This window comes from Neolamprologus brichardi, chromosome 19, assembly GCF_056152115.1.
Source record: "Neolamprologus brichardi isolate AB-2024 chromosome 19, ASM5615211v1, whole genome shotgun sequence".
NCBI classification, from domain to species: domain Eukaryota; kingdom Metazoa; phylum Chordata; class Actinopteri; order Cichliformes; family Cichlidae; genus Neolamprologus; species Neolamprologus brichardi.
In genome coordinates, this window is record NC_142122.1 from 11,130,500 (window position 1) to 11,246,674 (window position 116,175).

Here is a 116,175-nt window from a genome sequence, read left to right on the forward strand (position 1 = left end):
ACCACCCCCACTGCCAGCATCCTTTATGGCCCAGCCACGGACACCCTTCACAGGCCTGACTAAGAGGGCTGGGTCTTAAGCTGTCTGGGAAGTTTATCTCTGGTCCCTGAATTCCAGGTGGAAAAGCACCTCTCAGCTGAAAAACACAAGAGAAATGCCTCTGCACTCATATCAGAGGGTCCTTTTGATTTGACTATTGACTCTTGGCCACTGATGGGGTAGATATCGCCATGGCTATGATTAAACTTGTCGTTCTGGGGCAATTCCAATCATGCAATCACGGCAGGATGCATTAAGCGATAGGCCTGGATGCACAAAAATTGAATTTTGCTCACATTGCTATCCCATCCTCAAACCAAGAATTGGAAGTGGCCAAGCTTGCATTGTAATTGGAATTCTATGCTATCTGGACCAATTCCAGCTGCAACAACAATAAGAGCAATTGCATAGAGGAGAGGAGCACAGTGGCTCATGCTGTGCAGAAAAGAAAGGGGGAAACAATGCGAGCACAGATTTACATGAATACGTCCATGTGGGAAATGTAATATTACACGTGTTGATATTTTCAGATCCAGTGTAGAGTCACTGCAATGTGATACAAAACTCATGCAGTTTTAGAAGAGACTCAGATAACGCATTTAAATGACAAGTATAACCATAGCCTGTTTCATTGGGAGGGTGTGGGGGTGTTCGGGGTAGGTTCGATGAGATGTAGATCTTCAGGTGGGATGTGTTCTGTCTTATTCGTGTTTCTAAACAAAGCATTTATCACAGCCTGGCCAGCACAGGCGTCTTCAGCACTGTCTAATGTTGAATGGGTCGGGTGACTTTTGGAACCATGATTTTCTCATGTATGAATGTACCACTGGTCACCCACCTCTTTGTCTTTCTGTATTATTATGACTGTGGTCACTTACAGTACCTTCTCTCAGACTGGCAGGATGAAAGAGTCGGGGATTTGAAAAGATGACATGTGGGAGTTGGGGCGGGGGGTGAAGTAAGGATGAACGGAGGACAGGTGAGAAAAGGAGGCGACACTTAAGTTGCATGACCACTGTGAAACCTTCAGATCAATCTTGTTTCTAATGATGATATATATTTTTTCATGGGGAAAATCAGAAACACCCTGCTGCCGCTCCTTTGCTCTCCCTGAGACTTTTTCAGACATCAAAAGGAAAATTTAACCTCTCTCCTCACACGGTTTCTCCTGTCTGGCTTTCAGTCGTTGATGGATTAGCTTGGGCCCGGAGATAAATGGACCCACAGGGTGAAACTGACTGGAAATCAGCCCTCAGAGCCCAGGCCAGATCACAATGGACGTAAACACTGACTGAAGCTGGTCCTGGGTCTGAGGGTTAAACCAATAAGGGAAGCGCATAGACTGTGGCAAATGAGGCGAGATGTGTGTGTGTGTGCGTGTGTAAGTGTGTGGTAGCATCACTAAATAACACATATGGGTGTATACACACACGCGCGCGCACACACACACACACACACACATATTCACATACACATGTTTAGTCTTTGATAACGAGACTGTTCCTCTGAGATGGTGGGAGCATTCATGGTCATGACTATAAAGGGAACAGCACAAAGAGAGAGCGAAGAGAGGAGGGAGGGGGGGGAGAGAAAGCATGTGTGTATGATGGGACTGAGACCTCTTTAATGTTGGGAAGTGAACATAATGAGTAAGCACTGTGAACACACACCTGCATACACACGATGACCCATGTACAGATATACACACGTAAAGACATGTAGAAGAGCGAATGCAGATCTAGACATTTACAAAGACATGGCATGAACATACACACATGTACAATCACACACCACACACACACACACACACACAAGAAAACACAAACAAGGGGAAGCACTTCTTTCCCAACTTCATCTTATTTTTGTAGCATTTAAAATCACTGTTAATTACTCCTGTGTGGAAAGCAGTGATGGGGTATAGCCTGTGGAAGATTAAAAAAATGTGTCTTCTCTTCTTCTATTCCACTGATGCTGTCCTTCTATTGTTCTTCTTCTTCTCTGGTTTGTGATCCATGGTTGGTAGTGGTAGGATGCCTCCGGGGCTGAGCGTCATGTATGAGTTTGTCTCCTTTTCTGTTTGTTGTGTTCTTGTGGACGCTGACCTCAGTCATTAAAGTCAGTCAAAAGTAAACACAGAAGTCAGAGCAAGGAGAGAAACACACAAATAAAGATTGTCTTTTTGTCTACTCGGAAATCAAGCCAAGTGAGTGGAATTTCTTCAGTGGAAATGTGAATTAACTTTGTTTGTTTTTTGTTTTCTTTCTCCAAAGTGCTGATGATTGTATTCATATATTAGACTGCACCTGGGTCTTTATTTTGCCCAGTCTATCTTCCTCTGACATCAAAGCTGTGGGACGGTGAGCAGTGAGCTCTGCCAGTCAAAGCATGAAATTATTCAGATGAAATCACCCTCTCCAATCTTCAGCTGTTTCTCCCTCAGTGATGTGACAGCTAATCTGAACTGCTGACAACAAGGAGAGTGAATAACTTGATAGCCTTTCCTCTTCTGTTTCCATCAGATTTCAAGAAGGGTGGCCTGCAAGTGCTAATAACCAAGCAGTGTCTTCGAAGTTGACCTATTACGCTTTTTGTAATTATAAATGCTGTAGCAATGGTTTGGGGTCAGTTCAGGCTTCAACCTGCTTTTTCTACTCATGGCTCTATATGAGTAGAGAGGGGAAATCATTCAAATGATCATTTAAGGTACTCAGATCTGGCTATGACAATAAGAGCTTCAAAGACCTGCTGTTAAATCGGGAGAAAGCTGGCTTCAAGCGGGGTGGTCTTTCAGAGAGAAGAGCTCGTTTCAGGCAGTGGATGAAATAAGTGGCTCCACAGTAGCTTAGTATAAGATAAATTATTTTGAACTTTAAATTATTCACACTACCATAGTCCCAGAATAAAAACATTGAGCTAGAAACGAGCATAAAAGGAAATCTCATGTACTGACTGCACTTGCACTTTACTGTATGTCCATGGTCTAAACTGCATTACATTTTAGAAGGAAAATACTCCACTAGATTTCTGATTTTGCAAAAGACAGATAGAGGAAAGACCCCTATACACAAAGCTGTGTCCAGATAGATTTCAAGTATCTCTAAGTGCATTTTTGTGCACTTGCCTTCTTTCTTTTAAAGGTGGAAATGAATGAGAATGCAAACTGAAGCTGAAATATTACACTCAAGCTTTAAACGAGACCAACACTTGCAGTGGGTAAATGTTCAGATAGGAGTTAAATTACATTAAAATAGATTAAAGAAATAATACATGAAACAAACAAAATTCACTTGAAATTTGCTCTTTTTAATTGCATCATCTGTTTATGATGTCTTCTTCTGCACTGGTTTTATGGCATCTGAGCAACTGTCTTCAGCTGTTTATCTCAGTAGGGGGTTATCTCAAATCCTTAATATTTCACAACAGTGTGTCTTAATATTTTACTTCTATTTTTAGACTGTCTTTAAATCCTATAACATTATAAGCCAGAATTGAGTGGAAACTTTGAGCCGTTTGTTTACGACTTGTTTTAATTTTCACCAACATTGATGATGGTTTTCCCTTTACACAAGGTGTCATTTAAGTAAGCGTTAACTGTTGAACTGTTTAAAAGAAAGCAAAAAGTAAATCAATGAGAATTAGTTTTCTAACTAAAAAAAAATTGTTGTAGAATTCATCAATTTATTACCCTACATTTATTTTGTACCCCTTCCGAGACCTTTTGGCCTATAAATCGAGAATTCACACACTGACAAATGTCTAAAAGCATAAACATTTGAGTATGAAAGGTCAAAGGTCAAGTCTAAACAAACGTAATGTTGTAATGCTGGTTGGAGGAGGAAGATTGTGACCATTCCACTGTCTCTGCAGCTGGACTGATCTAACAAGAAAGTTTAATGTTTAATAAGTGAAAATGAAATGTTCACTTAAGCTTGTTAGGTTTTCCCCATATCCGGACATAAACAGCCAGACAGACCATTTGCACTTTTCCCTTTTGGGGTTTGTAAGGGCTAGTGCTAGCTTGAAACATTCATCAGCTTTGTTTTAAAAGCGTTATTTGAAACTACTGACTTGTCGCTTTTGGCAACGAGATGTAAAAAGAATATCAGAAATGTTGTTTTGGGGGAAAACTGAGGCACATGAATAATAGATGAACTTTGGCTTTCCATGTTTGGCCCTCCTGTGCAAAGCAGGCTAATGGCTATCGATGTCTCTAGTTTCCTTCAAATTGCTTCACATGAGAGCTCAATTCAAATGGAGAAAGAGTAGACTGCAGTGAAAAGGAGACGAGGGAATGAAATTATCTCTGAATATTGAGATGCACGCTTGGTCAGCCAATTCGTTGTCCTGACAAGTATCAGGTATCAGCGGAATTAGCCTGATGTTAAATTAAGCCCGATCAAGCAAGGCCTTGAAACATTCCCACGTCTCGGTCCTTGTGCGAGGAAAGATGGATGTACGATCCAACTGGAGTGGCGCCAGAAATGAACAGATGTGCTCCTTGAAATCACGAGAAACAAGAAATCAGGGCTATGTCACTGACACACATGCTCAGACACGCTCTTTTATATCCCCATGTATTCTCTTCCAGATCTAATTAATTACTTGATTATTTTATCTATTTTCACTGGCTGCCATACACATGGGACAATAGTTGGCGAGAATAAACCTGGCCTATATGATGTTAGTTTTGGCAACAATCAAAAAGCAACCGAGGAAATACAGATGGCGATCTCCATTTTTCTCCCCCCCTCTTTCCCTTTCCCCCTTCATCTCCTCTTCTGATGCTTCCTTGCGCTCTCAAACACATTATTAGGGTACAGGCTAATCTATTCTCCTCTCTCCCTTGTATTTTTGTCTCCTCATACTCAACTAACTAGCATGATTTAGGAATTATGGAATTAGGGCAGCACTCCCATCTCTATTAATGAGGAACAGGATGATGAAAGAGCTTGTTCCTCAATGTGCCATCTGCAGTCACTATTACACATTCACCTAATATATTTCTCTTTCTATTCTTTGCCCTTACCTTCCTTTCTCTCTCTTACACACACATGCGCGCGCGCACACACACACACACACACACACACATTATACCTTAGTTGTAATTACAGAAGAAATAATTTCAGCTCTTCAGGCACTGTTGGATGTGGCGTGAAATGGTGAAATGGCACAGCAAGAAAGTTAACTATGGACCCCAACACCCTTACATAGACACATGCACAAACACATTTGCAGGAGTCCAGATGGGCCGTGTGTTATTGCTGAATAATGCATGCTATGTAGACTCTATAAAAGATACATGGGCAGAGAGAGCTAAGAATCATTCAGGCACCATGGCCAGTTTGGTGAGGGCAGCGTTGGAGCATCCCTTGTGCAAATTTGGAGCTATAACAGGCTTTTCAGCTTGTACATATTTAGCTATAGGTGACCCAACAGGGAAAATATTTAGCTCCAGTTAGAGAGAAAAATAAAACTTGCCTTTTAGACACTGTCAGCTGATATTGTGGCTGGCACTCTGCCCGGTGTCTTTGCAGTCACCTTCAAAAGGCTTTTGTGGTTTAAACCATAAAACTTGGGGAATTACACAGCAGATTCTTTGCTAGAGGCTCGGATTTCAGAGCATCGCTTAGAAACACTATGAAAAATATCCAACAGTCTGTCTTCATGTAAAATAACCAGAAGAGGGGTGGGGCGAGGGGGCGAGGGGGGAGGTCCAGGTGAAGGGTAAATGCTGCACTCATGTGGGGAAAATGAGCAGCGCTTTTTTTCTTCTTCTTTTTCCTCTGGAGTCATATGACAGGACATGCGCATCATTAAGTGTTGCGTTCAGTGCTAACGGAACGCTCACTTCTCTATGAGTCGCAGTTTGATGCACAGTAAGGCCACAAAGAAAATTGATTAGCAAGAAAGAAACACTAATCTTAAGTGGAAGCCAAGTAACTTCACACAAGTTGTATTGTCTCGTGATTTTGTTAAATCAGTATACAGCAGCTGAAAGATAAACACAGAAAAACTACAAAAAGTAGTTTAACAGTTATATTTAAGTCAACTTTTCGTGTAAAGTTGACTACCTGAGAACCAGACTACTTTTTCAGTTTTAGATTGTTAAACCTATAGGGAGAGAAATAATGCATGCCGTGCCTCAAATCGTTCTGGGTGCTACGTGGGATGCAAGGTCCGAGTTTTCATATTTCCGACAGCATTTGAAAGCACCATCGTAACTCTTCGGACAGACAGCGGAACCAGTGAAGGAATTCGGGAGTTGCCAGCGCCAAGTTCACATACCGTCAAGAAGGAGGAGTTTTCAGGTCATCTTTTTTTAAAAAAACAAGGAGGGTTAACTGTAAGTATTTACTCCCTTGGTAAATATCTACCTACACTTTCCTCTCAACAGCTGTTTCAGTGTTAGCGTTAGTTGACAAGAAAGCGGAACTAGCTAACTAGCAGGCCAGCACGTACATTAGCCTGTTTAAGAAATTACCCTCTCGGATTTTACCCTCTTTGCGATAGCTGAGCAACACTGCAAGTTTTCAGACAATGTAAGACAAGTTTAATTCGCTTTGATAAACTGTTTGACATTTGTCTCTTCCTCTTTTGTAACTTTTTCATTGAGTTTAAGAAGTGTTGTTTTGGAAACCTCTCGGCCCCAGTGATGGTGTAATGGGTGTGGGACACTGCCTGAAACTACGGGGGTTTCTTGTCATGCTTTTGGTTTGTTTCTCATTCAGACTAACGTCACCTGTTTATCAAGTGATCCACGTTACGTGGCCACTTGGCAGTTAACCACAGTCAGGTGTGTGGATACACAGCAGGAATCATTAACCACATGTCGTATTTTCCTCAGTCTTCTGTCTTGATAGTAAAAAAAAAACTGCTTTTATCGTTTATAAATAGTGGTTTAGGCTTTGCTTGTCTGGTATGATGTCATAGGTCCCCTTGTTTGTTATTAGTCAACCCTCCTACCCAAAACATGACACACTTTCCTCCTCGGCATAATAAATAGGTTGTCTTTATTCAAGACAGCCTGTCTGGACAAATCGTTGAACAATAGATTCTGTCTGATTGTTTAAAGAAAATAAAACATCAAGAGTGAAATGAGGATATGTGTTCAACGTGATTGGAATAAGACGCCACCTGTGCTCCAATCAAATCTGGAGGAACAGGTTTGGGTAGAAGAACAAGAAACGCATTTCCCTGTGTGGTGTTTGCCACTTGTGTTTGGTCAAGTGAAGAAACTGCAACATGAATCGGTATGTTCTTTAGCCTCGGTTGTATTATTTCCTTTGTTCCTCTGAACTAACATTTTTCTGTTTGTATTAACTGTGGAATGAATTTAAGGGTTGGGTACGTAGTTTGGGGTGCAAATAAACAAAATGTAATATTTAAGTCATATACTTAGTAAATCTAGTCACATATGTGGCTAAACACAGAGAAAATTTGCTATCAGTTTATAAAAAGCTCTGCTTTTGCTATCACATTTCATTCTGTATCGCTGACATGTTCATTTGCTCTCATCATGGCTATCTAAAGAGTGTACGTGTGTAAAGGAGTCCACCTTCATTGTTATAGTTGTAAACTCACATCAGTGTCTTGCCAAGTCCAATAATCGGTCAGAAAAGGCAGTGAAGCCTGAGTGAATAAAGTGCACTCTTGTCCAAAAAACAGAAAAAAGCAGAGTCAACAACATTAAATCCTCTGCACTGTCTGCCAAGTAGACTATCCGTGTTTTGTTTTTTTCTTTTTTTCCTTTCCTTTCCTCCTCAGGATGTTTAGGGGCTGCAGGTTTGAAAGGGAACTTGAAGTTCAGGGGTTATTTGCAAAACAGGAAAATGCCACTTGAATGTTAACAAGGAAAAGCAGATGACAGGAAAATTGAGGAAAAAAAGCAGCAGTGTTTGCATCTAAAAACTCTAGCCTTGGAGTAAATGATTCAGCTTTGTTTTTACAGTTTACTGCTTCTGCCCTTGACAGTACAGTGATAGGAAAACAAGCTTAATTCTTTGGTTATGATGAGCTTTATCTAATGTTGCCTTGTTCACCAAAGCTTGTCTGAGGCCATTACGCCAGTCATTTTTAGCATATCCCATGATACGAGACTGCATGAAGGTCACCTGACAAAGTAATTTTGTTTGGATTGGATTTGTATCTGCTAAACTCCTGCACGAGGTAACATCACTCATTATGTGATCTGAATTATAACTGCACAATTAACACACTTTGTTCCTCTAAATGAATTGTACTGAAATGCACAATACAAGTTGGCAGACAGCTTGTTCCTCATGTATCCTGTTTTTAGATCTCTAATAAACATAAGCATTTTCTTCTGATCTGTTTTCATCTGTCTCGTTTTGACTGAACTATTCATACATTGTTTGAAAACTACAGAGGGCACACTTTCTGGGTTTTAGTTGCTAGACACGGTCAGCTCTTCCTGCTGCTGTTCACAGCTTCTTGATGATACTGCCTCATGCCTAGCCTGCTGTTTTTACAAATTGTGCATGATCATGAAATCTGAATGTTGATCTGAACAGAGCATGCACTGAGCTGGCAAACATGGACTTGTGCATCCTGATGTGATCAGCTCTGGATGTTAATCACATCCAAGATTATCGTAGTAAAACTGCTGTGTGTGTGTCACTTTGTTCTCAGGCATTACCAGTTTTTGGTGACTGAGTAACTGACAATGAAGCTTCTTAAGAATTCAGTGTTTAACACAGAGGAAGCAAAGTTGTTTGATTCACATTACAAGGCACCTTTTTTATGGATATATGACAGGACATGGATTTTATGGATGCTATACTGTTCTAATTAAGTTGATTTAGTGTTTCAGTACATATGCCTACCATAAAGATACTAGTGAGTGCACAGCCTGTTATCTTATAATCACATTCTGTCATTAGTTTCGTGTTAAACCAACCATAGAGAGCATCTGCTGTTATATAATTATTCTAATGTAGCATAACAGTTATGTTTTAGGTATTTATGCACTTCATTTTCGCAGTTCTGTGTTAAAAGTAGCTCTGGTACTGACTTAAGATGTAAAAACTCACTTTTTATTTTGTTATATCAGTTTATGGTATCATGATTTTTCCTTTTCCAATTTTATTTAGTGACGTACACTGCATCTGTTTCATGCAGCGGGAGGTTGATGCATTTTGAAAATTCTGAAGAAAATCACAAGCTCATCACTTAGTTGTAGTCGAATAAGTTAACAACTGTAAATACCACCGTAAACGTCTAAATATTCCTTAAGGACTTTATTTCATGTGCTTTTTATAAACTTTTACTGGTTATTTCACTGAGCTGCAACCTTAAAATGTCTAACAATAACCAGTGATTTAAATTCACTCTTATGTATCGTAGGCAGGCACGATAAGTGTGTTTCCTGCTAGTTGTCACTATCCAGTCTCACGCCTCTGATTTCCATATCATAAGCTCCATATCCAAGTTCCCTCATTGTTGGCATACATGATTCTACTAGCCATCCCACTGCTAAGCTTTACATGCCTTATCACTAAGCCAGCTCTGTGTCCAGACTCGCAACACTCCTTCAGGGGAAGGAAAAGAGCCTGATTTGTTTGGATTTTGCATCTTTTCTTTCCCTCTCCATATGATAGATACAAACAAGGTGAACATTGATTGCGCATTTAAATGCTTAACCTTTTAAATGCGTCCTCTATTTTTAGTAATGTAAAACACTGAGCCGTTTTTGTTTTTGTTTTATGTGGTCTTTCCAAACCATAACACATGGATTCATTTATCCTTATTTTTAAAACATTAATTGTTCTACATTTATGGTTCACTGCTGTAAAAAATTTTGTCAAATTAGATTTGATAACTTTGTAGCGGGTTGTCAATGTTAGGAAACTTTCCACCACAACTTATCACAGTTTTTCTGGTAGATTTAGCCACAAACAAGACGGGAAACAAAGTAGACCGAACATTTAATGAGTTGTAATCTCTATAAGCACACATCTGTAAGCACAATATAAGCAGTATCTGCAAGCAACATCATTTTGATACCTGAAAATATCAGGTTTCCACTTCTCCTATTCAACAGGCTTTGGTTAAAAGGTCGGAAACCATTGGTTTGTTTTGATAATGACTGGTGAACGGGAAGTGTGGCCTTGATATCTTTCATCTGCTATTGTCGATATCGTGGCTGCATCAGAAGCTATGCTATATCAGCTGGTGTCAGTTGTTTTATTGCAGGAAATTCATGTAAAAGAAGCTTATTACATATTATATAAGTTACATATTATATAACCATGTTTGTTTTGTTCTTTAAATTTTGTCAACACTTGCAAAGTTCACATGGCAACTGTGCTCAACTTAAAAAATAAGTTGCAATTTCATGATAATTGATGCACTCTGATGCTATTTAGTGACCTTTGAACTCTGCCCCTCTTGCAGGCCTCAGACTATTGAGCTCAGTAAGGCGGGAGGAGCCTCCAAACAGGACACCAGCAACATGGATGACATGACTGTGGAACAGATGGCGATTAGGGCCAACCAAGTGACTGATGAGGTACTGACTCATAAACAATGCATACTCACACCCATTGTGTCATCATCTGACGAACTGTGAAACTTCCTTAAAGTGAGTTTGTAATATAGAGTTTGTAAATGTACGAATGTCATGCAAGGAAATGGATTATGCTGAAAGGGAGGCACTTCATAAGTTTGTTTATATGCTCTGTATATGAGCTTTTCAGTATAAATTTTCCTAGACGCGTCAATTTAATTTGGCTACAAGGCAAAACACATCTGCTGAATGTATTCCATTTACTTACCAGTATAAAGGACTAGTATATGTATTTGTAGGGTTGGGTAGGGTCAGTGTAGTATAAATGGTAGAAATCTGCCTAGAGGCAAGCCAAATTTATATAAAAATTAAATTAGTAATGAATGAATGTTTACTTGGATTCAAATTTAGCATTTCATTACAGCAGCCAAGAATTCCTAATAATTAGTTGTAAATCACATAATTCTTCAGGAAACTTCCCAATAAATAATTGGGTAATGACTTAGAAATTGTTTATCCCCGGACAGCATTCAATAAGTGATCACAGTTTGAATATAAAAAGGGATTTTCACTGAGTGTTGCTTGATGACAAACCAATGCTAGGCATCCAGATGCCTAGCATTGTAAGTCCGGGCAGCTATTACGTCGCGCATGCAAAACCACAGTTAGGTTGTGTGCAGGAGAAATAACCAGGGTCTGACTGAAGGTTAAAACTATCCACCAGTTAGCACCTATGAAAGTTGTTTTTTAATCCTTAGAAAAGAACATAAGCTATAGCTACAAATTTGGCATCAATACCCGAGAGAGATATTGGTCATCTTATTTTAACTCTGGCAGAAAAGCTCTTGAATATTTTATATAGTATTTATAAGTATAAGCAACAAATCTGAAATATTTAAACCACTAACAATATTCATAGGAAGTGTGCGCATGCATGTGCCTGTGTGTGTGCGCGTGTGTAAAACTTTACGCCTAATTTAACCTGATAGCTCCCTTACCCCTCTGGTTTTGACAGTTTAAATGTTGTCAGCTATATCTTAGTGTTTTATTATCAAGGAGATAATTGTTTAATCAGCACTTCAGGGTATCATATAATCAGCCATCTGAATCAAATGGAAGCAAATTAACCTGCTAGCTGGGTTTGTAGCTGTGCACTTCACCTTCATGTAATTTTTACTGTACTAATTATATGTGGCTTTTGTTTCTTTTTCTCTTTGTGTGCTTTCTGACTTAACCTGCAATCTTCTTTTAATCTTTCTTCTGTCTGCTGCTGCCTGGTTGACGTAGGAGAAAAGAGGAAGGGACAGGGCTTGGGAGGGTCCTTCTGCTAATGCTTACCACTCTGGCTTTGGGTAACCACTCATATCATACCTGAAACACTGTCATGCAGGGACTGGTAATGTGTCAGAGCATCACAGGAATTGGTTATAAGACCGGATTATCTTTAGGAAGCTAAATATGAGGTGTCTTTCTAATATCACGGATGTTTTGCAGTCATAAAAACTAGGTTTCAAGACCCTCGAGGCTGTAAAATTAGTTAAATGTTTGTGATACTTTCTGATAATCCTGACATATTGCAGCCAGTTAATACCCATAAGCAATTTTCTGCTTCTCTGTGTGTAGAATAACAACTGTCATGCATCTCACCTAACTTTACTTTCAATTAAGCCATTCCTAACAAATAACAGAAACACCTCAGGATTTATCTGTTTCTCAAAGAATTGTCGCAGCACCCCAATCTGGAAAATTTGGCTAAGACAGTGGTTTCAAGCTTAATTAGCCAAGTTCAAGGATTTTGGGAGACATAATGTAATGTTTATCCACCCAAGTGATGTTCTGGCTAAGCCAACAGAAACCTGGCTGAGCTCATCATATCCCTCTCGCCAATTCTGTGTTTGTCTGTTTCTCAGCTCACTGATTAATGTATTCAGAGCAAACATAACACAGAGAGAATAAGGAATCTGGTCCTTGCGCTCTCGTTAGCAGTTCATTAGTGATGGTAACAATGAAGTCGCATATGTGCTTCAGTCCTCCACTCCTCTGGATGCTCTTCACTGCGTTTACTATTAATAGAGAAACAAAAGCTGTAACTCACCTGAACCGACTGCATTCCAGTTCACCGCCGTCACTTTTTGTGTCTGTGGGTGTATTTGTATTGTTGTCCACGCTGTCTTTAGAAATCTTTAGCTTTTTTTGTAAGCGTTATCCATCCCACCAGATGAAGGACAATTAACACATATATATATTGGGTGTGCACATTAGAAAAGTGATGTTAGCATACCATGTCAGGATGCTCAAACATTTTAATTAACAACAAAGTCAGAAATACAGCACATCCTCACAACTGATTGACTGGAACAAGGAATGAGTTGGTTTTTCTTCAAGAATTAAAAAAAAAAAAAAAAAAAAAAGCCATTAGTTCAGAGTTGTCAGATTTAATTTTGTGTTGAAGGAGTCTGAGTGAATCAGTGTTCACTATCAGCTCTATTGCTGTTGGTGCATACACTTCTCCCCCAATGACTGCAGGGTGCTGAGGCGCTTACATCTGAGCAGTGCTCTTAGAGTACAGGGAAATTAAATCAGACAGTATACCATATTAACCTACAGCTCCATACTCTTAAATGTGGTTTTATAAATTTGCTGGTATCTACTTTCATTTATCTGTGAATATCAGATGTGTAGCATCTTCCCTGTTTTGCTTATCACTTGCATCTTTCCACTTTCCTGATTCTCTCTCTCTCGTTCTCGCTCTCTCTCGCACAATAATCAGTGTATCTGTTTACATTAGCAGTTAAGCAATCCAAGTTTTAAAACTATGTATACTTAAGTTCACAGAACACTGCCCTGTTAGCTGCCTCTTATTTGTAGCATAGGATTGCACACTAATTGAGCCAGATAAAGCGTTGCAGCATAAGAAGTCTTAGGTGTAACTACAGTTACTACTTGAGTTTTTTCAGTCTGTTTACAGATTACTTTTAACTAGAACCTCAAATTCTCGTTACACTCTAATGCCTTCTGTTTGTCTTTTGCTTTACAGTCACTTGAAAGCACACGGAGGATGCTACAGATGGCAGAAGAGGTGAGACTATTGATTTTGCTCTTGCCAATAAACCACTGTGATATATTCAGTGGAGTCTTGCTGTAGCAGCCAGACAAGGTTTTTTTTTTTTTTCTTCGTTTTTGGTTTTTTGTCGTAGGCCATTACCTGAGGTGGGATCAAGAACTGTGGATTGATTAAGCATCCAGATTTATAATTTTGTTAGTATTTAAATGCCCAAACCCTGATTGGGGATACCTAGACTGTGCTGTTGTTTTAGCAAAGCATCTGCTACTACCTGTCAGTTTTTTGGCTGAAACCAGACATGTTGGTCCTTGTTCTGCTCTCTGAGAGAGGCTGTGTGAGCTGGAGGGTTTGTGTGCTTGAGCTGTAGACCAGAACAAGGACGCTCAGGATAAAATGGCCACTTCCCTTTTATCCTAATTCTGAAATCTAACAAACTCTTGATTATTTTAAATGCATAAATTAATTTGTAGACATTTGACTTTTTAACTCTTGTTTTTCAGAGCAAACAAACAGGCGTCAACACAGTGGTGATGTTGGACCAACAAGGAGGTAGATGATGTTTTTTTTCTGTTAAATATTATTTGTGGTATTATCAAGACAGTTACTGGATGCTAATGATTAAGTGTAAGGAATTGCTGAGTCATTTGTTGATTTAAAAAAAAAAAAAAAAATACATGGTGCTCAAAATCAGCCAAATAGCATAGGTTTTAATGACAGTTTTTAACATTTTTTGTCCCTCTAATTTTGATGATTTAAGAGTACAGATTTCCTGATTAAAAAATTTTTTATTTATTTTTTTTGCGCCAAAGGAAGTCAAGATTGTACAAAAAGTTTTCTGGTATTTAATCAAAACAATAAATTGCAAGAAAAGAATGTGTAAAGATGCTTGAGAATGTTATGCCAGTTTAAATATTTACTTTCTAAACTTGAGATGAATTAATTTGCACCAACAACAGTGGCTGCAGTGTTGTGTTAAGTTGGGGGGGTTTACACATCTGAATTTGCAGCATCCAGGCAAATATATTCATTGTCGTACTGAAATTCACCATTCATAAAAATTGGCCATTGTTATACTTTTTATTTGAGTAAGATTTGCTTTAACTTTCGAGTGCTGTTGCAGGTTTATGTTCCATGCTAAACAGTTGTGTATTTGTATTTATTTATTGCACTAACTGCAGTATTTTTATAATATGCCTCTTTTCTGCTGCAGTGGCCCAGTTATTGACCCAGTTTGAAAATTCCCCCAGGGATCATTTAGTATAATTAAATCTATTCTAAAAATGAATAAATCAAGGTGATATTTAAAACATAATTTACAACCGTTTTCTAGTGCATAGCAAGCAGAGTTTGACATGGTGTGCTGTGCCTGTCTGTTTTAGAACAGCTGAGCCGTGTGGAGCGAGGCATGGACCAGATCAACCAGGACATGAGACAGGCTGAGAAAAACCTTACCGACCTCTCCAAGTGCTGTGGCATCTGTGTCTGCCCCTGTGATAGGTATAGTGCATACTTGGAGCTGCCGAGAGATCTAAATCACTGACTTTTGGATCCATAACACCCTTTTTTTTGTGCTGTGCTGGCTTGTATGTTCATTGTGTGTACGTGACTGTTTTTATGGGGGTTCACAATGATACAAAGCAAACACACAAGCAGTCTGTGTAAAACTGTGAAAACTGCATTTTACAGTACAACCAGTTTTATTTTGGTGTTGTACAAAAGTAAAAATTGCACTAATTTCTTCTATGTATGTTAAGTGACAATTGAATTACTTTGCTACTGTTTGCATTGGCATAAAACCTTTCAGTTTTGCTCCTTAATACAAAAGCTGGACTTTGTTGCAGAATATTTGGTTGAATTTTTAAAAATTCAAAGCAAGGTTGGGATTTTGTTTTGTTTTTGTTTTTTTTTTAGAATGAGAGGGCAGCAGCTGTGTCCCAAGCAGCATTTCTCCCGAGAATCTAGAGAGTATTCTAAGTATTAATCCTTCAAAGGATACTAAACATTCACGTTTACGCTCTGGACAGTCCTGTCTAGAGCGTAAACGTATGTAATGTGAACTTTATACAGCAAGTTGTGAACATGGGCTTTATTCGTTTACACTTTCAAGGAAAATGTATGTTTTAGCTCTGTGACCCTCTTGCTTACAACTCTTAAAATATTGAATATTATTTGCTTAAAGATCTCCACAATATCAGTGGTCAGTCAGGAACATTTCTCACGAATACATGATTGGCTGCTGTGGCTCACAATGTTTGTGTGTGTGACATAAGGAGAAAAAAAAACTCTCTGCTTGGCAAATGTACATTTCGTGGTGAGAAGATTGCTGATTAAATTTGTGAGGATTACCAATCAAATATGGACAGATAGGAAATGTGATGGTGTTCCAGCCAACTTCTTAATGTGAGCCGCATACTCATCTGGGCTAAATGCACTTAAAATCCTCCATGCAGCGATGATTTTGGAGTGTCACTTTTTGTGCACATTGAGATGCTGTGATGGTTTTAACATGGCAAAAAAAATCTTCCCAAAATGCTTTCACTTTGGAGAAGAAGATTCTTTGATTATCAAGATATAAGGTAGGGAATCTTTTGAGTTTCATGGCTATTACTGAACATCTGTAATTGTTGCAGTGACTGAACTTAAGTACTTCTGCATTTGTTTGTGCATTCTGACACGCTGGGGATTTTTTTTTTTGCTCCAGAGTGTCATCAATCGAGAATGACTCACGGTATAAGCGTACCTGGGGTACTGGAGGAACTGAAGGTGAAAATGATGCAGATGGCTCAAAAGTGGTCTCAATGCAGCCTTCAGGCGTCCGCAATGGCCAGGCTGTCCAGGTTAATGCTGCGGGACCATCAGGCCCATACATCCAGAGGTACTGTCCTGGTTTTTTTACATTGCTAAAACTCTTGAACTTTTTGGTGTTGCCAAAACTATTGCAGTCACTTTAACAGAACATATGTATACTTTGCATATGTATAACAGAATAACCAATGATGCACGTGAAGATGAAATGGAGGAGAATTTGGAGGCAGTCGGCAGCATCATTGGCAACTTGAAAAACCTTGCTGTGGACATGGGAAGTGAGATAGACAAGCAGAACAAACAGATTGACCGCATCAACGACAAGGTAAAAATGGTTTAAAATCACATGAACCTCTAGTAAATGTAAAAAGGGGTCCAAGTAAATTTGCTTTACTGATCCATAAAACACTTAGTTGCTGGTTGTTGTTTTTTTGTTTGTTTTTCTACCCTCCCCCCTTAATCAATTGAATTGTATGTAGTTGATGCTCATGTCTGCGTCGACTCATTGCTCCATATGATGGGGTGTTACCCCCTCATGTATATCTGATTTTTGTAAAAACATTCACAAACATGCATATGTTCTTACAGAGGAAGAGAATGGAAACTTACTCATAAAAATTTACAATTAATAATAAATTGCTACTTGGGGAAGGAAAAACAGCTGTATAACTGCCCCTTTCCACCTGTCTGTGTCTTTAGGCGGACATGAACAAGCTGCGCATTGATGAAGCAAACCAGAGGGCCAACAAGCTCATCAAATAGACGAGAAATCCCGCTTCTGCTAGTTTCATCAACCTTGAGCCTCTCTCGCCACACACACACACACTGAATATTTGTGCGCATCTGCAAACATACTTTGCAAGTAAAAAGAAATTCTCTCATGAAGAAGTTTTGCCAGTAGTAGTTGTAAGTAGAGTGAAGACAACTTCTTAGACTGTCCACCACTATTCACACCCTTTTACACACACGCCTAGTCATGCTGGACTGTGAGAAACGGTGTGAGATACTTCAGTAAGTGGCTGACTGCCTATCACTGCTGTTTGATACCAAACTACATACATGTAACCTTCACAGGGAGGGAAGCGGCACATTTGCTGCTTTCCGTTTTGTTTTTTGTTTTGTTTTTTTTCTTTCTCATCTAAGAATAATGAGCTGTTTTGTCGATGTATGTACAGCCTCATGTAGTTTAAAAGGAAACATCAACTCTGGTCTGAAATGCATCTTACTCAAATCCTTATACATACACCTTATCATTGTGTAATTAGGTTTATTGTATCATGTGTAATGCTTTGATATTATTTGCTTATTTAATTACTCATGAAGCAGAAATGACTTGCGAATAAAGTTCTCTTTAACACTTTGTTCCCATGCCATTTATGCCTGTTCATATAAAAGGGCTATTTAAAAAAATAAAATAAAAATCTAATGTTGTACCTGAATGAAAGAATTTTGATGTTGTTACTACTTAAAATTTCTGATAGATGGGGAGTTAAGGTCATTGTAATTACTTGCTACAAAGAGATGACCTGTGGTTAGAAACATTGTATAGCAATCACTCGTCCTCCTTATGAGAAGGAAGGTCTGCAAGGATCATGAGGTCTGTTTATCATTACCTGTCCTGAAGCGTTTAGTTTACTTCACAGTAACACTGAACTTGGGAAATGTAACAGTAGGTGAACTGCTCTCTTCCATGTTCACTGTTTCTTCACTTTGATCAGTGTTGATGTAAATTCTGTTTAATTGCCTCTAGTCATCCTGTTAATCTAATTTCTTAACTTTGTTTCCTCTTAATGGGTAATGGAGATTAGTAGCTTACAAGAGGAGACATAACAACCTGTGCAGGGCAATTTGATAATTGTGCAACTGTTCAGTTCTGAACCACAGATGATGATTGTTTAACCTGATGTGAGGTCTCTTTATGTGCTAGGTTCAGGCCAGTTGGTTACTAAAATCTTGGCATTTTAAAAACGATAACCTAGAGAAATGAGTCCAGAAAACATTTTGATTTTTAAAAAGTGGGGAAATCTGTAGGAACCCAATCAATCTTATACACGATGTACGGTTGTGTTGTAACAGCCGCTGCATCGTAAAAGGCTCCTCTTACATGTGTAAATAGTCTTTACAGCACAGCTATGGTACAATATCATCTGACGATGGAAAGGAGAATTTAAATTTGTTTTGTCGAAGCTGTAGCCAGGCTGAGAAATCGTCGCTGGCAGCAAAAATGCAAAAAGTATACATGTAAGTGAAAGTTGTTAAAGGGGTAAACACAGAGGCACAATAAGTCCTGGTGGGTTGTATTAAGGCTCGCTGAAGAAAATTGGCCATTGATAAAGGGATACAGTGTGGCCAAACTATCTCTCATATGAATCTTCTTGCTTATTTGTTTTGAAGAAAAATGCTAATTTGTATGCTGTGCTGCAGGCATATACCTACTCAGTTTGTAAGGATTGAAATGAACTGTTTTCAGGGCTTTGTATTGCTATAAGTGATCATCCTCAGCCTGTTACGTATGAGCTCGGATCTAATTAGTCTATTCTAAAGCTGCCTTGCTGTCTGGAAGCTGTTTATTCATTGTTTCACCCACAGCCACTGGAATGTAAATACAACAGTTTTGTGTATTTTAAATATGTTCATATGGAGCTCATCTTATCTGAAATTAGCTCGGTGAGCGGATGACTGCTCAAAGTGAAAATGCCTTGTTTCACGCTTGCCACTGTTGAATTGTTTATACTCAATAAATCTATTCTGAAATTCAATTGAATGCACTTTTTTTTTTTTTGATGTAGTGACAATAATTAAAGACTGCATTCGTTTGAAAAAAACAAAACAAAACAAGCTTGTGTATTATCATAATTTTAATTTAACTTTATTTCAAAATGTTTTTGTTTGTTTTTTGTCGTTTTCTTTTTGTAGGGTCAACATTTTTGGATATTTTACATACCTGGAAAGTACAAAATGCAATTTTAAAAACCACTAAACAGAAAAGGCAGGTAGGGAAGGTGTGAAGGAATAACAGTGTGGATGAAGGTGACAAAGTCGAAGTGTCAATCTGTAGATATATCGACCAACAAAAAGCATAGTGAATCTGTGGGATGCAAGTCTCAAAACATTTTGAGGTGCTAAAAAATTTGAGTAGCATGGTCACGATGTTCTGCTGGCACAAGGCGCACAGAAGCTTCTGTAGTTTGTGTTCATACAGCCACAAGAAGATCATGGCTTAACAATTGCTTTAATCTGTAGACAGAGATGCTACCAAGTTTCCTAGAAAACACTCGAGCTGAACATTTATCCTCCTAGATTTGACTTCCATCGCTTCAGTGAGGTCACTTGAGTTGGATCATAATTCGGGGACAAGGCAAAACGGCAGTGAGACTGACAGAGTCCCCATCCTGGCATCAAAGTATAAATGCAGATCCATGAACTGTACATACTTTTAATTAAAATGCTGATTTCTGTAATGGCTTTATTGTTGGAAATTCCCATATGAACTTATTTCCACTCCTTACATTCATATTAAAAACACATTCCTTCAGCTCCGTACGGCTACTGTACGATCCTCTCCTTGGTTGGGGAGCATGCCTGGTCCTGTTGTGTGGTGTGGAAAAGCAGGAAAGGCTCATGCAACCCTTTGCTTTTCTAGACTTTGGCTAGTTCTATAAAACTTCAAATAATGATGCAGGCTCTTGTAAACTGCTCTTGTGAATAACAGCACCTGATTTAAATTCTAGTTCATTCTGATGCTAACATTTTGTCGTCTTTTAGCATTTCTATTTGTGTAATAAATAAAATCCAACTTGCAAGACTAGAGGGGTGTTTCATAAAGCAAGGACTGCTGGGCATGAACACATAACGGGGGTTCTGGGGCAAATACAGTACATGTAAAAAGCCCCTAACCTCCCATCATGTTGTGCTGCTGCATGGTCTTTTATTTTCATAGTTGTTTTGCACCTCTGTGTAGTCATTTACCCCCTGTACTTTGTCTTTGATCGTGACCCATTTGTCAGATTAAATACTTGGCTTGTGCTTTTGTCTTCTTGACCCATATTTTTTATTTAGCCTTATTTGGGTCAGCATGTTTCTGTAATTAAAAAGTACACACCTGAAGGCATTTATCCAGTATCATGTTTTCACAAACCAAGTAGTAAAATTCAAAGATGGAGAAGTTCTGATTTCTAAAAAAAAAAAAACACTTGCTTTTTATATTTCGTTACAATAAAACTTCAACTGCACTTGAAGTTTTAGCTTTAACTGCACAAAGAAAAACTACTCTCACGGGAACCCGTGAAGTCATAATTACAGGTAAAGAACTCCAAATGAACAGTTCAGTGTTGCAGATTTGATCCCTATTTTGTGAGTCTGAGCTCATCACTGACCTACAACTCCATAACAAAAGCTGTCTTTTGTACATGGCAGTGATTGTGCTTATTTCTGCTTTTTTTGTGCATTTTAAAAGGGTAATTAAGATGATCTGTGACTGTAAATGCTATTAATACTTGATGCATATAAACCTGAATAACCACTGCTTTTCTGAGCCACCTTTATGAAGCACCCCTCAGACTTTTTACGTGTGTCACTACAAGCCAAAGTTGAAGACAAACAAGGCAGGTCAAGTTGGTCTTGTTTGAAGTTTTAAGAATATGACAATAGCACCGTATCAAACTAATGTAAAGCATACTTCATGCATCTGCATATATATATATATATATATATATATATATATGTATATACGGTATATGTTGATGGATAGCTCTGAAATTTAAGTTTACACAAGTGTTAAATATATTTCAAGCTGACAGACATGAACACTGCCACAGTTCAATTGAGAATAAACCTGAATGGGTCCTTATTCAAAACTGACACATTGTGGTGTCACATGACCGCTCGTGCAATGTTGGTAAGCAATTTAAAATCTCAAGTCAATCATTCACAGTGCATAGAGCATTTAGTTTGCATAACTGCAGATATACTTGGAGAGTGTGTGTGTATATACTGTACAGCACTATGCTGAGGTTTTCTCATCCCCAAATCTTACATGCCATTTACAAAGCTCTTTAAAAAAAAAAAAAGATTATTAAACTCTGGTTCTTTACGTAGCATTTAGTGCTCCAAATTCAAACAGCACAGTATTACAGTTCACAACCATTTGATAAGGCAGGTTATTAAAAGTACTTTTCAGTACTCTTGAGTCATCTTCATTACAGGCCTTCATGTTATACATGGCTATATCAAAGCATGCCTTAGTGAAACAAAAAAAAAAGACAAAAAAACTTCAGCTAAATTATCAAAATGAAAAGTTTTACAAACATTCTTTGGTTGTGTGTGAAGAGGAGCATTCCTGTGCTTTAATTTAATACTTTGAATTTGGCATTTCTTAAAAAGAAACAAAAACAGTGGACCATTGTAGACATACACTGACTTAAATACAGGCAAAAGAGTGATGACTTTAACTACAATATTTATGGTAATTCTCACAAAATAATATAGAAAATCTAGTGACAAAAAGCATACTTTGATTGATTGTACACAATACTTTCTCTTCCCAGGTTGCCTAGACAACCCCCTCCTCCTGATGGCCTTCCCGTCTCTTTCACTTCTTCTTGGCAAAGCGGCTAAACTTCTTCTCCTTGTCTTTCTTGGCAGAGCTGGGCTCAGGGAGTGCAGCTGAGGAGGAGGGAGGGGGCAGGCTCTGGGCTTTGGCCCCCGAGGGCCCCGATGCCTCCTCTGCTGCCAGGGGCTGAACGGCCTTTTCCATGGCCTGGCTCCAACGCTGGAGCTCTTCCTGAAATTAAACACACGCACACATCGCAGCAGCTTAGAAAGGGAAGTCCACCTCCGGAGGGGCAGTGAGTGTTTTGGTCTCCCAGTCTATTAGCATAAACAAGCAGAGGTGGCCACGCTTTTAACAATGAAACTTGAAATGCTGGTGAGGTTAAACTGGGGTAATGTAGATAAAGACAAACTCACTGTCAGCATTCTTATTCTGTGAGGCTTAATGATTCCCTTAGGGTAAATTTCTCACTAGCTGATAGTGATTCAGAAAGAAACACGAATAACCTCATTTATGTCAGAATCTACAACCTTGCCAAATTGCTTAGACATGGACAGCAATGCTAAATGGAAACAGTTCGGAAAATTAAATGCAAATGCGTAACTGCTATCTGTAGCATTGCAACCTGTGATTACTGCTTTACATAGGGTCAGCAATTATATGAGATGCCTTTTGACCAGAATAATTCAAGTCCAGGAGAAAGTCAGATTTAATTCAACTCACCTCGTCTTTACACTGGAACAAAAATTCGCTGCCATCTCCAAGCCTGTAAAAGGTTAAAATTATATAAATATTAGAAGCACTTATGTTTTACATTAAAATCGCTAGAATGAAATCATGTTAACATCCAGACATTTCCCTGAAATTGGCAAATAAGTGAAAAGATATTTGAGTGGAAGTCATGTTATTAAAGCAAATGTATGCTGTTTATTGCACATATGGTGCAATAAACCATGTTGTCAGATATTGCCATTTTGTCAAAGGCGCTGGCAAAATTAAGATTACGCACCAGTTGTCCAACTTGCACCTGGTTCAGCCAGTAATGATAAATAATTATTTATGGATGCTTGTAAAGGTCACACTGGCTGACCTTGATGTTTTTAGCTCTAGAGTTGATGCGAGGGGGGATATTTTAATTCACATCATGATCTTTTACCAAACCTTAGCAATTACTTTTCAGTTGCTAACCTAACCCAGAAGCAAAAACAAAACAGTGAATTAAATCAACTGCTGCCTAATGGATGTCAAACTCCAAAGCCACCTCTTGATCCTTATAACACATGCTCTTCAATACTAGACTATTATTTCTCAACATCTAACAATGCCAGAGATTAATGTTGTAAAGGGGCACATATGTCCCCAAGGCATCAGTGCTGAAGGCCACCTCGTGTGTATACAGAGAGCAGCAGTATTTGACGCCCTGAGACAAAAACATTCGTATTCAGAATTTGTTAATATCAGTGCAGTGTTTCCTGCCAACGACTACCACACCACCCTAAAGCAGAATATATTAAATCCCATGTTTTACAGTTGCCAAGGTGCTTTTTTCAGGCTTCTTTGATTCAAATAGGACTCAATCTTAAATTGATCTGCCTAGTTTATCCCTCTGAGGACTCTTCTATGTGAACCATGTTTGTGCATCAATGCTGTAGTGTGAAGCAGATTTGTAGTTTTGTTTGTTTATTTTCTGGAAGTTTTCTTGGTCTCCAGTATTTTTCATGTCTTCCACGGTTTGCCTTAACTATGATTTTCTTTTTTTTAATGGCTCTTTGGGTTTTGTAAATTGCAAGCTGAAAGCACATTGATGTATTAGCTGCTTTGTAGACATCAGCAGTCTTTGGTTTCAGAACTTCAGTCAGCTGCTTAGGACAACCCATGGCTGTTGAGTGATACCAAAACTTTAAAAGTCAGAGAATTTATCAAACTCTGACAATTCCTTATGACAATTGCTGCAGCAAGAGTACTGACAGGGACTAGAAAGAGAGAGCATATTTCTCCTGTTTTGGCTTCCCTTCATTGGCTTCCTGTTAAATCCAGAATTGAATTCAAAATCCTGCTCCTCACATACAAGGTCTTAAATAATCAGGCCCCATCTTATCTTAATGACCTTGTAGTACCATATTACCCTATTAGAGCACTTCGCTCCCGCTCTGCAGGCCTACTTGTTGTTCCTAGAGTATTTAAAAGTAGAATGGGAGGGAGAGCCTTCAGTTTTCAGGCCCCTTCGTCTGTGGAACCAGCTTCCAGTTTGGATTCGGGAGACAGACACTATCTCTACTTTTAAGATTAGGCTTAAAACTTTCCTTTTTGCTAAAGCATATAGTTAGGGCTGGACCAGGTGACCCTGAATCCTCCCTTAGTTATGCTGCAATAGATGTAGGCTGCCGGGGGATTCCCATGATGCATTGAGTTTTTCCTTTCCAGTCACCTTTCTCACTCACTATGTATTAACAGACCTCTCTGTATTGAATCATATCTGTTATTAATCTCTGTCTCTCTTCCACAGCATGTCTTTTATCCTGTCTTCCTTCTCTCACCCCAACCGGTCGCAGCAGATTCAATTCAATTCAATTCAATTTTATTTATATAGCGCCAAATCACAACAAATGTCGCCTCAGATGGCCGCCCCTCCCTGAGCCTGGTTCTGCCGGAGGTTTCTTCCTGTTAAAAGGGAGTTTTTCCTTCTCACTGTCGCCAAAGTGCTTGCTCATAGGGGGTCATATGATTGTTGGGCTTTTCTCTGTATCTATGAAGCGCCTTGAGGCGACTTTTGTTGTGATTTGGCGCTATATAAATAAAATTGAATTGAATTGAATTGAATTGAACAATTAATATCTAACCAGTTAAGATCTAAGACCATTTTATCAAAGAGCTGAGCAGTGCTTATATTTATTTGTAATTTGCATATAAATCTGTCTTGGCTGCCTGTTTTTTCCTTCATAAAAAAAATCAAGAGGCTGTGGTTGATTTTTAAAAACCAGAGAACCACACCAAGGTAAAAACTTGCTACAATCCATTCTGAGCAGAGAATTTAATTTAATTTAATCAACTAAATTCAACGTGTATTGATTAACACTTGTATGCGTGAGGAATGTGAGTTTGCATTTAGCTTCTATCTCTTATCAGTTTAAAGGAAGCTTTGGGAATTTTTTTTTTTTTTTTTTGCTCCCTTTGCAAATGTTAAATGGTAATACCAACATCCATATAACGCTGTTAAATATAACACTGAAGTCAGAAAGTGATGAGTTTAGAAACAGCTTACCTCTGTCCAAAGGTAAAGGAAGAAAATCCACTTTTCCGTATCTCTAAATCTGTTTGAATAACTCCCCATTTGAGTAATGGCTACTAAGCTGAAGAGGTTTTGGTGACAAAGGGCTATTTCTCAGCTGTAAATAGGACCGAGGGCTGAGGGGTGTATTCTCGATGTCTCTAGTAACTTCCAGTAAATGTAATGAAATTTCAGTCGGGTGAATTTTTATAGCACCTTTTGCTTCTCATAATAAAGAACTCTGGAGAATACAAGTACAAACCACCTTTTCTTGTAGCTCTTAATAAGTCAATTTAATAAGGTCTTATATAGTATATTTACCTTTCCGAATAACATAACTCAGGTAAACCTATGATGTAATTCTTACCGTAGTTTGGCGACGTGCTTCTTTTTCTTGTAGTTGGTGAGGATCTCCCAGTTGGCGTTGGTGAGGGGCAGGGGATCCTCGCCATGATACGTCGTTCCGTGGCCAAAGCTTTTGGCATCCTTATAGACTGAGAGCTGACCGGGCTTTAGCACACAGTACAAGTTGTTCCATGACCTGACAGCGAAGAAGAGGCAGGAGCAGGAAAAAGAAGGACTTTAACATCATTTCAGGTTAATTTCTGGCAAGAACACGAAATGAATTACATTTAATCCCCATTAAAGAGCAGCTACCTCACCACTACATTGAGACTTCATTTTGTGAGAACTAATTTTAAATAAACCTGCAAAACCCACTGTTTTGCGATATCTTTAAATAGTAGTAATATTATTTTCTTATAACGAAGTCCTGCAAGATCCCTGACAAAAAGCACTTTTATTGTAGGGCTACTTTTGGCAGCTTGTTTATTGAAAAATTGATTTAAAGCAGAACTGATCCATACTTTGAGGTAAAATATAGATCTCCCTTTGCTGTTTTAACAAGTTTCAAACTTACTCGAGTTGGTTTTAATCCATCACAATGAACACAAATTGTGCTGAATGGTCAGTTTTTGTAACGCTTTTTAGGTGTGGTGTGATTTCAAAAGCACTGTGCGGTCAGTAAAATAAGGAAAAGTCTCGATGTTCACCGTGACAGATGAACAAACATAAGCAAGTAATAATAGGCTCATAGATTTTCCCAACATAAAGAAAGGAAACAATGTCTGGAATAGTCAAAGGCATGATGTAAAGACCATATTAGAGGCAAACACAGTGCTGTGGTCCATTTGTTATCTACCTATTTGAAGCCTTTTTTCCTGAGCCCTCTACATCATGTTTGCGGCTCAACATGCCCTCCTGCAGCACAGGCTGGCCTCTGAGGGGGTCCGAGGGCATGGTGGCTGCTTTCTCTGGTTCCTTTGGGGTCACCACCGAGACAGAGGGCTCCAGCTCCAGGGAGGCACTCTCTCTCATTTCTGACTCTATGGGCACCGTCGAGTCACCGGCCGTCCCCTCCTGCAGACCCGAACTAGGCTCCGCTTCACCAGACTAAAGCAAAAATAAATAAATGAGTTCATGAGAAAGTGAACTTGTCTCCTTAGAGAAGAGATGAGAGCTGATTCATTCATTGAGTCAGTATGCTGAAACAGAGTTGACAACATTATAAATACAGAAAGCTTGTGCTGATTGAGTGCGGTACTAACCAGAGTCTGTTCCTCAGCAGTATAGAACTGTGAAGATTCTTCCACAAAGCCCGTGTCTTCTCTCCTAAAGGAAACAGGGCAGCATGAGAGGACTTTTAAGAACAGCAGGTGTGGAAGTGTGTATGTGGAAGAAAGAGAGATCAAATGCGACTCATTAAAAGTTTGCAAAACATTGCATTTGGCTGCTAATACTTTTTTTGCTCTGCACAATTTAGGGTATTAATATAAATACTTTCATTTTTAACAGACTAATTTCCTTTAACAGATGCTCACTGCAGTTTTTTGTATTTCTCTCTGGGGCTTAACAACAGAAGGATTGACTTAAAACTACGCTGCCTTTATCATCAGACTTACACTTTGATGACACTGCTACCAATTAATACTATGCCCTCATGCATATAAAGTACGAACATGAAAGCCAGTGTGTTGTATGTTTACCTGCTTTCTTTATCTGAGCGTTGCCCATCTTTAATGAACTGCTCCACCTCCTGCTGCTGTTTTCGCAGGTCCAACAACTCCAACTGCAACACAGTGGCGAACAAGGATCAGTAACCTGGCTAGCTACAGGGTAAATGAAACATGTGAAGTAATCAAATTACTGCAAACCACGGGTAAGATTTTTGCATACCGTAGTGAGGCGTTCCAGTGCGGAAAAGCGTTCCTCCCAGGTGGCGGTGGATTTCTCGAAGGCCTCGTGCCTCTTGAGGAGCTTCTCAACCTCGTCCACGTTTTGACCCAGGTCTTTGCTGGTCACGTAGGGCTCTTGAGCGATCAGCCACGCCTCCGCCACAGAAGCGTCTCGCGCAAACTGACAGACCTCCAGCACTAGACGCAATGAAGCCACGTCATCATGAGAAGTTTAAGATATAAAAGTCTTTCTTTTAGATGTGTTCATATTATGCAGCGATCCCTCACTTGTAAGGTGAATGTTATGACTGGGGGGTGCATTATGTGACAAATTGGGGCATTGTTGTAAGTAAGCAACTATTTTTGTATCCTTGTTGTTAATGGAGGCTTCTGATGAACAAATGCCTGGGAGTTACTTTCTGAACAGGGATTTATATGCATGAGCTTTCACATATTTTAACCATATGGCCTTTGGGATATAAGTAAAGATTTTTAGTTTTTTCAAAGAGATAATGTATGTAAAGGGTTAGGGTATATTTTCTGGGTTGAAGTATAAGATAAGTGTAATATTACTCACAGAGGCGGAGCCAGTCCCATCTGTCATCCCACTTGAACATCATCTCCTTTCTTTTTTCCATCAGCTGCACCAGTTTCTCTTTGATCTGACACAAGTAGTATGGTCTCAGTTACATATCAGTATTATTAAACAACTCAGCCCCAAGACTGCCCATTATCCTCTAAGAATTAGTATTGTGGAGTAATTAACCAAATATTAAATTCAGGCCGGGGTCAATTGCTCATTTAAATTCTTTTAGCTTTTCCATTTCTAATTAGTGTTTGCTCTATAGTCTCCCTGATGAATGTAAGATGAGTGGAATTTTTTATTTCACGGCAAGCCAATTGGTTCCATTGAGCCAGACAAGAACAATCACTCCCAGAAAAGTAATTAAATCTAATGAAAGCAGCAATTTGAAGCCCAGCTGAGGATGAAAAGGAGCTGTCTTTGCTGTTGAAGGCTCACCTCAGCAGAGTCTCGGTGCTTGCGTGTCAGCAGGGCTTTGCCGAGGTCGACGCAGTCAGTGAATTTGGCTCCCCTGGCTTCAATCTCCGAGCGGATCCCCTGGTGGTACTTCTGCAGGAGCTCAACGGATGAGACGTCCCTGAAGCAGAGAAATGATGGATGTTAAGTGATAACAGGTAATGCATGAGGTTTACCTACCTCTGTTGGTAACAACTGGAACTGCATTGTTGCAGTCGGCTCTGGCAGACTTCCAGTGTTCTCTATTCTAGAATATTATGCTGAATATCTTTAGGAAGATGAATTGTGTCACATAAATAGGACAGAGCTATTATCTCTTGTGAACAAAGTGCCATTTATGAAAAATTAAAGCTTTTCTTCTAAAATCAGACAATAAAATATATCTTGCCGCATATCTGAATATTCCTCATTAAGATGATTCATCCAGAAGCGAATTAATGTGCAACACAAACAAATCCATTTGGAGCAAATGAGTAAACAAAGTAAATGTAAAATGCAAATGTAAATGTAAATGTAAATAGTAGCAGAAATTGTTTTACAAATATATTAAGTGAAAGACATACTTCATAATCATTAACTAAATAGATATGTTATTACTTAGTTGAAGATGTTCTGTTCTTTTAACTCTGTTATTTAAAAAGGAAATACATGTGCAGAGATAAACCCCAGAAAAAAAGCTCCACTTCTTTCCCTCCACCTCCTAAAAACAAATATTGGCACAGTTTTTGGTCTTCAGCTACCACAATCAGATTTTATCTCTTGTATACTTTATTTTCTTTTTTAATTTCTATCTGAGTATTCATTATTTCAGATATTGCAGATAAATTTGATTATTAATTTATCTGAGTGTGCATCCCATATAGCGTAGTGGTAAGACTACATGCCTTTGGAGCGGGAGTCACAAGTTTGATGCCCCACCTGGGGCATCTGTATCCAATTGGCTCTCCTAAACTCAGGGACTGCTCTCACAGCTAGAGATTGATGAGGTACAACAACAAACATGCTACGGCAAGGGGGAGCCAGGACGCCAAGTCAGGGGGGAGATATCATCCCCCCAAGTGTGAGAGGAACTGAAAGATGCAGCACAGCTAACCGAAGGCCAGACGGTCCTCATCTGACATATTTGATCACCTGGGCTTCTCCTGAGTCTCTATCTGCTGGATGATGCTCTCCATCCAGGCCATCAGGTCTCGCACCATGGTAAAGAAGCGGAACTTCTCTGCTGTGTCCACCAGCTCCGCCCTGCGTCCGTCGCTGGCATCCAGCAGGCCCTTCCAGGCTTCCACCACCTCCCTCTCTGTAGTCTGAATATCATCTGCCTTTTCCCCTGCGTACTGGGCGTGAAGCCTTGAAGCTGTTTCCTGGAACTGCTGAACCTGGAGTGAAGGAGAGGGACAAGTACAAGTCAAAACATGGATGTCATCTGAAGAATGACGGGTGATCAAATATGGAGGACCGTCTGGCCAAGGGAGATGCTTTAGGGGTTTTGGTTTCCCTGATGTGACGAGAATCATGTCAGAGAAAAATATTCTAAAAAATATTTTAAATTAATTTATTATTATTTTATTTATGTAAAACTAGAAGGGGATCTTTAATTGGTTGAATGATAAGATCACAAGATAAATGTGACTAGGGAACACTTATTTTTGCATTGCACTTCTCTGAAATATAAGATTTTTTTATATATGAATATTTGCACAGTATGTTGAGGGTAATGCTGTGACTTTTAACGTGGTCAGTATTATAAGTAGTTATTATTGAATTTTGAGAGGCCGTGACATTAGTTGCTACAGTGTGGTGTTAACGGGTTAGCAAACAGTTGCCTATTTACACATCTAACAGACGCGCAGCAGCATTTGCATTCATTTGAAGTTGTGTTTAGAAATCTGGAGAATGCAGGCAAAATATCCACTGCTTTTAGCTCTGTTTTTATCGTCCACCAACTCCCGGGGGGGGGAGAGTACAGACCTCTTTAAACCAAATCTTCCACTGTATTTACCAGTCTTTGTAACTTTGGATACTGTTTCCAAACTTAGTGCTACTGAACCAAATAGAGGCCAAACTAAAACAGAAAGGCTTTCCTTAGAAAATAAAATAATGTTTCTTTTTTCTCCTCACTGTCTTGTTTATAAAAGAGCAGTTGCTGATTTCCTGCAGCCAGCATGAAACCTTTTAAAATCACAGCACGTCACTTTAAGGACATTACATGAATGATGTTTATGAATTTTAAGCTTTTCACATTTCCCTCCAATCTAGTGTCTAAAGTATCTTAAAATGCTGGGAGCCCCTTAGTTGTCTTCAAACCAAAATTATGCAAAGGTGCAAAAGATTTCAATGGCGTCAAAGGGATACTGCTGAATGAGGCCGTAGTTCTGCAACACCTTTCACGTTACATAGATCGTGAAAGGTGTTTCACGTTACATAGATCGGTCTAACGCGCATAAATACTTTTATTCCTAGACCTTTAATTGTTATAGTCTCCTTCTTTGCAATAAGTTGTGGGCAGGGATGGCAAATTTAAGAATTACTATTCGCACAGCTTTTTTATTGATTCTCACCTTTTGAGAAAACTCCTCGCAGTTACCCAAACATCACAGCACTCTCTTCCCCCCTCTAGATATGAATCATTAAAGTTACCTTCTGGCCACTGCCTAGTGCATTCCCACTGAGTAAAAGGCCTGATCCCTTTGTGTGTATTACCTGTTTGCCTAGAGTGGTGATGTCTCTCTCAAACGCGGCGTGCATTCTGTGGAAAGACTCTGCTTTGCTGAAGTCCTCACCCACATCTTCAGGCAGCTCTTTCTGCTTGTCGTGGATCTGAGCCACCAACTCCTTTCCATCATCAAAGTACCTTAAAGAAAACAGATGGATGTCTGTCTCTTCAGCTCTGTGTTTATCATCCTACTTAAATATCAGATGTAGTCATCACGTTAGGTTTAATTCTTTGTGACGCTGTTATCGCATGCATATGTTTTCTGTTTTGATGCCTTTAGTCATGCCACAGTTTAATACAGCCTAAATCAATCTGTATTCACTTATTTGGGCATGTGACATTACAGGATTAGACACAAAAGCTTCTGTTTATGTCCATTCAGATTACTGGACATCTTTCAGCCTGTGGAGCGGTTTGTCAATACTGTTTTTCTTACTTGAGCAGTTCATAAGATGCTGTCAGGAGCTGGGCGCGAGTGTCGATGAGCTCCAGCAGATCAGCCCAGCTCTCATTGATGCCGTCCTTCCACTCCGCCAAGGTTGCCGCCTCACTGTGCCCGCCTTCGATCAGCTCGTCTATCGTCTGGTTGACCATGTCCACTCGCTCCTGACCCAGCATTCCCGTCTCTCGCGCAAAGTCTCTGAATTTATCCCTCAGAAGCTGAAGGAAAAAGATTGTTTTGTTTTAAAAAATCCAAAACCACACAGAATTTATATGTGATTAAGTGATTGACTGACTTCACTTCACCTAAAATCACTGAAAATGAAGTCAGTAAGAAGTAAGAATGAACAAAAACTTTGAAGCTGTGGCAAAAAAAAAAACCCCAGTTTGATCAAATATATTGCACAGCTTAATAAATTCAATCTTTAACTTGATCTTCAGATTTAAATAGTAATTCTCAAACCCTTTCACACAAGGCAAGTGAAAGATGTTTTAAATCGCTGTGAGCACGTCCTTATGTTTGGACTGAAATAGGTTAAACAAAAAGGTTAGCACTTAAGCAGAATAATTGGGGAAGACCACATGGAAGTGCGCTGCACTAATCTATCCCAGTCAGTGTAAAAACATCCATCTGTGTCACTTGGACGAAAATCTTTCCCATTTTGTGGCCAGCCTGTCTCCCAGTTTCTCTCCCTCTATGTGCTATAATTGTTTGTATATAAAATACCGTGACGTGATCCAGGTCCTGGCCCATCTCCTGGGAGGATGCCACCACGTCCCTCTCTGAGATCCACTGCTCCAGGTCCTCCACCTCTCGGCTCAGTAGGAAGTGATTGAATGTGAGGTCCAGTTTCTTCCTGCGGTCCGCTGCCAACTCCTTCAGGCCCGCATACTGCTTATCTACCTGGCTCTGTCGCCTGATGATCTCTTCACTGCAGAAAAGGTAAAGGGAGAGAGCAGAAGAAAATGAGATCTAGGGAAATTAGAAAAAAAATAGCTCACAGAGATTGAATTTAGGTTTACTCTAGATGAGGCATATGATTAAAATACCAATTTTGCATGGTTGTCAGTCTTATCACACTAAACCACAACTGACTGGGACAACATGAGTGAATTAGCATCCTGACTAAGAGTTCAAATGATTTTCTTCAGCGTGTACAAACCCATCAGGGTGCTCCTCTCCAAACATCTTTTGGGCACGGTCAGCCAGCTTCTGAATGGAGTCAGCATAATCATCTACCGCCTGCTTAAGGATCATCTGGCGTTTCAGCATCAGCATGGCGCTTTGTTCATCCTAGAGAGAGAAGGAAAAGAAGAGTATGTTATAGTACTCCAGATGAACTCTCAGTGCAGGCTGCCACTTATAAAAAGTGTGCCACCTTAATTAAAGGAAACTCAAACCATGTAATTATGTTAATGGATGCAGAACTGCTTGTTTTTTTTTAGCATAATATGGCTTGTTTTAATTTAGATCATTAGATCAAATTTGTATATATCTGTGGTCTTCCTCTTAGCCTCACCTTGGCTTTCTCATCAGCGATCATGTAGAGCTCCTGCTCCCCTATCCAGGCTTCAGCCTCATCAGCGTCATTGTAGTACTGCTGGGCCAAGTTGGAGCCATTCAGCCGCTCTCGGCGCTTCACCATCTCATCCTGCAGCCGGGCCCATGCCTCCTCTAGCTCCTTCAGCTGGTCCGTGATTCGTTCTGCCTCTGGTTTGCCCTCTGCACCAGCGGCGATGGCCATTCTCCTTCCTCGCTCTAGTACTTCATCTACGCGGGGCTGGTGGCCTTCGATCTCCTTCTGCAAAGTCTAAGGGACAAAAAGATTGTGGACCTCAACAAGGCTTTTTGATATACAGAAACAAAGACTTGATATATTGTGCAGCCGACAAACATATATTCAGATATATTCAGCTGAAAATTAATTTATTACATATTATACACCAAGTATACTGTAAAAACAAAGCAGATGGAGCTGAAACATACTTACATACATACATAATTACTTACTTAATTATGCCAAGATCTATGGAAATGATTGCAACTATTGAGATAATTTTTCAAGTTGCTAAGAGTACTTGTTGATTTTCTTTTATCTTTAACCACTGGTAGTATAACATGACCCATCTCGCTTTGGTTTCTAGGAAACAATCAGGGGCATTTTCCCTATTTTCTGACATGTTATGGAAGCTGTGATTTATAGACTAAATAAGAAAGTAAATTAATCAATGAAATTAATCAGTGTTCCATTTTTTAGCTAACCACAAGTTATTATGCAGCTATAAATCTCTACCTGGTTCTTCTTCAACAGCATTTGCACAGTTTGAAGATTGTGGCCATGTTCTTGTGACATTGCCAGGGGCATCCTCTCCTCAATCCAGAGCTGGGAGAGAGAGAAAAATAAAGGAAAAGTAGGTTATGATGAAGAGGACAGAACACAGCTGAAATTGGTGAAGAGATTTATAAATCTATGATGTATTTGTTTAAAAAACATCCATGACCAAGTGACTTGTATTGAATGTTTAACCCTTGACCAAATGTCTTAAACAGTCAAAATCCTTTTTTAAGCTCTCTTCAGCTGACTAGAGTGGATTAAGGCAGTGCAACCCATGAGGGATTAAACTGTTCTTTACCCAAATTCACCTTGAGAGGAAGTTTCACAGTGAGAGCTAGTAGTTTTGCTAGTTCATACTTTAGGTTTGCAAATTTTAGCGAAGAAATAAACCTTAAAGTTTACGTTATGATAAGGTCTCAGCTTTGTGGTATTCAAAAGCGAACACAAATGTAACTCTAGCACTTAACGGCTTTTATTCTCAACTTCTGCAATCGGTCATTTTGTCAGAGTAGTGACTTTGAACACTTTGCTGTGAAAATGGATCCATGCTTACGAGCTCATCAGCCAAGTCTCTGTAGAACTGATGGACAGCTTTGGCGGCTTCAACCTTGCCCTTGCGCTGGGCCAGTGGGGTGAGGAGCTGCTGGAAGTCTCTCTGCAGGGCCTGCTGCTCAGCCTCCAGTTCCGGCTGGTCCTCCCTGCCTCCGCCGTGCTTCCTGACAGCCTCCTGGAGTTCCTCCAGCTCCCGAGCTCGGTCACGGACCTGGTTCTCCATCATCTGGCATAGGAAAAAAACATGAAGATGAATAACCTTTCAAGCTACTAATCAGGATGTAGCAGACGGTAAAAGTTAGTCATGCCATTTATGTATGAAACTGAGCTCAGACACAGTTTTTAATTCATGTAAATTTTCTAATATAAATTCATAGTACAGATCGCGCTTATGTTTACAATTTAGTATTTAGCGTAGCTTGTGTTCCAGTTTTTCTTTCAGACAAATGCAAAGCTTTTTGGAGTTTGTTGTGTTTAGATGCAAATAGTAAACACAAAGATGATCACACAAAATAAATCCTAAAGCTATAAAGCCTTCATTCCCAGTGATTTAATTCTGTTTAGTGGGGTGCTCGTATGAAGAGGAACTGCAAAGAAAAGGCAGCATACAAATCTAAAGTGTGCAGAGCATGGTGCATTAAGAGACAAACCTGGTGGTTTTTGAGCAGGATGTTGGCTTTAGTCAAGTCTTTAACATCCTCCTCTCCACTCTGTAACTGCTGTTGTAGCTCACCCAGCCACTTCTTCATGTCAGCCAGGCTCTGGTCGAAAAGCTCAGAGCGGTTGGCATCGAATAGCAGCCGTGCCTTCTCCTGGGTGGTGGACTCCAATTTGTCCCACAGCTCATGAAGTTTGGCCAGCTCCTCCGTCACAATTGGCTCAAACTCTGGTTTGAACTCCATCAGCTCCTGACCTTCCTGTACTTGCAAAAAACAAAGACGAATGTTTCTGTGAAGGAAAAACACTGTATGACTTTTTTCTAAATAAGGTACATGTATGGGGAATGTCAATACCTACTGTAAAATGCCTCAAATATGAATTCATTTGTTAATTTGGTTCCTTATAGAAAAGGTCCAGGTATTGCTTTTCTATAAGTTATCTAAAGCAAGTGAAACACTTAGTACATGAGTATATTAGTACCTGTGTACATTTCAGATTTTTATCTGTTGACATTCAAAGAGAGTGAAATCTGCACACTCTGAGTGTCCTTCTTTTTTTATCCTTCATACTTCTTTTCCTTTGCTTTAACTTACATCCTTTTTATTCCAATTAAAATTATTTGTTGCACACTAGCTCCTACTAGCACACCACCCTGCGCTTCACTGAACATATTCAATTAGCTTGTGACAGATAACATTTCTGAATCTTTAAATTTTGCCATCACAAAGTGATTTTTGTTGCTATTTTCAGTGAACCGACCCTAAATACCATATGCAAAATCCATCCATCCACTGGATAATATCTTCAGCATGTCCTGGCTACACTCAGTAGGACATGCCAAAAACACCTCACTTAGGAGGCATTTTGATTCATTTCCTCTGTGTGAATCACCACCTTATCGTGGTGGAGGGGGGTTGTAGGCCCTAGGAGCTATGTTGTTGGGGCCGATCTGACCATGGTAGTATCTCCGATGGCAAATTTGTCCTGGTTTAGGCGGCAGATGAAGAGCCATTCAGAGAGGTCATTCTGGACACATGCTCAGGGTAGTAGTGAGCGTCTGGTGACTGCCCCTTAACCCATGGCGCCTAGCCAAGCTTAGTCCAAATTATGTACCTGGGTTCACCCTCCTGTGGGCCCACCACCCACAGGGGGAGCTGTGGGGGTTCAGTCCATTGTGATTTGAGCAACAGTCAGTCATCTTCTAAAACTGTACATGTAATATAAGTAATATGCGATGCTAAATAAATAAAACCTAATTTCTAATCTGTGATAGGCATCTTACCACTTACATTACTTATTTACTGGAATAGCCATGACATTCATTGACTAAAGGGAGCCTTAATTAGTTGTTGTAAAATGCAATTATAAAGAGATTGAGCAGCTCTTAAGCAGAAATCATAATAGTTCAGTAATGGGTAGCGTTTAACTTTTACTGACCTGATCTACTTTGTTGAGCCAGTCCTTGTTGGAGGCCAGCTCGGCCATGAAGGCTTGATGTTTCTGCCACTTGGTGTGCAGGTTCCTGGCCTCATCGTATGATGTGTCTTGCGCTGTCAGCATCTTTTCATTGATCCATACTGTCAACTGAAGCAAGAGTAAGAACATCTAAGATCCATGCAAAAATGCCCACTATACTCTGGAAAGTCATCTAAACATTAACTATTGACGTTTATGCAGAAGCAACTTTACACAAGCAGGATTTACTTCATTATCTTTACAAACACAGCATTTACCAATTAGTAAAATGGGACCTCAATTCTAAACATTAGGACAGGCAAAAGCACAGCGTTAGAATAAGCACAGCAGGATGCGCTTGGCAAATTAACTCAAATAATCACGAGATAAAAAGAGGAAAACACTGTGATGTCAAGTGCGAGTGAAGGAATAATTAAGCTAATAATTAATGTGCTAATTGATGTTTCCCAATGGCCAAATAAACTGTAAACTGACAGTGAACTTACATCTTGCGTGTTTTGCAGGAAGTGCTGCAGGTCACGGTTATCTCTGAGCTTCTCAGACACCTCCTCAGCTCTTCGTTTATTCTTGTCATGCCTGAAGTAAAGAAACACACACAAAAAAACAGGAAAATGCATTAAACATACAGTATTTCTTTTCTCTAAGAAATCCCTCTGTGACACACTTCAAACAAGATGTAACTCACGTATCTACATGAGCTCCTCCTCCACCGAAAAAAACGGCTTCTCTGCTACACTGTGAAGAATACCTCTGACTTAACGATCAATATCCATTACTGCAGGTGCCCGTCTACCAAGCTGAATTATGGGAGTTAATGGGAGTCACTCCCATGCCCTCTATACACCGTCTTGTTGATGTCTTTTAATTGCTGATCTTAACAGATTAGATCAGTACCTGTGGTTATATTTTGAAAATAGGAAAATCCTTCGCATTATAATCCTGCTAAAATCCTGAATTTCACATTAGATTTTTGCTTAAGTATCCATTGCTTTTCTGTACTTGTATGACTTTTCAGACTGAGCTACATTCATTTAACATTCATAGTCACTAATTACTCTACAGATTAGGATTTTTAAATCATCATCAACTCCTTGATCCCTTCTAGAATTGCTGAAATCACGTGAAGCTCAAATACTATTATATCAAAACCCTATTTCTCCAATGCACTGCCCTTCTGTCAACACTTCACTTGAATGAATGCTGACCAAAAACCATGCTGACTGACCTTTCCTGGATCGAGCCCATTTTCTCCTGAACTTTCCCAGAGTACAGGTTATTGTTGTCCACCAGTCGCTGTCCGGCCTGCAGCGCTCCGTCAATTTTGTCCTCGTTGGCCTCCATGGTGCTCACAAAGTCTTCATGCTTCTTCAAAGCCTTCTCTGCCCCGGCCAACGTGTCAGGTTTGTCTATGTGGGCTAGAGTGTACTCCTGCAATAAATCAGGAATAATTGTATTGGGAAAAAATAACAAGAAAACAGAAAAATGCACGACCTTAAGAAAGGCTGTGTGTCAGCACTGGGCGTTTGAACTGACCGTGTCCCATTCTTTCATATCACAAACTTTTAAATACTTGTAGGATCACTAACCCTTCATTAGCAAGCCATCCCATGTGGTAACTGATGACTGTTCCACTTAAACACAACATTAAGACAAGCCATATTATTTATGCATTACCTGGTTGTTGAGGATCGCCTCTACTGCTTTGCCATCTCTCAAAAACTGCTGGAAGCCCAGAGCCTGGTCCAAAAAGTTCTTGCGGCTGTCCCACATTTTCTGGAGTTCAATCCAACCACGGTCCATGCCCTTTAGCCTCTGGTCGAGCTGTTGGTACTGAGGATCGTCCTCCTGACCCTGGGTAACCTGAGCGCCAGTGTCCCTCACACGGTGAAAGTCCTCTTCGTGGTTGTTTATGTCTTCACGCACAGCATCGTGAAGGCTCAGCTGCTCCTCAGCCTCTGGCAGCGTGGCGGGCATCTCCTCTGATGCAACAGCTTTCTGGGTCTTGAAAAGCCAGGACTGGAAGTCATCCATGTCTTGAAGGAAGGTTTGCAACTTGCTGACCTCACCCAAAGAGTCCTCTCTGTCTTTCAGGGTGTTTTTGAGCATGTCCCAGGCAGCGTCCAGCTTTCCTCTGCGGGCCAAAATGTCTGCTGCATTCTCCGGGTGGTCCTGGGCCAACTGGTCAGCTTCTTTCCGCAAGAAATTGAGCTTGTCGTCGATGGCGGCTAAATCTCTCTCTATACCGAAAAGTTTCCGCTGGATGGTCATAACAGCTGCCAGGTCATTGCCTAAGTCCTGCGTGGACTCAATCACCCGTGTCTTGTCTCTGATCCAGGCCTCTGTCTCGTCACACTCCAGGCCGTAGTTGTGCAGACTAAGAGCAGAATCTACTTTCTTTTTCTTCTCCTCTACCATCGCCTTGAAAGCCTCCCATCTAGGAAACAATATTTTATATAACAGAGGTTAATACTCCGTGGGTTACTGTTGTTATTAAAGTATCTTTGATAATGTTTAGTTATGGATGTGTGATTTCTTAAAATAAGGAAAGCTCTGTTTCTTTCTGCATGCCCATTTTTGCAGTGCTGTGCAGAGCTTGTTATAAACTAAAAATAGTTTCAAGTACTAAATTAAAGACTTCTTTTCGGAAATTTTGTTGAATGTCATCTTTGCATTAAAGTCATTTCAAAACCTTATACAGTATTAAAGCTTCAGATATGCATCTTTTTTGTTATTTGTCTCAGGTATAACTGTGAACTTCATTAACTGCACCTCTTATTCAGTCGCGTCTGACATTCCTTGACTTCTTTGGTGCGAGGGTGTCTGCTGTCCTCGAGCTGTTTTGCCGCTCTGTTGACATCATCTACTCGCGACTGGAAATTTCCCATTTCTTGAGCTAAAATACTTAATCTGAAAACAAGAAAAGGTTGGTTAAAACAGCACCTGCACAATCTACTGGATAAAAATACATGATTAGTAGATGTAATGCTATTTGCAAAATATACACAGTTTTAATCAGACATGCAAATCTAATTCAGGAGTGATTAAATGCTTAAAATCTAATTTGTCTGTGCACCTGTTCTGTACTACTTCCAAATCCTCCAGCTTCTCAGGCACCTCTAAATCCACCAACCACGTCTCCTTCTGGCCCATCCACAGTTCACAGGCATCTGTCTCACTGAAGATGGTGTACAGAGCCATAGTGTCATCGAGCTTCTTCTGCCTCAGGTCAGCCAGGGACATGAGCTCCATGTAAAGGTCCTTGATGTCTTTCAGTCGTCTCTGGATATCTGGGGTGTTTTGCAGCTCCTCTGGTAGTGCGTTGGCCTGTTTGGACAGAGCATCAATAGTGGCTCCATTCTTGATGGCTTCGTTTTTCAAGTTGCCGTGCTTTTTCAGCAGCCGCTGAGTGGTGTACTCGTCGTGGCCGACGTCATCGCTGCTCATCTGCCTCTTAGCGTCCAGCAGCCAAGCCTTGAGTTCATCAGCATCTCCCTGAAACTGGAAGAATGTCTGCGTGTCCTGAAGGTTCTGTTTCCTAAATGCAGCCAGCTCTTCCAGCTGCTGCCACTGCTGCTTTAAGTCATCTTTGCATTCTTGAATCTTCGGGGAGCCAAAGTGTTTGGCCTCAATCATTTTATCTCCCTCAGCTAGGACCTGCTCAAGATGGGCACGGCGGGCTCCGAGCTCATCTTCAAAAGCGCTGTGTTTGCTTTGGAGAATCAGCACGCTCGTCAGGTCTTTGCCATAATCCAGGGAGGAGAAAATTTGCTCCTTCTCCCTGATCCAGCTCTCCAGCTCTGTTACCTCCCACAGGAAGTTCCAGAAGCGGCGAGACTGCTCCAGGCGAGCTCTTCGCTGGGCAGCTAGAGCACAAAGTTCCTGGTAGCACAAGTCCAGGTGCTGCACCCTGTCCCTGATCACCTGGGGATCACATGGCTTATAGCCTAAGGAGAGAGCGAATGACAACATAAGTGTCATCTATGTCTATGTGCATCTATTTCAGCTTGTAAGTACTAACACATATTGCATGCCACTGATATTTATTATACTGTGTCCAATCCATCTTATTGTCAAGTATATCTGAGGAGGATAAGAAGAAGAAGAAGATGCAGAGATGAAGAGTAAGAAGAAGAAGGTAAAGATGAAGAAGCATCATCAAGGTGAAGAAGAAAATTAGTGGTTGGGTATTATTTGAAATGATTACTTCATAAAAATTCCACCTGCACACTTTCTCATGTTACTTTTTAAATAGTTTTGGACTTACTATCTCCATTGGCAAATTTCAGAGCAGCAGCACTGGCATTCTCTACCCTCTCTGCCTGCAGAGCAATGTCATTCTCCAACAAAGCATGTTTCTGTAACAGGTCTTCCACTTCCAACAAGTGTTTCCCAAAGTCAGGAGAAAGCAGACGGTCCTGCAGAGGAAAAGAAGCAACTTAATTCACTTAAACTTTTCATTTTTACTTTCTTCCTTTTAAAATCTTTTGCTCTTACCTTCATCTCATCCATCCAGCTGATAATGTAGAGCATCTCCTGGAAGATCCTCTGCAAGGTCAGATTCTTATCCAAACGCCCCCTTCGAGCCTTCAGTAGGTCCTGCAAATAGTCCCAAAGACGCAGGACGTTGTCTTTTCTCACATCAATCCGTTTGGCATCATGATAACGCTCCAAATCCAACTCCTTTGAGATGTCCACCAAGGCCTGAACACGCTCCTCGTATGCAGCGATGTCCGTCTCAATAGCGTCATGCTTCTTTTTAGCCGCTTCCACCGCTGGCAGGTCATAGCCGAAGTTATCCTGAGGAGGAGAGAATGGAGGGTGCTAAATTATGGACAATTTTTTTTAACTAAAACTAACTAAAGACTTATGGATTTAGACTGAAACTTCAGAACAAAAATCCACCATGTCACCCCACAAAACATTTCATAACAGCTTTAGTTCAGCTGCTGTCGGTTTACCTGAGCCACTAGTCTTTGGTTCTCCGCGAGCCAAGTCTCCCTCATGGCAGCCTTCCTGTCAAATCTTCTCGCCATCTGTTCCAGCTTCTCCTGTCTGATCAGCTCGTCTCTCAAGACACGCTCCCGCTCATGCTCCGCCCTTTCCAGACGCTCCCAAGCCTGCACATAGATGATGGGAATCATCATGAGGATTAGCAATCTGCGTTAGTCAGTCATCATAACAACTACAGCAATTTCATACTTTAAGATCTGAAAATGAGAAAGCTTTCCTCATTTTTAAAGAGTTTAAAAGTAAAGTTCAAGTTCAGAGCACCCCTCCTGGAGCTGGTACACTTTAAGTATTATGTGTAATGACACTGCAGATATCTACTGATACGCCTAAGAAATCTTCAACTTAGTTCAAACCAAGCTGTGCTTTCCTTTCTGTCTTAAAGTTCTTTTTTTAATTTTCTTCAATAAAATGGCTTTTATGTTGTCATTTAGGATAATACACAACAGGCTTGCAGGGGTAATTAATTTCATTTGTGTTTTAATTGTTGCCTCGAGCATGAACTTAGCTAAATTAATAAACTCTGTCCACCCGAGCAACCCCAAACCACAAAGATAATCTTCCTATTACAGTTGATCTTCGGCATTCTGATTCTGGTTTGTCTCCAAATGGCATCCAGGCATCTCACCCTATTGATATCTGCAACCAGGGCTCCCTCTTTAGGTGTGTAAACTCTCTGGTTGTTGGCTCTCATTCGACTCTGGATGGTGAACAGCAGCACTTCGAGGTTACCTTTCTCCTGGAACCTGAGAGAAAACAAGAAATTAAGAAACTGGACAAAAAGTACTGCTGGACATCAGAGACTCAAAATGTGGTTTTAGTGTCAGGGTTACAGAGCTCCTGATCCAGTTTCCATTGTGACTGTAATGCGTTGAAGCTGTCACTGACTCACTTGGGTGGCTTCTCTACAGTGCGGTAGGTGTTGAAGGCCTGAAGCTGCTGCTGAACGCCGCTGAGAGAGTTTGCAAGTTTCCGGTTGTTCAGCACGACAATGGTCTGCTCGATCCACATCAGCAGGTCTGACGACAGCGTCTCGTACTTTTCGATCATCTTCTCCGTCTCGATGGCTTGATCCAGAACCTGGAGAATAAATAAGATAAAGTAAGTGAACCGGGCAAACTCGCATAGAAAATGCACACCACCCTTCCAACTCACCTTTCCTATTCTCTTGCCCTCAACAGCGAGTTGTTTCATCTTGGAGAAGTAGTGGTAAAATGCCACGACGTAAGTGATGATGGACTTCTCATCTGGGTTCTCTGTGAAAACATCTATAAAAGAAAATGGAAAACAAGTCAAATAAGTCATTCCCAGCCAAACCAGAGACTATCACTCGTCTTCTTTCCAGGAAGCACAATGTTCACAGTCACTCGCCTTCTGGGTCTAACAATTTGGTCACACCAAGCTTCTGCTCTGCAACGTTGAAGGCATTCTGGAGATTGTGGGTCGGATTGGATCTCTTTAAACTGTTATAGTCAACCAGATCAGGGCTGGGAGAGAAATATAGAGGGTAAGAGAGTATATTGCAGAGAGAGAGAGAACGAGCAGACGGATTTCATGTGTGTTTACACTTTAAAGCTGGAGAGAGTGGCTTTGCTATTCATCTCCCCTTACCGATGTTTGTGTATGAGAGCATTGAAGGCCATGCCATCTTTCCAGCTGGTGGTGAAGTTTGTGATGTTGATGCTGGGATATCTGTAAAACAGTGAGGAGACGTCACGGACTGAACAGGAGGAGGCTGCTGTTTAAAATCAGCATCTGGGTTTCGTCCCACTTCTCAAGCTTTTAGTTCTGGAGTTTAAAAGCCTTGAAGGAAATGGTGTGCGTTCTCAGAACGGCAGCATCTATTTACTCAAAAGATCACACTTTTTCTTAAGGATCTTGACAGACATAGCGAGAATAACAGCTATATGCTAATAATAGCTGGATGCTAATAACCATACTTCAAATGAACATCTTTTGGGAGATGCATTTGTTTTAAAGAGACTGCTCCCACTCGTGCCTCCACACCAAAAATGAAGACAGACACTGATTTGCTTAGTTTGTAAGTCGCGGAAGAAGAAAAGAGCTATCTGAGAACAAAGGTAGCAAAATCTGTCTACAGTGTCTTTTACACCATCTCTGTTAACTAGGCAGGGGGGATTTTGTTAACTTCTGCCATGTTGGGTTTCCTTTTTCCGCATCTACTAGTTGGTATAGACATGATTAGAGTTATCAGTCTACTCATAAAACAAACATTTAATGAGTATATCCAAAAACATCAAACTACTCCTATGAGAAATATTATTTATGGCTTAATTTAAAAAAAAAAAAAAAAAAAGGAACTCTACACAGCAGCACATTTATCTACTTAAGGTACTACTTGGTTTATTTTATTTTAAATATTCAAGGAGCAAATAGAGACCTTCATATTTGGTCATTTATTTAAATTTTGGCTGTAATTATTTTTTCCACTGCTATAAAAAGAAGACTTTACATTTTCACTGTGCAGATGGGACATTACAATGAACATTATATTAAAAATTGAAAGCATTTGTAATTGTGCTTACTTATGTCAAACACTTTTTAACCGTAAAAAATTAAACAAGAAAATCGTGGCTTATTTTTTCAGCTTTAAAGACTCTTAAGGACACTTTATGTGTCAGTTGTGAAATTAAAAAAAAGATATGGGGAATTGTAAGATTTTAAACTAATAAAAAGTCAGAAGCACATTGAGTTATTCCCAAAGGATAGTTGCAATAGTTTGATGATGCCAGGAGTCACATGTAGCTCTTACCCTGCAGTTTTCATCTGACACCAAAGAAGAAGAGCATCCTTGGCTGAGCGTGTCTCCTTCTGGTCCGCCTGGCCCGTTTCCACAATGATGTCCTGGATCTGAGAACAGCAACAAGCACAGCTGGATGGTAAATAATGAAACTTAACTAATGTGTCATGTTTGCAATCAAACAAGAACAAACAAGAAATCTGACTAATATTAATATCTTGCTAATGGGTTGCACCAGAAGGGAACAGTTTGTCAAAGTGGCACAAATATCACTGTGAAATGCATCATTTATCACAGCTTTAAGAAGAAAAAAAAAAAAAAAAGGGGGGGGGGGGGGGGTATTTGTGGAAAAGAAAAAAAAATAACTAAAAGTGATACATCGTCAGTGTTGCTGGCTGGATTCTCACAAAACTAGACATCAGATCCAACTGACAGAAAGAGGAGTGGTAATAATCGAAGTTTTTATTTTCCCACACAGTGGGCCAGTAATTAGAGCAGTGATGTGATCTGAGAGACAGGCCCTGAGAGAGGGGCGGCTAAATTTAGCCAGCTTTGGTTCTCCTTGGTTTATGCAGACTTTAAGATACAGACAGGACCGAGTCAACTCTTTTCTTTTCTGTTTCCTGTTCTTTTTTTTTTTCTTTTTTTTTTTGTCCTTTTGAAAAGGCTGAATAATGCAGCGGGCTATATTGTTTGAAGTAACATCTCTAAAAATAGCAGAGTTGCTGTCAAATTAAAAATAAATATACAGCCTCTCCAAGATGATAAAAGAGTCAAACAGACATGTTCTGATGCTTTGGATGTTCCTGTAGCAGCAGATAATAATGGCTGGAACCTGAAGGCATGGTTCTGAGGAAAAACAGACACTAACAAAAAATAAATAAATAACACTGCAAGGCAGCCAGCTGAAACTATCTGAGGCTGTCTGTATAACGCTGCATGCTGTATATGCTGTACACCCTGGCTTCACTTCAGTGCAAATGTAAATGTGATTAGAATGTAATTAAGATTCATTTAAATAAAAGAGGCTGCATGCTGTTAGTCAGTGGTAGCATAATTAGAGTATAGCATATGAAGTACAATAACATACTTGAAGTGATTGAGCTAATCAGGTTTGATGAACCTTTAACATGCATGCTGAAAAAACATGAATATTACGTGATCGCTGAAGTGTAATTCAATTTGTTTTACATATAATAACATAAAATAATGATATTTTTATGATGTTATTATATGAATTACCTTTCTGTCGTATAGTATACATATTAATGACACTAGTATTTTATATATATGAATATATAATAATTGCTGCCTTTTTTTGCATTCTCTGTCAAAATGATCCCACGCTGCTTCAAAAATATTAAAGTCAAGATTCTGGGGAAGCCAATCCATGACTGAGTGTGTTCGAAAATGTATTTTCTGGCATTTTATGGAGGATCCAAATCTGACCAAACTTTTCTGTGTTCATTATTCCATCTGTTTAGACAAGACCGAGAGTCCATAACACCTGTTATCACTGATTTTTAGTCCAGTTCTTGTGTTTCCAGCTTTGATTTTCCTCAGATGTTTAAGAGACACACTGCACACCATGCTGAGATATGACTGATAGCGCTTTGGGAATCATCTCGGTGGCACAAAAAAAATATTTTATGCCTGTCAGTCTGTATTATCAGTGGCATTGCCCGTGGATTCAACTAAAGAAATGAGAAGCATTTATATGCTTTTGTGATAAGCTGTGTTTACATTTACAAAGAATTGGTCTCTGTTTTCCTTTTCTTTTTCTTTAATCTCAATGTACACAGAAAGAATAGTCTAAAACAACATGACACAGACAATCACATGTCCTAGGTTTACCTGGAAACGCAAAATGATGGTCCAAATGAGTCCGAGGATGAGGCGATGGTTGCCGTCAACAATGTCATGGGAACCCATGTTCTCCAGGTGGACCCTTTGCTCTTTGAGGAACTGAAGAGCCTTGTCCACATTTTCCAAACAGTGGATACGCATCCTGCCTTTCGTTGGTTTGGGCTATAAAGACCAGAACAAAAAAAACGATTTTAGGAGAGCATTTCAAAGAAAAATGAATGACTACAAGAGAGTTTTGAGTAATATACAGAATATAAAGAGGAATATAAACTGGAACAGAAATGTTTCTTACCAGTCGTTCACCAGACAGCACTTCCAGCAGTTTAATGAGCATGCGTCCATCCCGCAGGTCCAGGTAGAGGTCAGAGATGCGACAGCCAACCCGGGACAGAATTGAGTTGACCCATTTAGTGAAGGTCTTCTTCTGAACCGCCTCTCGCTCGTCTGATGAGAGCACAAAGTTAAGAAAGAACATGAGCCCCATGAATAATGCAAAATCCTCAGAGCTACAGAGGAGCAGCGCTGGAGCTGGTAGGGATTTACAGTCTTGCACGAGGGCACGTTAGACGAGTGGAAGCCTGGGAGGCTGAAGGAAGAACCTGGCAGGAGTTACAGAACATCTGCAAATCTGCTCCAGAGCCACAGAAATCATGCAAGTTAAATTAATTCTTAGTACAGGGTAAAGCAAAGGTGTATACTTCTGCTTCACTGCTGCTAAAAAACATGAAGTTAGCATTGTCTGCAGCCAGCATCCACTCAAATTGTTTCCAGTTGTTAAATTCATCTCAGCTAATAATATTGTTTCACGCCGTACATCAAATCTGCCTCCAGGAAATATTATTACTTCAACAGCATAAATGAATATAAGACAATGAGACATTTAAATGAACTTCAACCCCTTCCAAATATTGGACACACCACCAGACCTAAATTCCATAGAAAACCATTGCAGTTTATTAAAAAGAACTATTCCACTTCCCCCTAATTTATATTCCTTCACCAACTTTACTGTATTTTAATTAAATGTGATTGGCAGACAGAATTAAAAGACCGATCAACCGGGTGCAAAACACTGTGAGCACCAACAAGAAATGTCACTTCAAAGGAAGAATCAGGCTCTGGGCCTCCAGGCCTGTTACCCATATGCCGGTTCAGTAATCCATCAATATCCACCTAACAGAATCTTCATTAAACAATCAATCTCGTCAGCATGCTGCCCTTCTGGAGAAGACCTCCTCTGTATGACACAGCCAACTTTAAAGGGCCCATTAAGGGGATAAGGTCCCATTATCCCCACTGTATTTGTACAGTGCATCTATTTTATTAGAATCCGAACAGCATGCCAATCAAACCATCCATCAAGCCTCTTAAAATGCTGAAAAATCTCAAAATCTGGCAGTTGTGACCTTTTACTTGATTATGGAGCAGATATTAGCGGTCACTTCCGCTTAAACTGGTAAATAGCATGACTGCTCATATGTCTTCATGATTTTTTATATAATGGAGGCTTGGTGTCTGCTCACAAGGGAAAAGCTTTACTGTAACTATCAATGCCTCCTCAGACATGATGCAGCGTATTTATGCCACGTGTTGTAATTTTGTTAAAAATGCTCCACGGGAGATTTGCACGAGAGCTCGGCAATGGCAAGGCAGAAAGATGAAGATAGCATGAGCATCGCACACTGAGAGGTTTTTGGGAGGATGAGCGCTGCCCACATGGTGACACATCACGCTCACGCAGACACGCGCGTCATATTAAAATGTACGGAAGATATTCCTCCTACTCAGCAGCAAAAATAAAACCAATTTTGATGGGACCATATGGCAGAAAGACCCAATGTACTACACTCTGTTTATTTTATTTGTGGCCAAATGCACAGTGAATGGAGATGTGGGAGGTCTGAGTGGGTGTATTGCTATAAATGGGGATTCGGTGTGTTTCTATAAGACCTACTTTAATGACCTAAATATGACATATTACAGTGTTTTTTTTACATATTCATTACATCTTTCAGTGTTATTTATAAAACCAACCAACTAAGCAAAATGTAGAAGCAGTGTATTAAAGTACAGTACACGCACCATGATTCAGTAGCTTGTATAACCACCTTTATCAACATTAACATGAAGTAATCATTTTCTGCATAACTTTGTAAGTCTCTCACATCATTTTAGAGAATTTTTAGCCAGTAATTCTTTACAATTTTGCTTCAGTTCATTCACTTTTGCACACAGACAGTATAAAAATAGATGTGGCCTCTGGGTCAGAAAAATGAAGCCAATGTTAAAGTGCCTTCTGCCTTCTGCATTCTGTCTGAAAGCCCCTAGATGGCAATGGTTGTGGTTGCAAAAAGATTAGTGGTCCTATGCAAGTCTATGGGAAAGGGGCTTTCTGTCGTGACCTCTGAGAACACTTTTCTGCCGACTTTACCGACTCAGTTACTCGTTTTAGGCCATATTAAATAAAAATAAAGTCTAATTTGTAAATTTTAGTCATACTGTGCCATGTTTAAAATGAATGATCTGTGGTATGAAACCACCATTGGCTAACAAGTTATCAGTCACGTGTCATTACCCATAAGTCACAATCTGTACTTTCTCATCACATCTATTTTTTTCCAACCAAAACGATGATGGCGGAAATCCTCAACTCAAGGCTTCTGAAATATGGTCGAAATTACTCTTATACACTATGTGGGGTTGCAGGCATTTGTTTATGCATGTGTCTCTTAAGAGCCCACTACAGCATATCAATCAGGTTGAGGTCTGGACTTTAACTGAGTCATTGCAGCATCTTGATTGTTTTTTCCTTTTTCAGCCATTCTGCTGTAGATTTGCTGCTGTGATCGGGATCTTTGTCCTGTTGCGTGATTCAGTTTGGAGCAAGCTTTAGCAGTCGGACATATGTCCTCACATGTGAGACTAGAATACTTTGTTATACAGAGGATTTCATTGTTGACTCAAGGACTGGAAGGTGCCCAGTATCACCCCTTCATCACCGTGCTTGACAGTTGGTATGAGGTGTTTGTTGTCATTAGGCTGTGTTTGGTTTTGTGCATTATGGCAGACATCTCCATGGTGGTCTTGTCTATCCAAAGGGCATTGTTCCAGACGTCTTCTACTTTGTTCACTTGTAATTTCGCAAAACTAAGCTTTGCTGGCACGTTCTTTTTTTATTTCTGGCAACTCTTCCAAACAGCCCTTCAGGTTATTTACTTGAAGATTTAGACAAATCTGATATGTAGCTTTAATTATTGTTGCAGTTCCTCTGAGCACTGGTTAAGAAAGAAGATGAATGGCTGTTAATAAGTCACTGGTATCAGTACCAGACAATAAAAAATTAAAACTAAGATAAGGATAAACTGACAAAAATGTTAGCAGTTATTACTCCATGAAAAATAACCTGAATCAGAAACATTTGTACAAATTACTTTGCAGCAGGTAATCCATTCATAGTATAACCAAATACAACAAAGATTAAATGGATGTTCAGTGCATGAAATTATTTCAGCTATTGAGAATTTTATTATTTAAAAAATGGTCAAATTCTGCGAGAGTAAAAACCCCAGAGTCAAGTCAATTTAAAATTAAATCTTGCTTGGCACCACAATAGAAGTTTGTAAAAGGATAAATTGATTTAACACAGAGGATTTAATTGAAGCTCAGAGACCTGGTACACTAATTTACACTGGATCAAGTAAAGCAGAAGGGTGATGCTTTTTGATTATACTGACCTTGATTTTACTCACAACTCAGTACAAATCCCCACCTCTCCCCTGCTTTTGTTTTATCCCACACATAGCTTCCTAAACTTTAGCTCAGTGATGAGACATTCTCTCCTCAAGTCATCCCAGCTTGCACCACATGACTTCCCTTTGGCATGCCTGCTGCAGATCGCCCCGTTTATTCCAGAACCCGAATACAGCTGCAAACCACGGAGTGCAAAGGACTGCATCCTTAAGGACTGGTGTAATAAATGATTCAAACACTGAGGTTGTCGAGAACAAGTAAAGAACAGCTCAAGAAGAGGAACAAAAGAAGAGGTAGTAGAGGGAAGTTGTTAAAGATATTGATTTAAAGGTTAAGAAGGACATAGAGGGGGGAGACGGGGAGTCTGCTAGGTAAACCTGTCAAGAGGACGAAAGGAAAAAGAGGGTGAGTCAGATCTGAAAGAAAGTAATGGGGAGAGTGACTGCAGTGTTAGGTTTAGTCCAAAGAGACCCATCCAAGAGAAGAGACCAAGACACATCACCAGCAGCATCGTTCCTACTTTTAAAAACCGCCCAGTGAGCAACTTTGAAGCAGCAGCTCGGTCTTTAGCATATCAAAGAGAAGAAATCAGGCGTTATTGTACGTAAAACACAAGGTGCAGCGGAGCACTGTAAATAAATCATGCTTCCTTCTGCTCCCTTCAGCAGAACAACAGCACACACTGCTCGGCTACATCCACATGGATAACTGCGCCATGAAAAAGTAATGACAATTAAAACATGCAAAGCTCCATTAGTGGTGTCAGTGTTGATTTAGCACAAATGGTCCCATCATTATCTGTCAGCAGCACAGAAAGCAGAGACACACGCACAAAAAGGCTCGAATAAAAATAAAAACTGTAACAAATCCTTTCTGAACTATTTGGAGTGCTGCCTCCAGAGGGTTTTTGAGAGGAGAGGACAATTACAGTGCATCCCTGCGACGTGCACAGAGTTTTGCCGTATCACTTCACATCGGGAGACCTTGAGAGGGGACGCAGCCCACATGGATGCTCCCGGCCATTTAGGAAGCATGGGAGGACAACGGGGGAGGGAAGATAGGAGGGGAGAGTGTGAGGGAGGGAAGCTGTTGTTTGCATGCACCCCACTGAGCTGTCTCCAGATGAACAGTTCAACAAGCTCAATATGACATAAGTGCTCTGTAAAAATAAAAAAAGCCTTCGGCCCTCTTTGGGAAACTAAGTTCTGTTTAATCCCATAAACTCAGTTATGGGTTTTTAGAGCAGCAGAAAATTATACTTTTAACCTGATTACTGACTCATGATCTGGTTACATCTGTGATTTTAATATTCGAGTATTGATATACTTATAAGAGTTTCTCTTTGCTGGTCTCAGAGTCGATTTACAATGTAATAAAAATTTGGAGCTTTTGCATTTATATCACAGAAAGTGTGCGTAGCAAATTACAGTGAACAAAAAAAGAAAGAAAAAAATCAATCACATCAATTAAAAGTAATGAGATATCTATTGCAGATCCAATTAAAATTAATAGAGCCCTCTGGACATTTCACAGTCCCACAGTTGTTGAGTGGTTAACTAGAATTTACATTTCAGATGAAGACAAAAAGGACACCTGGGGTCAAAAATTACTAAGGAAGAAATTTAAAGTGTAACTGAGGGTATGAAATCTGGAGGGTGACTAAGACCAGATAGCTGTATAATAATAACAATAATAATAATAATAATTTAGTGTCACCACTGATGATTTTAGAGGCACTTCACTTTGAGAATATGAGGCCACTAAGCCTGCTGAATTATGACCTTCAAATATTATTTAAAGAATACACGATTTAACACCATGAATTGCTGATGGAGAGCAGAATAGATTTGTAAATGTAAGTCAGGGGTTTCATACACTTGAGAGTACTTAATAATAGAGAGCTCAAATACAGCGGTTTGCTGCCTAGGAGACTGTTACATACAGGTTATTGGATAAGCTTCAAGAGTACGTGCTTGCTCTGGAACCTTTTACCACAACACTTCATGCAGCTTTTTGGTTTCCTAGTAAATAAATATGGAAATAATATAACATAGTTGCTGGAAGGGATGCACTTTTATTCTGGAGAGATCACTCACATAAGGAGGAATGTCACCGAGGACAGCGCTGTATTGATTTGCAGTGATCCGAACCATAACGTTGCATAAGAGAGCCTAGCTAGACACCCCAGCTCTACGGGTCATAGGTTTGGGTTTTCCATTTGCTTTTTGACCTTCTATATTTAACACGAGACAAAGATAGCATTTCTTCTTAAGTCCAAAAGTTTTCTTGGCTCTCTTGTTTCAAAAATAAGACGTCAAAATAAGGCGAGCTCAAACTCAGTCACAGGAAGGAGCAGGAATCGGGACACGCCTCCTCTGATTACTTACTAATATGGAATATGTTGTATATTTGTGTTAAAGCTATTGAGATGTTTGTCTGCGCCGTGTTCAATGACACGCCAACACTAACATCAACTCAGATCTGGTGGACTCACCAGGAAAAAGAAGACTGGAGCACCAAAATCCATGATTTTATGAAACTGAGCAGGTTTATTGGTTATTAATTCAGTTTTTGATTAATATTTCATTTTAACATTATTTATGTAGTTCGGCTTAAAAATCTGTGAAGCTAGTGTGCAAAAGTGCAAAATGCAAAAGTATCACAGTTTGTAAACTGATCAATCAAAGCTATTCGAAAGCATTAATGTTGGATGGAAGTGAAACATGAACATTTAAGTCCAGCTTATAAATATAAAACTGGCTGTACTAATAATTTGTGATACAGGCTGAGTATAACCTTACTGTTCATCTGTTCGTCGCCCTGCTGTTGCCATGCTATTAAATATTAAGTGTAAGTGCAGCAGTCATGCTGTATGTCCAACTTCTTTCACTTCGCTTTCATTTTTTTTTCCACTGGACTGCAGCTGCGTCTTGTCACGCCTGCTTTTTGTCCCTTATCCAGCCTCCCGCCTGCTATCAGTGCAAGCCTTACTAAACACTCCTCTGTTTCACATGCTTTTACTTTGTAATTTCTCGTCCACTCTTTGACTCCAGCGAAAGCCCGATGACTTATTCATGCTGATGGAGTTTCCCTGTATAAAGCTCGATCTGTCTTTTCCCACAGTCAGCTCTTATTGAGTTTGGCCCAAAGGTCTTAGAGCACCCCGTTACATGACTGAGTCATGACACTGCCAGCTCAACCTGTCCCGCAGCTATCATACTGTGCTTTATTAACAAGACTGACCAACACTTCCCTCCTATTATCACATATTTGTACCACCAAAAACATCTCTAAATGTTGGATTGGGCTAAAAGCAGGCTATACTTTGGCAGATATATTCTAGGATAGAGAGAAGCAGTCATAGATAGGATCTAGGTGAGTAGGTTAAATCATTCATCAAGCATCCAGTCTCAATGCAAAAATAAGCTTTTTTTAAATAGATATATAGCTGGTTAAACAATGTCTATGTGAGATTTGGTACATCTACTAAAGCTTGACCTTTCAACCAGATTTTACCCTAAATATCTGAGCACTACAGTACTACTACAGATGTCTTCTAGACATCTAACTGACTAAAACATTTTGCTTACTGGGCAAGTGGATTGTCTGAGTCTTCATTACATGTACTTGGCAACTGCTGAGCATCATATTAATGCATATTTGATGCTCCCAGGGTTTCTTGATGCGTTCTCACGCAAAGGTATTTAGAGCAGCTGCAAAAGAAGCAAGTGAACTGTAAAGCCTGGCTCAAGCTTAAAGAAGACATAAAAAATAATCTGAGAATCAATCCATTGGTGAGATTCTATTTATAATTAGAAAACAGCAGAGGATTAAGGGCTTGGAGAGAGGTGCATACACCGCTGGTGAAAACTAAAAGGGTTAAAGGTCAGTCAAACAACTCAAAGACTGCTTCTTGTAACCTCGACGGCAGACATACTTGACAACAGCGAGCATGTGTACATTTCAAAAGTAAACCAATAAACGTGAAACACAAATCTTATTCTGCCCAACTGCAGTCTTGGCCATATCTCCCTAATAGCAGGTAAATAGGAAGTAAATAAAATATCATGAAATGCATTTGGCGGATCAATACACATCTCAAGACACATCCCTGATTTGGGGAGGCTTCAAAACTTTGCTGCTTCACGTATCAGTTGCCTCTGCAGTCTGCAGAATCAGTCAATACTTGAAATCTAGCAGAGGCAGGGGGAAAAAAAAGCATTTCCCCTCTCTGTTCCTGCATCGTCTCCTCCATTTTCTTCCACTCACTAATGCACTCCTGTCATCGGGGAGTTGGAGAGCATAGTGCAAGCTAACAAAAATCCACTGTGACGGCAGACCTCTCTTTTAAAACCTTAATAACACGGGCAGGGAGAAGGTAAAACCATCAGAGAAATTGATTGTTTTTTAACACCACCAACGCAAGTCATTCGGGGGAAAAGGAGGTTAGGAACGAAACGCACTCATACTTTGTACTTTGGAAGAGTTTATAAGTGGAAAGGGCCGTACGGAGAATAGGTGGCACAATGACGGATATGTTTCTTGTTTATAAAGAAAAAACAGGGCACAGAAGAATGCGTAACAGTAGCCAGCCATGAATGGCTTTGGAGGGAAAAACATCACAACCTTTTTAGGAGTTTGCCTATGAATTATTTAAAGTCAAGTCAGTGAACAATTGGGGCAGAGCCACTGCTTCCTGGAAATAAATAAATTACAACCAAATATATTTAATAAAATGGCAACTGCTATGGAAGTTTGCACTTACTTCCTGCTGCCTTTTTCCAGTTCTTACAACAGGATGACAAACTAGCCTCACACTTACTCAACTCGCAGCTCGACCTCCCTGCCATCTCACCCAGGCCTAACAAGAAACCCAAGTTGGGTAAGTGAGGGGCATAATTGGAAAAGTGTCTGTGAGGCATAAGAGGGTGAACAAACACACGCACACACGCACAGCTCTGCCACCAGGACCCTGTACCTTGCAGCTGCCTGAAGCGCCCGTCCAGGATGGAGTTGAAGCAGATGTTAGAGGTGCTGTAACTCAGCCAGCGAGCTCGCTTCATACTCTTGGCCGAGGAGGAAGAGGAGGAGGACGAGAGGAGGAGGGGGGTGGGGGCAGGGGTAGCATGGGGGCGAGAGGGCCGCTGACGTCTGGGAGTGCAGGAGGAGGACGAGGAGGAGGATGAGGAGAAAGGGGACAGCCCCGTGGGCGCCACGCCAAGCGGGACATGCAGGATGGTGCCGTTCTTTTCCGGGTGGTGCTCCGGCTGCTGCTGCTGCTTGCAGGTGCTTCCCCCTGATGACTTCCTGCTCTCGGGTCTCTGGGCCCTGTGGACCGGCGGCGTGCTCCTGCTCCGGCTGCTGCTCACGCTGACCCGCACAGGTGCTTCCTTTTCAGGTGGCATGTAAGAGCGACTGGAAGCCTCCCTGGCCCCTCCGCTGCTGCTCCGAATGGCTGTAGTCTCCCTGCTGCTGGCCTTCACGCTGATCTTGACCTCTCTGAGCCGGGGTTGGCTTATAGGGGCAGTGCGCAGCAGGCACGGGCTGCTCATCTTGACCCCCAAACAACAACAACAGGAACACACACCGCCTCTGGAGCCAGCAGAGGAGCTTGGCACACCACGTCTCTCTTCTTCCCAGTCTCTTGGCTCTCTGTCCTCCTTTCCAGATCCCTCTCACGTTCACTCCTGCTCCCTCCCTCCCTCCCTCCTCTTCCTCCTTCCACTTTTTCACTCTCCTCACTGCTGCCGTGGTGATGCTCTGCCTCCACTCTCAGGCAACACCAGAGCTCAGGCAGCCTTCAGTTCAGATCTGAGTGGTTTCTCCAGCTCCAGCCGTGCATACATTATGTTTCAATACATCCGCGTGTTCCCACAAACCCCCTCCTCCCCATAGACAAACACTCCCACAAAGTCGTGACATCGCTGAATGTTAACTGTACACATGGAGAGGTAGTTTTTTTTTTTTTGAGCCAATAAACCATCACGAAACTGAAGCATATCTTAAAGAAACGTGTCTTTTCTAAGCCAAAGTAAGACGCAGCGTAAACTAGTGTATATTCAGTACGGCCTGTATGTTCTTTGATGGCTTGCTGAGAGCATATTTCTGAGCTCACAAGCTGTAAATCAGCAGCGGGTGTCATTCACAGCCTCTCTCATCTCTTGCTTCTCTTATCACTTTCCTCCCTCCTTCACTCTCTCTCTCTCTCTCTTTCTCTGACAGGAAACACTTATTGCATTACAGCAGCAGCACTCTAACACAACATCACCAGCACCCACACACAGAAGCCTTCATCACTTAAAGAGACAGCAGGAAAAGTAGTGCTTCTTTATAAACACAAAAAAACAAAAAAAACAAAAAAATATCCTGCAAAAGGCGAAAAAAAAAACATACTGGAAACGCAAAATAGGAGCCGGCATCAAACCTGCGGTTTTTTTTGTCCAGAGTATCAAATATTGAAAACTACTAAGATATGGGAGTTACTGAATCTAAGTTCAAATCACAATTTTGGTACTGACACGTGCCTGTCGTCAAAAAAAAAGATGGCTTTGATGAGAGAGGTTGATGTTCATCGGCAAAACTGCTACTTTAATTGTTGTTATCCAGCCCAGAATTTTACAGAGAATTTGCCTTCTGTGTTTGCCCATTTTCTGTTTTTTGTCTGGCGCCTTCACTGCTTGAAGTAAATGGTTGCAAAATTGTTTGTAAATTTTGTAAAAGGAGGAAATCGGGTTAGACTAATGAGCCGCAGCAGTGAGAGAAGCAGCATTAACATGATTGAACGCGATGACGGAAAAGCAGCTAAGTGACACCAGTCATCTGTGTCTGCAACATAATTCTCCCTAAAGCGGTTTTCCTTGTTGGTCGGTGAGCCCAGTTTTTCCACACTGGACTCAAATTGTATACCCGCCCCTAACGGCCTCACAGGAAACCATGCATAATATATTCACGCATAATATATATCACACAGAATGTAAGAGCCAGTGTGTGCTTACACAAAATCCAGTCACAAGTTCAAGTTGTCAGCTTTTGTGTCAGTGATCAACTACATTGATCTGTATTGTTAAAGCCATTCTATTAAATATTTATTTTCTTATTATAGTGGGTCAGATTGCTAACTCTCCATTAGCCCTCAGTTTGCTGAGATAAAAGGATCCTTTTAAATGTCTTTAAGCATATTTTTTGCTTTTATATCCTGCAGATGTTTGGGTTCAGCCGCTGCTGCCTTTGTATGACCGCCAGAAGTAGTAAATATTGGACTTGTGTTGGTCAGGTGGATCCAAAGATGACACAGGGAAAAGCTAATGTTGCTCAGTGTCTGCTGGGTGTCATTGCCCACTAACAGGTTTGTCATTTAAACTGTATGTGGTGATGATGTGTTAAATACTAGTGTGTTTGAAAACATTTAACATTTAAAAAATGCTTTTGTTCAAAGTTCATTGAGGACTACGTTTCAGTGTCAACATCATTACAATCTCTTTAAATATCTTAAGTCCTTCCAGAAGTCTGAACTTCACAGAGATTAATTTGTGTCCTATCTCTCTTGTGCACCGACCATGGTGTTGACCCTCCATCACTCCCCTTTTGTGATTCGCTTCCTGCTACCACAGGAACACTGCTATTTAAAAACTCAGAGCAGCAGGCCCACAGGTGGGTCACAGCTTACCAGCTTAGCCAGAAATCCCAAAGATCTGTGCTATGGGAGCAAGAGAGACAGGGCAGCTGTCCAGATCGGTCAGACACTGGACATTCAGGGAATGTGCAAGTGATCCCAGTTATTTGCAGAGGGTGTGGAGCAGTGTCAGGGCTCAGCTGCTGGTTGGGTGTAACTGTTAGATTCATCCATACACAACCAACCCTGGAGAGTGCTAGCTAACTACAAAGCCGTGGAGTAAACTCAAAGCTGACCTGCGGTGGGAGTTTTGTCATTTTTGTAACAGAAATCTAAGTGAAGGTTACAGTTTTATTCAACCCAACTAAAGTTAAACAGGTGCTCACCCTTTACAGCTCATCCTCTGTGCCCTTCTCTTTCGCTTTTAAAAAGACTGTCATCTCGAAAATCTGTCACCGAGGACGCAGCCTGTTTACTATGCAGGCACTCACCTGCGAGGGCCTTGATGCGCGAGCGCTCAAACAGCCTGGCAGAGCTGTTGTCATTGTCTAGTTCCTCATCAGAGAGGTCAAAGCGGGTGTTGATGTGGCTGTACTGCTGCGTGATCTCCACATTGTCAAAATCTGTGGTGGAAGTCATGGCGGCAGCCAGGGTGACGAGTGGGCGGGGGGACGGCTGGCGGCGTCCTCAGGTGGTCTGGGTGAAGAGGGAGATGAGCAGATGGAAAAAGCGGCAGGATGAACCCGGAATGCTGAAGGCGACCTGAGACAGAGGGCAAATACACAGAGCACGTCACGTTATGATTGATTAGGATTATAATACAAGAATAACAGCTTTCTAAACAAATGATCATTTATTCCCTGTCCCAATTATTTCAGTTAGAATGATTAATAGAAAAAAATGACAAACATTAATTGTTTGTTAACAATTGTAACAGTTAATTGTATATCATTGGGCTGTTGGCTGCAGAATGTAACGTTAATTTAGGGACAATATAAAGGCAGTTTTCCAATCTAATAGTCTAAAAATGTCAAAATATTATCTGCATCACAACCAGTGATGATATTTACAGTTAGTTGCCATCCAACTATTGATAAATTCTGCTTTTATTCTGCAGTTCATTTTTTTGGGAGGGGAGTTTAAGTTTCAATCTATACGAAGCTGTATCTATAACTGACACCAGAATTTAATTTGGGGCATTGGTGTGATATCAGCTGCAGTTTTAGGATATTTTTACACAAAAATCAAATGTATGGCAGCTTTCAAGCTGCCCACATGAGTTTCTGTGCCCCCTCCTCACAGTCTCCATTTTGTACGTGTGACTTTGGTCAACTGTCACAGCGCAGTGTGTCTGTGTATTCTTCGTGTGGAATGGCGGGTTGAAGGGCAACCACTCAGATAGCTCTATCTGGGTGCAGCATAGCTCTCTTATCATGCCACACGGGGGAGGGGAACCCCTCTGTACAGCAGAAACGTGACGAAACCGCCTTCTTTTGAATGATGCCGCTCACGTAGTTCGAAGTACGAACGTGTTCGTGTTTGCGTCTTTTTGTTGGTGAGAATAGTCATGTGAGCCTAAGTGAGGCGGGGAGTCTAACTTAGGTTAATGCTCCATTAGATGAAGCATGGGGGTACAGAACATGCCCAAGTCCCCCTTTACAGCACAAATTAAGGGCGCATGCATTTTGCTTTTACTAACATTAGAGTTTTAAATGATGGATTACAGATAAAGGCTATAATCTGTAATCTGATGATAATAATTGTAGTTTTTGATGTGATTCTAAAGTTCACTAATAACAGTAGATGCACTCCATCTCTACGAGATTATCTTTACTACTGGCATTATGTTATTATAAGTGTAATACTTTTAATAGTTTACCTGCACAGTGCTTGGTATTTCATATGATAATCAGTACTTTGCATCTTTATGATTAGTTCAATATTACTTTAAAAAGTGGCAAACATATATTAAAAAAACTTAAATTGTCTCTACTGTAAGTATTTTATTTTACTAAATGTACTTTGACACAAATTACAAACTACAGAGGTTTGTTTGTTCAGTCCATTCAGAGAAGAGGCCCTCAGTGATGCGCAGTAATGGCATCCTACAGGTGTCCCTCCTCCTCCTGCTCAGTATCAGTCCTCAGCAGAGGGCTGTTATCAGCACAGGGATGCTCCACCCACCACTAGGGATCCCCTTATCACCTCGTGCACAACCTGGCCCGGCATGACTGCACGACGCACTTCTACTGCACAAACCCTCTCTAACACAGCCCACAAATTCATATTCACAAAGTGTCACAAAGCTGTGAGAATCGAATCGTGTTTGGGGATTGACCGACTGCTCCATTTAGCAGCTGAACACAAATCCAAACATGTTTATACACGGTGATGCTGCAGTCAGTTCCATTTGGAGACATGCTGAGCTCCTTATTATAGAAAGTCCAGTGAAAGAAAGGTCACAAGTTCTCTGCCTGCCACAGCACGTGTGTCTCAATAGCAAGGTGTCCTCTCGTGGTGTCCTTGAGTGAGAGGGAACACTCTAATCTACCTGCTTGCTCACAGAAGGTCAACCTGGAAAATGTTTTAAATATTTGAAAAATACAAATACACAGATGTAAAGTTTGGCATGCATAAAAGGCATGTGTGCACTGTTGCATTTTTCTAAAGTGATTTCATTCTGTTTAAAGTTATTTTTACCCATCATATCACTAAATTACTGAGTTTAAATATGACGGAAAATTGACACAGTTAAGTTCTGACGCCTCTACTAATAAAGCTTAATTCGATTCAATCTTTTTTTTGGCTGATTGTGGATAGATTTCTATCACCTACAGTAGATAAAGACCCCAGAACATGTTCCTGTTGTATATAAATCATTCTAGTGACTCCACGCTGTGAGTTGGTGGGTAAGAGGTGCTGGATAATCTCTCCGAAGCAGTAAAATGTCAAGAGGGATGATAAGAATGTCAGCTGGAATTCCTTCAGATCCCCACATGTTGCATGACCTGGGTGCGTGTAAGTATATGCAACATGAGCTTGGACTTTTGTGGAAACAGCTCTGCATATAATGCCAGCAGAGGATCTTGGAAAAAATATTTAAAGGTGTGAATGAAAGTTTTACCTTTATGCTTGGCCGAAATTAGTTGGTAACCTTCCTCTTACTGCACTTACTGGACCCCCTTTTTTTAAATAGCAAAACTACACTGTGAACAAGTATGTCCAATGCAAACATCAAATCAGCACCTGAGTTGAATTACAACTCTGCAGACCATTTTTCCAGCTGTAAGAAAATGTTACGCTGGTGCTTGCTCTGCACTCTGAGCAGAACAAAACATTAGCTGGCCATGCATTATTCTGAGCAGCACAGAGTCAGATGGAGAGGATGAAATAAGAGATGGGTGTGGTTGAGATGTGTGACCTACAGTGTGTTTGTGAAACTGTAGCGGCAGGAGCAACTGGACTGAGGAGAGGTAGGCCTGCGGTCCAGCTGAGAGTAAATCTGAGACATAAACACCAAACACTCAGAGATCAATATGGAGTAAAGAACAATTACTTGCTTTTTTATATATAAGAATGAATACCGAAACCAAGAGTAGAAAGGATATCAATCCATGAAACATAAGCTAAAAGAAGAAGCTCATTTCTTGTGGTCAGTGTTGTTTGGACTTCAACAGCACTGAGTGTGATCCTGCAAGAGGTTAAGATGAATCGATAATAAACTATTCCTGGAGTGTGTTTACACTGAAGTCCCTGCCTGGCCAGACAGAGCCACACATGCTCACTTGTCCTTTTAAGGGGAATAAAGCTGAACTTTCTTTGAGCAGGAAATGTGCCATATCTTTGCCTTTCAAAGGGCAGCAGACTGCTTTCAATCAAAGGTGAAAAGGCTTTGCAAGGTGCTTTAACAAAGGGAAAACTAGCTCACATGCTACAGTGGAATGTTTTCAAGCTTTGGCAAACATAAGCGATGGAATGTAACGAAATACATATTTCTGGCGCTTTTCTTGGGTCACTTTTATAAAAAAAATAACGACAGGCGTAAGAACCATGATGCAACTTTAGAGTGATCTCTCCTAATATATTGGACTTGAAACTAATATGACATCAGTAGCATTAAAGTATTACGTACATTAAAGCACCGGTATTAATATGACAGGAAGCCCACTGGAGACACCTTCTGAGTACTTGTACTTCGGAAATATCTAAGCACACGTTTCAGTAGCATTGTGCTCCTTTAAGTGACGGAAGTATACTTGAAGTATAGCAGACTACTTTTGAGCTAAGTGTTGCTTCTTTTAGATTGGTAAATTATCTGAATAGTTCCGCAATACCTTCTGGAAAGCGCATAGTTTTGTGCGCAATCGCGCGCAATGGCCTATTTCTGCGCAAATTTATAGACGCACGCCACCCTGGCTGTTTTACAGTAAAAGAAAAATTAATAACTTGGGAATTTGTATATAGCTTTATTAAAACAATGTTTAGCGGTTTTATCAGTGAATATTATAACAATGATAAATCATTCAGAGCTTTTACGTTATTATTAAACATGGCAGCCCGGATCAACAGGTACTTTGGAGGAAACTTAACCAACAAACAACTGCGAACAGTAGTCTAAATAAATGAACACGGCTCCCTTACTATTTGCACAAAGATCATTAATTTAATTTTGCAATGGCTCATTAGTTTTGCCTTCAGTTTACACTTACTTGCTTCTGGTTTTTCTTCTGTCCGAAAGTGTTTATCTTTAGTCTTCTTCCTGCCAGTAAACCAGTTATAATCCCATTGACTCAGTGGGGGTCCTGGTCAGAGCGCACAGAGGTCTCCACAGCTCGAGGTGGGCACAGTCCTACACTGGGGACTAGGGAAAGGGGCTGAAGGCGCCGCGCGCTCCACGGTCATTCCCGAAAGCCAGGCGAGTGACCCACCCTGCAGAGTTAAAAATAAAGTTGGCGCATCCAGTACATGATCTGTGCGCGCAGGGGACGGACATTCCTGACAAGGGCTGGTGACTCTAAATGGCAGAGACACTTCTGATGTCCTGTGCAACGCCTCCTACCCCCACCTCAGTGCACTCCACCCCGCCCAGAAAGGGCTCTAATCGCGCACACGGCAACCACCCACCTACCTATCGAGACCCTTTCAGAAATGTCACCTCCAAGGCAGAGAAGAGAGGCCAGGACATGGAGAGTGGACACACCTGTGTGATGACGTCAGAGTCAGAAGAAATGACATCAAAAAAGGAATAAAGCTCATTTGGAAACCATTTAAGCGATATAACTGCACCGATATAATCTTATTAGAAACTTCATTAAAGATATAGTGCAACACCATGTTTCTAATCCAGAAGCACTCGGAGAAATATGTTTGTTTGTTTTTTTAATATCACCTTTCAGTACAACAATATCCAAAAAGAAGTTCAGTCAGCACTAAAGGTAAATGTTCTGCTTGCTACATACAAGGTAACTAAAACTGAACACACAACAGGTTTTGATGCAACAGTTTGTGTCATAAAAAACAAAAATTATTTGAAAAATGGCTAATAACAACTTATTAGCAACAAGAAGTATGGCGCTTATAATAAAATACATACATATCACACCAGAAAAACATAAATATATATATTTCTTAAGAAATAAAAATATGCTATAAAAAAAACAAGAAATTATTACAAACAGCTGTACGGAGGTTTGTTTTACTGACAATATTAAAATTGCAATCTGTAAGTCAAAATCTTGAGTTAGGCATCTCAAAATTCTGACAAGTTAAAATCTTGCAATTAATTTTTCCTGCTAAAGTTTTATTTTCCTTCAACCTTCCATACAGCTCCTACTGCATTTTTCACTTGTCTCTTTTTCTTTGGTGCCTCAGGAAACAGGTTTAGTTGAACTTTACTTTCAGAGTCAACATTGTCTTTTAATGACTCCACATAACATGGCTTCATATCCAAATACACAAGACCCGGATTGTCTGAGAGCAGTCTGGCCTTTTCTCATCTTAGTTAAAAGAACTGTACACATTAAAACAACAACCTTTTTACAATCCTCTTCAATTTTACTAAATGCATAAAAGGTTTTGTGCAAGCAGCCACAAACACAGCACTCCGAAGAACAGCTACATAACACATTCAACAGCATTTCAAACAGAAGGCAAGAGAAACTAAATAAATAACAGGCTTCAGAAACAAGTGGGAGGGGAAGACCTTAAAAACTCACCTCATGCAGAATCGGGGTACTGAAAACTATGAGAGCTTAACCCTGGAGCTGGATAATAATCTCATCAACACGTTGCATGTTTGACATGAGGGCATGAACCATCATGTTCTGGTTCAAAACTGATCTGCCCTCATGCCCTTAAGAGTTGATAATAGTCAAAAGGTTCCCAACTTTCCTCTTCCTTGTTTTGCTACAAAACCTTTTTTCCCCTCGTGTTTTTCTGCAGTGAGCTGATTAACATTTTCAGCTACAAAACAACTCCTTACCATTCCTCCAGGTTGGCCTACATGGTGCTACTATATAATACAGTATATAGCTTACATATCTTTCTTTTCCATTTTTGAGAATTGCTAAGAGATATTTGAAATTCATATTCTGCTGAATTAATCTTATTGAATATGTGAGGAAAGGCTGTAGGCACACAAATGTAGCGGGAAAAGGACTAAAGAGAAGTTTGTGAAAATTGTCTTATTTGGTTCTGTCTATCACTACACTGTGGGGTTTTTTTGTTGTTTTTTTTTATTGTGCATGTGTGAGGAAGCAGTCAAAGATGTACACTGGTGGATTTAAAACATTAACAGAACTGGCTGCATCTGTCAGTCAACATATAAAAGAAAGTAATCAGACGAAAATGTCACTGAGGAGGTAAAATGCCTGCTATTTATCAGGGGGATATAAGATTTAGAGGGGAAACTTAAGTGGTCTCAACCTGAAAGCACCTAAAAGCAACTGGCAATAACTGCAATGCCAAGTCATTCAATTAAAAACATCTAATCTTTGGTAAAACAGTCTTGAAAATATTCATGTGCATGTACAAATATAGAAAAACACCAATATTTTACAAAAATACCTTCATTAAGAAAAAAAAAGCTGCTTCAACTTTGTGTCTGGATATAAAATGTAACAGTGCCCTTAAAAAAAATCAAGTAAATAACATTTCAGGTGCAAATTCAAAAGACAGACCGACTCCGTGACGGAGAGGATCTAAGTGCTCGCTGCTAATGATGCGTCTTTGCGCGTCCCGTCGATTTACGAAGAAAGGAAAACATCAAGATCGGCGATGACGGCTGCCTGTCGTCTGGCAACAGCGTTCACGAGGCGGTGAGGAAAAGATGGAGTTCCTAGGTCCAGCTGAAAATAAACAGAAGAGGAAACGGAGATAACAAATAACATCCATGTAGTACAGCCTGCAAATTACACTCACCAGACACTTTGTCAGGTGCACCTTGCTAATTCTGAGCTGGACCCCATTTTCTTTGTGGAAAGGGTCAACAAGGTACTGAAAACATTCTTCAGAGATTTTTGGTTCACATTAACATGAGAGCTATACCTCACACAGTTGCTGCAGATTTGTTAGCTGCACATCCAGTGAAACAGCCATTAGAAGATTAGGACACACTGCGATCAAAAAGGGATTGATACAATCGGTACCAAGGTCTCCTGAAGTGTGTCAAGGAAATATTCCCCACACCATTACACCACCAGCTCAAACCACTGATACAGAGCAGGATGGATCCATGTTTTCATGTTGTTTGCACCAACACCACCTGAATATTACAGCAGAAAACGAGATCCAAACCTGGCAACATTTTTTCATGTTTCTACGGCCCAAAGTTGGTAAATCTGTGTGAATTGTAGCCTCACTTTCCTGTTCGTAGCTGAGAGAAGAGGCACCTGTTGTGGTCTTTTGCTGCTGTACACCAGATATGCTCTTCTGCATACCTTGGCTGCCTAAAGTGGTTATATTTGAGTTACTGTTGCCTTCCTGTCAGCTTCTGGCCACTCTCCTCTGACCTCTGGCATCAACAAGGGATTTTTACCCAGATAACTTTTTGGACCATTCTCTGTAAACTCTTGAGATGGTTGTCTGGGAAAATTCCAGTAGATCAGCAGTTTCTTAAATACTCAAAACAGCCTGTCAGGCACCAACAACCACGGCATGTTTAAAGTCACTTAAATATTAAATATTAAATATTAAATATTCTCCATCCGTTTGTAGTTCACATACCTAAATGCACTGAGTTGCTGCCATGCGATTGGCTGATTAGATATTTGCATAAATGAGTAGTTAAATAGGTATACCTAATAAAATGTCCAGTGAGCAAGTTACTCAAACACAGCAAATATGAAAATACAATTATGTTTTCATTATAAAGATGGACTCTGAGTGAAGTCTTTGTGCTGTATCAGCTGCTCCTGTGGTAAACTTAAACTTCGCAAGAAACGAAGGGGGGAAAAAAAAGCTTCTACTCCATGAAACTAATTTCCCTAATAGTGATAGGCCTGCCAGTGGAGAGCCATAAAGTCATCCTGCTGTTTAGATCAGCACAATCAGCCTCAATAATCAGCTCAAAAGACTGATTTACTGGAAGTTAAAATGCACAGACTTCAACTCTGCTACCCTTCTAGTGGTTGTATTGCAATACACACAACTGTGCTATTAAGTATATTTATCTAAAAGTAATATAGTGGAATATAGAAGTAATTCACTGAAAGATGTCTTTTAGGTATTTTGGCCTTTAAACTGCAGCCTCCAAAATGACCACAAAAAAAGAAACCGAACATAATAACCTTATTATTCTTCTGCTTTATGTGACCGCATTACTTTTGCACCCAATGAAATAGGGAGTGATGCACGAGAGCCTGTGGATGTATTTCTGGCAAGCATATTTTACCTGTAGCAGGTAGATGACTCTGGTTACTTCCTTTTCATTACGTCTAACTGGTTGCAAGATCCAGCAACTGGGCAACATCTCCCCACGGATGGCGTCCACACTGGGCCGAGGGAGAGACTCCTCAAACACAGACTGCATTGCCAGCACGTGCAGGCCACCCTGCGGCAGAGAAAACAATATCAATAAAACAGGTGCCGCACTCTTTTGATCAGCCGGGAGGCAAGTGTACACCGACACCAACAACCAACAGCTGACATGATTTCCTCCACACCCACTGCCTCTGAGTCAGAGTGTTGTTTATGCTCGGTGACTTCTAAGCATGAGTAGTATCTAAATAGCATGTTTAACATTTTGTGGATGAGGAACATGCTGTTAAATTGCTGTTTGCACTACAATGTAATCTGGATTTTTCTTTGTCAAGCTAAAGCGTGCAAATGCTGCACATACTCCCTGAGCCTTACACAAGAGAGATGAACAGTAATCATGCGCGTCGGCTGGTTAATGTTGAAGCTGTGCTCACCTGTTTGGACTGCGAGCTGATGCAGCAGAAATCTCGCGGCTGGCTGAGGTGACAGGTGGACGAATCTGTGAGAATGTAAACTAAACAAAAATGGAGAGATACGTGAAAATGATCAAGTATATTCGATACAAACCTGGAAATAAAACAACTGGGGCAATGTAATAAAAGCCCAATACTGGAAATAGATTTACTACTATAGAAACAGACAAACCAAACAGCTCCTGTGCAAGGATTTTATTTGCAGTGTGATGTTTGAGCGCAAGGCTCTTTCTCAGACTTTCATGAATACACTAACGAGCCTACTCATAATCTTCACAACAAACCACACATGACATATCTCGCCTTTTTCAGACTTCCATCAGTTAAAAGGTAATAAAAATAATGCTTAAAAAAAGAAGGGCCTGCACAATTATCACAGTTTAAACCCTGCCAGCTAAATTGCAGGAATATCAATCTGTGAAGTGAAAGTGACAGCAAGTGCACTCATGGTGTTCTCCTCTTATGCTTCTTGGCGGATTTCCCTCTAGTTTTCCTTTTTGCTAGTGACTGGTAGCAAGAGACGGTACCTGCAGCCCCCACATGGCTTTGATAGCTTCGATGTGTCTCTCATAACAGTCTCAGGAGTGTGGAAGAGCATTAGGCCTTTACACGAGGACCTGGATCAACAAAGCAACAGGACTAGTATCTGCTCCTTTGTGTAAGGAACAGGAGGAGCAATGCTAGAGCCCTCCAACGAGCCACTTCTGCATGTTTATGCCCCAAACTGTCAGAAACGGACGTCACGAGGACATGACACCCGTTCGTGACACCTGTGCTTACAGCCCAGTACCGTGCATATCTATAGGTAATCACCAGAGAATACCAGAACTGGCACCGGCGCCCCCTGAGCACATATATTTTGATTATCTTCTTAGTTGTATTTCTTCCTTAAAATATTATGAGAGAGAGTGGAAAGACACACAGCAAAGGGCCTCGTGTTGGACTCAAACTCGGGCCGCTGCATCTTTATCTTCAATTCTCTATGTATATTTTAGTGTCTGACAGACTCTTACTTGTTCTTTGTGATTGTGTATGCTGTACAAAAATCAATAAATACAATATTTAAAAAACAAAGTCACGTATAAAGAAAAATTACACTATAAACAGATCATGTACCTTCAGTACTTTCTACTACATGTTTTAATTATCCAGCACCAATTCTGTTTAATACTGGGATACTAGACTGGTGGAAAGAAAGTTCACTAAATAAAATGTCATATTCACGATACAGTGACTTGATACTTTAGTTTAAAGTCTACATGCTTGCGTAAAAAACAAAAATTGTACAAAGAATGAAAACTTGGAGAACAAGAGGCCAGCAGAAGTAAAAAAGGCCTCGTGGTGGGCTGCAGGTATTAAATGAAAACACACTGCAGGTGTGAGAATGGAGCTGGCCGCGTAATAAAACAAACTTGACAGTGATGAATGAGACTGTGCTGAACCACGCTGTAGCACAGATAGTTAATGGATGCAGATGCGTTCGCTGAGAAGAATTTGCAGGCTCTATTAACTGCGTCGCACAAAATATAAATAGTTTTGCTGTCAAGATAAAAGTGTAAATATTTTATTTTATTTTTAAGATTTGCTTTTTAGCAAAAGCACAAAGGTTTTTGCAAGGTAAACGGATTGCACAAGGTCACCTTACACAACCATAATTCATCAGTTTTTCTTTCTGAGCAATGACATTTAAGCAGTGTTGTAGTTTCTGAACTCTCTCAGAAAATAAGCATCTTACTTTTTAAGATGATGTTTTAACTACTAGCATTATAACAAATGAATGGATAGGGAGGAATGAAGTTTCAAGAAATCTCCTTAAAATTGTGATATTCAGGATAACTCAAGATTAAATATACTGTCATTAAAACTCCTGCCTATGAGGATGTTGGCTCACCAAGCTGAGTGCTGTCATCTAGTGGTCGTGTCCACACTGAGCGGACTGACTGATTGTACATGTGGCTCTTGGACAGCTGGGAGATTAGGTTCCACAGGCTATCCGGTGGTCTGTCCAGCTCCCCAGCCCCCAGGAAACCGTGGACAGATGGGCAGGAAGAGGGTTTGTAGTATGCCTGAATTCCCCGTTCATCTCCTTGGTAACTGGGTAAAGATAGACAGAGTTCATTTTCTAATAGCACATAAATGATTTTTGTGATGCAAATTGTCTACTTGCTCAAAATTATCCTGGAGCAGGCACCGAGGAAATCGAGAAAAAGGGAGATGGTTGGAGAATGCTCACCTCCAGCCTGCTGCGGCTTTGCCCGTCACCAGGTTGCCAAAATCCCCTGAGGCAGCCAGTCGCACCTGTCGAGAAAAAAATGTCTTACTCAACTCAAAAACAAATACCAGTGAGAATAAACCCATATTTTTTATAAAGGACAGTTAATTACTATGTGAATCTTTCAACGCAAATACAAAATACTAATTAGAATGTCTCTCCTAGAGCACGTTTTTCTACAGCTGACTTTTCAGGTATATTACCTCAGCCAGAGCTCGACCGAGAAGACTGAATGTGATGTCCTGATAGGTTGTTGATATGGAAGACGAGGAGCCGACGGATGCTGTCCGCTGGCGTGTACAGGCCGGAGATGAAGTCATCAGAGGTTCAAACCCGCTGCTCTGTTGGACGTCTAATAAATCACATGATATTATTAGCACATTTAGATACAGAGGATGTAAGGAAGACGGTAAAGAAGTGGTGACAAACCTGGGCAATAATCTCATTTATTAGTCGCCATATTTAACAAATTGCCAAAGCTTCCAAGGAAGGCAAATATAAATCCTGAAATAGCAATGATTTATCTGGACGTCTTACTGAAATAATAATTAATCATGATTATTGCCCAAATCTATTTGGGGTTGGTGATTAACTGTCCTGCTGTTACCCTGGGCTGACAGCCACCCTCTCTGTGTCTTCACACTCTGTGGAGCACAAATAGGAGGACGTGTCCCAACCTTCAGCCCTTCATTCTTCATGATCTGGACAGAAGAAAAGTTGAGCCTTTTTAGCTCAGTCTTAAATCTCAGTTTCATTTCAAATCTAATGTATCATGTAGCATTAATATACAGACCTGTCCTGTTCGAACTGGTCTGTTGCCCTGCTGTAGTTGGGTGGTGTTGCCACTGTTGTACCCTGATGTTGGTCCAGAGGAAAGACTCAGACTGGATCCTGTGCACAAAGTGCTGTTGCTTATCCTTGTCCGATGCCTCAAGTCATCCTGTCCGGCACACGTCACCTAGAGTCAAGTTCATACAGACAAAACTATTTATCCAAACATTTACAACAACATCTAAATGCTCCACAGCACACAGGATCCCCTCTATAGTCACTTTTATCATGATAGGATGAAGACCCTGGAGTTCACTGGCTGGGATCTTTAATTATTCTCTGTGATATGGATCTGACTGACCTTGTCTTCCTGAGATAGGGCCTGCTGCTGTAGCCTCCTCTTCTCAAGCTCAGTCCGTTCTCGCAGTCGTTCTCGTGCCTTTGCGATCTCCGTCCTGGCTTCTTCCCGAGCTCGACCATAGTCCCGCAACAGCTGCTCAATGTCAGATGGATACTGGCTTTCTTCCCTTGGAGCATCTGGCATTCTTCAGTAAAAACAAATAAGAGCCAAATAGATTTTCTGTTTACATCACTCCTAAAAACCTAAGGACGAAATGTGAGATTCAAGGAGCCGTTGTGCTTTGATTTTGTGAAACTCAGCATCTCACCTGGCGCTCTCTATCACTTCTTGCCGAAGCCTTTGAAGATGCTCTTTGTGCCGACTGGGCATTGCAATAGATGCAGTCTCCTGAGGACGGAGGCGAGGGTGCTTGCTCGGACTCAGGCTACGAGTTCTCCGGTAAGTCTGGAGGCGCTCCTCCCTCTCCTGCCTCAAACCCTCAATACTCCTGCGATGCCTGAGGGATCAAATTTTAAAAACAGTAACGTCAATGAAGTCTAAGAGAAGACCAGTTTTAGAAAATATCAATGTATCTGTAGTATCAATTACGAAAGTGTTTTATGTTTTAAAAGCTGGCATTGAAAGTCAGGTCAGAATATTATTATTATTTCTTTTGGATTTTTTAATTAGGTATTTCCACTTTGGTGTGTATTAAACATTTTAAAGCAAATCTTATATCAAAATAGAGCATTTGTGTCAACTGTATCCTTACACATCATACAGCTGCTGTTTTGTAGAAGCAGAAGCTGGCGTCACAAGCTCTTCTTTGGACCTCGGGGACAACATCTTTAGCAGTGTGTCCGTCTCTCCCAGCCTGTAATGAAGCTTAGCCTCTGCCAGCTCCACAGTCAGTGGTGTCGGGTTCATGTTGAGGTTGACCGTCGCCATCACCTGCTCTCTCTCCTGTCGCAGCTTCACTATCTCCTTTGCCCTCCTGTCGCTCTGCACCACAGATTCTGCATTTGAACCAAAGCTCCCGACTTCACCCCATTCGGCACACTCTCTGCGTTTGTTGTGCTCACTGGTCACAAATGTGGTCAGGTTTTTTGAGCATTTTGACTGTTGCTGATTGACCCCCGACCAGTTGGTGAACTTGTTGTGCATAGGCAGGTCCTCTGGGACTCTCTGATTATCTTGACAAGGAAACACATCGCTGACAGGTTCAATGTTCACAAGCACATCTGTGTTGCATTCACTGGGTGCTAGTGACATTATATCATCCTCTTGAGGTTGATCAGCCTTGTCGCTGAATGGAGATAGACTGTAGTTAAAATCCCCAGCATGAGGCACAAGTCTTCTGAAGTCTGATGCCAGCTGTTTGTGCACATCAGTCTGTTTTAATGCGGGGGAAATGTGGTTCTGTAAAATTAAACCATTTGCTGAAGTAGGCGTCCACTGCGGGGATGCCACCGGCCATTTGGACCCAAGCTTGTGGTTGTCCTTGTCTTGATAGTTCACATGTCTCCCATCAGAGTCTGCATATGTTTCCATTGATGGATTTGGACTTGAAGAGCACTTATCTAATCTTTTGGAGCTTGTGCAACTAATTTCACTCACTTTCTCAAGTGATACTGATTCTAATTTGTCAGAGGAAGAATCACAATCCCGTAAGGACATCCGGTTGTCATCCAAAACAGAAGGAATGGTCATGCTGTCATCCTCAGAGGGATGGTTTGTCTTTTGAGCCTTACATTTTGCAGAACATGTTACCGACTGCTTACCCTTGAGCCTCATGCGTAATCTGGCTCCCACTGTAAGAATAGGAGATGACGCACGGTCTGTATATGTGACCATTTTCTTCAGATGAGGAGATGTGAGGTGTGTTAATGAAGGGCTGTGATTTTCTTGGTAGCAGATTTTTGATGACCTATGGGTGATTTCAGGGACTGCAGTACTTCTGCGGCCCAGTGCTTCAGAGACTCTAGACGAAGCAGACCTTACACGCCTTTGACAGTCAGCTGCAGTCTTTGCACAAGCAGTTTTGAGAGGGTCATTCGCAGGCTGTGAGGAAACAGAGGTGTTAAACCTCAGGTCAGGCATACTTTGCATCTTTTCAACTGTGTTAGATTTAGTTTTTACCACACAGTGGATATTTTTGTCTTGAGAGACACTCACAGCATCAGAACCAATCACTTTGACTATGACATTGACTTCATGAGATTTAGACTTCTCACTGGGTGACAGAAGAACAGCAGCTTTCTTCTCTGCTGGAGCTACAAGCCTCTCAGTCTGGATCCCAACATCTGCAGCCGTCTGAGTTGAGCAGTCTCTCTTAGACTCGACGTAAGATGTGCTAAGATCTGAGAAGTTAATACTCCTTGAACTGGAACTGCGAACTTCACCTGTCCTCATTCCCTGGACGTCCCCCAGCAGGTTTGAGGTGCTGTTGATTAACTTAGAAATGTGAGCTGACATGCTTTCCATACTGGCCCAAGTTGGAGATTCTGTGATATCCACCTTGTTTTTCTGCGACGCGGGTACATCTGTGTTGCTCCTTTTGTGACGTTCTTTCCTCTTCAGAGAGCTACAGTTCTTACCGTTACCCTGCGCCTGAAGCTCACGCTCAGTCTGAGTACTGTGTTCGCATGTCCTCCTTTGTGCATATGTATTGCTCGTCTGGCACTCTTGCTCTGATGAGTAAACGAACATGATTTCATCTACTCGACCGGAAGCGTTGCCAGGATCGCCAGGAACACTGTTGACTGAAGAACCGCTGTCTGCTGTCAGATTAGCAGGACAACTGCAGATATTCGCAAATGCCTGTTGACAGGGTGTAAGCTGAGATGGTTTAGTTGCTTGTTCTTTATAATCCTCCACACTACTAAGAGTACTGGAAAGTCCCTTGTTTGTAGCATATGTGCTAAGATGAGAATTAAATGGAGAGTTCTGCCCATTCAGACCATTATCGACACTGCAGCACCTTGTTATACGTTTCTCTGAGCTGTTTAAAAGTGGAGAATTACTGGATAGGTCAGCAGCGCTTCCAAACGCTGGGTTCTTATAGCAATGTTGGCCTGAGTCGTCTTCTTGCCACTGGTGAACATAAGGGTTGATGTCACTGGATACAAAATGAATAGGGGAGTCTTGAGACTTTGGCACATGCTGTGGCTCCTTTTTGTTTGCATGCAGGCTAATTTGTTCCGTTTTCTGTGACACTGACCGAAGAGGTAAGGAGTGTCTTTTTAGCGTGTAAGCTTTACTAAGCTTAACTTCGTTTTTGCCGGGGTTTCCATGGGAAAAAGTCTTCACGTTTGATTTGTTTGCTGCTGCTACAGTAGATTGTCCTGCATTGCTTTTTCTTGGCTGTCTGACTTCAGGTTTGACATCATTCTGAATGTCAAGCTTGACCCATTTAGATGCCAGCCTGCTGTGATGCATCCTAGTGGCGGCGTGGTCCTCCTCATCCTCGTCTGATGACTTAAGAGAGGAGTCAGAGGAAGATGTGGGACAGGTCCTGATGTGAGACTTTCTGAACCGCTTAGTTTTGCCTTTCTGCATCATAAGAGAAGAATTTCCTAGCATGCCTCCAGTTGTGCTTTTCTTGGGCTCTTTGGCGATTACAGGTCTAAAACAACTTGGATTTTTAAAGCAGTTTTGCTGTAGCATTTTAGATTGTGACTCCGCCGTTACTGCTCGATTGTGTGGCACGAATGGTTGGGTCAAAGTCTCTTTGTCACTTTTCATTATGCAATCTCCACTGCTAATGATTTGAGTATTTTCATTAAATTTGGGATGTGACTCAGATAAATTTGGGGGTTTGTTTTTGCAGCAGCTCTGAGACGAGTTATCGGAATCAGTCTGTCGATAGCTGAACTCATGCTGTGCTGTAACAGAAGGTTTGCCTCCTGTTGTGGTATCTCGTTCAACATTTACATCATGCCCAGCCGAGCCTTTCATGCAGACATCCTCACCACGGGGTGTGTTCTGGTTGCTGTAGCTTCTGTCTGCTTTAAACTGATGTAATCCACCACCAGCTACTAACTTCATGGCTCCAGATATTTCGCCACTGGTTTGGAAATGTTGAATCATCTTTGGCGTGTTTGGTTTGGCTGAATAATTATCTTTATTGACAACGTTTGATGCAGTTTCCATACCAGTGCGCCCCATAGCAGCACAGCTACAATTCACTTTTATGCAGTCAGTGGTGAAAAGTGTTTTAGGGCTTATTTGGTTAAGTTGTGGGCATGTCTGCTTAGCATTGGAAGCTGGGGGATCTGTCTGGCTGTCTGCTTTTTTGGAGCAAATATCAGTAATAACTGGATGAAGATTAGCTATTATTTCACGTTTTCCTGCATCATTAATTTGTTTTTGTGTTACAAAGGCATCACTTGCTGACAAAGAGTCGCTAGAGTGCTCGCACCCTGCCTGGCTGCACAGAGTCAGACTCGAGTGGATATTTGGAAGTGAGTTTTGGAAAACACAGGGGCTGAAGACCTGCTTGTTTAATGTTCCATCAGACACGCTATGAGCGCTGTCAAAGGTTTCCGTCACTTCAGTACATACAACCTTGCTGCTATTCCTCAATTCAGCTGGCATAGCTGAAGCCAGGTGCTCACTTTTATCCACCTTATTTTTACTTATCAGTAAAGTTTCCAGTGTAGGATGTCCACTCAGGTTTGTTCCTTCTTTCGCTTGATTACTCCTTTCATCTCGCAGATGTTTTGCTGTCCATCTACATTCATTACTGTTTGAAACAAAATGAATTGCAGATGATGACAAGGCATTCAGACTTTGACTCAAGCTCTTCCTGGCCCCATCACTATCCATCAATGACAATTTCATGTGCTCTTTCACCACTTCTGCGATTCTCAGATCAATAGTGCTGCAAATAGCATCTGACTTGCATAAGTGTTCTCCCCTTTCCTGGTTTTTTCCATGGTTATTCACTCGGGATTCTCTCTGTTCTGTTTCTGCAAACTGTTCCTTTAGGGTTACACCCACCTTTTGGACTACTTTATTATCGCCAAATGAAATACTATTCTGTGAATCTTTTTCATAACTCTGAAGCCCAAACTGAGAGTCCTCAAAGACGCCACGACTTGGTTCGAGTTTCCCACTGCTGCAATCAGATACTGGCAATGCAACTGAAGATACTGTATCTTGTGTAACGCTGCCAACAACACAAACAGAAACACATCCTCTGCTGCTAGTTTCTACTGCAGGCTCTTCTTTATTAGAATCCCCAGTGCTATTATTGTCATCAGGGCAAATCTCCTCATAGCTGTCACCTGATGCACAGCAGAAGCTTACCAACTCTCTGCTGTCCTGTGTATTTGGTATTTTCAAGCTGCCCATGAAAGTATCTTCTTTGTCTTTGTTTCTCTTCCTGGAATTTTTACAAGTTGATTTATCAACTTCCTGCTGTAGTGCAGTGGCCTGCTCGGTGTCTTTGATTCCATCCCTTATAAGAAATGCTTCTTCTGTATTTGTAAACTTACACTGCTGTAAATCTCTCACCTTTTCTGTTCCACAATTGAGACTGCATACTGTTGCCTTTTCAGTAGAAGGTTTTAAGGGACTTGCAGCTTCAGGCATCTCAGCCAGTACTTCACGTGGGTTAGTAGGATTTGTGGAGAAATGGATTACTGACTGAGACAATGAGCTGCACATTTCATGGTCAGAGGACACTGTAATGTCAGCAAACATCATATTGGAGGAATCTGCAAACACCTGAATCAAATTTGATGTTGTTTGTGTGGTCTGGGAAATTTCAGTCTCCATTTGATCTAATGAAGACGCTGGATGCTGACTGTAACTGAAAATTGGAGTACCTGTAAAAGAAGGATCGCTCATTTTTGCGGGTTCTCCTAAACACTCTGCACAACATCTTACATCCTTCTGATTATCAGACGTCAGGGCATTGTCTGGTGTTGTTAGCGCCTGAAAACCCCCCAAAACTTCAAGGTCGTGTTCTTCCACTTTCATGTTTACACCTTCAGTGCTAGTGGACGTAGAGCTATGGCTTCTAGATCCAACCTGAGAGCCAGACAGATTCATACTTGTCGGACTGGGACTACTGCTGCTGATCTCTGCGTGTCGGAACATAATGTTTCTTTGAAAAGGTAGAGAATCCCTCTGCGTCCTGGGACTCTCTGCTGCATCTGTGGAGGACCAGGCATCAGTGAGAACCAGCGGGTTTTCTGGCTCCCTCACACTGCAGCTGCTCAGAGAGCGTGGGCTACTGGTTAAAGTGGCCTCCACATTCCCAAAGTCCTGAGTTAATTTATGTACAGTGTCTCTGCCTCTGGAATCTGCTACTAATGAGCTTTGAGAAGAAGGCTTCATTGTTGTATCAATTTGTCTGGTCTTCGGGGAGCTTTGATGGCTCCAGTATGCCTCTGTTTTCTGACGGCTGTCCCACTCAAAACTGGTCTCTGCTGTCTTAGTGTGCAGCTTGGATGAATCAGTGGAATCCGTCACCAGTGAGTAGGTTGGTACCAGTGTCTGGCTAAATCTCTTCACTGTTGATAATTTAACAGTGCTCTCCAAACTGAGTGAATCTTTAGACATTTGACTGTCTTCACTCTCTGCTTCGCTTTGAGCTGCATCCTCATGTCTCAGCTGCTCTGCTAGAGCTGTGGCATAAGCAGAGGACAGAGAATCAAGAGAGAAAAGGCTCTCGCAGTCTGATGTCCCATTGTCGTGATTGACGTCTCGCTCTTCCTCCCATCCAGCCAGTCCATGCTGCTGATCGATCCATCTACTAGTCTTGTTCATCAGAGCCTCAGTACTATGCCACCGTCTATGTCTAATGCTCTCAAACAGAGTCCTTTGGTCAAGCTCCTCACACGAGACTGTAGTTTTAATGGTACATTTCCTTTGACCCATTTTGGTGTCTCTAAGGCTCTTGTCTCTTCTTTGTTTCCAGTGAAATTTACTTGTAAATTTTCCAAGCGGCTTAGGCAGTTGTCTATTCACACCTGAGGGAGGTTTTCTGAACACTCTGGACAGAGCTCTTTTTATCCTGGGCCCCACAGAACGAGGAAACGACTTGCCGATGGTTCCTAATCTGCTGTTATCTGCATGACAGGATGTTTTCTCATGCATAACAGGGCCATTCTCAGAACTGGGTTTGTCTGTGGATGATCCTTGAAAGTTTTCCTTGCTGACTAGCAGCAAACTACATCCAAGAGGCAACTTCTGTGTACCCGTCGATTTCTGGTCTGACCTGTTCTTAAAAGACAGGTCTCGGTTCGGAAGCAGAGGTTTCCTTTCTGGCCTTTCCCGGCAGAGCTGGGTTTGTGGTCCCTCCTTGGCAGTCTGCGTGATCTTTTCAGGGGAGGTTACTCCATTCTGGCAGGGCTGATTTTGCTCTGAGAAGATAGAATCAGAACAACTTTGGGTCCTTTCCCGAGGAAGACACTCATCCGAAACCCACTTCCTGCTACCAGTCCAATCGGACGTTGTGGGTGAATTTAAAGTCAGGTCTGTGGATCTGTTTCTCTTGAGGAAGTGTCTGTTGGAGAAGGAGAAAAACAGATGTTTTAACAGTCAAGACCTAAATAATTAAGAAAACCTGAAAAACTGCTTCCTGAATCCTCACCAACAGATTTTACTGTCCCCTTACCTGAAGATGGGTGTGTTCTGTGGGTAGAGTCGGGACAAAAGATCGGATGAAAACGAGTGTCTACGAGAATCAAACGGTCGTCCTTTGACCTTTGAGGGCGATCCAGCCTCAGGAGATTCTGGGCTGTCTGGTCCTAAAGGCAGAGTCTTTTCCAGCTGCTGTAACTCTTTCTTTGCTTCCAACAGATGCTGCTTGCTGGCGATTCTCTCCAGCTGGTAACGCAGCCTTTTGCGCCGAATGCGGCTCTCGGCCCGGCAGAGAGCGTGATGCTTTAGCAATTCATCCTGCACTGCCTTCTTCCTGGCTCTTATCACTTGGGATGGACAATCCACTGAAACATCTTTCTGATCCCTGAACACATGGCTTGTTAACCTCTCCAGCAGGGGTGCAGGGAGGAGGTCTGCTTGAACTCCAGACTCCTGAGTGATCTTCTGCTCAACAGCTGTCAGGCGATGTTTCTCCTTCAAAATCCACTGCTGGACTGTTGATTAAAGACAGAAAGTAGGACATTTTGAGCACTAGAAATCGCACTCAATATGACTTTTGGCATGTCATCCTTTTTTTTTAAACAAAAACAATGCAGAATTTCAGCTTGGATTTTGAATAATACTTGTGTAAGTGATGAAATGCAAAGAGTTCTCACTCTCAGTGTGTTGCTGTTGGAGGTAGGCCTGCTCCCTTTCTAGCTCTCTCTCAGCCCGTCTCTGTTCAGCCTGAATCTCCTGACGCAAACTCTCCACGAAGCGTTTCTGCTCCTCCACACGCTGCCTGGCAGAAGGCTCCTCACCGGGAGAGAAGCATGCACCCACCTGCTGTGGGAGATTCACTTCTTTGACACTACAAAAAGAGACGCATGACACAGATGAAGCACAGACTGAGAAACGATGATGAAATAAGAGAGAAAAAAAGACAACCAGGGAGAGTAAAACGATCATTTTACCTCACCTATGTGTAGTTTGATGTCTAGAATTATACAGTTTGGTGGCAGAGAGGTTGAAAGTAAAGGATACTGTTGTGTTCAGCGTCTCATGAGTAACTAAGCAACCCCTGAGCCTGAATCGTAAACAGCTAACTGGGATTGTTCACAAGGGTGGGGGCTAATGGAAACACGCACTCCACCAAGTGGAAGGACTTATGCATGAATCTACAGGAAGGACACTGGATTTGTAATTCTTATCAAATATGAAAGTGGGGACAGAAAAATACCTGTTTAACCCACATATATTCACAGAGTGGGAAACATTGCCTTAAAATAGTATTTACCTGTAATCAGGAGTCACAAGGCAAAGGTCTGTGTAGGTGCAGGTCATGCCACCTTCACTGGCCTTAAAAGAAAAATTAATATTTTAGTGTTTACAGACAAAATAAGAAATGTGTTATTATGAGAATTTTCTGAGAAAAGGGAAATTCTGTGTATCATTAGCATTCAAGTGTATCACCCAATCATCATAAATATTTTCATGATTGTCATCCTAATCAACAGCATCACATTCGTTTTGGGACGATCAGCACCTACCCGCCTGCGTTCCCGAAGGACAGCTGCTTCAGCTGGGTGGTTGAAGCGGAACTTATGCACTCCTCCCAAGGTAATCACTGTCCCTGGAGACAGAGAGACAAATCTTTCATCATGAGCTGTGCTAAACCCATGGCATTGTGTTCATGTAAGCTGTGTGTGTGTGTGTGTGTGTGTACCCTGCATTTTTATCTTTAAGGTAACTCTGTAAATCTTTAGGCATATGTGCATTTATATTTTTATCAGCTTTGCTGAATGTATACGTGTGTCGAGAACATCATTTTTTTCCCCTGCTTATTTGAAAGACAAATTGCTCACAGCATGTTCTTTTGATTCTTGGATGAAATTCAAGTTTCGTTTAAGGCCAGCATTAATTAAGCAAAAGGCATCAACTGCATTTAAAGTCATGAATTAGCTTTACGTGCAGCAGTGCAAAGCAGTAACTCACCAAAAGCTGATTTACAATATCTACATAAAAAAATCAATCAAATCACAAAATTGGACTCGCACAGCTCAAATCCAACATTAAAACATGCATTTTTTTTCTCCTTTTTGTACCAAGATAACCAGCTTCTGTCACATTATCTGGGGCAAACCTGCTGGGAACCAAAGACAGTATGAACAAAGTGCTCTGCTGAGGACATGAGCTGACCTTGAGCCAGTCTACAGGACTCTGTGACCTCTCTGTCGTTGAGCAGGCAGACGCAGCCCGGCACTGGCCTAAGCGTCACCACACCCCCGTGGTTTTCAATCTCACAGCTGGCGCTGCCCTGCAAGACTACACACAGAATGCAGAAATGTTGTGACACATTTTGATTTAGAAAGCTGTACCGTTGCTGCTACTCAACTGCACAACATTTACAGCGTCTAATGCAACATTTAATGAAAAGGGAGCTTATAATACATCCACATCGTCATAATGTACTCTGCACCTTGTGTGCAATAACCTACATGACAAACTCAATATTATAAAAATATAATTTGTCTGCATTGTATCATTTCTGTTTCCAGACCTTTCTTATTGCATGGCTTTAAGAGAATAAATAAATACCTATTTGTGGTTCTTCAAATTGGTCCTGAGGTCCAATGCGGGTAACTCCTTCCTGTAACAAAAAATATATTGTGAACATGATAGCTCTAATCAAAATCCACATACAATACGAAAATATCTAAAAAAAAACAAGCAAATATTTTGACACAAAATCTTCTGTGAAGGGGTTTTAACGTCTATTCTTACACTTACCTGGAAGAAAAATAAATGTGATTTGTTTAATCTGAAGTCTTATCTAATGGGATTAAAGGCTTTCTTATTTGGTGTCAGGTCCACATGTGCTCCCAGGTGGCCTCAGTTCTTCACATGCAGGAAACTGTGTAATTGTCAGGCCTAAGGGTACGCTTGTCATTGTCAGAATCAGGACAGCTTAAGCTCCCCTGACTCCTAGCCTCAGAACTAAGGGCCTCTTATCCAACAGAGTTTTATGCATTGCAGAAGGTACACGCAGACACACACACGTACACACAGAGGGGAAGTTGACAGGACAGTTGGAAGATACAGTGAAAAGAAAAGGCAACACAAACGCACCTTTTCTCAAGAGTTTTTCTAGAAGTACAGAGAGAAATAGTAGTACAAGAAGTTGAGAGGATTGGAGGGATCTAGTAGAAAAACAGAGACGGTTTTAGTCAAGTCAGCTGACAAAAACAGTAACTTGAGATTTCAGAAAAGTAGAGCAAATGCAAAAGTTTGCATTCTGGTGTTTGTGCAAAAAAATATATTTTGAATGTTATGGCATGCCTGTAAATGACAAATACGTATCTCCTGGGTTGCAAAGAAACTTGCATAAAAAGAAAGAATATAAACCCTGTATTTCCTTTTTTTCTCATCATACCCTGAGGTGATAAAAGACGACACCAGTGCTGAGAACATCTCCATCAAGGGCAACGAGGTGTGGCTGGAGGGAGTTGATGAGGAAGCCGGCCCGGTCTCTGTTGATGTCCACACTGTACTCCTCCAGGAGCTCCTTCTTGTCTCTCCAGCTGTCTGACCAGTCCTTTGTCAGCTGCTCCACCTGCAACCCAGGAATGGGTAAGGGGAAAGGAATGGTAGAAAATGGAGGTAGAAAACGTTAGCACCAACATCTGCTACTAGTGTCCAGTCCTATAGATAGTAGTACTGAAAAAACTTCTTCAGATAGAATGATTTCTAACACTTGGTTTGTTTAACTGTTTAAGTTTCCAATGTCTCCTAGTAAGGCAGAACAAAAAATAAAATCCCAGTTCAGTTAGTGTTGGTGTCTAATCTTTGAGAAGATACATGGTAAATATTGGAAAAAGCAGCGACCTGATAAAAACATTCCACTGAAGTCACACTTGCTTAACGTGTCAAAGACTCAGACAGGCAGACGCAAGCATGTGTGTCGACCCTGCGTTACCTTTAGCTCGTTCTGCAGCACGATTTCAGAAAGATTTCCATCCCTTTCGTCACTCAAGGATGGACTGGGATTACGTTGCTGTCAATCAAGAGAGTAAAGAAATGATCAGTCAACATACTGTGCAAAAGGAAAATGTCACACAGACATTACAATGCAATTCAGTCCTGACCACCTAAGGGGATTAGAAATGTCACCAAGATATAAAACACTATATTAAGGATTTGGTAGAAAAATGTGTAATGTGGGAATCTCTTTTATACAAAGCCTTACAGTACTAAGAAGGATTTTTCTTTTTTTAAGGGAGTAAACGCAGCCGAGTGTCTCCCTGGGAGAGTTAGAGACACGCTCTAGCGATAAAAGGTCACCATACCATTTCAAAGCTGAGCAGCATGCTCTTCAGCCTGTCAATCTCCTCTCTCAGTTCCCTGATCAGCCGAACATTCGCATCCTGCACAGAAATCAAAGTGCACATTAACCTAATCCAAACAATTAGATCAAACATTAAACCTTGGCATCTGACTCCAAACAGCCGCTAACCTCATTAACCCGAGGCTTGTTGACAATATTTCTGGCATGGGCAGCATAGCGCAGGGTGCTCAGGGTCTCGTTATAACTGCTGGCAGAGGGTGAGACCGCTGCAAGAGAAAATACACGCGAAACGCACACAAGCCAGCAGCAGTTAACGCTCACATTACTTGGCATAAGGTGGTCAGTTTTCTTAAATACAGTTTTAGAATATATATGAAAATAAAAATTGATTGTGGAATCACTCAGTTTGAACTCACTTGCAATCATAATGGTTTTGGAGTTTCCACCCAGACTGTCTTTCAAAAGCCATGTCAGGACTGAGTCTCTGTAGGGAATGAAGCAGTGCCTCCTCCCACCTCCACCTCCAGACAGCGAGCTGCTGTGGCTACCCACTGTGCTACCATCGCCCTCAGAGGCCACGCTGTTGATACTCTGGCAGCTGCTTGACATCTGTGAGTTCTGAGCTGCGGAGGTGGTGGCAAAAAGATTGAAGGATGTGCCAAAAAAGCAAGCACAGAAGAGAACACAAGAGAATAGATGTGAATTTTGTGGAAGTTTATTCAAGTAAAATAAAAATACAAAAAAATTTTATTTACCGAGAGCTGAAATGACAATGCCTAGAGTAACCAGAGACTTGTTGATGTTGGAGCCCTCTGTCAGTCTATCCCTGCAGTAGTGGGGATCTGCTCTCTCACTGGTAGACACAACAAAAACAAAGTATGAGATCATATCAATAAAAAATGACTAAAAAATGTGTGAAATAGGGAGTTCAACAATCTGAGGGCAAGAGTCAGTATCCACTAGGGGGCACTTTTGTCAACGATTTGGGCTTAAACAATGCTGAAGGGGAAAAAATAGGGCACACGACAGCAGGAAATAACATTTTCACCTCCCAGCCAGGTCAACCAGGTTAATCTTGCTGACAGTTTCAGAAGGAAGGTTGTTTTCTAGGATAGCCTAAAGAGAAAAGACAAAAGTAAATAACCCAAAGTCTGCATATTGATCAGTGGTCAGTTATAGAGTCGTCATACAAATTCAATACTCTGGAGTATTATGAGAATATCTGGAAAAAAGTAAAAGCACAACATGCAGAGTCTGACTTTATGTAAGCTCTGAGAGAGATGATGACCTGTGTGTACTGAATCGTAAAGATGGCATGGGATCTGCTGCTGGCATCATGGTTGTGGGTTGCTGCAGTGATGCGGTTGGCGATGCCTTCCTCCAGAAGGTCTATGGCCTGTTTGCAGTCTGAGACCACATGTGATGAAAGGTCTGACGGGAGGGACGCAAAGAGAATGATAATTTGTATTGGTCAACCCCGAGCAAGACTGAACACAATCCGATTTTTATTCCACATCATACAAAACTTCTAAAAACATGAAACTGAATGGAGATGAGACAAAAAAGCTGCTTTGATTATTTGCAGGGATTAAAATGTTAAGAGGAAAGAAGTATAAAAAAGAGACACAAACAGGAAATGCATCAATCCTTGCTCCCACCATGTGCTTTTTAATATTTCCCACAGCATCTAGAAACAACAGTTTCTAACAATGCTCTACTTCCAGGCATGAATCACCAACTTAAAAAGCTGTTAAACATGTGCACACAGATCATCATGGAGCCTCTTGGCTCATCATTTAGCCTCTTCCTCTTTGTTTTCTATAAGCTATTCAATACAAAGAGTTAAATTATTTAAGGAAAACAGGAGTGGCAGCAAAACAGTGTTTAGATGGAAAAGCACTGAGAGATTAGAAGTAGAATTTGGAAAACCTAAATGGGATATGATGTGTGTGGAACTACTTGGAACCACGAGGAAATGACTTCACTTCCTCTGGCCAAGTGGGATTTCTCCTGATACAGACAATGAGTGGATGTGGGGCTCTGAATACGGAGAGTCCGGCGGATGACAGGGAGAGAAAGAAATGGAGGGAACGAGAGGGAAAGGATGAAGAGATGAAGGTGAAAAGAGAAAATGTGAAATAAAAGAAGCAACAGGAATCTAACAACTAAAAATAGATGTGACTAAAACTAAATCAAAAAGAGAAGAAGACGTGTAACTTGTAAACAACACAAACAAGACATCTTGGAAAAAAAATTTCTGACTTCTACTTAAGTGTGCATTCATGCAAGATACTTTTGGCTGCTCCCCTACTCACAAGGGGTCACTGTCTGTTTAATTTGGCAGATTTTTTGCACCGGATGCCCTTCTTGATGCAACCCCAAAGGGATTTGTGTCTCCTTGAAGTTGGTCCGTTGGATCAACATTTAGTGCATCATCACCTGGAACTGCTAGCTCATGTTTTAAACATTGTAATGCAATTTGTTCATCGTGATTTTAGGGGTTTTTAGTGTAGATTTATCATTCTTCTGTCTAGCAGTGGAAAGGAATGAAAACTCACCTTGTACATAGGGTCCTTTCTCAGGATGTTCTCGAACTCTCAGTGTGGCTTTCTTCTTCTGCTCTCCTCCCTTCAGCAGATCTCTTACACGCTCGTTATAGATCTCCAAGAAGCTGCAAGGACAGAGAAATAAGGAGGCAGAGGTTTAAAAAAATCAGCTTCAATACAAGTTCAGCTTAAAGTCTTTTATATCCCTAATGTCGCTAAGATGCACACCACATGTCTAGCTAAATCTACTCCATTCATTATCTGTATGTCTATGTCTTAAATTTTACTCTTCTGAGGTTTGTATTTCTGCTCTATTTTTTGAGAGCTTAGAAAACACAATAAACGCTGGCTGTAGTTCAGCCAGGTAGTAATCATGGCTACCCGGGCAGTGTTTTAAACTGCTTAGCAAATCAAATAACTGGGAAACAGTGTGTATGCTAGAGAGATTGTAATCTTTAAATGGTAAAAACCCTGTATTTTTCCTTGTAATAACTATACAATTGGCAGCTTTGGCTCAAGTGGCGTGTACTCAGGTGTCCACTAATGGCAGGGTTAGTACTTTGATCCTTGGCCCCTCCGCAAACCAAAGTGTCCTTGGAGAAGACACTGAAGCCAAAGTCTTTCCAGCCTGGTGCTCCATCTCCACTGATGTGCGAGTCCATTTAACATTTATGAGTGAAGGGCAGGAAGTGCTTAAAATGAACAAATTTTCCCAGAGAAATTAAAACAGAAATGAATCCTGTTTTCATTTTGCTGGCTACAGTTTTTCAGCATAACCGTGCCATAAACTCTTGACTAATTTGAATTAAACTTCAGCAAAAGGCCCAATTAAATTGATTAAAATCAGAAGACACAGATCTATGCAATAAAGAAATACCTGATCTCCACTCTGCTTGAGTTCTGCCCATCTGAAAAAGTGTCTTCAGACTGAAAGAGACCCTGGGAGGAAAGAAGATCAGCAGGTTACTTCAACCTACAATACTAGATACGCAGGAAGATGAATGCTCAGCATGCTCACTTCATTCGTGTCGCCACCTGAGTTGAGTATTAATCAACCACCTTACCTGACAAATGCGAGGAGTCAAGCCCATGGAGTCCTAAAGAAAATTGAGGAAAAAAAAGGATAGTGACCAACATTAACGTGTGGGCCACAACCGAAAGATTTATAAAACAAAGCATTTTCTGCCTGTGTACCATGAGCTGGACCCTCCAATGTCCTTTATAATATTAACTAAGGCATGAAAAAAGTGCATCTAATATTGTGTGACTCTCCTCACCGGCATCCCCATCATGGTGTAAGTCTTTCCAGATCCTGTTTGACCATAAGCAAACAGGCACACATTGTAGCCCTCAGAAGCTCCGGACAGTACTGACACACCCAGGTCCTGGAACACCTGAAGAAATTAACACATACACACACTCCCTTAACCAGAAATGCACAAAGAGTATGCAGAGTTAAAAAGCACACCTGGATTCCTCCCTTCCATCCCTTCGAAGATTATTTTAATAAAACAAGTAGGGGCTGCTGGGTTGTTTACAATGTAACTGAAAGCCCTTGATCTGCACTGCAGTTGTGTTTTACACGAGTATAGATTTACACTAAGGTTTCTTGATCACAATGCTGTGGCATGAGGCCAGTGGTGGGGAGGTAATGTTCCTTCCTGCTGATGTATTTGTGCAGGGAGCATGGAGGTCAGCTAATACTCAAGGTAAACAATTTTGCAGAGCGCAGATGTAAGAGAAACAAATGTGAGGGCAAAAAGACTGAAAAATGGCTGGGTCAGGAAAATAAACTTTGACTAACAGCAAAGTCCTCGGACGGGGATCCCGGAAAGCCCCGCTAAAACAATCAACTGAGGCCTCTTGTTTTCCTTCTTACTGTGTCTGCATCTGAGCTCCAGAGCATGCAGATGACCAGCACAAGGCCAAATCTCAACTACTTATTTTTATAGGAGAACAAAGACTTTTCCTGAAACCTATACTGGCAAATGAAATGCAGTCATATCATTTTGTGTTTGCAATAGAGATACTGTAGGGTGTAGGAGAATTTGTTATCAATCCCAACTTGCATTTTTACAAATTAGCTTTTTATTACTTGCATTTATGTCAAAACAGATGAAAATCTAAACAGATATACTATATAACAGTAATCCAGGATGTTGAGCCTCTGTCTTAAAATCATAGAGTAATAGACAGTAAATACCAAATAAGGGTTGAATAAAGTCTTATAAACTGAGGTGAAGTCATTTCTATTTATATAGAATCATAAATCATGATTAGGCCTCAAAGAGCTTTACAATCAGCACAGCAAACAATCAGGATTTTAATCTTGACCACTTTCAACAGTTATTAAGATACTAATCTAACACAGTCATAATTTATAGACAAGAAATCTGTTTTCCAACGGGCATATGGCTATTGTGCAAAAACAATTAAGACATTATCTCAGCAGCTGGGCTCTTCTCAGTTGTTGTTTAAACTCAATAAACATATACAAAGTGAAAAAGCCTGTTGCAGTACACGAATTCAACTGCTCCTGAACACAGGCTCTCTAAGCAGCCAATCAGTGCAGAAAACCAATGCATTTAGGCATTGGTCAAGAGGACCCGCTCCAGTTCAAACTAAGCAAAAACAACGAGTATTTGAGGCCAGAGGTCACAGGAGAATGACCAGACGTCTTCAAGCTAGGAAGGCGACACTAACTCAAATGCTGTAACCACTCATTACAGTCAAGATATGTGTAAGACCATCTCTGAATGCACAACATGTGGAGCCTTCAAGTAGATGGGCTACAGCAGCAGAAGACCACAGCAGGTGACACTCCTGTTAGCTAGGAAGAGGATACTGAGGCTACAGTTCACACAGATTCACCAAACATGGGCAAGAGAAGACTGGAAAAAACACTCCCTTTTCTGGCAAATCTCATTTTCTCCTGTAACATGTGACTGGTGGGGTCAGAATACTGAATTTGGGAGATATTTTATTGGAATGCGTTCGACCCTTTAGTACCAATTAAGCTCAAAAGCTTCGCCTGGCATCACAGAGGTGTAGAATCAGCAAATATTTATTGTGATTCTTAGCAAAGCCAAACATCTTCTATTATGGGAACAGGCTCTATGAAGCAAAGTGGTTGTTTATCACTTATAAAATGTACTATACTATACAGACCACTATGTGCATGCAGGTTAGATGAACAACGACTGGGCAAATTATAAACCACCTGATTGTTGTCTATTGTATAGAACCGATCAATAAACCCGTTTCTGAGGACATGTGGCCTCAGCTGCAACCCAAAAGCTATGTCCAAAAGCAACACATACCTTTGGGGGCATTGGGAACCTGAGCTAGACCAGACCTGAGATGCACATTCTCCCCCAAAAACCATAACACACCCGGGGATCAGAGAGGGGTTTTCTTTCCCAGGCCCCCAGGCTCAAGTTTGGACCATGGAGACTGGTGGTGGGTACACAGAGAAGAGAGGAGGATTCCTCTCAAAGCTACCACAACCTCCAAAGATCAAGGAATACTTTTAACATGCCTCCTGTGTGTGTGCACACATGTGTATCACACTACTAACTGCTTTGACGAGATGTGAGAACCTGGAGTTAAGCCTGTGTATACTCTATTCCCACAATTTTGCAAGGCCAGATTTAAGTTGGATGTGGCTGAAAACTCTTGTGAAAGACTCAAGCCTTGTGAAAGTACTCTGAATGTATTCATTGGTCATCTAGTTCTTCTTAGGACTGTGTGAGGTTGTGTGGTAATATTCAACAGCCTTGGGTTTTCTCAGACAAGTAAAATATTTAGCACTGACATGATGGAGTGAAGCTCACGCAGAGACCAACAGCATACCGTGTTATTGTAGCAAAAAAACAGCAAGAAAGCAAACTGTCAATCTTTTATATAAATAGTAAACACCTGCTTCAAATATTAACTAGCATCACATGCCACTTCTGAAATAAAAACCATGAAAATGTATGCCGCTTAAAGAAATGTACAGAAAGAGCCACATCCAGCTTGTAAAAGTGTTGCCATGACGGCTGGTTTTACTGAATGGCCTCATAAATCACTCTATAGACACACAGGTAGAAATACCTAAATCATCATTTTCCCTCCAAATTAGGAATTGATTTTAACCATCTTTAGTGCAGAAGATCTTTAAGCTAACTTCTGTTCTTAAAACCTTTTGGGGTCTTGATAGTAAGAATATAATTTGTGCCTGACTTTTAATACACAGTATGATATACTGTATACAGAGAAAGAGAATAGAATAGAATAAAGCCAAAGTAAAGTATAATATTTGATACAAAGAGATTATTTGAAAGTAAAAGCACCTTAACTGTGTAACTGTAGCTCAATAACGGTTCTCATTCCTACAAATGCCAAAGTGTGCAGCCCACTTGAGTGCAGACCACCAAGTGTTACCCCCTGCCTCTTGGCTGAATGAAGGCTTAAACATGAAGACAAAAAGCACTGCCGCCTCTGTCTTGTCTTCATAGTGCTATTGAAAAACAGACACAGACAACGTCTCCCCTCTCAAACACAGAGAATCAATACAGTCCTTGTTAAAGTTGACCCTCTTAAATTCATTCTATGGGGGCTACAACAAGGCCTAGTGTCCCTCCAGGCTTAGCACAAAGAGCAGGAACTTTCCTTTAACTTTTCGCTCCTTTGAACCTGACTGTCTCTGTACTGTCTAGTAAACCATTACAATTGTTTTCTGTTTCTACCAAGAAATTTGTACTGTTTTTATTCAAAGTTGACTATATATTTTAAACGACCTCTGAAGAAAACCACAAGAAGAAGCCCGACTTTAATTCAGCTTCTTGACACAATAACATTGTGTGTGAGTTTTGTCTCAACAGCCAGTGTCAGGAAATATTAAAGCGACCCCGTTGTTTGTCGCCATTGTCACACCAAATTAAAATCAGTAAACTGTAATTTGTGTCACTGTCCTCAACCTGCTTCAGTGAACACAATGGCTTTCTGTCACAACCTACTTTCCCAGTTTGCAACACCCTGCAGCATTAGGATGCATTTCTGGCTTAACAAAGCAGGTGAGATATGAGGCAGATGGCATTTCTGGAATAATGAAATAGCCTGGAGACTGAAACTTCCAGGCCAAGGCGACAGCAAATGTGCAGGCTTGATCAACTCCTCAAAACAGACAGAAACTAAACACCACAATGAACAGGAAGGTCGCTGCATGTGCACGCGCCCATGTCTCCATCTGACCAGTTAAGTGGCTGCGAAACAGCAACCAAAACAAGAACAAAAGCGTTGCCCTCTGAGGAAAAACAATCTAACAATGAAAAAGCAAAATATAGATTTCATTCTAAATGAAGGAAACACCGGTCGGAGTCACTGTCAAAACACAGTAAGCAGGAAAGAAGAAAACAAAACAGAAGGGCTCCAGATCTAGCAGAAGCTAAATGGTAAATGGTAAATGGTAAATGGACTGATTCTTATATAGCGCTTTTCTACTCTCTCGGAGCACTCAAAGCGCTCTATACAACATACCACATTCACCCAATCACACCCATTCTCACAAGCACTTTAACTATACTTAGTGCTATCTACCTACATTCACACACATTCATACTCCGATGGACGCATCGGAGAGCAACTTGGGGTTAGTATCTTGCTCAAGGATACTTGACATGCAGACTGGAGGAGCCAAGGATCGAACCACCAACCTTCCGATCAGTAGGTGACCTGCTCTACCTCCTGAGCTACAGCCACCCTGTAAATCCCTCTCTTCAGTGTGAAAAAAAAAAACATAATCAAGAAGAATAGGGAGAAAAACTGCCTTCAGAGCCTCCAGAGGAAAGATTACTTAAAATGCAGATCACAGAATATTATTTTTATCATCCAGCTACGCAGGGATGCACTAAGTGAAACATTTGGTTGTGCAAGAATAGACTGTGCACACCGTCATCTCTTAATAAAATCCATTTGCTGCTTCAAATTATGATGAAACTTAAGCAAACAAATGTTACATTAAAATGGTGCCACGTGATATTTTAAACAAGTGGTGAGTCCTGTCTAGTATCTATCTACTAAAAGTTTATATAAGCAACAGACCTAAAATCCTGAGTTACCTCATGCGCGTCAAAGTAAGCTGGAGCAGATCTGTAAAACAAGAATCTGGCTGTTTTTTATGCCAGAGATCTGGCAAATACTGTATTCAAGTTTGTTTTAAAACACGGAGCAAAACTAATTTTTCCCAAACACAGAGCCTAGTTTGTGGCTTGGTAACAAACTACAAGGGAAAAGTGGTGGAAGGAAATGAAGTGCGTGAGAAAGGTTGACGAAAAAGCAATTTCCGCACAGAAATACAGCGATACGGTGGAAAAAAAAGTCATGGAGTAATGCCTCTGTAATGAGTTAAGTCCTGTAATCGCTCACTGTGGAAGTGCCAACTGCTGGTCTGGTTTTATGTGGCCTGCTTTGCGCTAAACCCCAGAGAAGTATTTATGTGTAGCGTGTCTGTGTGTAAATATGTGTAAATGTCGTCAAGGGTGATGGCAAACGGCCAGCAGAGCGAAGCATTTAACCACATTTAAAACTTTGGCTTCTCGTTGCTTTAGCCGAGTGTGACGCAACCAAAAGGATCGGGCAAGAGGGGCGTCACCAACAGCAACGCATAGCTGAGAGTCTGCATGTGAAAATGGTTTTACTCCCAGTTTTCTGTCCAGAGGTGGACAGCTGCAGCAGAGATAAGGGTCACTCGGTTCCCGTCCTACACTTTCCAAGTGGGTTACACAAACACAACAGCTGGGCCCTGAGCAAAACTAAATGCCTTTGTTTAGACATGGGACCCAAAAAAAAAGATGTCACAGGAGATCTTTGTCCTTCCTGCAAGGAATCTGGGTTTATAGAGTTAGATTAGAAAGACAGAGAAAAGGGAAAGGGAACATCACAGAGAGGAAAAAGGGAGCGCGAGGACACGGGCAGCAGAGGCTGAATCACAAGCAGCAAGAAGAGACACAGAGGAAGCTGTTTGGCCAGAGTTCAACAACGCTCTCGTTTGTCACACTTGGACAGAATTTGTAGGTCAAATTAGCATGGAAGAGCAGAGAGGTTGTATGAGAGGGAGGAGGGAAAGACAGAGATGTGCAGGCCAAACAGATAGGGTGCTCTTCATTACTCAGGCATCCCTACACATGATGAAGGGCACCAGGGAAAGAAAAGCAGAGCAGAGGAAAGGGGAAGTGAAGAAAAATGAAGGCAGGGGGCACTCCAACAGTGTATTTCACTTCATTTTGCCTTGACTTCTGATGCAACTACTGTGGCAAAGGCAAGGCTTAACACAAATAAATAAAACCATATCTGGAAAGAGTTTGGGGACTTGCTGCTCCTCCCCCTCATATCGCTGTTAAATAGGCCAAAGCAGAACACTGTACAGTGGACCTGCATATTACAATCTTTATGGGAAGCTGGGAATTATTTCTGCAGGCTTCAGACTGGTGGGAGCCTTGTGTGATATCCCCCATGGGTAGGTTAGAGTGGCGCAATATATAGTCTCATTTACTAGGGACCAGACTTAGGCTTGAAATATTGTTAGCTCCCCATTAGCTTTTATAGAGTAGCAGCTGCTCTTCCAGAGGTCCATACATTCACACCACACTTCATAATACACTAACATATCAATGTTGTATGTCTACTATAAATAAAACAGTAACAAGTGTCCCATTTTAAATAACACACACACACACACACACACACACAAGGTTCTTTCTACAGCAACTAAAGTGTGCACAGTGAACATGTTACAGAGAGCAGGCTCCATTTGAAGTTTACAGTTGTCTTCAAATGACTTCACCGCATCCTTTGTGGTACGCTTCTATGTACACACTTTAACTCGCTGTCGTAAATTATTCCTTTCATCTGCTTCCCTCGCTGATAGAAAAAGTGAGGGCAGAGTATCCATAAAACACAGGTGCTCACACTGCACCCATATGGCATAGATCTCAGATTTCTATGCTGACATCATGTGGTCTATTTGGTGCCATGTTTGTAGTTAATTCAAACCAGCCTGAAGAGGGCTGTTGGCTGTTGCTTCGGCCGACTGCTCACATGCGTGTGAAGGATTATTCCAATGCACAGAGAAGCCATTCTTCCCCTCACTCTGCAGCACCACTGACACACAGACCTAGAAACACTGCTGCCATATTTAAATCGCACAGCACACTGACAAAATTCACAGAGATACAGAGGACAGGGAGGGGAAAGCCCCTGCAATCTGAGTCCATTTGGCAATCGACAGAAAACCTTGTGCTCCGAGCTGAATCCCCAGCAGTGACGTTGTCACACTGAAATTTGACTGTGAAAAATTACTTAGTGAGGCAGCTGTGAGTTTGGCAGGGGAGAGCTGGGGGCTGCAGAGGCACAGCGGACCCCCGGCCCATATCCCCTCCTCCTCAGCAGCATTCCCTCTTTGTCTAATCACTTTCTCTTGCCATTTGTCTCTATCCAAACTCAAATCCGCTGCTTCTCTTGTTTCCATGTTTCTTACAGACAGAAGCAATAAACAAGCTGAGGGGTTTGTGGTAATAAATAAGGGGAAAATAATATTTGTTTGCCTAATATCTAAGCCAAAAACAAAGGCACCATTTAGACAAATAGTCCCACTTGTTTTGCTACATTAGCCAAACAGCTGGCTTTCATTACACATTATAAATCTCTTCCAAAATCTTACCCTTCATCACCTGGCAAAGCCATTCTCATTCCTCCCTACTCAGCCTTCTCCTATAAACATATTAAACACCAAACCTCCCGACCTAAAAGGTCAACTTTTTGTGAACAGTCCTCATTGAAAAGAATCAGATACAATCAGATATAAGACACTACATTTCTGTCTTCACTCTTCACTATAACTGTGTATGAAGCTGGAAGACACCACAAGCATCTAGTGTAAACTATCAGTGATGCATGGAGATGTATAGTGGACAGAACAGAGCAGGAGGGGGAGGCATGTATCCATGGGGAGAGGAGAGGGGAGGTGGGAGTGGTGAGATAGTCCTGCTGGACTGGAAAAGCAGGAGTTAAGATCCAGTTTCTTCATGTCTCATTCCCCCACTGTTTCAGATTGTCTCAGTCTCCTGGGAACTACACTGCATGCAAGGCAAAGTCTGTTTTCCTGCTATGAAAAAAAAAGTAAAGTATGCAAAAATATAATTTGCTTGAGTAGAAACTATGAGAAATCCAGCACTGGCAAAAAATAGCATCACCTCATTAAGCTAGGAAACAAAAACAACAAAATCCATAGGGGTGACGTTGGAGCAATGACCAAAATGTAATGGCAGTTAAATGAGGTAGCACAACAGGGCATTGTTGCAAAGTTCGGTTGCCAGTTTGTTTGGTAACATAGTTACGACTGGTTTTTGAACATGAAAGTCTACCTGGCAATGCGCCATTAATCATGATTCTTGCCCTGCAGCATGCAATCAGTCTTTTCTCCTTTTTACATCAGGCCTTGTGTCATCAAATCCATCAGAGAAACCCTCAGTTTAAACATTTTCAACTATAATGTCTGATCAGTAAGCAGCTGGCATGACGATATACATAATCTATTGAGGAGACAATGCTTTGGATTCTAGTTCTGGAAAGGAGGTCAGATTTAAGGAGGTCAGTCCATCACTGGTGCCCTTTCTCCCACACCAGGCCATCCGAGGAATGTCTTCAGGCCACTGTGACTGGACACAATTCCGCTGAGGACAGAAGTGGATAAAGCCAGAACCAGAGACAGGAAGAAGTGTTGTGTTGTCTATAGTTCTGTGCAGTGTGTGGGCCATCGGCACAGCCCAGTCTTTCTCAAACACATACAAAAGCAGTACTGACAAGAGTGGAGTGCAGCACAGAGGGCGTGGCAGAGAAGGAAACCCCATTAACAAAGGACAGAATAAGTGGACTGGCTCTAAAACCAAAGGTTTTTTTGTTAAGCTTTTGCGATAAGCAAAACGTGATGGAAAAAGAAATTCATAATGAGACAAACCTATGTGTAATAAGAAAAATCCATATGAGGAAATTTCCTTGAAAAATGGGCACTACCTCGTTTTAATCTCAAGCCCATCTCAGGTTCCAGTAACACTCTCCAATCAAAGCAGTGCGAAGATATCTAATCACCCAGTCACAGTCAGGACATGAAAAGCAAGCCGACCCTAGCCATGCCATTTCTGAGGCAAAGAGACTGCAGGGTAACAGATGGAGCTGATATCACGTCCCCCGAGTGGCCCTCTGTGTAAAAACATAGAAAACAACACACACCCTTCTTGTTGTGGTTTGTCTACAAGGACTGCTTCCTCTGGGTTCTTCTTTTGGAGATTTGGTTTGCCCAGAGTCAACTTGTGGCCAAAACTTGGATCAGCGCACACACAGTGTCCACCCACAATAGTGCATCTAATATGGCACGAAAACAAGAAACAGCTTTGGGCAATGCTGCAGTGCAAACAACTACACATCAAACCAGATCCTTTTCACCAAAAATACATGGATATTTTTATCTATTAGACTGGATTCAAAAATAATATATTCAAGAATTTTAGAGCATTCTGTTTGGTTAAATTTTGATTGTGGATTTAAAGGTCTGAACTGCAGGCTTAACATTACAGAAAGGTTATGTTTGAGGCCAAATGATAGACATAGACTCTGGTGTTTTAATATACTGTGTAGATGCTTACAACATAAATAACTACCACCAATAAGTCAGTGAGCAACCACCTTTGTAAAAATAATCACTTAGGATACCATGTTATTTGCGGTGAGTAACATAATCACAGTAAGTTAGGGAGTTAGGTCATTACCTCCTCCTGCGATGCATAGTGAGGGTCTGCACGATCCACCGACCAGTAGCAGTAGTCAAAACAAAATTCCAGAAGCTTCTCCCTGGAATCTACAGCTCCTTCTGTCCGTCCATCCAACTTTAGGAAGGAGATAAAAGTGTAAGACATATAATTAGTCTACATTTAAGATACATAAGTAACAATGCTTACCACAGTAAAGCAGCATGATCAGTAAGTACTAAATTCTACCTTACACAAATAAGCATAGTGACAGACTTTACAGCATGCATGCTTTTAATAAACAAGAAAAATGAAACAAAACATCCCAGTCATGAAGTGAGTACTATGGACATTGTTTATGAGGCTCTAAACAACAGTGTGGAATTGCAAGCAAGCTTTTTCCATTCATTAGCAACAGGCTTACTCCTACTCCAGTTCTTTCTTTGCCACAGTGCATTAACACTGCACAACTTTCTGCTTACTGCAAGTGAATCCTGAACTGAGGAAAGACAGCACAGCAGCATTTGCATTCACTCGTGCGTAACAACTGCACTGGAAAAGTCCAGCACCTGAACAATGCTTCTAAGTCACTGCCAGCAATGTAAAATAAAAAAATCATTACAATTTACTGGGGATCCAATGAGTCTCTGCTACATCTGCTCATGATAACATTTGTGTTTTATTATTGTTCTTGCACTTAATTTCCCAATCTAATATTTTGCCGGTGGTTGAAAAGGTGATAATTATATTTATATCATTATATCATTTAACTTAAAGTAGACCTACTAAGCTCATTATATTTTCTTATACTGGGCCTTGGTACAGCCAGCTATCTGAAGGGCTGCATGTTCTAACCAGTGCTTTAAATGTCACAAAGACTACTTAAAAGTAATGACAAGAAAGCTTTAGACTGATCATAAACGTGATCAGTCTAAATATTGACTTTCAAGTTCGTTAGAATTGCACAAACCCTGTTTCTGCCTTATATACTGTATCTTCATTTACATGAGTACATGTTTTAATAAATCACTGCATCTATTTAATGTTTTTTTCTAGCAAAATATGAATCAGGGGTTGCCAGAATTTTTGCACAGTACTGTATATAAGATAGCATGTTACTATTATTATAAAAGATTATATCTGAACACAGTGGCTTTACGGAAGGTTATTTTTTCTTTCTGCTGTTCTAGGTGAACGTAGTCCTTGTTGGGGTAAAATGATGAATAGATTGAGAAAGTTGCTGACATTACATGTTGTGTTTACATTTGTTCAGATCAGATTCTGTTGTAATAACAGCACAACTACAGCCGGTTAAAAAAAGAAAAAGCACCAAGAAGGGGGCTGGAAAAAGAGTCTTGTAGGTGTAGCCCACTCTATCATCTGTGTAAGTAATCGTTTACTGACTGCAGCATTAGGCAGCAGTAAGCCCTGGGATTCAATTTTGTTCACAGCAATTGGGTTGCCTGAAAGCATGACTACTTAACCCCTGTGCACTGTGAGGAAACGGACAATGAACTTGTAGTGTGAGGGATGAACTAAGAGCAACACCAGCCCCTGGCAAATCTCCTGAACGACAAAGCTCCAACCACTTATATTAAAGAAACCTGACAACTTGTAAAACATTATTCTTTACTTCTTTCTTGTTTTACACAGGCTAATTTCAGTAGGTCTTTATAGGTTGTTTCACTTGCTGTTTACCGCGACTGAAATCCAGTCTTTATTATTTCTGTCTCAGACGCTCCAAAACTGTCCCAGTTTCCATAAATAATTATTCCCATGAGATCTGCAAGAGCCGTGGGTTCACGATCCCTTTCCAAGGCAGAGGGAGGCCATATGTGGTTTGTCTCCTGTCACATCATGTGCAACAGATTCTCTAGTCCTACCCCAAACCTTCTTCCTGAAAGCACGCATTTAAAACAAAAATGCAAATAAAGAGAAGCATTTCTTTAAGATTAAATGCGAGTTTCAAAACTGGTTTCAAGCTGAAAGTCCTTTATCGTTTTGAATCATAATAATAGCTGTTGTTTCCACAGGCTAGACCCTTTAAATAGAGCTTTCTCACTTCTATATTAGCTCATACAGCTATTCCAAATCAGAAATAAAGTGTAACAGTTTCCATACTGAAGCTGTAGAGACAGCATTAGACTGTCTGCAGGCAATGCAGCTCAACCAATCAGATATGCCTACTCAGCTATATGACACAGCAGGTTGGTAATGTGGTGAAAGTATCAGCTTACAAGACTGTAAGCTCACAAAATAATTAGTTCCAAATGTCAAGAACTTCAATGAAACCTCGAATAATAACTCCAGCCACATGCCAGATTCACATAAACCCCCCTAATTTAACAGTAAAGCTACTGCATGGTGTTTTTTTTATCTTTTACAGTTTCTTCTTGGAGATGTTTGGGAGGTATCTGAAGTATGACGTAGTTGCGCTGTTGTTTATATTTGTGCACCGAGGGCTCAGACTGCATGTGTTCGACAGGAAGGGTCTCTATGCGGTGTGTGTGTGTGTGTGTGTGAGCTCAACACATACTGTACAACAAATAGAAGCAGCTTAAAGGAGGGGGAAAAAGTTGAACTAAGCCTGTAAACATCCTGTTGTTGCTATGTGCAACTCCCATTCTGTCACACTTGTATACAGGGCTACTCACCTTCACATTTCGGATCTTCACAAACTTATCCTCCACCTGAACAGCTAGCCTTCCTCCATCTGCGCTCTCCCTGTGAGTAAGAAAAGAAAAAAAAGTGTATGCTTATTATTATTATTATTATTATTATTATTATTATTATTATTATTAGGTGTGGGTAACAACTGAGAAGGTTGATGCTTCCACTAGAGAGAAATGGCCCTACGGGATGCTATCAGTACTGACCAGGATCTCACACCTCAAATGCAAACCAGACAGAGCTTTAAGAACTTTTCACTCTAAATTCAGAAGCTGTATAATCATCCTATACACTGTTTCAAATCGGTTTTTAAATTCCTCTTTTGCTGCAGCTGATATAATTCAGAGAGTGTCGAGATAAATTTACGCTGGCTCCACTCGCCTTGAGGCCATCACACGACAATTAACACAATGAATTGTGTGTGTGTGCATGTGATCCATGAAATTGCTACACAAGTGCACCACTGACCAGTCCCAGATTCAAATGAAAACAGACCCCGACATGCTCTGCAAAAACTTTGTCTGAGATGCAGCTGGAGCCGTCTCCACAAAGTCCAGAGAGCACACAAGGGTTCTGTGAGCGTAATCAAGACCACTGTGTCATCCGTTGTGTGCGCTGTATGTGTATGTGTGTGCATGTGCATGTGCTTCAGCAGCTGGACCAAGCAAATCTGATGCAACACAAGCAAAACTGAAGGCAATCGCAATACGGAGCTGAGAGGATTTCGATCTCCAGGAGTGATAATGATGGCAAATGCTGCCTGCAGTGGCATCTAGCTCCATCTCTGTGGTGGGCTAGGGACACACGAGGCAGCTGTTGTAAATCATCCCCCTGTGCTTCACCACGTGGGACTCATTTTGCCAACCCCAGCAGCGGCCCAACCCAAAACCACCAACCTTCAATCTCAGGGTCTAACCAGCGTGTACATGAGGTGGTTGGGGACTGGAAAACAGTAAACCTTGCACAAAAACTTGTTTTGATACAAACTTGAGATGAGCACAGATAGGCTGACATGTTTTGTTTTGTTTGTTTGCATGTGAGATGTTGCCCACATTGTCAGGGGCACCTACTGAATCCTGCCGGTCAACTAAAACAGAAGAGCAACACGCTCAAATGCAAGGTCGAATGAAGAATGCAGACCTGGCTGGTGTAAATGTTATCTCTGTTACACAGCAGGTCCTTATTCAAATATATAGAGGAAGGAAATACATCCTTCAAAGCGATGAGCAAAATGAGGGTGTCAGAATCCCAAATCAGGAAGGACAGATTTGCATGACAGTGAACATTTAATATAAGAAATTCTTTTGTTATGTAAAACACCAGGAAGACCAGCTGAAAGAATCATTGTCCAGCCTTTCATAGCCTGAATAATGCTTTGTTAAGGTACTGTAGTGGCCTCTGAGTTTAAGCAACCCTGCCAGAGTTCAAAATAATTAAATATACCACCATGGAACTTGTATGAAGTGTTTCTCCAGACCCCCTCAAAATAACAAACTGCATTTAACATACTGTAGCAATTTCCTGTTGATGTAAATGGCAGCTTTTAAAACCTCCTGGCGTGTTTTTGGTAGTTCCAGCAGATTTCATAGCGCTATAAAATGTAACAAAATGTTCCCACCTAAACAATAAAGCGGAAAATTATACCAAACCAATGTGTTCATTCCAACTTTCCTGCCTTGTTTAAGGTAACAGATGCCTTAAAAAAATATGCATCACATTTCCATGTGATAAAAGTGAAAAAGGTTTTTGTATGGAATATGCATAACACTGTCAGACATAATGGAATATAATGACTTATATGATTGTAGCTAAAAGCCACGAAACGAGGCTTTAAGCAGGGGTCAGTCAGAAATGTAATTCACTCACTTCCTGCCTGAATTTAGACATATTTCCTGCATTTTTCTACTACTCAGCTCTACACAGCCTGCTTTAGTAGGCAGCACCCCTGACAGCCACAGTTGTCATCATTCAACATGTGCACCACTCATCGTTTAAACCACGGCGTTGTACTGAGCTAGCTAACGAGCTAGTTTAACGCTCGATTTCGATTTAAAGCAGCAAAACGGACAAAATACAGACAAAAGAGGGAAACATACAAAGTATAACGCCTTGTTGTACACACCAAGAAGCAGGCAACAGTGCATGGTTTTAAATACTGGTAGCAGCACTCGAGACATAAAGAAGCAATAACACAACAATAATAAACTATTAAATTACGTTGTATTAGCTGGATAAGCTAACTCGGGAACTTACCTCGCGTTGAGAGGTCGGACTCGAATCGCAACTTTTACGTTTGCCATGATGTGTGTTGTTGTTTTGAGGGGTTTTACACGCAACTCAGCAGCTGTCCAAGTCGGACTTGGTGTAAAATAACGGTTTTAATGTGAGCATGGTGAACATCGCTTCATATTTCTCCAATACAGTGGGGCAAAATTGTCCGGTAAGCCCCCCCGCTCTTGTTCAAGCCATCTCCGGACTTCTGATCGAGAATCCGAACGCCCGCCGCGTCTCCAAAAGTCTCAGCAGAGAAGTGAAACTTCCTGCAGGGCAGACATGGAAGGAGAGGGAGGGGATGCTGCTGGATACTCCTCCCTTTTAGCCACATTCAAATTTTTTTTTTTTTTTTTTTTTGCATGTCTGTTATTATTTAAATTTCTCTACATTTCAAAAGGTCTTTAAATTGAGTTTTACATTGATTTAACCCCCCCTCCCAAAAAAAAATGCAGATTGTTCAAGCTGATAAACTTTATTTTCTTTTTCATTACAAAATTGTATGTTACTCATTGCAAACATGACAATACACAATAAACACTTAAATCTGAATACATCATTGTCATTTAGAATTTAAACTATGCGGCAACATTAAAAAGAAAATCAGTTTAAAAGCAGCAGGGAGTAGGGCGCTTGTTCAACATGAACAAAAACATGATCACAAATGCTTGCTTGCATTTATGAAAGAAACGCAGTCACTAGTGAAGCGGTCAACGGCAGTGTGAAAGTGCTATACTGAAATGAAGACAAATTAACAATTATGTGTCTTACACAACGTGACTTTTTTCTAATTTTGAAACTTTTAGTATTTGTTATACATTTTACGTGATAAATATTAATTACGCAACTTTTTTTTAATGCAAAAATTCCCCATTTCATTGCCCAGTCTTAAGCGTGAATCTACTGTGACTCCAATCTATGCATCGTCTCGATCTTTTGTTTATTGTTTGCCTAAAGACACAAGCATCAATCCAGGTTTGCCTGCAGGAAATTCCTTTGGATCTAAGATGCGATTGTGTGGTCCATAGATGCTACCCCTGACTGACGGGGTTTTCTGGTTCTACTTGGCACCTTAGCTCTCAGTTTGCAGCTACAGAACCTAAGCCTGAGGCTTGCAAAAGCTGACTGTTGACTCTCTTTGAAGGTCTGTGAAGCAGAAAGCTAGTCAGCAAAAAGAAGTCACTCAGAACTGTGTACCTCTTGAACAACACAAGCAGATGTTACATTAAACACTGTGGCGAAAACACAAGTTGTGGCGGGGAAACTGGAGAGTACTATTGCTGTCATGTAGCTCCCTCTACTGTCTGATGTGAGACCTGCAGAATGTCCATGTGGCTTTGTAACTCAGCCAGAGGTGAGACGGGTTTCACGGTCTTTAACTTCAGCTGAAAATTCGCTATCTGCTCCTAAAGAGAAAACAAATGACAAGAAAATTAGAACAAGAGAGCAGAAAAAGCCAGAGGTCAGATCATTAGTATTAAGAAATAATTCCAAAGCTATACAAGATGACAAGAACATGAAGCTTCACCACAGGTAAGGCCAGTTCTGTTAGCTTCTTCCAATGGGATTTGACCTCTTCTTCACTCAATAACCCTCTGTCCACCAGTTTTCCAATTACAAACCGGTAGTTCTTCCTCTAAAAAAACAAAACACAACAACAAAAATAATAAAAACACATTTGCAGAAAATTAGAGATTTCAGTGTCAAATGACTTTAAATTAAATAATTAGAGGTTATAAAAAAGGTTAAATTTTTAAATATGTATATAAATAAAACTGTTTAGGGAACACTGGGCCTGACAGAACTGAACAAAAAAAAAAAAGAAAAAAAAAAAGAGGAAGAATTCAAAATGAGGAGGCCAAATCTTTCAATTCAAGACAGGGACCGTTTCACATGTCATTCCCCTCGGCCTCGTTTCCAGTCTGTTTACTCTAGAAAGCAGACAGACTGGAAAGCAGGAGTATTAAAATCCACTGGAGAAGCAGTGAAAATAAGTCAAAGAAGAAGAATCCAGGAAGGAAAAAATTAAATAAATAAAGTCTCCATCCAGTATAAACATGCTATAAGTGTTTAGGCGAGTAGGTTTGAACAATTTATAGTGAACAAACTTTCAAGAAATGAAACATCAACAGAACTGTTCCATTTTGCCGACACTGTTCAGTCTTGTAGATTTTTAACACATAAAAATTGAAAGAAACCCCCCCCCCAAAAAAAAAAAACAAAAAAACAAAAAACCCCACACACAAAAACATGTTGTGCACACCTCAATCTATAATGTTTTTTTAGGATCTATCCAAGGACATGTATAACAAGTTTGATATATGTTCAATTTGACTGTCATATTATGATCATTAATACATCTATATCATTCATACCTCTGTGTCGCTGGCCTTCAGCACAGCGGTGACTGTAAGTGGGGTAAAGAGCAGGTGGATGGGGGCGGAGGAACAGCTGTCTTTCTCCCACAGCTCAGCGAGCTGCTCCAGCAGCGCTGTGACAGGAGGCTCTGACCCTGAACCATTACCAACAGCATCCCCGCCACGTCCGCTGCACTCTGACAGAGGCAGCACCGGGAGCTCTGCCGACACTGAACAGATACACAGAACACATTCTCAGGTCTGTCAAGGACGTTTCACAATGTTTGCATTTAAGAAGCAGAGCAATTTTGAATGATGAGAGTTAAACACTTAAAACATTAAACGGCCTGGAATCTCTTACCCAGTTTGCAGGCCAGTAGGACACTACAGTTCAGAAGCATCTGCTCTGACAGTACATTCAAAAACTAAGCAAGCAAAAAGAAGGAAGACTGTAATCAACACTGGGAAACGACGCATCAGTAAATTCGGTGTAATTTTATGACACCCGTCTCTCTCTGATTTACCTTTCTGCAGGATAATGTTTCTCCCACTTTTTGCAGCAGCGTTAGGAGCTGAGAGCCAGTCGGCAGCTCCTTATCCGTCCTCGGGCCCACAGCGATGCTCAGCAGTTCCTACATTAAAAATTAAACCCTTTGAGTTCAGACATATCGTTGACTTTTACATATTTAAGATCTTCTTTATTACATGGACTTTCTAACATTCTGGTGAGGCACACTCGTGATTTAACAGTAAACTGTGTGACATGGGGGGGGGGGGGGGGGAGAATCACCACAAATGAAATGTTGTTATTACAAAGCACTGCTGAACAAAGTACTAACACATAAAAAAATAAATAAAAATACCTTCATTTCAACAAGGATGTCAGAGGGCAGTGAAGCACTGTGGTCACAGTGGGGAGGACAGGACATCACTCTCTCACTCTCACTTCCTTGTTTCCTCTTGGGAGTTTGTGACTTTTCCTGAGGGACCAGCTCAACCACAGTTCTGTCCACATCAGAGTCTGGAGCAGGTGGACTACCAAGAGCCTTCATCACGCGCTCATACCTGCTCTTCCACTCCCGTCTTATGAGTGCTTTATAATGAGAAATTAATGGAAATTAGATATCCTGAGAGTGCTTCGCTCATCTACAATGGAAATTATGTTCTTAAAATAATACCGGCACCACAGAGAGTTTGAGGTCAGTTCAATGTTTTTGTACGCTTTAGACTGGAGGCTTAGTTAGTAGTAAAACAGGCCTAAGTCGAGCACAAAAAGCTTGCAAAACTACTGCCATAAAATTCAGCCTTTCCTTCATTTACATTCATTCAGCAGATCAAAGCAATCAATGCATTCATGTTCCAGTGGGGACTTCCCAAAACTGTTTTTAAAAAGTTAAACAAAAACACAAAGACTTGCAAATCTTATAAACCGAAATTTTATTAAAAATAAAACAAAAACAAACAAACAAACAAAAAAAAGGCAGAAATTGTTTGAATTGTAAAAATGTATCATTTTAAGAAAAAAAAAGTCATTTGAATTGGGTGGCAGGCCTACGTCTCAAAAAAAAAAAAAAAAAAAAAAAGTTTGGATAGGGCCACGTAATCACTGTGCATCATATTTTAAAAACTGTTTATCAACCCCATCTCCTACCTGGGACTGATGTACCTGTATGTACTTTTCAGCACTGATGGTGCCTTTCCAGCTGTGCAAGCTGCAAAATCCATGGACACTAATGCACCCATATAACCAACAGAGATCCAGCCTTTGGAACTGAGCACTAATGACAAACTGGATGCTCCCTCTCTTCTCCTCATTGCAATTTTAATCCATCTGACCACACAACAGTTTTCCACTTTGCCTCAGTCCATTTTAAATTAGCTTCGGCTCAGAGAAGACAAAATGTTCTCTGGATTATATTCACATATGGCTTCTTCGAGAAGGCTTGCTCGAGGTCCACCTGTCTGTAAACACAATTCCCCACGTAATGTTTTTTGGAACTCTTCCTAAAGTCAAGAATCATACCCGTTTTAAACGCAGTGCTGCCTGAGGGTCCAAAGGTCAATCTCAGTTAACCTATTAGGTTGAAAGATTTTCTTCCAGGCGAGTCCTTTTTAATACCACTCACTTTCCCAGCCTTTTGCTACCCGTGCCGCAGCTGCCATACCCCCATGTTGCCCCCTAGATGCCTCTAGGGATGGGTATCGAAAACCAGTTCTTGTTGAGAGCCGGTTCCCACCGTTTCAATTCCTTGGAATTGTTTGCCATTTTTCCAAACGATTCCCTTATCGATTCCAGTCGCCCCAAATGACGTCACCACGTTGCGGAGCGTCATTTACCTGGCAGGAAACATGACGGCTCAAACGCTCAAAAGTTTGGTTATACTTTACGAGAACGGATGACAACAGGGGAACTAGAGGGAAGTAGAGATTTCATTTAAAGGAGGAAACGCTACGAATATGCAAAAGCATTTGCTCACAAAACACACGATAACCTTAAATGAATGTCGTGTTTTTAATTCCGCTCCGGACTCGTGAATCTCAACCCAGCAGCAGCGGTAACGTTTGCACGTCCTCTCCCGTTAATGCGGCAGGTAAATAATCAACTAACAGTGCATATTATGTTAGCGTGATCAGCCTTATTACAAAACCTGCCATTACTGCGCATTTAGGTGACCATGATGAGAGAGACAGAGTCTGGCTGGCTCAGATGCTGGCAGTTCTCGCTGCAGTCTACCGTTAGCGTCTCCTTTCAGGCCAGGATAGACGAATGTCACCGAGCAGTGACTAAGTTTGTGGTACAAGGCTTGCACCCATTTGCCACAGCAGATGCCCCCGATTTTTGGTAAGGGAATGTGTTTAATTGTAGGCAGGGACATTACTGGATATTCTTGTGTAATTGCTACAGAATAATTTGTTATACTTTGTTATTGCTACAGAAGAATATTTATTTTATTATTTTACATTTACAATTTTTTTCCTGGGGACCCTGTGACACCCCATTTAAGAGCCGTAGGCTGTGGATCTCTTAAGATCTCACTGTTGGTTTTGTAAGGCCATGTTACTCCTAAATTTCTATCTTGTTCAAAGAGAAGACATAAAACAAAGTTCTAAGCTATTAGACCTTAGTGTTCTCCTTTTTTAAAAAAAATAAAAAATCGATAAGAGAATTGATAAAGAATCGAATCGTTAAACAGAATCGAAATTGTGAAAATCTTATCAATACCCATCCCTAGATGCCTCTCTAGAATAAACATGACATCACATTTTGTCTGTGTTTGTTGAAGTATAAGCTACGATTTTTGAAAGTAAATAAAATGAACAACCGGTCCTTGTATCTCCTTCCAATAAATAGATAAATAAAAATTATAATCTTCTTCAGCAGACATGCAGAAAATGCACATCTGAAGCAGCTCTATATTTAAGTTTCTGGGTGATCTATCCCTTTAACTAATTACCTGTAATGTTAGCCGAAAGCCAGCTGCAGGCTTTTTCTGTTGCAAGACGTTTGGTGATGTTTTCCGAAGTGGCGAGTACCTGCGTAGAAATTCGAGCATAAACATCCAATTCCAAACTCATCCACAAAGGTTTATCAGAAAGTTATTTTATTAGCTAAAACTCTAAATTGCTGTCGTTTTTGTTGTACTTATGTTCTGCTTCCCTTTTTTTTTTTCTTAAACCAAATATGTATTCTTGGACTTACAGTAGGCGAAGTCTCATGAGGGAGCAATATTCGTATGGCTTCAGGGCTCTTCTCACAGCAAAATCTGCAAGCAGGAGGGTGTTTTCTTAACTGAAAGTGGCACCTTGTAATAATTCCCAATCAAATCTATTCACGTAACAAGAAAACAGCTGGGCGCTTGTAAAATAAGCTCTCGTACCTGGTGGCTCTTGCCAAAGCCTCCAATCCCGCATCACACAATTGAGCACAAATGGAGTCATTCAGTTTTGAGGGATTTGAGTTTGGCGACCCCAGTCCATCTCTCAGCATCTTTTCTCCTCGTCCCACCAACTCATTTACTAAGGTAGCCCTGCGGGAAGCCCAAAACGAATAACACAACTGTACAAAAATTACATTTAAAATATTAAAATAAAATAACAACGATGCTCTTAGTAAGTCTTGAGCAGATATCGATATAACACATTTAAACACAGAGTGGTAAATTTACAGCAGTTGCCACTGAAGTGCTGTAAAACAAGCTGTTGGACAGTCTCTAGCCTCCTAGGTAAGCAACCAACCAAAGCTGCAGGCTGATTACAAACTATTCTCAGAGTCACTTTCAATTGGAAAAGGATCATCTAATGGAAGGCAGGTTAAATAAAAACAAAGGAATGTGAAAGCTGCAGTTAATTTGCAATCTAGTGGCTTAAAAACCAGCTTACTCTGAAAGCTCCACAATACTCACTTCATATGCTTGACTGCATTGGATCCAACCCTCTCAGCTACAAATTCCACAGTGCGACGTAACGATGGAGGTTGGTTGTGAAAGAAGGCTTGCTCGAGGTCCACCTGTCATATTCAAGCAACCGATTTAAATACCCCACACACAGGAATGATTGCGTTTAAAGTCCTGTTTGCTCTGCTGCTTGGTTATTCACCTGCAGTTTCTGCTGTGACCTGTGAGCTGCTGGCATGTCCTTGAGCTCAGCAGACGTGGGAGTAATCTTGCGGATAATTCCTCCGCTCTTGGCTGTGCTTCCGGACACAAAGGCAGCCAAAAGCTTACGAAATTCACCTGAATGAATAAAAACGAGATGGATTTATCTAAAGAAAGCGCGTGTTGCTGTCCCTTGGCTCATCTGTGGTGAACGTGTTGAGCAAACGTGAACAAAGCTGTGCAGTTTCTGATTAAAGGACGGTTTATTTTTCAAACTTATTAGTGAAACTCGAGTCCACCAATGACTAGATCAAACAAAAGGCCAAACAACCTATAAGAACTGTACCATTCTTGCGCTCGCTACTCTGCATCCAATCAAAGAGCAAAAAATCCTGCAAAGACTGAGTCCTGTAGATGCAAGACTTTAAATTTAATGTGTCTATGGTTAAGAATAATCGCACCAGTAGAAAAAAATAAAAAATAAATTACCATCCTAAAGACAGAGCTTCACTTTAACCAAAAGAAAAGACCAGGACATGTTAGTCCAACAACCCAGCTCCCCGTATGCAAATTAAAAGACACAAAATAACATGAGGACCAACCTCGAACCTACAGATGAAATGACAAAGCAGTTTTGTTATGGAAAAAGCTCATAACCAGCCCAAGAGAAACTATAAAAAGCCAAGAAAGTGACTGATAACATACAAAGTAATTCACTGTAATAATTTTTACTGTAATTGTAAGAGCCAGAGACAGACACTCTTTCTTGCAATTCAAATACTTTGTGAGACAATCCATTTTATTAGTATTATTTTTTTTAATGCTACTACCAGTAAAAAAAAAAAAAACCCCACCCACACCCACACACACCCACACACACACACGAAAAAAATCAAAACCTTCTCACAGATAAACATACACGTGTAGATGAATGTGCGAATCAGCTGGCTGGTTGTACCAAACTTGTGACTCCTTGTTCCCATGAATCTCAGTAATAAAGGAAAAAAGACTCCAATGTTAATATGGCTATTAAACCAACTAAATTAAGGCATGCAGAAATAAACAGCTACTATAAATTAAGATAAGAATACAGTGCCCTTAAACCCAATTTAAACATAAGATTTACATTCAGCATTCCACATTTCTACTCACCAAGAAACGGACAACAAGTATAAAGAAGCTGCTGATCCACCAGAGGAATACAGTCCTAAAAAAAAATTAACAAGCATATAAAAACAAGTCGTTTTATGGACAAACACCTATTAAAGTTTATTTTGTCACTTACAAGCCCTGCCACATTTATGTCGCTTTCTTCCACCTTGGCAACCTCAGTAAACTCACTAGTGAAGAAAATATCCTCTGGAATCACTGGGATCTACACAAGTTAAAACACAAGTTCAACTACATGTTAGCATTACGTATAAATAAATATTATTCTCAGGCATCATAAAAGTGTTAAATAGATCTTTGATTCATGATTGGTGAGTCTGCTGCTCACTGTATAAACAAGTACATAAAAAGACAAATCTTGCCTACACATTATAACTCACCTGAAAGAGCCAGCCTAATACTGACACCATTAGTAGCTTATTTAGGTAACACATTTCTTCACACCGATCAAGAACCAGTCTCCTGTAAGCAAACAGGAGACTTTTTATTTTACTATATACACACACACCATTTACCTGTACTGTCATAACTAGTTGTGCATGCATATGAAGACAAACCTATATAGGAGAAGCAGTGTGCCCAATGTGGTCCTGTAGCAGAGCAGCAGAGGGCCGATAAAGTCTAGCATGGAGAGGAACTCCACCAGCCAGGGAACAGTGAGGATGGTGCGCCTTCTCCTTATACTGTTTCTCAACACAGCACACACATCTAGCACTGGAACACTCTGTGGGACAAAGAGGGGAAGAGAAAAAAAAAGTAGCATGGCATCAAATATACATTTATATCTGTACTGCAGATGTACAGGAAGAAAATAGGAACTGAAACTACTTCTAAATTTTACATACACCATTTAAAAAAAGGCCTGAACATTTGGTGCAATAAGTATTTGTTTCGTCACCTTGCTGCGCAGGGCTATAGCAGTATCCTGTATTTCTCTGGACGGCTTCTCGGATGTTTGGTAAGGCAGAAAGGAAATGAATCCCAGAAACTTTGCTAGAAGACGAGCTAGGAGCAACACAGAGGAGAACCGCTGCTTCTCATCCTAAAAAGGATGAAATAATAAACAGCATAAGAGCTCATCTTCTTAGAGTGGGCAGGTTTAAGAAGATGAGCTGTCCAGGTACCCAGGTTAAAATACATTGCTTCAAATAAAAAAGGAAAATACAGCTGTAAAGCATTTTAACAAAACACCCACAAAAGCTGCAGATGCAGATAACAAAATACCTGCTGCTCCATGTCTCCATCTTCCTCCTCCTCTTCGTCCCGCTCACAGATGGAAGCAGGAGGGCTCAGGATGGACACCTCATCCAGCTGGAGTAGCTGCTGGCACAAGCTATCCTGCAGGTGCTGGTTCAGCTGGCAGCTAGTGCACAATATACAAAACGGATTATAACAACATAGTCCATTAAAAAAAATTTAAAGAAAAAAAGTTTAGCTAGTAAGAACACAGGAAATTTATATGAAATTTAATATTTATTATGCTATTGTTATGCTGTTATCTTTTTACTTAAATGTTGTTGTCTCACCAGCTAGCAGCCTGCAGGAAGTCCCTGAAGAACTCTTGGTAACCAGGAAAAGATGGAGGTGAGCACGGGCCAACAACTCCGTGAGGCTGAATGAGACGCTCTTCAAGACGCTTCAGGCGCCCCAGACCCTCAGCTCCCAACATGCCTAACAAGTCAGCATCAGGAGCATCTCCAGAAGTGCTGTTCACTCGGGGACCTTTACACATCTAAAGGGAAAAAAAGGTCAATTTGAGACCTTATTGGGCCAAGTAAGAAGAATGTCATGTGGTGGCAGCTTCTGCAATGAGATAGATAGCTTTTGTTAAAATGTATGATTTACCTGAATAAGCTGCTTCAGGAACAGACGCGCAAAATGAGAATGATTTCCTGCAGAGGTCATCTGACTCATCATTCCTCTGAAGTAAAAGACAGAAAAGGATCCTTTATTACATTGAAATCCTTAATTTCACCCAATTCCTGACCATGAGGGGGAGAAATAAATAAATAAAAAGCTGCTGTAACTAACTGGACTTACCTGATCCTATTTCCAAGTGCAGTGTCAAAATTCCACCCGGGTTCCTTGTGAAAGTCCTCCCACTCTCTCAGCACCTCATAAAAAATATCTCTGTGAGAAGAACAAAAGAATCAGGTGATTAAGATAATTGATGAATGGAAAAAATATACTTGATCATTAATAAAATTAATTCAGTGGTTTTAATCAACTTATTTCAACAGTTGAAACCTTAATTCACCAAACAACCAAGAAAAGTTTGTCATCTCACAATTAAAGCTACAAATTATCCAACTATAATATTTCACACTGTGTTGATCGACAAACAACATTGCGTTTGCAATTTAAAGTTCACCTCTATAAAATGGACAAAAGCAGAAATATACCTCTGTTTTTTGAAGATGTGGAAAGCCTTGTCACTGTTGAAGTTGGACCGGTTGTCAGTATCAGGCTGGAAAGGGACCGAGTGGATGAAAGTGGACACTGAAGGAGAGAGCTGAAATACATTCATTTTATTTATTTTTTTAAGTGGAGATGGGTCAAAATAAGAATCTGGATTAACAACATAGGTTGGTAGTAATGTTTATAACATAGCATACAGCACTGGGAAAGATTTAAAAATACAATAAATGTTTGCATTTACTTCATCAGCTGTACAATACAACTCTGTTACCTTGGCTGTGCTTTTATCTTGGGCCTGAGTGAGTAAGTCCCTGAGATGTGGAGAGAAAGATGCCACCCGTTCATTCTCTGCCAGCAGTCGCAATGTGCACTTGTCCAAATGAGCTACCAACCTGATAAATTACAAGAAGACATGGTTATGAGTCAAAAAGTTAAGAATGTTGAGGAGTCGGTTAAGTGGAGAAAACAAAAGACACTCACTGAAACTGATTCTCCAGGACCTTCACTGCAAAATACACACAATTGTGTACTAGTCTTAAATAACATCTTTCGAGAATATCTGAAAATTAGAAACAGATCGGGAGCTTCAACACACGCACACACAGACACAGATATATGCAATCCTATTATTTGTAATATTACATGACTGCACACCTGAGTGCGAATGAGCTGCACACAAACTTTCCTGTTCATCGTCATGAGTGTGAGGGGACCGAGACGTTAGTAACTGCATCACAAAGAAGAGCTCCAGGAAAATGTTTGGTACGAGGTTTTCTGAAAACACAAAAATTTTTTTAACTAATTTAAATTTCTCTCATTATTAATTACTCTAATTACTTAACAGAAACCTGTTGACAGGCATTTACTAATAGCTGTTCTTCATCTAGCAAAATTGTTTGTACAAGTTCATTTTATCCTCATGTAATTGTTTTTAGATAATGATCACCACCTTGTGGTCATTTACCAGAGATGCAGGTACTATACAGCTCAACCAAAAGATCCAGTTCCAAGGAGAAAGTGACTTTGGATGGTTCAGGACTAGTTGTCTGTTGTTCTGGTGTAACTTTAGATCCTGTTTTAAGCACTGCCTTGGTAGGGGTGCATGATTCCAAAGAAGACGGCTGAGGAGAGCCGACCTGCTGGGCACGCTTTGTCCTAAAAACAAGAAATTCCTATCATAAAACTACAAAGATAAACTGAGATGTGGAAAAAAAGATGCTTCAGCTGGTGTAAAAACAGCTGAGACTGTTATACATATAGAAACTGGAAGGAGAATTTTACTCTAATCCAGAGTGTACAAACGATTACCAACAAAATATGGATTACACTACACCATCATTCCCTGTAAAACACAGCAAAATATTACCCATCTGTAAGTAATATGGCACCCACTCGCAGACATGTATTACTGGCCAATCCAAAAACTAAACACATTTTTCCCCACAATGCACTCAAATCTGTCTGACCAAATTGAGGAAAAGTGCACTTACTTTTCCCTTTTAAGCAATTCCCTTTCTTCCTGCAGACTCAGAGAATTGCCCCCTGTCATCGACCCCTCGAGTGGCTCTACTCCTGACAGGGGGCTGGATGGTTTACTGAACGGGGTGGAAGTGAAGCAGGTCTTTGGTTTAGAGTGTGGCCGCTCTGCACTTACTGGTGTCGGGTTTATTCTTCTAGTTGGCTTAGATGCCCTGAGGAATAACAGAAGTGGTCAGATTGTTTGAAAATTACATGTTCAAATCTATATTTATGACTCTACTTATGTTAGACTTGTGCAGACTCACGCAGGAGAAATGGGTGAGGAGCCAACAGGAGGGAACTCCTCCAAGTTGTTGAAATTGAGCTGACCTACAGACGGAGGTGAAACCTGCTCAATTATCCTACCATACCCTCCTCCTCCTCTTACTGATCTCCTCCCCCCAGTCTCATCAATATAATGCCCTCCACGTCCTCGCCCCCCCAATGACACGTTGCCACCACTCTTCTTGCGGCTTTTCTGGGACTGGAAGCTAGGGCTGTGCTGAAAGTCAGGAGGAGAAACCATGTAGTCCCCAAGCATGATCCTCTGCCCACCACGCCGCTCAGATCCTGAAGGCCTGGAAGCAGGGCTCCATGTTGTAGAAGAGGAGGGGCTGCTGAAGGCAGTGACCCCGCTCAGACAGTGAGATCCTTCAGGTCCAGGTGACACAAATGAAGGAGAAAACAGCTGGACGCGGCTCGCAGCCCGAGTACCACTTCCACCACTGGCAGACTTGCAGCCCCTCTTTTCCGAGAAAACTTGGGTCTGTGCAGCAGGCCTAGGGCGGCTGGGAGTCTTAGCTGGGGTGGCGGGGCCATGGGTGAGTGCTTGACTGCTCTGCTCTCTCAGAAAATTTAAAAGAAAAGGGACGAACTCCTCTTTGTGAACTGTCAGCCCGAGTTCACTAATCGACAGCTTGTCCTCGTCCTGTTGGAGAGAGAGACTTTAACTGTTGGAAAATTAGATCGAGACAAGCGCATCAACCATCTATCAACCACGAAATAACTCAGATCATCAGCGCGATTAAATCCTAGATGCATCCCAAGATAGTAGATATCCACGCAATTAAATCTTCTGGATAGCTACAGTTAATCTCCCAAGAAAATTATTATCTAACCTAGCTAACAACGTGCTGGCTAATTTATGGCAAAACCCCACATCTGTCTTAAGAGAATGAAAATAATAGTACAATTATTAAGTAACTGTGGTAAATTATGACAGGTTTTACTGAAAACATTTCTGCTGAAAAAAGGGAAGCTGACAGCTACCATCTTGTCTGTAGTCGATCTGATCTACAGCTAACGTGGCTCGCTAGCACAGCAGCTAAAAGTTTTGTTTACAATTAGTTACGAGCTGTGTCATCACACAGAACAAAGTAAGCGGAGATAAAACGCAGATAAATGCTCCTCTCGTGATAGTATTACCCGTTTCAGACCTACCCCTGCACTCTTTAGCCAGTCCACCACCTTAATAATATCCACTTTCTCTGATAGAAGCGATTCCAAAAGAGCCGCCATTCTTGCCAAGTGCTGCGCGGCTGAAGAACTGAGAGGAAAGGGGGCGGGGTTAGCCTGTACGCATGCGTGTGCTTGTCATCTGAGCCTTCAAGAGTCATTCAACGACCGTTAAAAGGGCCTGCTTTCACATGTCATCCACCCACTAATAATAACAACCTTAATACAGTTCTTTGCTAAAAAAAATAAAATAAAATCTCGAGTCACCACTCATTTTTTAATATTTCGCTTCCAAGGAGGGAGACTTTCTCAAAAACCTTTTAAAGTGGTGTTGCGTAATAGTTTTCTGGGCTTTCTGAAAATCATAGCATGGTGTGCTGTGTTGCCTTAAAATAACCTGAAGAAACTGGAAGAAGTTTTTGAAAAGTATCCTAAAAAGTATCCTAAAGTCATGTCCTATCATGCACTTCCTTTTGGAAAACATCTGATTGATCAACGTCTTCACTTTTCAGCATGACAATGATCCCGATAACACTGCCTTTGCAGTAAAAACATACAATGAAACACTATCAGTCGCGGACTGGCATCGCCTGGACCTCAGCATTACCGAAACAGTGTGGGATCATGTTGACAGAAAACAAAAGAAAGGGCAGCCAGCATTCAAAGAAGAGCTTTAAATACTATTCAAATAGCCTGAATAACTATTCCTTAACACTACTTTACAACTTAAAAAAATTACAAGAAAACCTCGGGTTGTGTTGAAAATTTTTGCCTCACATACTGTATTTCAACTTACAATGAATCGCTGCACCTACACTACCAGTCAAAATTCTGGACACGCCTTCTCATTTTTCTTTATTTTTACTACTTTCTACATTGTATATACACACTGAAGACATCAAATATATGAAGCAAGATATATGGAATTATGTAGCAAAACAAAAATGCTAAAAACTCTAAATATGTTTTATATTTTAGATTCCTCAAAGTTGCCACCACTTGCTTTGTTGACCACCTTCTCTCAATGAGCTTCACGATGTAGTCACCTGAAATGGTTTTCACTTCACAGGTGTGCCTTGTCAAGGTTCATTTGTGGAATTTCTTGCCTTCTTAATGGGGTTGGGACCATCAGTTGTGTTGTGCAGAAGTCAGGTTGGTACACAGCTGACAGCCCTTATTTGACAACTGTTAGAATTCATATTATGGCAAGAACCAATCAGCAACATAAAGAGAAAAGACAGTCCATAATAACTTTACGAATTGAAGGTCAGTCAGTTTGGAAAATCACTAAAACTTCGAATGTATCCCCAGTTGCAGTCGCAAAAACCATCAAGCGCTACGATAAAACTGGCTCACATGAGGATCGCAGAAGTCACCTCTGCTGCTGAGGATAAATACATCCGAGTCACCAGCCTCAGAAATTGCAAATTAACAATTAACACCTTAGAGTAGAGCCCAGATAAATGCCACACAGAGTTGCTGCAGCAGACACATCTCTTCATCAACTGTTCAGAGGACACTGCACGAATCAGGCCTTAATGGTCAAATAGCTGCTAAGAAACCACTACTACGGAAAAACAGCGAACAGAAGAGATTTCTTCTGGCTAAGCAACACAAACACAATGGACATTAGACCAGTGGAAATCTGTGTTTTGAGTCCAAATTAGAGATCTTTGGTTCCACCCGCCATGTCTTTATGCAACAAATGAATGGTCTCTGCATGCATGGTTCACACCATGAAGCATGGAGGAGGAGGTGTGATGGTGTGGGGGTGCTTTGCTGATGACACTGTTGGGGATTTATTCAAAACTGAAGGAACACTGGACCAGCATGGCTGCCACAGCATCCTGAAGCGACATGTCATCCCATCCCATCCCATCCTATTTGCTTTTAGTTGGACCATCATTTATTTTTCAACAGGA

At 40.9% G+C, this 116,175-nt stretch overlaps 5 protein-coding genes across 9 annotated transcripts in view; 2 read left to right on the forward strand and 3 right to left on the reverse strand.

The window, feature by feature from the left end:
* Positions 1–2,225, forward strand: part of efna2a (ephrin-A2a) — an 82,655-nt gene extending 80,430 nt beyond the window's left edge. The window contains exon 4 of the mRNA XM_006798773.3: positions 1–2,225. This exon is cut by the window's left edge and continues 258 nt beyond it. The gene's annotated coding sequence lies outside the window, so the exon portion shown is untranslated.
* Positions 2,226–6,249: 4,024 nt separating this feature from the next.
* Positions 6,250–19,192, forward strand: LOC102780760 (synaptosomal-associated protein 23-like). Of its 3 annotated transcripts, none has more exons than XM_006810109.3 (8): positions 6,250–6,382; positions 10,453–10,567; positions 13,602–13,643; positions 14,129–14,177; positions 15,008–15,125; positions 16,330–16,503; positions 16,614–16,758; positions 17,133–19,192. In XM_006810109.3, exons 2-8 carry the CDS (start codon positions 10,511–10,513, stop codon positions 17,193–17,195), a joined length of 648 nt encoding a protein of 215 aa, XP_006810172.1. In that variant the 5' UTR covers positions 6,250–6,382; positions 10,453–10,510; the 3' UTR covers positions 17,196–19,192. The 3 variants fall into 3 exon arrangements, with proteins under 3 accessions (XP_006810172.1, XP_006810171.1, XP_006810170.1); XM_006810108.3 differs by lacking the exon at positions 6,250–6,382 and adding an exon at positions 6,398–6,578; XM_006810107.3 differs by lacking the exon at positions 6,250–6,382 and adding an exon at positions 7,143–7,289.
* Positions 19,193–21,518: 2,326 nt separating this feature from the next.
* On the reverse strand, positions 21,519–63,928 carry sptb (spectrin, beta, erythrocytic). 3 transcript variants are annotated; one of them, XM_006798776.3, is made up of 38 exons: positions 63,915–63,928; positions 62,409–62,628; positions 58,191–58,461; positions 46,630–46,781; positions 46,326–46,499; positions 44,484–44,581; positions 43,322–43,402; positions 43,082–43,197; positions 42,866–42,978; positions 42,603–42,790; positions 42,339–42,456; positions 41,662–41,820; positions 41,198–41,500; positions 40,968–41,118; positions 39,777–40,647; positions 39,473–39,610; positions 38,378–39,137; positions 37,929–38,131; positions 37,189–37,279; positions 36,665–36,811; positions 35,218–35,484; positions 34,569–34,793; positions 33,974–34,063; positions 33,200–33,490; positions 32,843–32,973; positions 32,407–32,611; positions 31,675–31,898; positions 31,226–31,376; positions 29,657–29,901; positions 28,508–28,646; positions 28,064–28,148; positions 27,488–27,684; positions 27,298–27,380; positions 26,860–26,923; positions 26,454–26,704; positions 25,620–25,793; positions 22,708–22,750; positions 21,519–22,215 (listed from the first exon to the last, which is right to left on the reverse strand). In XM_006798776.3, the coding sequence occupies exons 3-38, from the start codon at positions 58,336–58,338 to the stop codon at positions 22,024–22,026; spliced, it is 7,068 nt and encodes a 2,355-aa protein (XP_006798839.2). In that variant the 5' UTR covers positions 58,339–58,461; positions 62,409–62,628; positions 63,915–63,928; the 3' UTR covers positions 21,519–22,023. The 3 variants fall into 3 exon arrangements, with proteins under 3 accessions (XP_006798839.2, XP_006798838.2, XP_035766973.2); XM_006798775.3 differs by lacking the exon at positions 63,915–63,928 and having other exon boundaries at positions 62,409–62,810; XM_035911080.2 differs by lacking the exons at positions 58,191–58,461; positions 62,409–62,628; positions 63,915–63,928 and adding an exon at positions 55,066–55,704.
* stard9 (StAR-related lipid transfer (START) domain containing 9) lies at positions 63,062–101,016 on the reverse strand. Its single transcript, XM_006798774.2, has 32 exons — positions 100,723–101,016; positions 98,454–98,523; positions 95,821–95,937; positions 86,293–86,409; positions 86,080–86,112; positions 85,893–85,954; positions 85,028–85,140; positions 83,758–83,900; positions 83,518–83,585; positions 83,225–83,322; positions 82,886–83,092; positions 82,638–82,735; positions 82,471–82,548; positions 82,101–82,178; positions 81,558–81,737; positions 80,723–80,774; positions 80,324–80,449; positions 79,675–79,757; positions 79,422–79,483; positions 78,802–78,995; positions 78,159–78,639; positions 71,304–78,047; positions 70,860–71,048; positions 70,553–70,736; positions 70,214–70,378; positions 70,028–70,121; positions 69,624–69,772; positions 69,382–69,446; positions 69,040–69,242; positions 67,110–67,189; positions 66,590–66,748; positions 63,062–65,045 (listed from the first exon to the last, which is right to left on the reverse strand). Exons 1-32 carry the CDS (start codon positions 100,767–100,769, stop codon positions 64,944–64,946), a joined length of 10,641 nt encoding a protein of 3,546 aa, XP_006798837.2. The 5' UTR covers positions 100,770–101,016; the 3' UTR covers positions 63,062–64,943.
* Positions 101,017–101,196: 180 nt separating this feature from the next.
* On the reverse strand, positions 101,197–114,341 carry cdan1 (codanin 1). Its single transcript, XM_006798777.3, has 28 exons — positions 114,239–114,341; positions 113,065–113,726; positions 112,771–112,971; positions 112,245–112,435; positions 111,935–112,054; positions 111,761–111,839; positions 111,552–111,672; positions 111,265–111,374; positions 110,903–110,992; positions 110,708–110,783; positions 110,389–110,594; positions 110,087–110,225; positions 109,761–109,904; positions 109,420–109,586; positions 109,243–109,324; positions 108,978–109,067; positions 108,845–108,899; positions 107,694–107,830; positions 107,501–107,604; positions 106,976–107,125; positions 106,798–106,861; positions 106,553–106,631; positions 103,961–104,190; positions 103,622–103,729; positions 103,459–103,522; positions 103,116–103,327; positions 102,269–102,376; positions 101,197–102,146 (listed from the first exon to the last, which is right to left on the reverse strand). The coding sequence occupies exons 1-28, from the start codon at positions 114,314–114,316 to the stop codon at positions 102,024–102,026; spliced, it is 3,990 nt and encodes a 1,329-aa protein (XP_006798840.2). The 5' UTR covers positions 114,317–114,341; the 3' UTR covers positions 101,197–102,023.
* Positions 114,342–116,175: the final 1,834 nt, after the last annotated feature.

Bases quoted from the DNA above. Each gene is read 5' to 3' on its own strand.
- LOC102780760 (XM_006810107.3), top strand. The intron at 15,126-16,329 runs GTATAGTGCATA...TTTTTGCTCCAG, and splicing joins TGTGTCTGCCCCTGTGATAG to AGTGTCATCAATCGAGAATG. The intron at 16,504-16,613 runs GTACTGTCCTGG...TATGTATAACAG, and splicing joins TCAGGCCCATACATCCAGAG to AATAACCAATGATGCACGTG.
- sptb (XM_035911080.2), bottom strand. From the start codon at position 55,639: ATGAGCAGCCCGTGCCTGCTGCGCACTGCCCCTATAAGCCAACCCCGG. The intron at 46,782-55,065 runs GTACAGGGTCCT...TGCTCTCATCAG, and splicing joins GCGCTTCAGGCAGCTGCAAG to ACGAGCGAGAGGCGGTTCAG. The intron at 22,216-22,707 runs GTGAGTTGAATT...GTTTAATTTCAG, and splicing joins TGTTCCAGTGTAAAGACGAG to GAAGAGCTCCAGCGTTGGAG.
- stard9 (XM_006798774.2), bottom strand. From the start codon at position 100,769: ATGGCAAACGTAAAAGTTGCGATTCGAGTCCGACCTCTCAACGCGAG. The intron at 83,586-83,757 runs GTCATCATCTCT...TTTTCTCTTTAG, and splicing joins TTACGATTCAGTACACACAG to GCTATCCTAGAAAACAACCT. The intron at 69,243-69,381 runs GTGAGCATTCTC...ATCTTTACCCAG, and splicing joins AAAGCCGCAGCAGGCTGGAG to TTACCAAGGAGATGAACGGG.
- cdan1 (XM_006798777.3), bottom strand. From the start codon at position 114,316: ATGGCGGCTCTTTTGGAATCGCTTCTATCAGAGAAAGTGGATATTATT. The intron at 110,226-110,388 runs GTGAGACAACAA...ATTGTGCACTAG, and splicing joins TTCCTGCAGGCTGCTAGCTG to CTGCCAGCTGAACCAGCACC. The intron at 107,605-107,693 runs GTGAATAACCAA...TGAATATGACAG, and splicing joins GGTCACAGCAGAAACTGCAG to GTGGACCTCGAGCAAGCCTT.